The sequence below is a fragment of the Manis pentadactyla genome, chromosome 6, assembly GCF_030020395.1.
Source record: "Manis pentadactyla isolate mManPen7 chromosome 6, mManPen7.hap1, whole genome shotgun sequence".
Classification (NCBI taxonomy): domain Eukaryota; kingdom Metazoa; phylum Chordata; class Mammalia; order Pholidota; family Manidae; genus Manis; species Manis pentadactyla.
In genome coordinates, this window is record NC_080024.1 from 14,014,471 (window position 1) to 14,158,649 (window position 144,179).

At 40.4% G+C, this 144,179-nt stretch overlaps 1 protein-coding gene across 2 annotated transcripts; it reads right to left on the reverse strand.

The window, feature by feature from the left end:
* Positions 1-50,739: 50,739 nt before the first annotated feature.
* ACSL3 (acyl-CoA synthetase long chain family member 3) lies at positions 50,740-114,797 on the reverse strand. 2 transcript variants are annotated; one of them, XM_036913927.2, is made up of 16 exons: positions 114,613-114,797; positions 94,412-94,475; positions 79,835-80,252; positions 69,141-69,318; positions 67,800-67,909; positions 66,816-66,954; positions 64,624-64,774; positions 63,275-63,398; positions 62,970-63,041; positions 61,533-61,672; positions 60,471-60,643; positions 58,739-58,813; positions 57,479-57,670; positions 53,358-53,472; positions 51,815-51,972; positions 50,740-51,466 (listed from the first exon to the last, which is right to left on the reverse strand). In XM_036913927.2, the coding sequence occupies exons 3-16, from the start codon at positions 80,210-80,212 to the stop codon at positions 51,309-51,311; spliced, it is 2,163 nt and encodes a 720-aa protein (XP_036769822.1). In that variant the 5' UTR covers positions 80,213-80,252; positions 94,412-94,475; positions 114,613-114,797; the 3' UTR covers positions 50,740-51,308. The 2 variants fall into 2 exon arrangements, with proteins under 2 accessions (XP_036769822.1, XP_036769840.1); XM_036913945.2 differs by lacking the exons at positions 94,412-94,475; positions 114,613-114,797 and adding an exon at positions 70,399-70,459 and having other exon boundaries at positions 79,835-79,973.
* Positions 114,798-144,179: the final 29,382 nt, after the last annotated feature.

Sequence of the window (144,179 nt, forward strand, 5' to 3'; positions counted from 1 at the left end):
GCCCACCTAACATGCCTGCAGTCCTTCCTTCAGTGTGTGTTTTTATTTTATCAAACTGCTTTTTGCTTACATCTGCTTGACCCACTTGTGAGTTCTTTTTTCGACCAGTCAAGAACCCTCCCCTGGGTTGAGGTCTCTCCTAGCGTGCAGGGAAACCTCCCTGGACTGGACTTCCCAACAACACAAACATTGATTCAAAACCAGTTTGTAAATTGCAAGTACTATACAAATGTAAGGGTCCTGGTGTCCCGATTCTTGGTGGGGGATGCAGATGAGGGCCTGACTCCCCCGGGAATTTAATACGGAGCTTACCCCTCAACTCCCAGGATAAGCTCAAAATTCATCACATGTGTTCCAGAGACTGCTTCCAACAACCAGCGCTTCACCTGGTCAAGTCTGTCTCCAAGACGATTTTGTCTCAGTGCCCTTCCCTGCCACTAGGTACTGCTCGGAGCCACACCTGGCTATCCTGAGAGACTTCAGTAACTACAAAGATGACTGGAGCCCTATTCCTTTCCTTTCCGAAAGCCCCGTGTGAATGTTCCTACCCCTCCCTGCAGCTTCCGTCCTCCACAGCTCATTCATTTCCTTCACCTATAAATGAAGGTTTGATTTTTCCAGATCCCTGCTTCACACGCAGCCTGGAGAAAACCATCCCAGTCCCTCACAAAGATGGTCACCTCCCTCTGTTTCCCTCTAAAAATGCCTCCACAGAAGATGGGCCTCACAGTCAGGCAGTCTCATAGCCTGGGAACCCAAGTTCTTTTTTATACCTGGGCTCCCCAGAAGATTAGCTTGGAAGAAAAAATTATTTAGAGAAGGCTTTATAAGGCTCTAGACACCCCAGAATGGGGTATGTGAACCTGAAGTCTAGACTTCCAAAGATTCAATCCAAAGGATTTGTCATTTTTTAGGAAAGCACAACTCCCAACTCCTAGAGTCACCCTACCCCCTACTCACCTTGGTGTGATCTAAACTCTTAGTGAGGAAGAGGTCATTGCACAGGGTCACCGTTTGGAAAGGAAAGACGTGAAAGTTAGCACAGGAAAGTGCCTTCGAAACAGACAAGATGCATTCACTGTTCTTTGTTCATTCTTCTTCTCAGCTGACTGTTTGTTCAAGAGAAGACCACATAAGGTATTTCTGATATTTGGCTTATTGCCCATTTCCTCCTACAGGATTCATCCCAAGTGCTCAGGGCCTGCCTGCGAACCAGGACTGTACTTCAGCACAGCAACTATACCAGGGACAATGATGGCCTGTCCATCATCCTTTGCTTGTGTCAGAGCTGGGCAGCTTGCAGCAAGATCACACCAGAGGAGATGAAACTCAGTCCTCATCTGCCTAGAATTGAACAAACTGGCATTCACCTAAATGTTCCAAAAGTGTGGGAGAAGGAAAATTTTTTAAGAACCTTGGAAATGCAGAATGTAAGAGATAAACTAAACAGGCGTAAAAGCCAATACAGATTTCTTTCCTCCTGTGTCCTTTTAACCAATGTAATCCTACAGTGTAGTCCTTTACATTAGGGTTGGTCAGACTTTTTCCATATTAGGCTGACAATAGCCTCACTTCCCATTAACAACTTAGAAATAAGCAACACCTAATAAATAGAACTCTAAGGGAAGACATGAGTCCAGCAGACTCAAGTGGTCTTGCCAGAGTGAAGAATGGATGCTTCCTGTTCTAATATAAGCTGGAGAATAAGGTCAGGGCACAGAGCAACTCTCTAATTCCATCAAAGAAAGGGCTTTGCAAACACCAACACAACTGGTTCCTGTTTACTATTGCTACATAACAAATCACCCAAAACAGTGACTTAATACAAAACCATCACATATTACTATCACTTATGGTTGCAGCGCTGACTGAGCTCCAGTGGGCAGCCCCCTGTCACATGAGGTCTCTCAAGAGTGTCAGTCAGAGATCATCTTGAAGCTTTGTTACTCACATAACTGGTGCCTGGTCTGGAAAGAATCAAATAGCTGGGGGATAACAGCTAGCACCCCTCAGATTTCTTTCTATACCTCTGGGTGGCCCCTCCACACTATTCCTCCCATGTGGTGGCTTCAATGGAGGTCATTCTTCTTACATGGCTGCTCAGGTTTCTGAAGGCATGGGGAGAGAGGGAGAGAGATGGACACACATACCCAGCTCAGGTCCGTCTAAAGCCAGAGCCCTGCTCTTCACCTCCACCCAATACCACATGGATAGGATGTCCAGAAGGACAAAAACAAGGCAAGCACACACTATGGACCTTGTAGCATTTCTCCAGCAAATCAAGAACACTTTCCTGGCAGGAGAAGCATGCAGGACAGCCTCTTAAAGCACTTCATGCTCTATCACCTTTAGATTTTGACTTATCTTCCATCAAACCCAAGTTTCACTCATATTGTCAATGTCTAAGTCTAGGGAAAAAATACATACTAAAACATACATGCTTCAAATTACTGGGCTGAACCTGATTTTTAAATTTTAAATTTTAAAATGTTGAATCCATTATTGATCTAGCGATTAGACTTTAAACAGTCTTTAAACTGATATTATTATCCCACATTAGCTATTTTCTTTTCCTGCACATGAAAGAGGTTGCTTTGCTGGGTCTTTGAGGCATGCCAAGATAATCATATTTTTTCACAGCTGGAGATAAGACTATCCCACATGACTAGGTACTGTCCACATGACTGGGTAGTGTCCATGAAGACCCCATCTGTTCCCATTCTCAACATTCAGGAGTTTTTTCCACAGAGAGAATACAGAAGGGAGCCGAAGTCTTAATACTGCTGCCTATTTTTAGCTCATTTTCCTTTGATTAGAGCTGTTGATTCGTTTACAGAATGAGAGAAATTGTTGATGGTCATGTCTACATATTGCAAAATAACAGATATATTCCAAAATATTAGCTAGAACAGTTTCATAGTTCCCATAGCTGATGTAAATCATAGTGCAAGTGATGACAATAATAATTTGACTCATATTTTTTGAATGAAAGGATGGATGGATGACAGACTAAAACAGGTAAAACCTGGAAAAGTCAAAATGGTCTGAAATAGTGAGTATGGTGACAAATATGACAAGAGTCTCACCTGAATGTTATTTTTGAGAGGCTATAATTGAAGATTTTATTTTAGCTACAGCATTCAAAACCATGTGTTTTGGATAATCTTTTTAGACACAACTATTATTGGTATTTTGAGTCACTGAATGATTCTTAAGGACTTTATTCTGGCAAGAAGAGTCATTGTTTATAATATATTTGATTCACATCACAGTACTTTGTATTCTGTAATTTTATCCTGAAATCTCAGGAGTTCCCACTGCAGATTCTACGCCTGCAGTATTAAGAAGGTTGTAGGAGTGTAGAATTAAATAACAGGCTCTGGGCCAATGGTGTGTGACCTTTGCCTTCAGAGATCCACAAGTTTTTCTTGCCACCCTGTTCCCACAGGATCACTGTGGATACATATTACCTGGTATGAATTATAAATGTTATAGGAGTTCAGAGAAGATACTAATCAAATAACAGTGGATTTAGCTAATCTCTTTCTCCTTTGCACTTCCATCTTCTCTTAACACATTAATGGATGCTTTTCATCATTGATTAGATCATATTTTCATGGTTGATTCATCTAGGTCGATGTCATGAGAAAAACACCCAAAAGGTGTACAGTTACAATCAAACATGGTAGTCATAATGCATCCAAACCACTATGACCATTGTACAACAGCCAAATGGAATTTGAACAATCTGACTAATCTTCCTTTCAGGTCACTTCCATTATGCCTCATACCACTGGTCACTTGGCAACTGATTTAAGCAAACTGTTGAACATTACTTGATAGCCTGCCCTGAGACCATGAAGGGAATTTGGCAAAAAGGTAAATGTAATGGTTTACTTCTGGGCCCAATATTCATAGACTTCCAAGACTTTTAAAAATTATTCTTCCATTCAGCACACATTTACTTAGCTGCTATGTTCCCTGCATGGGACTATATGTCAAACATCAAAAGATGAATACGGCATACCCCTCAAGTGCACCAGGGAAGCAGAGGAGAGACAAGCATACACTGATCTGTAACATAATGCTGACTGTCCAGTAGGATAGCCCTAGCCCAGTGTCACTACTGAGCAATTGCAACAAACCTCGTCTAAACTGAGGTGTGCTACAAATGTATAACACATACCAGATTGCAAACAATTCATTATACGTCATTAATAAGTTTTATATTGATTACATGTTGCATTGAGATTTTTTTTGGATATATTGGGTCAAGTCAAATATATTATTTAAATTAACTTGGTGTGGTTTTTTTTTTTTTACTTTTTTAATGAGGCTACTGGAAAATTTAAGTTATATTTCTACTGGACTGCACTGATATAATAGTATGTGTATATATCTGGTGCGTACAGGAAGACAATCTTGCACAGTGGAAAAGGCGATCAATTACAGTGGGCAGAGATTTTGACATTTATTGTTGGTCTTTAAGAGATTTCTCTGGAGGCAGTTTGAGGACCCCAAAATGGAAGGGGTGTGAGCAAAGTCACAGAGGCCTTAACAGTACTTGATGAGTTTGTGGAACAAGTAGACCAGTGTGAGGAAAGGAAGCAAGCAGCTGGGAAGGCATGTGGAGGCCATAGGTGGGGCTTCATTTGTCATGGTAAAAAGTCCATCTTGATCCTGTGGACAAAGGAGCACCGTCATAGTTTTTTAAGCAGGTGATTGACATGACCAGGTCTTGCTTGTCTGGGAGCAGAGAGAAGAGACTGAAGAGGTGAGAAACCAGGAGAAGCAAGACCAGGATCATTAGAAAATGATGCGGAATAATGGGAGCATGAATAAGATCAGTGGCAGTAAGAGCAGAAAGGAGTGAGATGCGGCAAATAATTTCCAAGCACCGCAGGATAGGGTGCCTGCCTTGAAGTCAGGGGGGAGATTTTGCTCCCTAAGCTAATGCTTATTTTCTCTTTGCTAAATGCACGATTCTCATTCTCAACTAATTAGAGAGAGTAAAATTGTTGAGAATCATTCATTTTCAGACAGTTTCTCTTGAATGTGTACCATTCTTAGTTTCTGGAGGACTCTTTCTCACTCATACTGAATCCACTGGGGACTATAACAGCAACTACTTGCTCAGTCATCCTGCCTGCAGCGCTTACACGTGCCCTCCTTTCTTCTCATGCCGTGCTGTCGTTGAACAAGAGCGACCACACGGCCAACCCTGGGTTTGAACTGCCCTTCTCCCTTCCGTTTTCCTTTTGCACAAAGGCCACTGAAATCTGTCCTGCGATTCCTCTGTTGTTTACATAATAGCTGCTTTGGTCTTCTGTCATGTGTTCATTTTCCCTTGGGGAGAAAAAATACTACTCTCCCCAGGATTCATGAGAAAAAATGAGGAGTATAGTTCAATTAGCACTCGTCAGACACAAACACTGGAGTGTTCCAAGTAAACAGCAAGAGATGGAGCTGGTGGAAAAGTCAGTGGAGGCTAAGGAAGGAAGGTGGACAGCAACAGTACAGCAATGGTTTAGCCCAATAAAAGGAGCTGGAAAGGGAAAGGAAAATATTTACTTTTATTGGAAGAGAAATGAGATGACGTGAGATTTAACGCACACACACACATACATATATCCACATGACAGCCACTAGCTAAAGCTATAAAATTAAGAATCTTCATTTTTTAAATCAGACTGTGTTCTCAAGAGTCTACAGGATAAGTGGCATCATCTTTGACTCTTCATAGCAGCCCTCTGAATGGAACCTCCTAGGGGGTCACGTGTAACAAAACGTGAAATAGAGTCATAAAGAGGAACATTCCATTTCCACACATCTCAGGCTGTGACTCAAGTAGTGACACCACATGGTCTGCCAGTAAGGAAAGTGTAGGGGATTCCATTCCCTAAAGTAAGAATTCTAAAGTATTCTGTAATCAGTTACTGACCAGCCAAAACAACCAAAAAAACCGATGGGATCTGGGAAGCAGGAACCTGCCTAAATCAATGAGGGTTTGTTGGCTGCATGCAATAGAAATTGACTCTGGCTACATTAAATCAAAAAATACATAAACATTGAAAGCCTGTGGGATAACTCACATAAATGAAGGAAAAGCAGAGTCAAATTTTCAGAAAAGCCAGCAATCAGGGAAGCTCCAGAGACCTAAGTTAGTAGGAATGAAGCGATGGTCTGTCCAGAGCACTGCCATCAGGATTTACCAGATCACCTCTCATCCTCTGGATTAGTCTGTGAGTTATCCACCTCCTAGCAAGAGAGCCTCTTACCAGCATAGCTTGGATCACCCATCTATTTGTTCAAATTGTTTGTCCAGGAAAGATAGGGTTGCTTTGACTGGCAGTTTGGTTTCACTGACTCCAGGTCTGAAAACAACATAGAGAGTATAGCTGAGTTCCCCAAAGGGAAGCAGAAGGGGTGCTGGCCAGGCAAAATACCAGATGTCCTCTACAGAACACATGTGCTTTCTTTATTCATGCTGCCCAACATTCTCACCCTCTCTTCTAAAACCTACTCACCCTCACGGTCTACCCTCAATATACTTCCTCCAAGAAGTCTTCTCTGGATGCTCATGTTACTGACCATTTTCTCTTCTGAATGCATCCAAGTAGTCGTTCCCATAATCATTCACTCAATAGCTATTTTGAGCCTGTACCATGTGTCAGGCACTCTACTAGGGGCCCATTCTTCTTCTGATAGCCCCATGTCCCCTCTCTGTGATGTTCCAGGTATAACAGTTCATATTTGGAAACGCAGTTAAGACTTAAGGCGAAATGCTCTAACCTAGATACAGGCTCTGAAATTGTTTTAATAATCAATGCAACATGACTACTGATAAAGCAAGAGTACTCAAGACACTTGCAAAATACACTGGTTCTAAGTAATAAATGCAAAGATCCTTGGTTTACACCTAATTTGTAATTACTTATCTATTCAATAAACAAATATCATTGAATGTCTTTTCTGATAGGACATTTTACTAAGTAGAACTGATACTGAGCAGCACCCACTGGGACACCTGTACTGGTTGTTGAAACAGTGAAAACTCCCATAATGGCCAGTAAATGCCACTGTCCCGAGGCTCCAAGTACCCCATAACCACCCCAGCCATCCCCATTCTAGGGCCCCTCCTCCAGGGCCCCTACCTTCCCACAATCCAGTGACTAAGGGTAAATCTCTGGCACAGGACCTTGCTCCAGCTCTCCGGCTAGTGTCTGTTCTGATGGGTGCCCATGTCATCCCTGCTGAAAAATATTTTTAATATTACTCCAGTTCTAAGTATAGCTGGATACAAAGATGGGCAGGCCCTGTCCCTGAAAGAGTTTACAATAAAGATAAGAGTACAATAAAAGGTACAAAGTGGATGAATCTCTAAAACATTGTGCTGAGCGAAGAAAACCAGAAAAAAAAAAGAGTACATGCTATGTGATTCCACTTACGTGATGTTATTGATCAGAAAAAAAAAAAAAACCATGATCATATAAATCAGAAGACTAGTCCCTGCATGGAAAAGGGAGGTAGCTTTTGATTGGAAAGGGACACAAGAAAACCTTCACGGGTTATGGAAATGTTTTATAGCTTAATTTGGGGGGGGCTTAAAATCTGTACACTTCATTGCATGTAAATTACATCAAGAAGAGCTTGCAGTCCAATAAGGAAGATAACACCTCCAAAAATTGAGCTTAGCACCCTTTAGAAAGCCTGAGTCCCACAAAACAGGCACAGCTACAGCCTGCAGAGCCAAGTGGTTGTGACCATCCTCTTGTGGGCTGCACAGCACTGTCGGGATCTAAAGACTGTTCTGTGTGGCAGTGGGCAAGTTATCTCAGCTCCCATCCTTTCCTCATCTGCGAAATGGGGACAGTAATAGTAACTACCTAAGGGGTTGTTGTGAGAGTCAAAAGAGTTACCCACTGAGAGCATTTAGGACATTGGGCACATAGCAGGTACCCAATAAACGTTCCCTATTAAGATAATTTTTGTACTCCAGAGAAGGAGGTTGTCCAGCTGCAACAGCATTGAGGAAGCAGCATTTGAGCTGTACTGTGAAGAACTGTTTGGAAAATGTGGATGGGAGGAGATGGGAGGAAATGATCTGTTCATATACTCCCCTCGCTACTCCAATTTAAGAGTTCTCTTTAATGTCACTTCCTCAAGCAAGCCTGGCCAGCACTCTGGCTCCGTCCCACCCTCTGGATGCGCTCTCAAGAGGCCCCCTCTCCACCCCGCCATGTTCCCTTGTTCAGCACTCATCCATTACCTTTGCATTAACCAGGCAACTAATTAATTAGTACTTCAGTATTCATCTCATGGGTCTCTGTCTTCTCCAGTGGACTAGAAGCTGCAGGTGGCCAAAATGATCACTTTTATATCCCCAGGCCTTAGCCCTTGCAGCGATAATTATAAGTAAATAAATAAATAATAAATACATCATTTATTTTAAATAAATCAAATTACAATTTTACTCTATTCAACTCCATACAGAGTATGTTTATTTGAGGAGCTGGTGGACCAAAGGTCCTTGGTGGGCTTATATTTACCACTTTGTCCAGATGAGTCCTGGGCAAGTTGGTTAAGTTCTTTATATTCCAGCTCCTCACATGCAGACTAGAGTAGTGAGAATTTACCTGCACAGATTTGTTATTACAAAGAAGGGAATGTTTGCCGTGCATTTTGCCTTGTGCATATTGTATAGTAAGTGCTCAAAGAGTGGTAATGTCATTTTCATTTCCTTTGTCCAAGCTACATCACTCCACCCAAGATACTCTTATGCCGAAATGTCAAAATGTATTAAAACACTTCTGACTATATGTACCCTTCTTCTCAAACTCCTCCCCTGACCCACAGCTGGTGGAGTGCAGAACAAGGCTCAGATATGCTTTGTCTCCATTGTATGGATCTTGCCCGAGAAGGCATTGCAAAAATGTCTACCCCAGTACCAACCATTTGGGTCCCTCTCCTTTTCCAACCCAAAATAGTATTTTCTAACTCTTCCCAATTGTGAGCTTCTGAGTTTTGCAAAATAGAGAGTTATGCAAAACCATTTTAGAATTTATACAAATCTCACACCTATTTTATCTCATTTTATAGTTAGATCAACCTGATTACAGTTTTTTTTCAATATGAGATCAGAAAATGAGAAAAGACAGTATAATCTGTGCTGGGCTACACAGAGAGTGAGGGGTAGGGCCAGGATTCCAAATCCAAATCTTCCAGCTCTGAATCTAACATTCTTCAGCTTTCTGGTCTAGAAGTAACTTTCTGGGATTTTCTAGAATAGGAGAATAATGACATTTCTGGGAGTCTTTCAGTCTGGTATGAGGGGCCCGAAGTCTGATTCCTTCTGACCCCAGGTCTAAGCTCCAGAGAAAGGAAATTGCACTTGATGAACACAGCCAGAGGCTTCAAGATTTTTATTAGTCACTGGCCTAGTATGAATTTCCTAGGGCGACAGCTCAGCTGAGTAAAGTCCAATCACCAGGAAACAAACATTGGAAAAACTCCCACCTTGACTCGGTGGTGAAACACCTGCCACATTAATAAAGAAAAATAAAGTACTAGATGTAACAGCCCCAGAGTTCACCAGATCAGATCATCTGCACATCTGCTTCTATTTTTTTCTTCTGCATCAAATTCTGTTCAGATTCAATGACATGTGATCACTTTTTTTATCCCTTGTTAATTATCTCTTTGGGTCAAAAAGTACAGTATCATGTTTTATATATATACATATTCAAGTGTAATTGCAAGAGTTCTTCTTATTTTAATAAAGATACTAAATTCTTAAGCAAGGAAATCAGAATGAATGTACCCAGCTCTATTCCAGGCCCTACGGGTCCTCAGTAAATGCCTACTAACCTGGAATCCACTGAAATTTTGTTCTGGGTGCCTTCTAGCTTTTCAGAAAAAGCAGCAAGACAAGCTTTTCTCCTAACCTTATCACAGTACTAAATATGCCCAGAATGCACAGCTCTTTTGAAGCCCTATTCCCTTGCCTAAGGATTTCTAACAAGTCAAAATACCATTAAGGAGCATTTCAAAGTCAAAATAATCAGACTGCTTTTCACCACAAACCCTGGAGAACTGAAACTGCAAACTCATTAGAAAGGCTAAGAAAAAGCCATCTGAGGGGCTATCCAAACTATTGTGTCACTATTTAAAATTTTCTCTGGGATGCTTTCTCTCTAAACATTGCCAGAAAAAAAATAGCGTTTTCATACACGGCTCTGTCTGAGCCCATAGGCTCAAATTCTACACACAGAAGCCTTGATATGCTCCCTCTCTTTGGCAAGAGTGAGGCAAACCAGGCTGATGCTCTCTCATTTGCATTTCCCTCCAGAGCTGCCTGAGTAACTGCCATGATTTTAAAATGAAGTCTGTTTTTTGTTTTCCACATCCAAAATGTCTTTATTTGCACCCTGGAAATGCTGACGTCAATTGCCCTACAAATCCAGAGCAGGGATATATCCCAATTAATTGTAGTTGACAAGATTGTCGCATCTCTAATAATGGCAGACACGAAGCAAGTCAGCACAGGGTCCGTTGCCATAGCTACCTGCAAGGAATAACAACTGCAGCTCCAGAAATTCAAGTGTCACCGACAGAGAATGACTGCATAGCTCTTCGCTAAGTGATCCCACAGGGCACCTTGGCTGACCACTGGAGACGGGCGCTGCAGTCCTTCAGGCGAAGCTAATGATCAAGTGAAATGGCCTCTGGAAGACAGGGTTTTTCACAGGGTTTTTTCTTCTAGATCCCAATAGACTGGTTAAATGATCCCTTGATAACTCTTAAAAGCAACTGTTCAACCTTTGCTTTTTGAACAGTTTAGAAATGCAATGTCACAACAATTGACCAGCTGACTCACTGCAGACTGTAGAATACCAGCCGTGGCTGCCATCAAAGGGGGCAGAGCAGAGCTGAGGTGGGAGTCCTCCTAGCTGTGGGAATGCCACCAACCAAACTGATCTTTTCCCTTAAATGGTTGGTTTCATTCCAAAATAGTTGTGGAGGAAAACCACCCAAGTGTGTATTTGACTATCGCATTGTATATTTTACCAACTTAAATGAAACAAATTGATGAACTTGTTCAAACTGTTTATATCTGCAGAGGTGTCTGCACTTTAAAGATTCTTGGCAGTGTTTACTGAGATCCATGCCCCCTTCCACTGAAGGAGAAAGTTGAGTCAGAAATCATCTATTTAAGGTCAGTCCTGCTTGTTTGATGGCTCACACAGAGCCATTCTCAGCCCCTTGAAGGCTCTTATAAGGGTAGATAGGCACAAGAGCCAAATCTCTTTAGGAAAATAATGGTAACTTCATCATTTAGCAAGGAGAGAAGGAGTTAAAATCTCAACGATAGGAGAAATAACGCTCTCCCTATATAAGACTAGACTGTTTTGTTAAAAGAGATACACTAGGAGGTTGAAGTATAGTGCCTCAACCAACATATACTGTACTACACGGTGAGTACAACCAACACGTACCCACTATATTTTCCAAGAGGAGGGGTCTGTACAAAACTGGAGGATAGAAATATATTTTAAAAAACAAAAAACAGAGGCCCAGATTCCCCACAAAACCTTGCCCCAAAATCTTCAGGGGGGAAACTCTTTTTGATCAAGAGCTGAATGGTGTTCTTGCTTGTCATCCACAAAAACAAAGATAATGCAAAAAGAATACTATTCTTTCCCACTCGACATAACCTTTTGGGGAGAAAGAAGCACATATACAGCATACACACAAATCTACATAATGCATGAGGTATTCATAAGCATCAGTATAGAATGGTGATTTGGGTCCTAGGATTTAGTAAGTCCGATATTTTTGTTTTTGTGGGTATTTCTCAGATGCCTAAGATAACCTGAAAGTTCCTAGCCTCATTTCCCTTGTCAGAGAAAATAATGGAGAAGAAAATCAGAAGCCCTTATTTCAACAGCCGGCACTGGAAGGGACAGCAGAGGGATCACAGGCTAAGGTTGGCAACCAGCCCCTTTTCTCACAGAGGAAAATTACCAGAACTCTCTGAAGAATGGACTCAGAGCAGCCAGCAGTGCAGCCTCCTGGTGCTCCCTTATCTGAGACAGAGCAGACAGAGCTTTGTAAGCAAGACGGCAGAAGACCAGGATGCTGCCTGCATCGGAGAAGGTCACCTCGGACCAGGTGGTCCTCCCGCCACATTCGCAGACATTAGACAGACAGCTTGAAACACTGACAGAAAGCACCTCAGATGCTTCCGACAGAACAGCTGCCACTCTGGGAGTCAACACAGTGGCCCTTGGGGCTGGTGTGGAACTGGAAGCCCCAAGACACCTGCTGGCTTATCGGGCCACCTGGCAGACAGGAGCCAGTGTTACAGTGTGCATCCCTGGCTGAGCCCCGCACCCGTGTGCTTGGGGGCCACAGAGCTGCTGGGACCAGTGAGACGCCCACGACAGAGAAGAGAGGAAAAACAAAAGTCACTTGAAATCATTATATTGTAGAGCTAGTATAGATTTCAATGTCTTGCCTGATGTTAAATTAGTTATGAGTCTTAGGTGGGCAAAGACCTTCTGACTTATTCCCCTAGCTTCCAACTCTTAGCAGAGAAACTGATTCATAAAGCTGCTCAAAACGTATTAAATGAATGAATAAAACATTACCTGCTTTTCTTCCATAACCAACCCTAATCATTAAAAAGCTAATGTGTGTGTGTGTGTGGTGTGTGTGTCTGTGTATTTATATTGAATTCCAGCTTATGAAGTACTAAAGCCCAGAAGAAAATACGATCTTTGTCTATGTGCAGCTTCATCAGTCCATGAAAGTAGAATATGCTCTGGTCCGAATGTCCTATTAATTAGAGATTTTGAGTCAAGCAACTCCGTGGATAAACCATGCATTGGAATATTTTAATATTAAACTCTTATCTTCCTTTAGCAGGTAGGAACCTGAGCCATCTCTAGGAGTGGGCAACGGGGGACAATTTTACCAAGATCGACACTCTTGGGGGAGTGGGGTCTCAAGGCACCAGTGGAACAAGGGAAGCAGGCAGCTCTAAGTATCCCACCACCCTGACCATCCACTGCCTCCCTGTAAAGCCCTCGGGTTACTGATCATCCGTCTCCAGTACCTCCTCAGAAACTCTTGCACCAGCCACGTTTCCTGATGTGAACACTCTCATCCCACTGATTATGCCCACCCTGGACATGCTTAACCAGTTTTTGCTCATAGTCCAATTTCAGGAGAGGAATGAGCCCCTTCCCTCACCTCTGGCCTTTGGAGCTACGGCTCTGAAAGGACGGGAATTGGTCTGGACATTCCAGAGCCAAGAAGAGGAACCACTCTCGGCCTTTAGCCCCCTTTCAAGCAGACTCTACAGCCAGTGAGGCACCTTCTGCTTTCCAATCCAAACCCAGCAGCACAACTTCCTGGGAAGATCATCGCCAATGACACTGGCGGGCCAGGCTCCCTGGGCTTTTGTTCCCACCATGACCTTCTCCTCTTTGGACCACAGCACGTTCCAAGAGCCCTTTCCAGACTGTATTCACACAAAGACTCTCCACCTAAACATACTTCCCAGGGTAGGCAGGTCACCTGCACTGCCACCTACTCTCCCACACGGATGCCACCCAGTCCTTCCTCTAGAAAAGCCAGCCTGTTTCCACACAGCTGCTGAGCACAACCAAGACCCCGGACACTTAGTTCTCAGGCGAAATGAGTCATCAGTGGAAGATAATTAAAATCTACTCTTGGATTGGGAATAATGGAAGACGGATTGGGCCTCACAGGCCCTTTGGGGTTTCCAGGGTTATGTTTTCCGGTGATCTCCAGCTGAACAGGCTGAAAGGGAAGGTTGCTAAGTGCTGGGAGGGAGTACGAAAAGGAAAATAAACAGAATGGAGAAACAGCTGGAGCGTGGATGCCCGAGTTCCTTCTGAACTTTGTACAGGGAGGCCCCACACGTTCTCTCTTCCCCCTGAAACAGGGACAGATGGACTCTGCCCTGCCACAAAGCCAGACGAGGAGCCCCAGCTCACTTTTTGAAGATCTGTGGGGAATTTTCTCTCTGGTCCTGAGCCTGATATATAATATAAAGGAGAGTCACTTTACTTTCACTTCCCTTCTGTCTCAATTATCACTCTCTGTATTTTAATCTCTTGTCTAACTTCCTCCCTGTCTCTGCCCTTCATAGCTCTGGACCCTGGACATTCTTAGCCCACCACCCCATTCCCACCAAAGTAATGGGAAAAGAATTCTCAGGAGAGGAAAAAATGTATAACTTTCTCACAAAAATTAACTTTTGGTGTTTATCCTTAGAGACTATCTTTAATAACAGGTTTTCACTCATTCAATAACTATTAAATGCCAACTTGATACCCAGCCCTGTGCAGAATATATCAAGGTGAACAGAATACAAACCCTGCTTGCTATCCTAGGACTCCCAGGGTTATAATGATTTGTTTATATGTCTTAAGATTGTCATGCAGACAAGACCAAGACATTGTGGGAGTACAATGAGATAAACTCTTACTGGTCCCTAGAGACATCAAGGAAAGCTTCTTGGAAGGGGTGACATTTGAGTTGGCTCTTAAGGGATGAATAGTAATTTTCTATGTAGTCAAAATATGAAGAGTTTATGAGGCTAGAAGAAAATCATCTTAAAACATGAGAAGATAGAAAATAACTTGTATATTCAGGAGACTGTACTCCACTGCAGTATTAGAGATGAGACCAGGCAGGTAGGTAGAAGCCAGAGAGAAGAGGATCTTACACTGTGTATTTAGAGGTTTGGACATTGTTTCATGGTAAGTCAGTGAATTAAAGTGTTTTAAGTGACAGAGTACCCTGCTCCAAATTGCATATTAAAAAGATCCCTCTGTTACGGTGCTGGGGATGATGCAGCCAAGACAAGACCAGAGGCAGTGCTGAGAGGTCTAAGCCAGGGGTGGCAGGGTCTGAACTAAGGCAGGGGCACAACCTTCGTAATATTTGTCACTCAGGCACCAAGGTAACAATTTTTTCTAATATTTGTTTTTATTGGGAATCTGACAAGAGAATATCTACAAACTAATATTGTGTGTTTTCTTTGCTTATCTTTGTTAAAAGTTATCTCGCCCTGAGCCTGAACTAAGTTCTTCCACACAATGTCAGTGGTGGTGGTGGGGATGGTGCCTCATTGTTGATGATGATGGCAATGACAGTGACAATCCGTGTAGAAGGTGAGCTCAACTTCAAACTGTCCTGAGTTAAGATGGAAAGATGGAACACCAATTATTCCCTCAAAAGGTTGTCTCTTCAGAGATAAAGTTACCATTATTGGCTGAGGCCATTGTTGCTTTCAACCAGGACACCCCAGGCACCACTAAACATCCAGACTGAAGAACAAAAACATCTATTGGTTTTATGAAGCCAGAACTTAAATATAGAGCGAGAGGGCTCCTTACATGCATTCTTGTTGATGTTTACTGCTCCAACCACACCATGACTGCTCTACTAGCCTACCACTTCTTGCCAAAATTTGACCACTTTTCCACACCTCTTGCCCTTGTACATGCTGTTCCATCTAACTGGGAGTCTTTTCCTCCCTCCACTCTGCCTGGGAAACATCAGCTCATCTCTCAGCTTTTAGCTCCCAGATCATCCTAGACTCTCTGCAACTTTCTCTGATACCAGAGTGGAGTTGGTTACTCAATAGTCCATGTGCCCACAGCCCTGTGCTCAAAATTGTGTTACATCACTTAACATGTTACACTGAAAGAAAGAAAAACTGACTGAATTAACAAATTAATGAGAAACTATAGTCATAGGAGGACAGCAGTAGACAAGTAGTGAAGTACAGATTAAAAAGTTAATATGATCCAGTAATGACCAATGATTAAGAATCAGGGCCAAATGGCATGTGTATGTGTATTTTTCTGGAGAAAATGTCAATAACTTATCCAATTATCAAAGGGGTATGAGAAAAAATGTTTAGAAAAATACTTGTCATATACAAATTGAAAAAGAGTTAGCAGAAAGCATTCCAAAAGAAAGTGAAATACTCTACTGTATTTCTTTGGAGTATTGTCATTCAGTCATGTTTCTGTAATTGATTCATTAAATGTATCAACGTAGAACAGAAATAGTACATGTAAATACATCCATTAAAAGCAATTTTCAGCACAAAGTGGAATAATAGTAGAATAATCCAATGAGTTCTGGTCTCAAATCAAGCAAAGCCATATCCAAACCGAACAGGATATAACTTCTGGCTTATATAACTAAACATAAGATATAAGTGTTATATGGCCCTAAAAATATAAAAGGTTACAAGAGTTCTAAAGTGTATGAAGTTACATTTCTTAAGAGCCCATCAAATTCAAAGATTTAGACATACAAGGGAATAGACGTGTATATATCATAAAAACTTATCAGCTAGGAGGGAACTGTGAGATTCTCCCAGTAGACAGAAAATTTAGATAACATGGATGATTTGCATTCATGAAAGTGAACTAAGGGATTATTCCCCTCATAAAATCAAGGAACACTGACATTACAACATAAAGTTAGCACATACCCTCAAGATTACAAACAAGAACCCAGAGAGTCTCCTGGCCTAAATCTCTGCTAATGATAATATAAATTGGAACAAAATAGGCCTCAGGTGTCCAAGACCCTTCCGACCGTCCTCATGTGATCTGTAGGATTGTAGGGTGCATCGCAAGGGAAAGTCAATGCTTTTCTGTTTTCTCCAACACCTGGAAGACACATTACTCCATTGCCCTTTTACAGTGTGAATGCCAGCCGCCAGGCCAACAGAAAACTTCACATCAGCATGTCCGGTCCAGCAGTAGGTGGGCACACAGAGAGAGCCTGAGGAAAAGCTGTGTGCACCCAGATGAGCGCAGCCCTGTGAAATCCTCCCGGCCCTCTCATGGGTACAGTCTCCCTTCCATGCTAGCTCTGCACTATGAACCAGACACACACGGACCATAGAACTTACCCACATGGAAAGTGTCATTGAAGAGATGAGCTTGGCTCTTTTGCAAATCACAAGTACCTCAAAAGTCTAGAAGGGAATCCTGTTTTCTCTTCCCTGTGGTCACGTAAGCCTAGAATACAAAAAAATATGTGCCCTGAGGCATCCTCATGGATCAAATTAAAATCTCAAAGAACTCTGAAGAGACACAGGACAAGAAACATCAGAACTGATGGTATGTTCTGGAAAACCAGTGGCCCAATGATACTGACCATGAAATAAGGCCTTGACCTTGCCCCAGTTTAGTTTATTTCTGCCCACCAGGGAAGGCCTCCTTCCCCACCCCTCACCTTGTCCACCAGTCAGATTTCTCTTACAGTAAAAGCGGAGAATCACAATCCCTGGGAACTTATAATATTAGCCAAATGAAAGTATAGGTGAGAATGTGTGGTTTGTACATACACAGGAAGGGAGAATAGTGAGGGAAGGAGAACCCCCAGAGTCAAAAGAATTTTATATCATGTATTCCTAGAACTTAAAAATGTTGCCCAAAACTGACTTTTCTTTTGAACTGTACACTGAATCATTTTTCAGAAATATATTTCACCTGCATTTAATGTGTCTGCCTTTGAGTCACATATTTGAGCACCTTGTTTACTATGACTCCCTTGTTATTTATGCATATATCTTTAAAAAAAATAGACTGAGACCAAAATAAAATGGCCTTGGCCAGAGGAAGTACCTAAGGCCATTTCAGGACCTTTTAGCAAGAGCCCATCTCTGCAGGTCTGGACTGTGAAAATGCAGGATCCTGAATCACCATGTGTCTTGCCATTGGGTTTCAGCCCCAGGCAAATTCACTATAGATTCATGCGACCAAAGAAATGGCAGTAGAACATTCTTGGGGTGAAAGGGTTATACCCAACTTTATTTTCATGGTGGCAGGTCAATCATAGAATCCCGTCAACTCAGAGCAATCTGCATGCAGCAAGCCTGTCTCTGCCTCTGGACCTCTATGCCCCCACAGCCGTCTCAGTCTCTGTCCTTGGCACTGCCACCACTCCAGTCCTGTGTCTGCTCTCCTGCAGCCATGCCACCATTTCTCCCAGAGCACTGGGCAGGGCTCTTTATATAGAGTCAATAAGAACACACTGCCCACATGTGAATAGTGAGCTAGCCGACCAGGGCCAGGTGAGAATCCTGGCCACAGGAACCTTCACTTTATCCACACTCCACCCCTCCAGGATTCTTGCCTCTCAATCTATGTGCCCTCAATCCTCTGCAATGGTCCCTGTGGGAGAAAGCTGGAGCATTGTAACCAAATTCCATAATAACATAATACAACATACAAATAACAAAAATTATGACAAATTACAATAACCCTCAAGCCTGAGGAGATCCATTGCCACCAAGTGGTCATCCTGGCTGTATTCAAACCAGTACTACTCAAAGGAGTTAACCAAAGGACCGTGGGTGGGCCTTACATTACCCACCTCCTCCAGCCTCTCCAGCAGAAAGTCTTGCAGACACACAGGCCAATCTTGTTGCTTTACCTCTGCCTTCTGTTTCATCCTCAGAAGCCAGAACCACTGCTCCGGTCTCAATTGCCACAGCTCCAGTCCAATTTCTTTCCATCTGCTCCTGCCTTTTCAAACCACCCCACATCTGGGTCCTCGCGACCTTCACCTGGCCCTTTAAATCCTTCCATCCAGAAGCAGACCCTATTTCCTTTTGTGCTTAAGCCTGAGGACAGAAACAGATCATGGATGCTCCATAGCCTGAGGAGGGGGCTGCACCTCTCCTGGAAGAACCCACGGTGCCGAGTCCTTCTGGCTGTCCACCAGCTTCCAACCAGCAGGGTCTCTACCGAGGGGCCAATGCCTCCGGCACCAGCAGGGCCTCCACCCCATCTGTTCATCAAACCTCTGCTCCTCCACTTCTGGGGCTGACGGCTGCACTGCACCCTCCACCTGCCCCGCGGCACCTGGCAGCCTGCGTGCTGCTGCTTCTCGGGCCTCTGCTCCTTCTCGGGCCTCTGCTCCTTCTCGTGCTTTTACTATTTCCACAGCACTTTGTAGTGATGCCATTTCAGTCAGCAACAAATTTTCTTTCCCTTGGGGCAGACCGGAGTCCTCCACCCCTTCCCAGTACCACATGTCCACAGGGGGACACTTCTCCCTGCCCACAGGTGCAGCCCACTGAAACACTCCTTCCATGAGGGCAGCCTGTTCTGTTTCCTTGGTCACCAATGAACCCTGCCAACTGTCACCAATTGTGTTGCCAATGGGTTTCAGCCCTGGGCCAGTTCACTATGGATTCAATGTGATGAAAGAAATGACAGTGGAGTGTTCTTGGGGTGAATGGGTTTATACCCAGCTTTATTCTCACGGTGGCAGGTTAATCACTAGAATCCCATCCACTCAGATCAAGTCTGCACGCAGCAAGCCGGTCTCTGCCTCTGGGCCCCTCTGCCCTTGCAGCCATCTCAGTCTCTGTCTTCCGTGCTGCCACCACTCGTCTCATCTCTGCTCTCCTGCAGCCTTGCAGCTGTGCCCCCATCTCTCCCAGAGCACCGGGCAGGGCTCTCTATATAGAGTCAATAATGACATACTGCCCACACATGTGTAGTGAGCTAGCCAACCAGGGCCAGGTGAGAATCCTGGCCACAGGAACCTCCCCTTTATCCACACCATGCCAAGCAGAGCCACTGATCTCCTGGCATTCTTCCCCCAAAACTGAACCAGAATAAGCTCCCCTCTCCAGGTCAGACCATCTTAGAGATCGTTGCTACTCAAAATGCAAGAAGTAGCAGCTACGTGGGAGCTTGTGAGAGAAATTTGGCATCTCAGGACCTACCCCAAAACTTCCTGACGATAATCTGTAGTTTTCTAAGATTTTCAGGTGATTCCTGTCTGCATTAATGTTTGAGAAGTCCTGATGTGGCTACCTAGCCTACCACTGGCACCTGGAGGAAAGGAACGAGAGAAAGACACTCACATTTCTACCTCACAGCTGGAGGGAAGGACAGAGTGATGGATCTTGACATGTTCTTACTTGGTAGAGCAAGAAGACCTGAATAATGATTATGGCATGCCTCTCTCAGATGGACTGGGAGTTTGCAGACTTGACTAGTTTTTATAAATGTAATCAAGTCTCCCTCTACTTCTGTTATGATTACTAACTAATATTTTTTGCTATTTATTATATGCCACAAACTATTTTTTCATAGTTTCACATGTACTATCTCGTATAATCCTTATAATGCCCTATAAGTAGGTTCTGTTAATACCCCCTGTTTGCAGAGGTGGTCACCGAGGCACAGAGCCATTAATTAACTTGTTCAAAATCACACAGCTAGTAGCCCATGACTTCTTCCAGGCACATAGATCCCAGAGCTCTCACTCATTTCCTTAACACCAATATCATTGCTTCTGTGCAGGATAAAGGCGGGCTGCCTGGTGATGAGAAGACCCTTTATACACATCCATATTCAGATGATTATGCTGTAGGATGGCCAGTCAAAAAAGACACGGAAAGTCCAAGGTCACAGAGAGTCCAAGACATACACGAGCTTCCAAGAGGTCATCTCTGTGTGGGGAGGAGCCTTCCGCTGGCCACACAGAAACAGCTCCCAGGCTGTGATGCAAGGCTGCTATTAAAAAGCTTTGCTGAGAGAGGGCAGGGCAAATCCAAGCTGACGTCCTCCCTGAACGAGCCACTCAGAGCTACACGGAGCCCCCAGAGAAGCGGGACCAAGATGAGTATTTCTCCACCTCTGCTCTTCCCCCTTAGAGGAGACTGGGCGAGGTCAGGTTCTGAAGAGAGCAGGTAGAGGGAGAGGCCAGCACTGGGGACAGTGACTAATAGTGGGAGCACTATAAAAGGGCAGCTGGGAAGACTGTAATAAGCAGGAGACAAGGGGCAGACGTCCAGAGGAAGTGGTTTCCTTAAGGCTTGCTAAGAGCAGCAAAGGTTCTGGGAAAACTGAGGACGCCGTGGGAAGGTGAGTGACCCAGAACTTACAATATGTACTTCTGGAGATCAGAAGATGTCTACTGGCTGTGACATTTTTTACATTGGAGCCCTAGTAGATAAACAAGGCTTCAAAATCTTAAAATCTTCATTTTAGTCAAAATACAGCCTGACTCCCTTGAAGGCCATCTTGTCATGGCTTCAAGATTCCTTTGTCCCCTGGACTTCAAAGCACAGATATCAGGGGTTCAAACAGGCCAGCTTACCTTCGAGGATTAGAAGAAAAAGCAAGTGCAGAAAGAGATGAGAAGCAGGGTTGGTCTGCTGCCAGCGCAAGTTGTTTGTGTAAGACGCAGGGGCCTGTGCTCTGCTCCACCAGCCCAGCTCATCAGAGCAATTAAACCCAGTGCAAGAGGCTGAAGTGCCCTCCACTGGCCCCACAGGTGGCCTCTGCATTCCCTGGTGCCCTGGACCTCACTGCAGGTACAGGACCTGAACAAGATAAGAATTTTCTGAGGTTGCTCAACAAAGATGTCTATGATGTAGCCAAGGGAGAAAGCTAGCTGGTTACATGGCTTTCTTTCATCCGAGTTTTTAATGTAATTTAATCTAATTTTATATGGGCAATTCTCATTAATCTTACAACAAAGAGATTTATGTTAAGTCTTTTAGAAAGGACTTAAATTAATGTTGAAGCCATAGGACCAGAAATAGAAACATGCTACATTCAAGAAATGACCATAGATCTGTCTTGTATTATCTTGTCTTATTGTCTTCTGTTTGTTTTGGTTTTTTGTTCCCCTTTCTGAGTCCTTTTTCAGGCAACTTTTATTTATAATCTGTTCAGTAAAAGACAAGTCCTCACTCTGTGAATACAGGCTTAGCAGACTTGAATAACAAAAGAAGGTAATTCATGTCATAATTTATATCTTTTGATGTTGTCTATCCATTAAGCAACTTTTTGTAGTTGCAGATACTCTCAATTCTATTGTCTTTTAACTTTTACACTAAGATTAAGGGTGGTTAACATACAACTATTACACTACTAGTGTTCCATGTCTGTCTTTAGATTATGAAATGAGTTTGATACCTTTGTGCACATACACCCAAACTGATCGACTTGCATACATTTAATCTGTGCAATTTTTGCGTGATATCAATAAAGCTGTTTAAAAAATAGCTAATATTTTTTTTAAAGAGAGGTGAGGGGATTCTCAGGCCACTCACCACACCTTTAAGCACTCCGGGAGGGAAAAGGAGGGTCGTAGCACAGAAGAGAGAGTTGGAGGGGCGCTCACTGCTCCAGGTGGGCAGACACACTCTCCAGGGCTGAGTTAGGCTGAGGTTGGTTGGCCCAGAAGCCTTTGAACATGGCAAAAGCTGTCCCAGTTCCTCCCCTATGATAAGAATGTCTCAAGGGGACTAACTTCATGGTCAGGGAGGAGCAGCAGCAGCTTCTAGGGAGCACCACATTCACAGTGGCTGGCGAGAGGCTCTGTGGGGCCAGGCTGCCCCACGGTGAGGGCCAGTGGGCTTCTCCTTGTAAAGCATGAACTGTTGGAAACAAGGCTGCTGGGCATGTACCCACGAATGCCCATGTCCACCAGGTTACGGGTTACACTGCCTGTGCACAAATAGCCGTCCAAATGTCTCAAATCAAATCACTAAAAATCAATCACACTATTCTGTTTCAGACACAGCATTAGCTCCTAAATTCTAACTTCCACACTATGACAAAATGGAATCTTCATGTTTTCAACATAAGGTGTAAAATCTTCATTAGTTTATTAGGAATTTCAGTGACCATGGGAGAACACCTAATCACAAAGACCTGAACACATAACTCAGTGGTTCCTGGAACCGCTGTCCACACTGGGACACTGGGAGAAAAAAAATCAGACTTTTCCTGGGGGTCACATGACCTGGCGTGCCCCGTAGTGCTTCCACCAGCTGCAGCCAGACCTTACTCTAGATTTACTCTCCTAGGACCACCACCTCCTCATCTGCTGAACATGCAACAAGTCATCCTGAGCCCTGAATATTCTCTAGGTTCAACAAACGAGATGATTTCCAACCTTTTCAGGTAGAAAAGACCACAGCTTAACACCAAAAATTTCCAAAATCCTTCCACGTGAACAGCGGTGTACATTTTCTATCACTTCATTTTCAGAACCATCTAAATGGCATGAAGCAATGGATTCAATAATACTTCTAAGACATGTACATTTACTAATTAGAAGAGCATCTGTGCAGATCAGAAAAGTAGCAGTAAATATGTTTGCAAAGTGCAATATTCATGAGTCTAATGCCTGCTGCACAGACTGATCCATGGGCTTCTCACAGGAATTTAAAGTTCCCATCTCTGCTCAGACCACAAGATAACAGTCTAGACATCAACAGCTCAACCACGTTACACCAAAGCACCAGGCCATTGGATGCTGTGATGTGGATATTGCCCCTCCCCCAGGAAAACAACCTCCCCAGTTCTAAAGTAGCATTGGACCCAAAGGTTCATCCATCTGGAAATAGTCCTGGACTCTATTTAACCCCCAAAGACTCATCACAGCCTGAGATAGTCTTAAAATCCTCAAAATACCTTAGAATTCCCAAGCCATTATAGTCAGCAAATTTGCTGTTATTTATACTTCAAGTGCGATTGCTCATCCCATAATTTCCCTTCTTCCCGTCTACTGCAGATCGACTTCATGCTCGTGAGACATTGCCATCAGTGGGGACCAGCTGAAGTGATTTCTGCAGTTTCCTACCATATCTATAATTTTTTTCCTCCTCTCTCTCTCTGACATCAAATTGCTTCCCTCCTGCCCTCCCATTCTCACTCCAGCCACAATGCCTCGTCCTTACCCACACTTCTGCGGTTCTCCCATGCCCTAGATCTGCTCACTGCACGTATGACCCATGATCTCACAGTTGGCATCAAACAGGCTTCTGACCCACATGTAGTTCTAGAGATTCTGCTCCCTGTGCAGTTTCCAGCCACAAGGCAGGCTTCTTGGTGGAAGAGACAAAGAACTCAAACTGTGGAACCAGACAGAGCTGAGTTCAGAGACTGCTTTGTTCAGGCTTTCACGCTTGTCTGTCTTCAAAAACATTTGTTGAGCCATTTCTATATGCCAAGCCCTCTTTTAAGTGGAGCAGATACCATGAGGAGCAGAATAAATTCAGTCCTAACCTCTGGAAGTCCTCAGAACTGGGGAGGCCAGTCTACCAAAGAATCTTACAAACGATTGTTGAAACTGGCAATAAATAACATGAAGATTATGTACAAGTGGGATAAGGACATGTACCAGAAAGATTTCATTTGATCTGGGAGAAAGTAAAGCTTAAGCTGAGACCTTGAGGTGGACCAGCTGGCTGTGTAAGAAGAGCAGAAAAGGCTGGTTGTTAAGGAAAAGGAAGGAAGTATCTACCAACAGCAGGATGAATCAGAAACAACAGCAAATGCAAAGGCCTTGAGACAAGAAGGAAGGTGGCAGAGGACAGAGAGCAAAGAGACGGGGTAAATGGTGCAAAACCAGACTGAAGTCCTGGGCAGTGCCTGAGGAACATTTTGAAGGCTTCATATTTTATTTAAAAGCAACAGGACACTGTTATTCAAAGTGCATATTAGGAAAAAAAACAAAAGCTACAGCTCAGAAAGAGAGAAACAACTCAATTAAAAGCAGGTAAAAGGCGTGAACACACATGCTACAAATAATATCAAAATGACCAACAATTACATGAAAGAGTTGCCAACATCATCAGTCATCTGAGAGATGCCGGTGAGCACACAGTGAACTGTCACTATGTATCCAATAGGATGGCTAAAATTTGAACTTAGTGTTGGTGAAAATAGGAGGCAACTGGAATTCTCCTGGTGGGTGAGTAAATTTGTACCTTTGAAAAAACTGTGTGATACCTCAAAAGCTAACCATAAAATGTCCTGTGACCTACCCCTGTGCATGTACCCATGAATACTCGTGTCCACCAGAAGAATGTTACGGCAGCTGTGTTCAGAATAGGCCCAAACTGGGAATACCCTAAATGTCCAACAACAGTAGAATGGATAAATTTTGAAAAATTATTATAATAGAATACTACACTTCCATTCAAAAGAATGAACTACTGATACACACGACATGGAATAATCTCACAGATGTAATGTTGAAAGCAGTTAAACAAAATAGAGTACATACTGTGTGTCCATTCATATGAAGTTCAAAAATAAGCAAAGTTAGTCTTTGGTGATAGAGGTCAGCATAGAGGTGGGTACTGGATGAGAGGGTCATGCTCTGACCTCGATGTAGGTGGTGGCTACATGGGTGTACACAGAGGCAAAAAATCACCACACTGCACAGTGAAGGCGTGTGCACTTTAGTGCAAATAAGTTATACCTCAGTCTTTACAAATGAGGGGGAGAGCAATGGGGAATTAAACCAGGGAAATGGCTGAAAGGGACGGGGGCTCAGAGACAGAAGCAGAGAGTCTAGGAGTGAGTCCCGACGACCCCAGCAGTTAAGGCTGGGTGGGTGAGGACGGGGCAACCAGCAAAGAAGACAGAGAGCAAGATGCATAGGAGGGGAGGGGACACGGAGGCAGCTGAGAGGAGTTCATGATGACTTGAGATGAAGAAGGATGGAGGCAGGGCGATGGGGAAAAGACCCTCCAGCTTGGTTCCCTGGATATAAGCTGCACAGAACAGTCATGTCTTTTTATGAGGTTTAGAAGTTACCTGTGTGATCTAAAGACTTGCTGGAGAAGCATCAAGTCTCCGTTCAAGGTAAATGGGGGTCCTATCCAAGTACCACCCTCCGGATCCTGGGCAAGCTGAGGACTCACTCTTCTAGGCCCTACAGAAATAGCCACCCAATTGCCTGTTTCCACGTGGAGAGTATGTTGCCATTCTGACCCAGACAGTGGGCAGCCTTCCAGGCACCAGGCCAAAGGCAGAGAAGACAGGAGCTGATGAAGGTTAAGCAGTATGATTAACACCTGAGGTTAAGGGAATTGACTTCAGTTTTTCAACATGTGAGCATTCATAGGGAAAAGGCAGCATCAGGTTGAGTTTAGGGTTAATAATGTCTTAGCATTGTGTTGCGGAAGAGTTTGCAAAGTAGCAGGTTTCTGCCAAGCATCGATAGGACATGGCTTCTATGAAAATACCATTTCCTCCTCTTGATTTCTATAACGCTTTGGGGAAGAGCTTTCTGAAGACCTCCATTATATTTTTCTTATTTTGCGTTTATTAGTGTAATTTATTTTCCTCCACAGTTGACTGTAAACTCCCTGAGGACCGAAACCAGCTCTTCCCATAGTGTTTACACCCACTCCCCAGGGCTGCAGTCCACTGGACCTCACTGACCACAGATGCAGCAGGTGTGGCCAGGCCCTGAAAGGGGAGGGAGTCCACCTTGCAGGCGCCCAGTTGTACCTAAGCACACCATCTGAGCTTGAGGCATTGCCACTTCTCTGAAAGAGGTGAAAATGAATTGTTTAAAATTCAAGAAGACAGTTCAGGGAAAGAGAGGAGGCCAAGAGACCCTGTGACAACATAACTAGCAGAGAGCAAATGAGGGAGACCGAGTTCTGAAGGAAAAGCACCAGGTCACCTTGCCCTTGGGTCTCATTAGTGGAAATAACACTTACAGAAAAGTAACATCTTTTAAAACTGTTTGCAAGTTTCCTGGGTGATCGTGAAATTGCTGGTAGCAGTAAGAGGCTTTCAAAATACAGAGAGCCTGTCCTGGGAGAGCAGCTCTATGGGCACTTGGGACAATACAGGGTCACACAGCTTTCCTTCCCTTCTTTAGCTGCTAATTAAGAAATCAGTGACAGGTCAGAGGCTTGATGTTACCTTGCAGGCTACAGCCCTCGATGGTGATGACTAATAATGTTGGCGTCTGCTGGATTTAATCTTCAAGTTGATTTCCTGGGATGATTAGATGAGGAGCAGCAACATTGTCATTTTATTCTTTGATAGATCCTTTATACGAGCATATGGAAAATACAGTAAAACAAGAAGAACAAAGAATTTTGCATTCTTCTTTCATCCCGACCACAACAGCAACCATCTGAGGTCAGTAGTCTTCACACACAGGTGGGTGTTCCTTGAAAGACATGCAGGAATCCGTACTGGCCAGCCTGCCCCTGGACCTAACGCCTTTATTGTGCACCAGAAATCATGTCAAAATCTCTAAAAGGGTAATTTAGCAAAGACATTTTAAGAACATGAATTCAGAGTCAAGCAGACCTGGTTTGATGTCTAGCCCTGCCCCTACCAGCCTTAAGCAAACTTCCTAACTCCTCTGAGCCTCAGTCTTACTCATCTGTAAAATGGCAATAAGGAGAGTACTACTTCATGATGTTTTGAGAATCAAATAAGATAAGGCATGTAAAACGCTCAGTGCAATGAATAGTTCTTGATAAATACTAATGGAAATCATATTATTATTTTTATTATGCTCTGAAAATGTCTTACAATGTAGCCATGTTTCTTTACAGAGTAGCAGCCACTTCGCAGTCATTATCCAACCAGACGGAGGAAAAACGACACCTGCCGGTGGAAGAAAACTGCCAGGGAGCTGGGCAAATGCACAGATTCCTGCCTCAAGCTAAGAAGACTAGCTAAGACCCCACCGGAAGCCTTTAAGACCCTGCAGAGAAGACTGCCCTTAAATATCACACATCACTGTATGTTTATGGTTCCAAAGTAAACCAAGATCTTTGAGGAATGGTCTTCCCTCAGTCTTGTTCTTTCTATTTCTAGTGGAAAAGGATCTCTTTGATTGGCGCTGGGATATTGCCAAACACCAAGGATGGCAACATCCGGAATACCCCAAAAGAATTACAAATATGCCTAATTCTTAATGAAGAGGGGATGGAGCAGTGGTGGCCACTCCCTGGGAAATCTTGGCTCTTCCCTCCCACTGCGGAATGGAGTTATGCAACCTTGCCCAGCAGGGATACTCTGAGCAGACAGTATGGTAGATGGGCATTTCTTTGAGGCTGATCAACCTCAAAAGAGAGACGGTCACATCACGTCAGGGGAATGACACACACACATCCATATATACAAACCACCTTGGCAAACAGAGTCTCAGTGACTGGTTCGGAGCTAGGCCCTGGGGTCATTTGACAGCATCAGAGACCAAAGCACCAATAGTGCTGGATGTAGTCCTTGTGGCCAAGACAAGGTTGGAAGAATAAAAAAGAGGAAGGAAAAAGTTGGCCACATATTCAATGGAAGTCTGAAGACAAAAAGTCCAAAAAAATCACTTTTTTCAGCTATATATCTGCTCTGACCTTATCATCTTCATTTAGATACCAATTTGTTGACTTTTTAAAAATGGCTAAGGGAGGATCACAAAGTTACAGAACCTCTTCTTTATCTAGGACCTAGAACTTTTTTCTTTGTATTGAAATTAGGCAAAAAATTCCCACATACCCATGTGCAATGCAGGGCTAGTCAGAATCCCCTGGAGAACATTTACATACTATAGATACCATGAGCTTATCCCATATGGAATGACCTAGAACTGTAGGGGTGTGGCCCCACTGTTTCAAACACTCCTATGATTGTGACAGGTGCCCAAGTGTGGGAACCCTTAGGATAGGCCATTTCCATGCCCAGCTTCATGGAGTCTGCACCTGACTGCCACCTCATTAGCGGTCCTCCTTATATCTCGCCATCAGGAAGCTTGCCCAGCAAGTTCAAAGAAGATCATGACACTGATAGCCAGTCCCTCCTACTTATCCAGGGGTTTTCCTGCTTCTCTGCTGCAGAAAGTCCCTCCTTCCATAGTCCTAAGCCTTTTCACTTAAATTGGCCTTTACGCTGAGCCATGTCTGAAATTCCCCCTTCTCAGAGTGGAATCCAGTTTACCCCTTCCTACACTGAAGACTTCCTATTGAGAGGCCTGTAAATGCATCATGAGTTTGTCCTCTAAACATAGTGGCTAAGTGTCCAGAAAAAGAATCATAGAAAAATACTCACTCCAATAGGTGCTCAGAAAAACTCCTAACAAGCCCATGGAGTATCTGCTTTAAAAAGAGAGAGTGTTGTATTTCAGTTCAACGTGTGCACGTGCTGTAGTGGAGGAGAGATTTGGAGTCAGATTTCAGTGAAGCAATAAATTACTATTGTATTCCAAAGGGGGAAAAACAATTTGACCTTGTATCTGGAAACTAGGGGAAAGAAAGTTTCTCTTTTATCATTTTGGAAAGATGCCAGGGATAGGGAGGTGGGAGAGGTGAGAGGGCAGAGGAGCAAGTTCTCATTTTTAATCACCAGTTTTAATGCTATAATGGATTGTCGTGCCTAAACCACCCTGAATCATATTTCAGAGAAAAAAAAATCCTCTAATCTCCAGTCTTCTTTTGCGGGGATGGAAGATGTCAGATAAACCGTAACTGCGCCTAGGGCCGGAGATGGTAGACGTCTCGGAACAGTTTCCAGGGCTCCTAAAGGGGATGCTGTCTCTGCAGAGACCTTGTCAAGCATCATAATGTTCTCCTGGCTGAGAAACCTTCACCCACTGTGCCCCAGGTCCTCTCTGTCACTATTCTACCCGACCTTTACAGTCTAATTCAAATGTATCAGCTTCTCCAGAAGCTTCCTCTCCTCTGGGTTGCAAGAGATCTTCCTTCCCCTGAATGTTAGCTCTTCAGACCTTGCAGCAGCTCTCAACAGGGAGGGGGGTGATTTGGTCCCTCAGAGCACTTGTGGAAATGTATGGAAACATTTTTGCTGGTCTCACCTGGGAGGGAGGTTCTACTGGCATCTATGGGTAGTGGCGAGAGCTGCCACTAAGCACCCTGGGATGCACAGGACAGCCGCACAACAAAGAATCATTCAGCCCCAAACATCTGCAGCGCAGCAGCTGAGAAACCATGCAAGAGTGATCTGTGTGCTGGCCTGTAGCAGTGGCTGGCACAGCCGACGTTTCCCTCCCCCTTTGAGCTCTTTGCTGCTTGCCTTCCGGAGCACTATGATCTTGCAGTTGCCTCCAGCTCCCCATTCTCTTCCTGTCACCTCTCACAGCCCCAACTTCTAAACGTTGGGATGTACCCAGCCTCAGTCCCTGGACTTCATTCTCACTCCTGTCTATGCTTTAAATATCTACAGACCCACTGGACCCCTTGCCCTGAATTCCAGGTTCACAGACTTAAACATCTCCACTTGGACATCTCCAGGGATCTGAAACTCAGCATATCCACAGCTGAGCCCCTGATCCTTCCCCAAAACACCTGCTCCTCCAGTTCGTCTCAGTTCATGGCAACTCCACATGCCCTGTTGCTCAGGGAAATAACCTTGCAGTCAACCTTGACCCCTCTGTTTCTCTCATTCATTCACTCTGCCATCCAGTCCTATTGGCTCAAAATCTGATCTCTTCTCTCCACTTTCAGTGACGTCAGCCTGGCCTAAGCTCCCGTCACCTCTCCCCTAGCACATGGCAGTCGTCTTCTAACTGGTCTCCCTGCTTTGCCCTCTAGCCCCTTCTCCATGTGGGAGCGGGAGCGATCCTTTCCAAATGTAAACCATATCATCTCACTTCTCTGTTGGAATCCTCAGTGGCTCTTACCAATCCCAAGCAAAAACCCAAGTCCTTATAATTATCTTACAAGGTTTTACATGATCTATCTGCTTCAAACTCCTCACCCCTACCCTGAGAGTATCTCAGCAACTCCTGTCCCACAACTCCCACTCCCACTCTGCACCCTCACTGGCCTCCTTGCTCTTCCTTGAGTCGGCCAGACACATTCTCACCCCAGGACCTTTGCCCTTGCTGTGCCCTCTGGCTAGAATGATCTTCCCCTAAAATCCCCATGGCTTCCTCATCAACCCTTCAGGTCTTATTAAAATGTCACCTTCTCAGAGAGGCCATTCAGGGCTGCACAATTTAAAAGTTGTAGCTCTCTACCTCCACTTGTTGGTTTTAATATTTTTTCCATGATGCATAGTACCATCTGGCACACTACTGACTTTTCTTGCCTAATTTGTTGTCTAATCCCCCAGTAGGATGCAAGGTCTCTAAAGGCTGGGAATTTTTTCCACTGCTGTCCCCGCCGCACCCAGGTCAGAGCTGTCCATAGCAAATACCCAAGGTGATGAACCAGCAAAGCCCCATTTCAACACCAAGATTCTCTAGAAACCGGAGCTGTTTTGCATCATCCACACACAGCATACTGCTCATGTCTCCTTTTTCTTCTCCCTGACATCGATCCCTTACATAGGCCAGACATCCATAAGGAGCTTTTGTACAAATTAAATGAAATCAGTAATTTCATTTAATTTATTAGGAACTTAATTCATTCTTAATCGAATAGTCAATCTGAATGCTTAAAACGTCAAAATGTATCTTTGCCACAGTGCAGGCTTCACGGTGCCTTCCTAACCAGTCTATCAATCTACCTGGAGTCTGAGAGCCCAGGCTGCAAAAGGTGCCCGAAGAGCTGCAGAGAGTGGAGTTTCTGCCCCATCTTGTGGACAGTCTGGGAACTACACTTACTGAAAGCCATCCCCGTGCCCCAGCACGTGTGTGAAATGCTTCTGGTTACTCCCGTCTCCGTCTCCCAGCCCCAAAGCATGACCGTCCCTCCCCTGTCCCCCTGCACGTGCTTCAGGTTGGTGAGCCTCCCTTGTTTTAAGGAAAAAATTAATTTCCTTGGGGCCCGACCAGGGGAGACGGGAAAGCTGCTTGAGGGTGTGACCGCTCCCAAATTGCTCCTCACTCAGCAGCTTCAAGTCCCTAGGTCAGGAGACACAGCCGAGTATCGGTCTTTATTACCCTAAGTGGCTGTCCTTCGAGGCATGACTTCAGTGGCATGTGGGAGGCCATCCCAAGCTCAGCACGCAAAACTGAACACCCACCAACCTTTTGGGAGTTCGGTGTGATGCCGTTTATCGCGCTATCAGAACTCAGCTTTGAGAGGTAAATGCTCCCAGGGCAGGTAACCGTTTGATTTCTAAGCGTGCCAACCTAATCGATGATGGCCAGCATACAGGGCAGGTGTTAAAGGTGAGGGCAGAGGAGAAAGGCTACGGGTCACCCAGGGGAAGGTCTAGAGTGGACACCAAGGAGTTGGCCTTGTGGCAAAGGGAAGCCAGTAGGGCCACCAGGTTCTACTTCCATACTTCATCGCTGGTCCCCTGATCAGCCGACCTCACAGCATTATTTCACCGCTTCCATCCTGTGTACTTGAGACTGGAAAGGAAAAATTCCACATTAAAATGATCAGTATAGCAATTCTATGACTCTCAAGCAGCCCAAACTATATTAACTGTAGCACCAAAGTTGGCGGAAGAGACTGTGAATAAACAATAATGATTTTTAATTAAAGAATGGTTTAAAAGGCGCTTGCACTTCTGAGGTCTGAGAAGATTCTTGAATTATGTTACCCAGTTAGGGGAATTGTTTATTCTTTGTGGTATCTATAAAGGAATGAAAGAAAGGGTGCGGAGTCTTAAGTAAATTTAACTTTCAAGGCCACCGTATCTGAATTAACACCAGAAGGAGAAGGGAAGAGAATAAATATTATTGAGAAACGGTTTCTAGAAAGCATTTTCTAGGCACATGATCTAAATTTAATTATTGAAAAGTTTAATTAATCTAAATTTCATAACTCTCTTCAGAGGCCAGCTGTGTGACCTTGGGCTAGTACCTTAACCCCTCTGAGACTAATTTTCCTTTTGTGTAAAATGATGCTAATGTTCTGGGAAACAGTTTGATGGTTCCTCAGAAAGTTAAACACAGAATTACCATATGATCTAGCAATTCCACTTCCTGGTATATACCCAAGAGAACTGAAAGCAGAAATTCAAATGGATATTCAGAGCCCTGTGTTCAAAGCACTTCACCACAGCCGAAAACTGGAAACAACCCAAATACCCTGTTACTATCCAAAGTCAAGTCTTACTTAGATCCCAAATCAACGTTCTCTCTTATCTAACTGCAAATGTGTTGCATGGTGGTTTGAAGGGTTAGTCTGTCTATGTGAAATTCTTGAATAGATGTGGATTAACTGGGGCAGTGTTATTGGTCACTGAGGCACAAAAGGGAAAAATATTACAATGAATTTTTCCAAGTATAAAATACAAAGTAGAAAGGAATCTTCCAGCTTTCCTCCCGAGCTGATTCCATCCTGGACCAGCCACCCCATGGGCTGGTCGGGGGTGGGGAGGACACAGCAGTGCGGGTGGCAGCAGGGCAGCCTTTCTCCAGCTCAGTGAGAGAAGTCTCCATGATGTACTTTTTTCTATTTACAATGTAGAAGGATGAATTTTCCTCCAATTTTAACTGAGAAAGACCATTCCAAGACCAAGGAAATGTCATGCATTAGCTGATGAGTAAGCTGGGTATCATGGGAATGACAGTACAGGACACAGTTACTTGCCAAAAATGTGACCTGTGGGATTTAAGGACAATGTCACATTGCTCCACTTGATGATTTTTATTTGGATGAGAAGAAACCACCGATTTGGTTTTCCTCGAGGGGAAAAATGTGCAGAGTATACTAGGGTATCTGGGACAGGGAGTGGGGGGTGAGGGAGTGGAGGGGTGCACATGCAAGTGTTCACAGCCGTGGGGAAGGAGGGAAAGGTGCCTCCTAACTTGGAGGACTCTGGAACTTACAAGAGGAAATAACCTACCCTCCCTAGTGAACAATAAAAGCAAGAGATAAGGGATCATAAAATGCCCAAGTTATGTTTTTACCTGGAAGGAAAGTAAGCTGAGAGGACTATAACTTTGAAGACAAGTTACAGAATATGAATCTCTCCACACAGGGAACTCACCATATTTTCTTACCGCTTTCAAACCCTGCAGGCAGAGTCAAGACTGAAAAAATGAAAGGCCATAAAATGGAGATCCAAATGCTTCTCCAGGTGTGTGTGGTTAAAAAGTGTGAGAAATCACACTTGTGAGGACAGATAAAAATGTGAAACAAGAAGGAAAGTGATGTACTTTAAATGTTAAAGTGATGTAGTTTAATTGAGCAAAGATAGCAGGCTAGGCTCCATGAAATGAAAAATAAAACATGATCCCTTCCTCTTTCTAATTATGATTTAGTTGCACATTTTTAAAAATCTAATCCCAAGGACAGAAAACTATACTGATTTGAATAATTAATTAAGCAAGTAATATAGAATATGGGAATCCAATTCTTGATGGGAGGTTGAACACATATGTTTAACTCCTGCACCTCCTAAGTTCTCATTAATATGGTAGCAAGAATTTTTGAAGGACATTAACCCACAACCCATTAAAGGGGCTATTGTTGATGAACATTCAACAAACGTCGAGAAGATAGAGGATGGATGAAGGCATGTTAAAATGAAGATCAGAGGAAAACACAGCCTAGAGTCTGTGTGGAAGGGAATATGTTCCAGAAAAATGCCTATCTACTCCGCCAAGCCCTGATGAGGTTCAGAACTCACATGACAGGAATGACAGAGATGGTGAAAAGAATGTGTATACCCAAAATAGATGCTCTGCCCCACTGCACCATTCAGAACATCTAGAAACCAAACATCTTCCCCACGCAGCTCCCCAGGCTAAACATTGGCTTGGAAACATCTCTGCATTCTGGCATTTGGGATGCCCTCAATTTTCCAGAGGCAAAGCCCTCTGTTAAAAGGTCCTGCCCACATACAGGACCTTTTTATTGCTTCACACTTCAATTTGAATGGACACAATGATGATCAGTTTTTTCAGGACAGAGACTTTTTTTTAATGATTTCAACCAATGCAAAGAAGAATTGAGTTATAGACAAGAATGCATAAAAAGAAAATTCTAATTAGAAATTGCACCTATAAAACAAAAAAAGATGCTATATATAGAAAAAGGAAAATCACAGACCAAAATAAGAGCTATTGAAAATGTTTCAACTATTACAAACAGAAAAATTCATTACAAGGGTTGGGAAAATAAAATCTGTATGACGTCCCAGAAATCAGATCCTGTGTTTTAAACACAAGAGTAAAAAAGATGATAGAAAAAATAAGAGACCTAGAAGACCAATCCATGCACCCAATATCAGACTCAGGATTTCTAAGAAAACAGAAACAGAGAACATGGGAGAGGAAAAAATTATCAAAGAAATAATACAAAACAGTGAAAAGTTAGAGGTGGGACAAAGCCCTGACCCGAGGGTTCAGGCAATGAGGAAAGGTGTCACAAAGGAGCAGAGTTCTCAGCTGAGCAGGGAAGGAAGTGTAGGATTCTGACCAGCAAGGAGAAGCAGGGGTCTCCAGGTACAGAGCCTGAGCAAGCAAAGAGTTCAGAACCAGGAAAGAGCATGGTTTGTGCCAAAGGCAACTGCATAGACTCAGGTTCAACTACCATTTGCTTAGCTTTGGCATCTCCAGACCCTGTTCTAAGTCCCTTTATGTGGTACCTGATGGAATCCTCACAACCACCTCACAGCTCTTCTTTACAGATCAGGACACAGCTGGTTGGTGCAGAGCCATATTCACAAAGGATGTCCTGGGACCCCAAGTCCGTCACTCACTCATTCATCCAGCTGGGGCTGAGGGTCCTCCCAAGAAAAAAAAGGGCTCTATGAGCAAAGAAGTATTTTAAGGATTGATTTTTGAGGGGCCTCAAATATTAAGGAAAGGAGTTTTCATGATTATCATTAAAGCAATGAGAAGCCGCTGGAGGTTTTTGAAAAGGGAATGGCATGGTGAAAATGGTGTTTTTGGAAGACAGGCAGCAGCTGGACAGGCTGGCAGAAAAGCCCTATGAAACTGTGGCTGTGGTTCCTGCAGGAGGACTTGGGTGGGCAGGTGGACAGAGGCAGTGAAGGTGGAAGGATGAGGAAGCCAAGCATGTTTCCGCAGCGCTGGGGGAATCCAGAGCACTGCCAACCTTGTCCTTTAGGATAATACACACAGGTGGGCATCTACCCACATCCCCTGGGGTCCTTTTTATCATTGTTGTGTATCCCACACCAATGCCTGTGCTTTTGCTCCCAGCAGCCAGCACCCATGGGCCTTCTTCAGTGGCCAGCCCTCCAGCTCCGGGGTCAGTGTGCACCCAGGGTCAGAGAGCAGATCTGAGGATCTTGGGGCCTCCCACCCACGGGCCTTATTTAAGATACATGGGGGTGCATGTAACAGCCCCTTCACTGGCCTTGGCAGGGCCGCTCTGCAGGAGGATTTATGCTCCCTGGTCCTCCGGAGGAACTCGTGGAAGCTTCCTTCCATGGACATTGCTTAAAGCTGCACCTGTGTCTGGCTTTCTTTCCTGCTTCCCATACCCCTCTCTCCTGGGGACCTAGGAATGTGTCCTTAATCTGTCACCTGCACAACAAATCTTCATCTCAAGGTCTTCTTCTGAGGACCCTAACCTGATACAAGAGGGAGAGATGAGAGCAGGCACTGAACAGGGGGAGAAGGGAAGAGTAGGGCAAGCAGTCAGATCCCCACGTGGGGTGCAATTCAAGGTTCCCCGGGGACACAGTCCATGGCAGCGAGACCTCATCTGGGTGACAATTAACTGTGAGGCAGCCGAGGTGGAGATGGCAGTTCGGCAATGCTCGAGCAGTCTTGCAAGTCAACCAGTCTGCAGGACATCTGGGGATGCATTTCCCACACCACCGTCGCCCAGGGTGTCTCCCAGGGGTTGGCTTTATTGCTCTGGAACCTACCTGCTATGAATGATTTCCTGCCTGGGAGTTTAGAAAACTGGAAAGAAGGCTCTTCAGAGTTCAAAAGGCAGTCTGATCTTTGCTCTCAGTACTACGGTATTTATCCCCTCCTTATTCCCTAAAACACATAGTGGGTGCAGGTGCTTCTCTTTGAAATGCTCTTGTTTCATCATTTGGGGGAGGGGAGGAAAGTTTGGTTTACATTCTGATCTAATCTGAGAGGGATGCAGGCATCAGAGACAGAAGTCAGTGGAGGTGTGTGTCTGAAAACCAAGCTATCCTCTCCTGATCATTTTACCTGAGATAGTTAAGTGATGGATTCTGGGACTCCTTGCTCTATGGGAAACAATATTCATTCATGGGGAAGAAAAGTTCATTTTCCAGTACGTGTCCTGAGTTCATCCACTGCTGAGAAGTCATATCCCATCAGCGAAATTCTGTTCAGCTTCTCATGTGGTCTTTGGGAAGGCTGTGCCATTTTACTGCTATTATTTATATTATATTTTAGCTAGAACAATTATAACAATCACTGAACTGATTCATAGTAATTCTCTGATATAAAGGTCAGAAAACCCTTTAGCAAACTGGAAACTGCTTGAGAGTTCATCTTGAAGTGGGGTGATGACACTTTTAATCATGTAACAATTCACTCACTCAGCAAATATTGAGCACCTACTATGTGCTGAGTACTGGGTAGGTGCTAGAGATACCAAGGTGAGACATAAAAATAGAAATGGCTCAGATCATTAGGAGAAAAAGTCATTAGGTTAAAAACTATATACAAAATGTAAAACACTACATGGATGAATCCAGAAAACATCATGCTAACTGAAAGAAGCCAGTCCCAAAAGACCACATATTGTATGATTGTATGTATATGAAATGTCCAGAAAAGGCAAATCCATAGACAGAAAGTAGATTAGTGGTTGCCCAGAGCTGAGGCTATGGGCTCATAGGAGGTGACTGCTGATGGGCATGGGGTTTCTTTGGGGGATGATGAAAATATTCTTAAAATGGGATGTGGTGATGTTTGTGCAACTCTATGAATTCACTAAAAAGCATGAGTTTTGCACTCTAAGTGGGTAAATTGTATGGTATGTAATTAGATCTCAAAAAGACTTTTTTTAAGGCATGATTAGATCTTGTTTTGGAATGATCAGCCCACCAGGGGAAAATTAGAGAATTGTGAAAAATGAATGAAAGAAGACCAGTGAGGAGGCTGTTTTCACAATCGAGGTGGGTGTTCATGAAAGACTGCACCACGGTGGTGGCAGCAGAGATGGAAAGAGGACCATTCAGGGGAGAGTTAGGAGCCACACTGCACAGCAGCTGGTTCCTGGTCGGCTACTGGGAGAAAGGACAAGAGAGGAGCCTGGGATGGCGCCCAGGACATAGCTAGATGGGTAAGTGGTTGCCTTCACTAAGTCAGAGCTGGAAGAGGACCAAGCCTGCTTTTACAGACTGGGTTAGTAGAGATTGAATTTAGAGGTGCTTTTGAGACATCCAGGTGGAGATATTCAGCAAACAGAGACACCAGACTGGCACTTGGAGGAGACAGAACAGGGGACAGTGATGTGTGGGTCACCTGCATGCTGTGGCAATGGAGCTTTGGGAGGAGGTGAGACCACCTGAGAGGAGAGGGGTATGGGCTGAGCCTGAGGAACTGACTGTTTAAAGGGCTGGTGGGAGGAGACACCCACATGGGAAGCTGAAGCAAGACCTAGAGATGCAAGGGGACAGCCAGCCAGGAGGGTGTCCCCAGAGAGGGGCTGTGCTTCAGGAGCCATGAGTCTGTGACGTCAGATGGTGCTGTGGGTCCAGGAAGAGGAGAACCCAGCTGTGGGCACTGGGTTTAGCAATGTGATGTCACTGGGGCTCTAGGTAACAGCTGCCTCCTCGGAGTGATGGGCCACAGCCAGACTGCCATGGGGGCCAGGGGTCTGGACGAGCCTCCCAAGGCAGATCCCAGCACGTGAATGTGGGTGGGAGTGTTGATTAAAATGCTGTAAGAAAATACCAGTCAGGGATGGATGGATGGATGGATGGACAGATGGATGGATCGATGATCGACTGATGGGGAAAGACAGAGGAAGTAGATGATAGATCATACGTACATACATATATACATACATGTAGAAATACAAATGTCTGTGTGTGTGCTTATATATATATTTACTAATGTTTCCCCTGAGATGGCCTAGAAGCAGTGACCCCTCAACAGCAATGAGTACTACCTAGCACTTAGATCTTAGGATTGGATCCTGGACCCTAGGAGGAGGTGAACTGACTGACCTCTGTATTTTTCTCCTGCTATAAAAGAAATTAATAGCACAACTGGAGAGACTGGAATAAGGTCTATGGGCTAGAAAAGAGCACTATATCATTGCTGACTCAGACTTCGGTAATTGCGGTTTTACAATAGGAATGTCATTGTATTTTAGGAAACACTGAGATATCCAGGAGTAAAGAAATAGCATATCAATAACTTACTCTGAACAGTTCAGAATTAAGTTGAGAGATTGATAAAGCAAGTATGGTGAAATGATAACATTTGGAGAGTCTGGATAAAAGGCATATTGGAACTCATACTATATTTTGCAACTCTTCAGTAAGTCTGAAATTGTTTCAAAATGTTCTTTAAAGATGCAGAAGGAAAAATGTTAGCCCAAGAATTCTGAAGACAGCATAGGATTCTAGTTGGTTTTTTGAGCTCAGTGTATATTTAAACACTGGTCGGGGAGACTGGGTGCCTAACAGTAAAGGAATCCCCAAGACATAAACAGTTTCGGTGGAGAAGTTGCCTAGACTAGCACTCCTTTGCTCTTTAACTTCGCTGCCAATTTCCATATTTCGTGGCCATAAAGAAAAAAAGGGCATTCATTTAAGAAAATATGGAAAATACAGAAAACTGACAACCAGAAAATGAGTCATCCCCGTTTTCATTACATTTTTATGCACATATATGCCTTTATATAAAATTGCGATCACACCATGCTTCACATACAGCTTTGTATGCTCCTGGCTTCAGGGAACATTGTCATAAGCATTGTTCTTGTTATTAAAATTCTTTTGAACTATAGCGAGTGGAGTTCATCAGACTCCTCAGTTCATGACACTATTTTGTTTATATTACATTCCTACTTATCACCAGTCCCCTTTTTACTCTGTCCCTCTGCCCCGGTTCCCCAGTGGGTGCATGTGCTCATGGCACGGGCTTTGCTCGGTGGAGGTCGGGCACACTGCCCCGCATCATGCTGGTCCTAACTGTTCACTCACACAGCAGGTTTACAGGCTCTATGGACTCCATGCCTTCTAACCACTACAGAGGCTCAGCTAAGTATTTTTATTTAAGCAGATAAATTTCAGTAACTGCATGATAGTCCCTCAGAGCACTGGGCCCCCTTTTATCTGTTTGCCCGCCACTGGATACCAGGCTTCTTCTCAGCCCCTTCTCTTCAGTCTCAGGTCAGACCTAGTTTGCACGTATCTCTGCTGTGTGACCATGTCTGGTGGACTTAATGTCGCTGAGCCTCAGTCTTCCTTGATCTCAGGGTTGTACATGTACACGTACAGCGGTATGTGCAGAGCCCAAACCAAAGTCAGAGGATTACTATGGATAAAACTCTCTGACAGCAAAGGGTTTCCATCCCCCCCAGCTCAGTTCAAGGAGCCCAGGTCCTGGAGTGCGGCCCTCAGTCCACACTACAGCTCGTACAGGCACACCTGCATCGGCATCTTCTACAAAACAAGCAAATATGGGAAGTGGGACAGAGAGGAGGGGAGTCCGGGGTGCTGCCGTGGCACTGTCTCCTGCGGTGCCCTGAGGGGGGAGCTCACGTCTCACTGGCGCTCTGCCCTGCGACAGAACTGGCAGCCCCCAGTGTGGCCAAAACTGGAAGAACCATGGGCAGATGCCAGCGCAGCCTCTAGGGGCAGAAGGAGGTGTGGAGCAACCCCACCCACCAGCCTCTCACTGAGCAGAGTGGGCACCCAGAGGCCTGGGCTAGCCGGGGACCCAGAGGCGGCTGACAGTGGTAGCTAAGGACACGCCAACTCCCCTTTCCTCCCCTGGAACCTCCCCATCATGGGGAAAGGGCCCCACAGACAGGCTGGGGGCAGGGCGGGGTGGTTCCTGCTGGGGCTACAGCGGGTGTCCGTGGCCCAGTAGGGGTCCCCACATCACAGGCTCTGGTGAAGGGGCAGGGGAGAGGCTACAAGTGGCTGAAGGTTCAACACAGTGTTGAGAGAACTGCCAGGCTGTTGGCACTGATGCCCGCACCACAGCTGGAGCAGGGAGGGCAGGCCCAGAGGACCCCCAGTGCAACTCTGCCCCGTCCCTGAGACCTTACTGAGAAGTCCAGGGCAGGGACAGGAGGGAGGGAAAGGGGCCCCAGAGTGACTGTAAGTGGACATGAAGCACTTTTTTGCCTCAAGGAAATGTTCTAAAACTGGATTGTGGTGACAGTTGCCCAGCTGCATACATTCACTAAAACTCATTCAATTGCACACTTCAAGTCACTGAATTTTACAGTACATAAATTTACCTGAATAAAATTGTTTTTTAAAAAAGAAAACTATTGGATGGAAAATGGAAACAGAAAATGCGGATGGAATTTTCATTTGCAAACCGAAGTGGAAATTACTAGAATGACTTTCAAGTCAGGAGCAAGATAACTAGGTTGCCTACTCTAAGCCAAAGTTAACAAAACTCAATTCTAAGAACACAGCAAACTCCGTTTGCACCTTTCAGGTGTGTTGATTTGTACCTGGGCACATAAAAAGCACCTGGTACCAGGCCAGGCCCTCAGTCAGCTGCCAGCTAAGCGGTCATTTCACTGACTGCTTAGAGCAGATGGCAGGGCCATGCTTGGGCATAGGGCAGGCCCCAGGGGCGAGACGGGAGACTAGGTGGGCAGAACACTGTGAGCATCCCAGGACAGCAAGGCCATGAGGCGGGGAGAGAGGTAGGGAGTTACGACAGCCAGGTCACAAGTCAGGGCCAGCAGGACAGCTCAGAAAGGCCTGGCAACATTAACCAAGGGTCTTCAGCCTAGGAGACTGAAATCCAGCAGACCAGCTCAATGTGCTCCAGATTGCCTGCGTTCCAAACCAGGCCTGTCGCTTACTCATTTAACCAGGGTAAGCTTCAGCGGCCCCCTCTGTAAAGCAGGGCGAATACGGACCTCCATTTTTGTGGCACTGTCCTGGGGCTTAATGGGAGTAACCCACATCAATACTTGGCAAGTTCTTGGTGCTAACCATAATAATTTTTCTTATTCCAGAACAAGCATGAAAATTGTCAGTGTCTGAAGAGCATGGTTTCTCAAGAACTTTCTCCAATAAAACTGAAATCATCTTTCTGTATCTTTAAAGCAAAAGAAAGGCATAAAGGACTTGGGGAAACGAAAGAGATCAATCATAAAAAATTCAAATGTATCCATCATCAGTTTCGACTTCAAGGGCACATAGGTGACTGGAGATGGTGGGCATCTTGCTATGGTGAGTCTGTCCCTTATTTTGTCTACCTGTGAAAACAGCATTTCCTGCTACTGCCGATTCCCGTGGTTCTACAGAAGAAAGGCTCCTGTCGCTGCCACTTGGGGAAGACAGGAAGCTGCCGAGCTGGTGAACGTCAGCATGCGCAGTGGACGGCATCACAGGGCGGGTGAGTCAGAGCGGGAAGGGTGGCAGATGGTCAGACAGCAACATCAATTATCCCCGCAGGCCATGCTGCTTCCGGTAAACACTGCGGAGGAAGAAAGGCAAGATACACAAAGGCAAGGCTGTCTTCAGGCTCCACATCAAATGCCTGCCTGAGTCTCTGATTAATGGTACTGTATTCATTTTTTTTTTTACTCATTATTAGTATATCCCTGGGAAAGGGTAGTACAAAACGATTCCACAAATGACTCAAAAAGCATATGAAATTATTCATAATCGGGGGGAAAGAGAGGGAGGAAATACATAACAAAAAAACCCTAACAGTTCAGTGTCCATAGAGGCTCACAGGGACAGGACCCCCGTGGGTCACTTTGCACACTGTCCCTTCTACTTGTTCCCTGCATTTTAGCCCGGATTAAAGGCTAATTGATTAAAATAATATGATGAAAAACACTTAATTCATAATTTCTTAGAAGAAATACATATTGCACTAGCCTTAGGGGATTCAAAGATTTGCTAAAGCCCCCTCGTCCTTAGGAATTTAATTTTACACCAGGAGTCAGGATACAGATATTCAAAGTAACATCTGGAAAGCTTGCAAAACTTCTAAGTTTTGATCCATCCAGTCCACTATCAGGGAGCTACCCTATAGATGGGTTTCCACCAACAAGAACTAAAATGTTAGTTCTGTTGTCATACTGATTCTAGGAGTAAAAATTGGAGTAACTTAAATGTCCAGCAATAAAAGAAAGGTTAAATATATCCATGCTATGGGATACTATGTAGCCATTCAAAAGATCAAATAATTATTAGGTCAGTTTATACATAGACATAGAAAGATGTCCAACAGGATATTCTCAATGAATAGAAGGCAAGTTACGAAATATATTCCATGGTCCATGTATGTTCTGTACTAGCTTGTTAGGACTGCTGTAACAGCTGAAAGGAGGCTTACATAACAAAATCTGCTTTCTCACAATTCTGGAGGCCAGAAGACTGAGATCAAGGTGTTGGCACGGTTGGATTCTTCTGAAGCCTCTCTCCCTGGCCTTTCTTCTTACGGGCTTCCCTGTGTGTGTGTCTGCGTCCTAATCTCTTCTTACAAGGACAGCAACCACATTGGCTTAGGGTTCACTCTAACAACCTCATTTTAATTTAATTACCTCTTTACAGGCCGTCTCCAAATACAGTCAGGTACTGAGGTACTGGAGGTTCAGGCCTCAATACATGAATTTGGGGGAAATATAATTCAGCCCATTAACAGTCTCTTTTAAAAACCTGTGCATTTATGATTTTCATTTTTAGTCTGTATTTTTGAATTGCTAGAACTTGTATAATGAACATAAATTCTGTAAAATTTTACATCAATTCTTTAGAAACTAATGTATTTTTGCAACTTTCTTAGTCTGAAATTACATTCAAATAAATGTTTTTAAAACAAGCATATCACAGTAAGGATAGAACCACACAAACATGGTCTTTAAAGGGTATTTGGTGCAACCATCCCACAGGGGCTGGACGCTGCAGGCCTTGAGGTGGTGGGGGTGGGGGTGGGGGTGGGTGATGACAGCAAATGCCGAGAACCAGAACCAGAAAGTCAGCCAAAAACAAAACCAGAAGGCAAAGGCAACTTTCAGAAGAAAAGATAGGAGGAAAGCACCTCTGAATTTCCCATTTCTCGTGGGAGCTGTTTTAAAAGACTAGCAGATTCCACGGTGTGGGGGTGGGGGGGAGTCGATAATATGGGTGAACGTGGCAACCACAATGTTGCTCATGTGAAACCTTCATAAGATTGTGTATCAATGATATCTTAAAGATTAAAAAAATGTTAATAGAAAGAAATAGAAGACTAGCAAATTATTCACCCTTGTTTAAATGGGTCTGAAAAAAATATAAACCACCTGACCTGATACTTAAAAAAAGTTCTACATCAAAAAGGAGGGATCAGGACATAACACATTTATTCGATACCCATGAAGACTTTAAAAAGGAGCGGTTTAGGGGTGAAAGTCCCACAGAACACAGTTACAGAGAAATTCAGAGAGTAATAAGCAGTCAAGAAAAGGGAAGTTATTAAGAACCTGAAACTAAAGATACACAGAACAGGAAAGGATGCTCAGAGAATTTTTTTTTTTTCTGTACTGTAAGAATAGAAGCCTGAGACAGATATTCTAATATCACATTATAAAGATGGAACAAACAGAACAGGATTGATAAGCAAGAGTTGGAATTGAAGGAAGCTGGCAAAAAAAAAATGTACGAAGACAGCTATGGGTTGAATGTGTTCCCCAAAAAGGTACGTTAAAGACCTAACTCTTAGTACCTCAGAATGTACTTGGATAAGGTTATTACAGATGAACATTTAAGATGACATCATCAGGATGGGCCTGAACCCAGTAAAACTGTGTCCTTATAAAAAGAGGGAATTTGGGCACGGGGGGAATATGATTGAAGACACAGGGAGAGTGCCATGTGAAGGCGGAGGACGGGAGAAACGCTTCTACAGGCCAAGGAATGCCAGAGACAGAGCAGCAAAAACGTACTGAAGGAGGGGACGAGGAAGGATTCCCCTCCGCGTTTCAGAGGAAGCACGGCCTGCTGACGCCCGGCTTTCGGACTTCTGGCATCGAGAAACCACGAGAGAATAGATTCTGTTGTTCTGAGTCACCCCATTTGCGGTATTATGTTACCGCAGCCCTGGAAAACTAATATAAATATGAGATTAGAAAACAAAAGGGTTTCTCTTTTTTTTACCAAAACATAGGACAATTTCAAGATACTTTTTTCTTAAAAATTATTCATCAAGGATAAGAAAATAAGACTTGAACTATTTAGTCTCGTGAATTTGGAAATCTATGACAGCAGTAATGCAGTTGTAAAAAAAATAAAGCATGAAAAGTCAGTCACACCTCCACACCTACCTCCATGTTGGCACATTTCTTTGCAGGCTTTCTCTATGCACTATAAATGCATACACACCCATTTAATGACCTGAAGTGCCTATTAAATTTTCAGTCCCTTTTCCCCCCAAAAAAATTTGTAATAGGAAATAATCCTCATGACATAAAAGGTTGAACACTTCTGTTGCCTATATAATCAATCAACCAGATGTTATGTAATATTTAGCTGTTTAGATATTAGCCCAATTAGGTTGCTTCCAGTTGATGGTCACTATAAACTTCACAATGAAGGTCTATGTGCAAGAAATCTCAATCCATGTCTCTAGGGTATTTTCTTAGAATCCCAGCAATGGAATTAATGGGCAAAAAACAGGAACATTTGTCAGTTTCTGATGTAACTTTTTTCCAAACTAAACTGTTGACCACTTGAAAAGGCTTGAAACAGATTCTGGTGGCTACTTATGACGATGGCTGTAACACAGCAATCCTGTCCTGCATTTATGGGAACTTCTTCTCACAGAGCTTGTCACATTCCTTGAGGTTGACTTCATTCAGACCGAGGCTGCTGAATGATGGTGCTGTCAGCACACGGAAGCTACACAGTGGGCTGTCATGTCAGGCAAAGCACCTGGCCCACCTCTTAGAACAGCACTTTGCTCGGTGTCCGAGCTGGATATTCAATATGAGCACTTTCCTGACACCCACCTTCCTTTCCAATGCAGACTGAGCCCGTCTGTCCAGACCTCCCGCTTAAAGCTATCTCTGGTCTCCTTCTGTCCCTTAGGCAACATCCTCTGTACTTTTGATTTCAGGCTGAGTACTTCTGCAGGCTGAGGAGGTCCAGAGCATGGCCATAGCGCATTGGATCTACAGGCTTTTGTGAATGAATTTGGAAAGCAGAGGCATCAAATTATTTGCACAACCTAGTAGTAGGTTTTTCATTCATGTTTTAATGAAGACTAAGGGACTTTGCAATTAGCACAGAACAAATCTTTCATAGCAGCGTTTTAACAGCTACAATGGGTAGTTGGGAGTCGCACACACACCCAGTGAACCCCTACCTTTGTCTTTCATTTATAATTTTTTAATCTTAGTATAACTATGGTCATTAAGGAAAGTTGAAGTGAAAGATTCTTAAATTCTACACATTAAAGGGGCATTACAATAAGCACACATAATGTAGGGGGGGAGGGCATGGGGAAGGCAGTACAACACAGAGAAGACAAGTAGTGATTTGATTGCATCTTACTACACTGATGGACAGTGACTGTAATGGGGTATGTAGTGGGGTCTTAATAATGGGGGGAGTCTAGTAACCATAATGTTGCTCATGTAATTATACACTGATACAAAAAAAAAAATTCTATACATTTCATGGTAAAGCACTGAAGAAAAAGTTTAGAAAATATCAGTAGGTGTAATCAAGCCACATTAAACCACAGCTTTCTGGGGCCCTCAATAATTTTGATTTTTTTCAGGTTGTAAAGAGGCCCTAAGACCAAAAATCTGGGAATCTCTGCTGAATATTTAAGAATCATACAAATGTGAAATCCTCTGATGAAGGATTTAGGGACTGCCCCTCCCTTTTTCAACAAATAAAAGCTCAGAAAACTAAAAAAAGAAAGCAACCCACATGTGAAGAAAGTGGGGAAATCTTTAGCAATAATGCCTCATTAGTCAACATGGAAGAATTTGTATTAGAGGAACTCCACAGATGTGGTCACTGTGGGGAAACCTTCACTTACAGCTTGCCCTTGACTAACAAGAACCCACACTGGGAATTCTGTGAAGAAACTGCAAGGGCAGGCAGTGTGGGGAGCCTGTAGCTCACCCCTCTTAGTATGAGGACACATTCCAGAGAAAACCTATAAATGCAGTAAGTGGGAAAAACTTTTCACCATCAACAAACTCATACTGGAGAGAAACCCTATTTTCATAAAAGCAACTCATGCAGAAAAGGCTTGAGACCCCATTTTATTGGATAACATAGAACTCAGAATAATCTTTCTTTATAAAGGAACTGAGGACTAATCTAACAAGGAGTCACCGAATGGGGAAGTTGCTTCTGAATGAATACCACTAAGTCAACAGTACTCTTAAATAGTCACTAGGGAATAAGGCTTTCCTGAAATGTCTTGAAAAGTCTGAACTGAAAAGGTGCATGTAATACTAGATGCACACGCACGTAAGTGTCTAATTTTGTTAACACTTTCACTTAGGTGATTGCTCATTCAGGGCACTAAGGCAAGAGGGTGTCCCCAGTGATGTGCCCTGCAGCCTGTATGCATGCATGGCCCACAGAGGGTGAGCGAAGCGCAAGCTCGGTTGGCCTTTTTTCTTTTTTTGTTGGGGGAGTTCTGATTGAAGAAGATGTTACTTTTACTACTTAAATCTGTCTACACATGTGCACGTAGCCTGTTTTCTTCATGCTATCTCAGAGGAATCTTTCCATGACAATACAGACCTGCCTCATCCCAAAATTATATATGTACTTGGTGTGGAATGTTGAGCTACCAATGTTTAATAACATGAGCAAAGTTAATGAGAAATGAGGCACAATTATCTCTAAAATGATACAAAACAAAACACACACACACACACACACACACACACACACACACTGAAGCTGCTAGATGCTTAAGTCAGTTTTGTTACAGGATTCCACACAAAAACTTACTTTTATAGAAGCATAAGTTAGTATAAAGGTACATATACCCAGTTTTGTCAGAAACAAATATGACCTATTAGTTGAAGGCAGGCAGGGGCTGGCTTCTGAGCTATCAGGGCCTAAGAAAACTCTTCCTTCACAATCATATGATTCAATGTCAGTCCCAAATCTAGATTTTATTGCAGGTCACACTGCTTTTAATTTCCCCCATAAATTTCAATTTATCATCTCTATGCAATACTTCAAGCTCTGTGAAAATTTTAAGTGTAGAAAACATTTTATTAGCACTGACTTTAAAATGATGACAACTTACTCCTGTGAAGTCAAAACGAAAAGGTAGAAGTGGAAAAGTTCAGGAGGGGTCAGGGCAGAGTGAGTTTAGAACAGTACTAGGAAATAAAGTAGATTAAGAACAATTTCTAGAGTAAAAACTTTCCCCTTCAAATGGATTGCTAGACAAGAAAGAAAATTGCCCAAATCCTTTCTCAACAACTATTTCAGGAACATCAAGTCAAACTTGACTCCATTATGGAGAGCTTTTTATTTTAGAAAAGCAAAACGTTGAGTTTTAATATCATACTTTTTTTCATATCTCTATTCTTCAAACTTCATGTAAAGTTACAAATAAATAGCCCACCCATCAGGTGGGTATGTGGCTTACGATGCACACTTCTTCAGGAAGAAAACAGCAACAGCCAAGAATACACTGAAAATGAACTCACAGTACATCACCAATTCCAATTGTACAGAAAGAAAGGGTGCATTACATCTCAGTGAGGTCCAATACGTAGTTTGGAATTTGATTCCCATTAAAACATCACAGATATACATAATTTTCTTAAAAAATAAAGAACCAACACATCAGTTTTCTTAAGTTTTAAAGTTGCATCACAGGCAATAATTATTTAAAAACTTTAAAATCTTGTGAATTTTAGCAGCAAACAAAAAGGTATTTCGGGTTAATCTGCCTTTAAGCATTGCTGAAAAAACTGCAAGCTTTAGAGATTATCATGGATGTCAAATCCATTACTTAAAAAAGTAGATACCAGTTTGTTTTGTCAGTAAAAACCTTTTAATGAAGATTAAACTAAAAAGTGCCAACAGTGGAGTGGGAATATGGGGCAAGGGGAGTGAAGGTGGCCATCGGTATCTTTGCTATGACCTGCTACACTTACTATAAGGAGAGGTTTAAGAATTCTTCAGGTAGCTTATTTCTTGAAAGCGACAGTTCTTAGGAAACATCCTTTTAGGATCTATGATCTATTTTCAGATGTATTAGGTTTAGCAATTTACTTTGAAATTCCAGAAAGCTTCCCTCCCCAAATATCCTCTGGTTAAGCCAGTCATTTCTTACAATTATAGTTGGGTACTATAGATTAATATACAATGCTGTTATCAAAAGCATTATGTTACAACTTCTACTTTTTGAAAGGGTAATATATTAAGAGACACAATTTTTCAGGACATTAAAGATGGTTTTGGTTACAGAGTAACTTGTTGGAAAGGGGATTGTATGTATTTAACTCGGCATTCTGCTTTGGCACCTGACATCTAGTATGTGATGTTTTAAGACTGACAGAAATGATAAAAAATTAGAGAAATGGAACTAGATACAGGTTAAACCAGCCTTATTAGAAGTTTCTGACAAGCAGCAACTTAATCCCAAGTCAGTGAGAAACTACGTATTCATCTGACACCACTGATACTGACCTCTTTCATTTGAAGCACTGAACCCTTTTTTCTAACTACCTTTCAAAACTCATTTGAAACTATTCTAAAATAAAGCATCAGAAGCAAATTTTCACCACCCACCCTGATTTTTAATTTTTAAATCACAACATCCTGATAGAGATGTTCCATTTAATTTCTTTCATATTTTTACTTCTGGGCAGTTTTTCCAAACTTCATGAAAATTTAAACTATGACAAAGAGAAAAGCATTCAAAACGTAATACAAATATACAAGAGAAGTTCAAAACAAACAACACCATACTGCGGTATTTCCAAACAGGATTGTTTGTGATGTGACCAAAAACTCCAGGGCCCAGGTGCCTGGTACTCCCGCTACCCGACACAGGTCGGCCTTCACCTTTCCCTATTCTTGGCCTTTCTATGCCTAAAGGAATAGAGAATCAAGAAAATGACTAATATGGTATGAAAATCATGGTAGCTAGGATTTCTCTTAAGTCCTGATTTGAACACACCTTAATTGGTACAATATTAACTCTTGATGATGCTCGGTTAACAGACAAGCAATACAGATGGAAACCTACTACTACATTACCATAAGCAATGCTTGAGAAGCACAAGTAACTTCCACACTGACAAAACCCTACAAATTAAACCTTATTACAAAATTAATTAAATTCTCATGTATCTCAGTAAGAATACTATTTTATCATAAGTATTTTATTTCATTTTCTGGTGTAGAAAGGGTATAGCAGAAAGCAACGGTAGGGTGCTTTTTCAGTAAGCTACCAACAGACACTGACACACACACACACACACACCCAGCGCAAACTATCAAAAAATGAAAGGATCCTAATTTTGAAATGAGATATACATTAAATATCTAGACTAAAAGTACAGTAAGAGGACAGAATAATTTTCCATGATTACGGTGCCACAGACAACTCAATATACATAGTCAATGAAATAAACAGTAACATTCTAGCCTTTTTTAAATTTTACTCTTTTTAAACTGCTTCCAATTCTAAAAGTCTGAATTATTTTCCTAGTTTCAACGATAGCTAACTGAAGATGGAATATTTTGATGGTATTAGAGACTAATTATCCCTGGTGCTATACTTGCTGTGTCGTCGTCTTTACTAGTAAGCCATAACCCTCTTCTGCTATTTTGTTTCATGCAGCACCAATCAAACTTCACTTTTCCCTAATAAAAAATAAATATATAAAGAAGACGCTATCAGACATGTATTCACAAGGTCTCGATTTCTTAAAACGTAAGTATGCGTATATTTATTTCTCTCAGATGCATACAGGACAATAATTACACAGCAACAAATCTTTTTGTTCAACAATGATCTGAGTCATAAACATTTGAAATTTACATAATTTCACATCCATACCCTTGCATTTTTAAATACTGTAAGTAAAAAAGCCCCCCAAATAACCAATTCTTTTATTTCCTATTCATCCCTCTATACAGCCAAACTTTAAAAAGTTACAAACTGAACATTATACAGAACATACAAATCATGTTTAAAAACTTGAGGTTTTAAAATCACTGTTCCCCATTGTGATTCAGAAAACTCTTCATGCTGACAAGTGCGGTCCCAGGTGAAAAGTTGAAGGAGGGGAAGAAAGAAGAGACAGACACAAGTTTGCTGTCTTAATATTTTACTAATCCTGTCAGTTAAAAATGGTGATGTCATGAGAAATAACAGTTTAGGTTTAATATGAGGAATAGTTTGCCTCACAGTTTGAGACATGCATTTCAAGTATTTTCCTATTTGATCTGAGCTCCCTGCAGCAAACTGATGCTGAAAGAGAGTAATTATTTTCTTCCATACATTCGCTCAATGTCCGCCTGGTAATGTGTTTTAAGCTCTTTGCGTTTCAGCTTGAAGGCATCTGTCACCAGACCAGTTTCAGGGGTCCATGGTTCAGGGCTCAAACGAATTTTAACTGGAATTTCAAACTTTTCCAGACTTGCTGAGGTGGTGGAGAAAAAAAATGTAAATACAAAGGCATGAAAAATAAGCAATTAAAATCCTTAGCAAATAGTGTAAGTTCCCCATTCTTTGAGTACCCATCAAAATATACCACCAACAGCCATGAATCCACTTTTAAGAAATCTATCCCTCAGAATACTAGTTTAAAAAAAAGAGAGACGTATGACAATTATAATAGCAAAAAACCTGTTTCAAAAATCTAATGATAGGAAAATGTGATTGGTTTCTGTGCAGGAAATCCTAAGCCCTGTAATACAACAGGCTAAAAAGTAAGTTTAAGTACTCTCTTTCCCTCTCAGTTCTTAGAATCATTTTACATTTGACTCACCTGAAATAGCAGCTTCAGAAAGCACTTTAAGTACCTCATTTTCCATTTCACAACTGTTACACAGCTCCTCCCAAGTCCCTTTGAGTCCTTTCTTTTGAGCTAGTTCTGTTAGCTCTTTTTGATTTGGCACAACAAACCCAATGACATAAGAATGGTAACTGGAATATATAAAGGACAATTTAGCTAAGGAACTAAATGGCATACCATCCTAGCTGTAGCTACTGATTACACTGACATTTTAGTAATCAATTCTGTTTTAAAGAAAATTCACGAGACTCACTTGGCAATGGCATACTTATTTCATGCAACAGATACTTTTACTGTCTGATTCATAATACATTCCAATTGTCGGCAGAGGCCATTGCTAAATAAACAATCTGACATTTCATGATAAATTTCAACTATGCATAACTATTATGAATAGTGCATGTACACATTTTTAAAAAGAAAATTGTTAAGTGCCAGAATATTCATCTTTAAAATATCAGTAACATCAACAGGTTTAACAAAAATTAATGCAAAGGTAAATTAGAAACTCTATTTAAATAAATCTGACAGCCAAAGTAATGTGTTCTGTTTTTTCCCTTATCATGTGACTTCTGTTGGCAGAACTTCACGCTCGCTGAAGGCAGAGGCCTGGGACACAGCGGCAGCATCCAGAAGAGAAAGACATTCCGGCTAACATCACACAAGCAAAATCCGGAACTTCAGCATTTCCGGGGAAAATACTGCAGATCCACTTATAAAACAGTATAGTAAGTCTTTAACTCAGGCTATGATTCAGTCTGTTTTTAAACCTGGTTCTTCTGATACCAGGTTTCATTTATTTGTAATTATGATTACGTCAGCCTGCTGCAGTAAGGTTTCTAAGCTGGCCACAATCTATCTGGTTATTCACACTAGAGAATAATTACCACATTCAGTACTGTTTCAGAAAAATGTAATCAGAGGGCCAATCTGAAATTCCAACACAATTTTCCAGAATGTATTCCTGGGAATCTTAACTGTAAACTCTTCTTCTCAGCTACTTTCATATCATCATGGGCTACAGATGCTTTGTGTCACACCACAGCTCTACACACCTTAAGGCAGAAGCCCTCATCCTGGCTAGGGTCCCAAGCAAACTCAACTTAAGAGCAAGAGAGTAAGAATAAGCCGAGTCCTTCTTGCTGCCCCGAGCCCCAACTTCCTTCTCTGCTCCCCCTTCCTCTGGCCAGGTTCTGGGAAGCTTTCCTGTGCAGAGGAACAGGTAGCTAGGGGTACCAAGGCAGCAGGGAGGAGGATTTTCTGTCTTTGTCTCCCTACACATAGGACCTGCAGTGAGGGGTGTCAAGTGGAGAGGAGGGGCACAGATAGATGAGAACAGGAAGCATCACCAGGAAAGAATCAGCTACTGGCTGTATGAGAAGAGGCCGTTCCCAGAGACAACAGGCGGGGAGGAAGAGTTCTTGGTGTAATTTTATAAAGAAGACCCATGTGGAAGGAGACACCAATGGCACACCAAATGTTTTAAGTACAAATAACATGAATTCTACTTTCTTACCTGTTTGCATATGCACAAATATTATCTATTAGTGGGAGATTCTTCAAAGCCGCTTCTACTTTCCCAAGAGAAACATACTCTCCTGCCTGTAGTTTTACAAGGTCTTTTTTACGATCTGTGCAAAACAAAAGCCAGGAGGGGGTAATGCTGGAGGAAAATATTAATACCTTTAATACATATACTGGCCAGTCCCTAAGTAATCTATCATTTAAGTTCATTATAACAGTTATGTTAAAATTGAAAGTACATTATAAAATTAGGTCCTAATTTTTTACTATTAAATATAAAAATTTAGGCTCAGAAATAATATTGTCAAAATGGGCATCCTGCATTCAGTGTAAGGCCTATTAAAATACCAATGGCGTTTCTCAATGAACTAAAGCAAATAATCCTAAAATTCATATGGAACCACAGAAGACTCCAAATAGCAACAAAGCTAGGGGTATTACGTTCCCTGACTTCAAGCTTTACTACAAAGCCACAGTAATCAAAATAGTATGATACTGGCACAAGAACAGACCCATAGGTCAATGGAATAGAAACCCATGTATTTTTGTCAATTAATATACAATAAAGGAGCTATAATTATACAATAGGGAAAAGTCTCTTCAACAACTGGTGTTGGGAAAATTGGACATCTACACGCAAGAGAATGAAACTGGATTGCAGTCTAACCCCATACACAAAAGTAAACTCTAAATGTATTAAACACCTAAATGTAAGACATGAAACCATAAAACTCTTAAGAAAACAAGCGAAAATCTCTCGAACATAAGCATGAGCAACTTTTTCCTGGACACATCTCCTCAGGCAAGGGAAACAAAAGCAAAAATGAACTCATGGGACTACATCAAACTGAAAAGCTTCTGTACAGCAAAGGACACCATCAGCAGAACAAAAAGGCATCCTACAGTATGGGAGAATAGATTTGCCAACAATTTATCCAATAAGGGGTTAACACCCAAAATATATAAAGAACTCACACATTTCAACACCAAAAAAAATAACCCAATTTAAAAATGGGTGGAGGACCTGAACAGTTTTCCAAAGAAGAAATACAGATGGCCAATAGGCACATGAAAAGATGCTCCACACATCCCTAATAATCAGGGAAATGCAAATCAAAACCACAATGAGATACCACTTCACACCAGTCAGAATGGCCACTATTCAAAAGACAAATAACAAATGCTGGAGAGGAGGTAGAAAAATGGGAGCCCTCCCACAGTTTGTGGGAATGAAAATTGATGCAGCCAGTGTGGAAAGCAGTATGGAGATTCCTTGGAAAATCAAAACTAGAAATTCCATATGACCCAGTGATTCCACTCCTAGGAATTTACCCGAAGAAAACAAAATCCCTGATTCAAAAAGATATATGCACCCCTATGCTTATAGCTGCATTATTTATAACAGCCAAGATATGGAAACAACCAAAGTGTCCATCAACAGACAAATGGATAAAGAAGATGTGCTACATGTTTACCCAAAGAAAACAAAATCCAATTCAAAAAGATATATGCACCCCTATGTTTATAGCTGCATTATTTACAACAGTCAAGATATGGAAACAACCAAAGTGTCCATCAACAGATAAATGGATAAAGAAGATGTGTTACATATATACGATGGAATATTATTCAGCCATAAAAAAGAAAGAACCCTGCCATTTGTGACAACATGGATAGACCTAGAGGGTATCGTGTTCAGTGAAATAAGCCAGTATGAGAAAAACAAAAACCATATGATTTCACTTATTTGTTGTACATAAAAACAAAATGAAATGAACAAAACAGTAAACTCATAGACACTGAGAAGTGGCTGGTGGTAAACATGGTGGAGGGGTTGGGGTGGGTGTGTGGGGTGGGTGAGGGAGATACTGGGGCTCAAAAATTCTCAATCATAATATAAGCTGGCCACAGGGATAGTAGTACAGCATAGAGAATATAACCAATGTTTCTGAAACATCTTTCTATGTTGACAGATAGTAACCACACTAGAGGGGGTGAGAATTTAATATGAGTAACTGCTGAACCACTGTGGTACACCTGAAACCAATTTAAGCTTGTATATCAGTGACACTTCAATAAAAAAAAAGAACTTACTTGCCTAGACACATCCAACTAAGGGAGATCAGGTAACGTAGAAGTATAGCTATTACTTCTTCAAAACTTCAGATGGGGAAGACAAAAGGAAGATACAGTGCTGGTGGACAGTTTACAATCTCCACCACATATTATTTAATATTTAACTGCGGCTGTATAGACGAGCAATCTTCTAACACTGTTTATTCACAGTGTTCTCAAGTTCAAAATGGTTCATTTTCAATGCAAGGCTTTGTAAGCTTAAGAACCAAGCATATTTTTTCATTTAACTGTAAAATAAAAATTTATTCACTTCTTTATTGCATACTAGATAGCTAATAAACTCATGCAGTACTCTAAAAAAAACCAGCTTCTGATTAAGGGACCTCCTTTACGTATGTTCTGCTGGCAGGTTCCTCGTATACATTAATACCAGGGAGGTAAGTAAGAACATACACATGCCATCTGAAAGCTCTCACTCTATCTGGAGAACAGCATGATGCAAAAACATGTGGCTTTAGTACAACATGGTAGTACTAGGTGTTAATCTCCAACTTATGATCTGGAAAGAATTCCTGCCAGCGCGGCCTGAGCTACGTCTTGAAGGAAAACTGAGCAGCAGCCAAGGGGAACATCACTAGCAAGGCACAGAGACATGTCAGCTGGAAGGGCTGCAACACAGCAGAGGAGGAAACAACCGGAGACAATGGAGGAGCGGTGAACTGGGGCCACGGAAATGAGGCACCCTCAAGTGAGCCTCTAGGAGCCACTGAGTGGTTTTCAGCAGGAAAGTGGACCAGTGAGATCAGCATTTAGTAATCACATGTTGGCAGTGAGGGAGCATTTAAGAGAGGCAAGCCTGACAGCAGAGAGAAATTTCTCACAGCATATAGGGTGACAAAGGTGCAGGCCAGGCCTACAATCACGTAAGAGGGACAGAGAGAGAAAGAGAACGATCTTGAGGTGTATTTCATGGGTTAGATAGGGGGAGGTGACTAACGACTCTCTCATCTCCCCTTGGGTTTCTAGTTAGGGTGAGTAGGAGAGAAACACTATAAAATGAGGAAAAAACCTAAAGGAGAAGAAGCCAGGGAAGTTACTTTTCACCCCAGAGGTCAGAGGACTCAAGCTGCCAGGCCTTCCTTAGTTCTCATAGGTAAGGCAAGGACAAGATTCAGATAGGAGAAAGCCCTGTCTAGTAACTTCTAGACATCAAAGAATTCACAACAATGAACATCCCCTATTAAGAATCTGACTCTTCAAGAAATGTGGTATCCACATATAAATCAAGTATAAAAATCAAATGAGTATTCATATTTGAACTGACTGTTTATAGTTCATAATGCATGAGCAAAACCGAAGGTTTCTGTGATGGCTGCCCTTGTACTGTTCACCATGTAAGAACTTATTCACTATGTAAGAATTTGTTCTCCATGTAAGAACTTGTTTGTTATGCCTCAGAAGATTGGAGACTGACGAAAATTAGGCTTGGGGTGGATTAATGATTGTGCATTGAGCATTGACTCCCCTATACAGAATTTTATTGTTGTTAACAACCATTTGATCAATAAATATGAGAGATGCCCTCACAAACAAACGAACAAAAAAAACAAAAACAAAAAAAGTACACACTTCCAATGATAAAATAATAAGTAACCAGGATGTAATGAATATAGTCAAGATATTGTAACAGCTTGGTATGGTGATAGCTGGTACCTAGAACTGTCATGTATATAAATGTTGAATCACTACGTTGTACACCTGAAACTAATGTAATGTAATACTGTGTGTCAACTACCCTCCAATAAAAAATAATTATCTACAAAAAAAAAAGAATCAGACTCTTCAAGGGCTACATAACAGTAATTAAAAATACTACTGCTATCTATTTTGAGGCTTCATAATATGGCAAGCTTTTAAAGATACATTCTTATATTATTAAACAACTTCTCTAAACACATAGTTACCTCTTTAGTAAAGCTATTTCACAAACATGCATTTCATGCATTTTCAAAAAAAAAAAAAAAAGAGATGGCTTACCAATAATCTTTAAACAACCATCAGGGTCAAATTCTCCAATATCTCCAGTACAGAGCCACCTCTGTCCATTCTGATCTTCAAAGAAATCAGCTTTTGTTTTTGCTTCATTTTTGTAGTATCCCATTGTCACATTTTGGCCACCGATAAGAATTTCACCCCTGGGGTGTGGTTTATCAGTATTAAAGTATCCACCTAATTAAACCCAGAATTGAGTTAGTTAGAGTTAATTCAATATTTTTATCCCTATATGCATCATGTAAAAATTTGAAACTTAGTTCCTAAATAAGGGCATCTGATTTTTAATCCAATTAGTTTCCCAAAGAACGTAAGGCAGATACCATAACTGAGCAAAATCCACCTACATAAACTAGGTGCAAAAGTTCAGTTGCTTATAACCACAAGCACTTATGCTTTTAAACTACTAGTTCAAGAGAAGCAATTACACTAAAAAAATTCAACATCTAGTGTATAAAAATAATTACATATACTACACAGGTAAACTCCTTTAAGGATTCTGTAGAGATTCTTAAATACCACACTAATAAAGTGATAAAATGATTGAAGCATGCACTTAGTAGATCTCTGTATAATATCACATTAGAAGATTTATGTCTTACAGAAAACTACAAAATAAATCCAAATTTAAATTGATTGAACATTTTCACTAATTCTACTAAAAGATAGCTAAAGAATGACAACCAAGCCTACATCCAAACAAATCATAGCTAACTCACCCATGTTAACAGATCAAATGGTATTTTTAAAAAGTGATTAGTATCTAAATGGCATAAGCAACTTATTTTTATGGAATTAATATTAAAATTTTCCTTCTGATAATTCTGGACTGAAGCACTCAGGGAAAAGAAAGAAAACAAAAAGTAACATGTAAAATTCTTCAGTTTCACAAAACAATTCTTATGATTTGCTTCTACAAAATAAAGTTATGATCATTCCTAATTTATTGGCATTACTTATTTCACTTAGCACATTCCTCAAGCTTCTGACATAGTTCTTATTTGCATTTACGTAATAAAATAACAAGCCAAATAAAAATGATTCTTTAGAATCATCTTTGCAACAACAAAATTAATGCATTCATATAGTTCTAGATAAAATATTTCTATTATAAAGGACAAAAATGAGCACTCGTGGGTAGACTTCATATTCTAAAATAAGGAAGGAAATGAAGCACAATTCTAATTTTAAATTAAGTTTAACATTATACAAAGTAATGCTCTATTGGTTAAAATCCATCATTACCTTCCTCCCAGTTCTTTAATTTGATTTCACAGCAAACTAATGGTGCTCCCACTCTGCCAGTGTTGTAGTCCCACACTAAGATGCAAATGAAAAAAGTATTTGATTACAGTAGATAATAAATTGCTTTACTTCTCTAAATTACCAAAAATTATGATTTGTCCCAAAGCTTAGATATGTCCCCAGAGAATCCTGAAAGGCAGCAAGTCACAAACTGGTGAACCACAAGTTGCGTGGCCCACACTGAGGTATTTTTTTTTTTCTTTTTGGATGTGTTATTTTTTACCCTGAATTGGTTACTGACATTTAAAAATCAAGACTTACTTAAGTGTGGAATCTCCAGAAACAAGGCCCCATATTTCCAGCACAGCAACAACTCTAGTCCCCAACAGACGGGGAATGCCTGCTCCTGTTGCTCCAGATTCCTGACCCATCACATTTTATCTCAGGGCTCATACTTCACTCACTCGCCTAGGTGGCTACACCTGGTTCATGAGTTTGTGCCCTTACCGTGAAGAATGATAGAGCACAGTGGCTTACACTTATTCCACTTCCTTATTCAAGCAGACAGCTTTGCAGTACATAAACCCCTCCAATCCTCTCCCATGTATCACTATTTCAAAATGAGAGCTCTGAAGCCTTCCTCACATAAGCTTGTATTTCACACCCTATTTAAACATACAATTAAGAGTCTGGAGACCAGGCTGGAGATTAAGATTGTTAACATTTGAGGATCTGGGGAAAAAAACCACCACTATAATGAATTATTGCTGCACTATGTTTCCTCTTCAAAGATCATTCAAATATCAGAAATAAAGGCTGATACTTAATACTTTATGGACTGTTTTACTTACATCAGAAACTGTAACTGATTAATCACACAATGTGAATCTTAAAAACAGAAGATATTAAGGATCCTCAAAGAAAGGAACCACATATACATGTATTTAAAACTGCTTATTTCCTGCAAAACAAGACTTAGAAGTAGCTTCCAAAAATATACAGAATGTAGAAAATATAACTGAAAATACAGAAAAAATACAAGATAAGGCTGGCATGAGAATGGTACACAGAAGCATTCAAGTTAAATAGGGTAAAATGATCAATTAAGAGTTTTAGTATCTATCAGCATCTAGAAAAATACGAAGTAGGAACAGCTTTTTCTAGTACTGGGAAGCAAAGTAACTTTCTTCCATAAAAGGGACATGTGAAACACTCTGGGATTCACCTGTAACCACGTGGCAGTGGATCGCCTCCTCACCCATGTCACCATGATAAACTGGAAATTATATTCTCTAGCCCTGAATCTAGTTTCTCAATCACTTACAGAAAATCCCCATAAACAATTCTGAATTTGAGCCTTAATACACTTACCTGAACAATTAGACAACACACCTACATTTTTCTACATAAAAGATTTAGTAACTGATACAATAAATGCATAAATACAGCTAATGCTTATAGTAAAAATTCCTTTCCCAGAATGCTAATTAGTTTTTTATACATCACAGTTTAATATAAAAAACTCTTGTAGGTGAATTATTGACTATTACATGTGCCTATAAATTCTAAGAAACTATATCAATAATCACAATTACTGAATTTACCATCATTCTGCTATACAAATACCTTAACCACTCCTGTCCTATATACCTGCTGACAACAGCCCATAATAACAACTGCCTGGAGATGCACCCCAGCCTCTGGAGGACCCTGCTCTGTGGACAAGACTAACCTTCTGTAATGGTTCCAGCCCCAGCAGATTCAGTGAGTCCATATCCCTGACCAACAGGACAGCAAAAACAGATATTCATGAATCGCTGTGTGGCTGCAGAAAGTGGAGCACCTCCACACAATAGTAGCCGAATATTTCCACCTAGCAAGCTTCGAACTTTCCGGAAAATATAGCTAAAAAAATGTAATCAAAGAATAGCAAGATTTTAAAGTTGAATGGTATTTTCCAAATCATTTAGACTATGGGATTTTGAGATTGACTTATCCAAGCTATATGACCAATCTAAGTCTCTTGACCCATTACTTAGATGTTAATTTTTAGAAGTTCAACCAAGTGAAGAATATAGGATTTTCTCTTAAGAACTTTAAAAGCAATATTTTAATTTAAAATTGTCAGGTTTAATTTTGGATAGTAATGGAAAACCCTTGCTTATGGCCAGAGAAATCAGTTTTATATCATTATACAATACACATTAATACCAAATAATCCTATTACATCTTTATTAAAATTAAGTATTAAAGGCAAGTTAATTTTTTGCTTTGCCTTATTTCATATACATATTTGTACCTTCTTAACATTAAATTTTAAATTAAATTTAAAATATAAAACTATATTAATATTCCTGTGAATTGTTTTGTATGTCACAATTTTGTTTTCTAATTTCTGAACTATTTTATATTTAAATCTAAACTTACTCTAGCACTACTGAGAAAAACAAAAAATGATGAATAACATCATTTATAACACTTTCAACACAAAATATATAATATTGGTTTCCATTTTAGGTTAATATTGAAATAAATTTAAGAAGCAAAGAAAATCTATTTCTCAAAAAAATTAAAATCACGTGTCCACAGAAAATATACACACTATTACAGTAAAACTGTAAGTGAAAAATTTTTGAAATAACATTGCAATCTTTTCTAATTGCTCATATTCACACCAGATGAATTTGGTAAAGGTCCCTTTGAGTTTTTAAAATAAATTTACCTCTTATAACTATCTCAAGTAACTGGGCTAGTAATGTGAACCAAAATGATTAAACCAAAGGCCTTTACTTACCTGTCACATAGTGGAGTACTATGCCCTTTTGAAATCTGTTCCATTTTGTAATTATAGGCCAAAATAAACAGATTGCGTTGAAAACTACTCATTTCATTCACTTTATTCATGACATTTTTGTAGATCCGATCCATGATTTCCTAGATGTACAAAAATGAGTTAATAACATCAATAAGACTGTTACCTTACATACTAAAATCTTAACATCAGATTAATATTTATATCAACACTGAGGTATTTTAGGACAAATTCTATCAGCAACAAATTTTTAAAGAAGAGCCACAATAACTTTAAAAATGAGCCTTCTGTATAAATAATTTTAATAGCAGAAATAGATTTAGATGCTCACATAGGTAGAGGGAAGAGGGAAAGAGAGGAGGGAGGAAGGGAGGAAAGGAAAGCCTTAGGGCAGTAATACACCATTATTGATTCTTTTTATTATTTTGCTTACCTTGTTTTTTTTAAATAAAACCTAAACTCACTAAATAAATGAATAATCATATAAAATGGTTTTTAAGATTCTCATAACTTTATCTTATAAAGATATAGAATACCATATTCTTTGATGACAAAAAGACCATGACATGGTTTGGGTTAACTGTCTTTCAATTGCTGTACCCAGGAAATTTTCCTTGTGTGCACTGCATTTCACTTACTAGGCCTATTACTCTGAAGTACACTTGACATACTTTTCTCTCTACAACTTTCATTCACTTTTTATGTGAACTAAAAATTTTAAGCAAGAACTACTACGGGAACTATATACCTACAGAAACTCCAAACCTAATGGTCATTTATATTTGACTTTGGAATAACTATGTAACTTCGCTTGGATGTGAGCACTCAGGTATCTGGTAATACTTCCCAACACTTTCAAATAAAATCAGAAAGCCATATAGTACTTTAAGGAGACAGAAAAATCATTGCTGTCCCATTTCTATGGATTCTACCTCCCCCTACCTATTATTATATTAGGCTGCTAAGCACTTCTCAGGGAATTCAAAGCTGCACCCACTTCTCTGTCACTCTTTTTGGTGTCCATGCCCACCTTTCCCTGAGGACTCAGGAGCTAATTACAAGAACCTGCTTAGAGGGGAGAAGGTGGTAATACAGAACCTTCCCTCCTATCTCCTGCTGGGCTTTCAGGTTCCTACTAATAATGGATAACACGTAAATGATTTAAACAAGAAGCACTAAGGGCAAGGGGCTGATAATCACATGGAAGCTAAAACTACATTGAGTGTTCAGTAAATAGCAAAAGAAAACTAAACAAGACTGAATAAATCCTGTAGAACTTAAAGAAAATATAGACACTCAATAAGGAATAAATCCTACATGAACTACCTTACCAACAATCTCTCTTCCACCAGCATCTATGTTCTGTTCTGCAGCACACAATACTACTTTAGTTCTCAATATTAACTGTCAAATTCTTACCGGAACAGCTGCCATCAGTGTTGGTTTCAACATCGATGTGTCTCCTTTGCTTCCTTTTTTAATTTTTGAAGACTAGAGAGAGAAAAGTGATCCTTATTTTTAAAATTCAGTGGCATTCTTATATCAAAAAGCATTATTATAAATTCATCATTTTAACTTACTCATAATCTAAAAAGCACTTAAAAGGCAAATGCTTATTTTAAAATGATTAACTGTCATCCTTATATTAGCATGCTGACAGAAGAAAATGTGTTAAAAATACTGGTAACATTTTTAGCATCTCAAGTCATAGACATTTAATTTACCTGGTCTGATAAAGTCTGTGGTGAAGAGTAGCCAATGCGGCATCCATGAGAAAGACAGACAAGCTCAGCACTTAATTCTAAAACATGGGCTAGAGGCAAATATCCAATGTAAACATCTTCCTCTCTAGAGAAAAGAGCGATAAGAACTGTCAGGTCTGGTGCAGTCTCTCCTGAGAGGGACTGCAATGGAGAAAGCTTGAGAAGGCCCATGGAGGGCCCTCAGGGCATCCACTTGGGCTGGGAGATAGGGGGACAAGGAGGACTGTGTGAGTGTGTGTGTGAGTGTGCGTGTGTGCCTGAGTGTGAAGGACAGTTCAACCTGACCCTGAGAAGGGAGGAAGCCACTCTGAGGAAGTGGCCGTTCCCAGTCCCACTTGACAACACTCATGTGATTGCTGAAACAGAAGAAATAAGGGTTTTTCTGAAGGACAGAAGAAACCATCCAAGGATGAAATGGACTTTAAAGCTGGTGGGCTCCCAAAGAGAAGAATTCAAACAGAATCCACAACTGTGCACCAGGAATTTTACAGAAGACATTCCTATTCTGAGAGTTACATTAAGTTATAAATGATAAATTATAACATATGTAAGAACATGTTTGTGTATGCAAATGTATGTATTTCAAGAACTAATCCTACCCCCAAAATATGAAGGACAACTTTGGCAGACCCAGAACGAAACTGTTGCTCTTGTTCTCTGAAAGAAACACATATGAAAAGGAAACTCTCTCCATCCCCAAATTCAACTCCACGACAACCTAGAGTGCAGAGGAGAGGAGGGACAGTATTTCTGGGCATAAGGGTATCAAACACATCAAAGGACGGCTCCAGATCAGCCATCAGCACGCTGACCCATCTCCGGGAGGCGTCCTGCACCATCCCTCACACTCCCACCGATTTCCTGTCAGCCTCTCCCCACTCCAGTACACCCAGCCTTTCCCGGCTAATACTGGAATTTGTCTTAAAAAGAAAAATCAGAGACTGAATATAGGAGCTCAATAAATATTTATTGGACATACTAAGATATTTGTTCATCTGAATATAACATACTTAGGTATGAAAATGACTACAGTGGCAACACCTACTAAAATAAATTAAGGGATTTAAGTCAGTTAAAATTTGCACTTTTAAAACAAAAAAAAATTGTATTATCATTAAAACTGTATTTTAAACCTAATGACTAATTATATTTTATAATTAAGTTTAATGTCTTTTTTTGGGGAAGGAAATGCCTACTGTAAACAGACTCTTGATGAACTAATTCAATCTTATACTACAAAATGGCACAAATGCTAATATAACAACCAATAAAAATACTGGGCTACCCCATACTTATATACTATGACATACCCCAGTCCTGGAATCCTTTCCGCCATCCCAGTTATACCAGCAATAAGGTTACTGTGGGAGATCATGACCCCCTTTGGAATTCCTGTGGATCCACTTGTATACATGATCACTGCAATATCTAGTGGCAAAGGTTTGCTATGAGGTTTGTTTTCTGTATTGGAGAAAAAAACACACACTTCTCAGAAAGTCATAGCACCTATTTTTTTCATTAATCATTTATTTGTTATCAATTATTAACTGTATTCATAGAGGTCAACAAAACAGATCAACTCCCTGCACATAAGGGACATAATACTACTGAGATACGCAAGTATATAAATATATATTGTAATAAGAGCTATGAAGAAAAATAAAGCAAGACAAGGTGAGAAGATGATAGAAGGTGTTTAGATGGAAAAGTAATGAAAGGCCTTTCTGTGGAGTTGACCTGAATAAAGTGAGGAAGGGAGCCATGAAAATCCTATAACTGGAAGATTGTTTCAGGCAGAAAATAAGCATGTGTAAAGGCCCTGAGGTCACAATGTGCTTGGCATATATAATATATAAAGGCGTAGTGGGGATGGAGTGAGCAAAGAAGAAAAAGTAGCAGGAAATGTAGGTGAAGTAGCAGCCAAGACCACACCATGCAGAGCCTTAAAGACCATGCTAAGGACTCTAGAATGGAAAGCAATGTTTTGAACAGGAGCTTGTCATCCATGACAAATATCACTTTGACTGCTGTGTGGCTACCTAAATTAAGAAAGGGAAGAAAGGAGGTAGGGAGCAAAAAGGCTATTTCAGCAATTAACTGAAAAAAAGGGTAATTGGACTAGGATACCTAGACATTTGCTAATCAATGTGCCCAGCCTCACAGTGGCGAAGTTAACTTCACAACACTTGGAATCCAGGTTAAAAGACAATTCACCACTTGCACAAGCCTCTGGATAGCAGCTAACGTCTAAAGAGGCAATGCAGGGGAAAGCCAAAACAAGTGGGTCATGGATGGCACTGTTAATCTGCCTGAATCAATTTCAGAACTACCCTATATGTGGACTTCTTAAATTGGGGATGGGGGTGAATTTTAAACATGTTCCCAAGAGAACCTTCTCTCCTGCCTGCCCAGATATAGATTTCATGACAATCATTATCGTTCAAACCCTTACTTCCTAATCTGCCATTCACTCCTTCATCCCATGGCACAATTGCCCCCCACCAGCACTTCTTAGAACCTGCTCTAAGGTCATACTAAGTCTGATGGTCCTTTTGCAATCCCTGTGTCATCTGACTCCTCAGTGAAGATAGTTCTGCCTCATCAAGAAGCTCTTTCACTTGGCTTCCATGAACCACACACTACATGTTTTCTTCCTCCCTCTGACCCATCTTGGGTGGCCTCTGAAAGCACCATTCTTTATGTGTGACCTCACCTACCCTCATGGCTATAGTTAAAACCTAACTGCTTCTAGCTACTAACTCAACTCCAAACTTAACTCCAGAGTACTAGACTTGTATATATGCCACTCCACCACTAGACAGCCACACTTGCATGTCCCACGAGCATGCCCAGTTAACCTCAGCAGAGTCCCATTCCCACCCCTGAGCTGCATGAACACTCACATCTAATCAATTACTAGTTTCCAGCTATAAAGGAAATACAGTCTCAGCATCCTCCCAGCTTCTGTGATATCCCTGAAAACCTGTATACTCTCCAACATTTCCTGACACTTACTCAAGAATGGAACTTCCAGAGTCCCCACACCTAGGAGTGCTAGCTGGAGGATAAACAGATGTCCCCTCTGGAAAAGGTACAGTTGGAACAGGGGGTAAAAGGAGGGATCTAGATTCAGCCATGGTAGCTATCTATCAGTGTTCAGAGATCATTCATATAGGACAAGTTTACTGCCATTATTTACAAAACTAACTTCAAACCATCCAAAACTATCAGAAGAAGGAACCAAGAGAACTGTATAATGTAAAAGGTATTTTAAATTATTTTCAAATAAATATTACTTCTAGAGCATTAAGTAATGTTTGTATTTTTTCATAAACCCTTAAAGGCCAGATGAAAGTTTACCTGAATGACCTTACTTCCCAAAGCAATGACCCAGAAAATTGATTTGTCACTTTATCTAACTTTAGGGTAAAACACAGGGAACAGTTCTAGAGAACACAGTAACTGAAGAGTGTACATAAGGAATGAGGAAGCTATGACATACCCATGCTTGCCTTGGCTCCCAGGGCCTGTACTGCGGCCATGGTGTGCACAATGACGCCCTTGGGGAACTCGGACCAGGTTGGTGGCTTACCGTCGACAGTGACAATGTGCCGCAGCCGTGGCACTAAAGAAACTATATCCTAGAAAAACACGAGCATTCCTATGTACTTCATAATTCATCATAAAACAGCTTAGCAAATAGTCCAGGACACAAGAAAAGTAGTTTACTGTATTCAGCAAATTATTGAAGTAATTTCTCACCTCAAAAGGAGCAAGGATGAGGTGGGGCACTGATAAGAAAATCACTTTTTTCAGATGGAGAAATATTGGTCTAAAATTTAAATTACTATTTCATAACACTAGATTTACTTTGTGTACTCTTTTTTTGGCAAAATCCTCACCAACAATGGTATTTCCTTACAAAATGAGCATGTAAACAGGCAGCCTGAACTGAGCAGCCAGAAGCCCCTCATGTTTTCAAGTGGCTAATAAAGATAAGGGAGAGTGGAGGGAATTCACTTACAAAGTCATATATAAAACAGAAGACCGATGTTATTGTTTTCACAGGGAGTTATCCAGAGAGCAAAGAAACTCCTTTTTCCTATTGTTTCGGTCTTTTTTCCCTTTAAAAAAAATTCTGAATACTCATGACTCAAGGCTTCAGAAATGAAATAAATGAGTTACTAGCTTAAAAATAACCCTTCAGCATTGCACATACATGAAAAACAGACTAGAAAATAGATGAGCACAGTAAAGAAGTTATAATCCCTTCATCTTAGACATGGGCATATAACAATTAATTTGTAACTCTCTGCACTACTTACACATAAATTTTATGAAATCCATTTTCTTTTCTAAAGGAAAGGAATAAAATATATTACAAAAAGTTCACAAAGATATTAAGGACTTTGAAGATACTAAGGGAACTAAGCAGCAATAACAGAACCCACGACACTGAAATTTGTGAAGTACAGACAGTCCTCACCTTTAACTTTGTTTGCAAGAGTTCTTTGCTAGTTATGATGCTGGTCACCTCTGTTTCATTTAATCCATGAACAATAGCTGGACCTCCTAGAGTGGCATACAATGTAACAACTACAGGGAAAAGAAGGGCAAGTCAAATATTTTCAACAGTTCATGGAAGTATTAAATGTAAGTAAAACCTCTGAAAGTGGACATGAATCAAAATGGAGCACACTGAATCCTAAGTTGTTTGATCCCAGTTTATGATCTAACTGTGTTATTCTTCTAAATATTAATATCCTAGCTAACATAATGCTACCCATCCTTCCCTCATTTACCTCAAGATTTCCAAAATTTTAAAACAAACATTTTTAAATGTTATTTTTGTTTCACCTACAGATGTTAACTCTGGGAGCCACAATGGAAGGAATTATACCTACCTGACTTTTAAAATGTCAAAGTCTTAATTGTTAACTACCTGGCACTAAAATATGAAAAAGGACATATACCAGTAAGATAACATACTGAATGTCAGTTTTAAGGTATTACATGTCAAGAAAATAACATGAACAAAGAGCAGAAAAATATAAAAATCTAAAGAAAAACATTAATGGAATGTTGGAGTTAAATAATAATTATTATGGGTTTTTATATGCTTCCTGCCTGACTCAAAAAAGACTTAAAATGACTTTTTTATATAATTATTTTAAAGCTTCTCAATACTGTAAACCCAAACCTGTGAAAACAAAGACACATCACTTTAAAAAAAAAGCAGTGGAGACATTTACAGCAAGAAATCTGGTAACATTATCTTATCTGTTTCATCTGAAGGATAAGATAATATACAAACTTAACATCACATTTTGGCACCAAGATCTCTGAACAAATCTTCCAGGACTACCTCATGGACTGAGGCATCATGATTACCACTCAAATAATTACAAAATGAAATTCTTCTATGATTTAACCTAGCACCTAGGCTCAGGTATTAGGTTTTCAAAGGTCAACTATCGCTACTGATAGAAGTGTCCTAACAAAATGATACTAACTTGAGAAGAGAATTCCTCAAAGATAACAGCAGACCTATTAGGTGTAGGTCTAGTTCCTTAGACCCAGAAAGTTGCCTATTAATAGGCTCAAGGCTCCCTTACTACACTGACTGCAAAATTTGTCCTACAATTGGTTCCTTTCCTAAGTAGACCAATAATTCTAAATCTTAACAGTTCTGCACTGACTGGATGCCAAGATGAAAATTAACATCAAAAATTTAATCTCTTGAAAATGAGATTTATAATAAAAAGTTATTACCATCCCTCCCATGATTACGTTAAATCCTCTCTTCCAGAAGACAAGAAATACATACGCTGAAAATTATACATGAAGCATGCCTGTGCAGCAATCATCCACTCGGCCCTGGTTTCACAGAAGATGGCAATGTTGGTCTTTGGCTTCTGGCCCAAGATCTGTAAGCCACTCCCAAAATTAAAGGCTCTAACAAAGACATCTTCATAGGAGAGCCAATTATAGTGTCCAAGAATAACCTAATACAACAAAATATACACAAATAGCTTTTAATATAACCAAAACATTAATTTCTAGAAAAAAAGCCAAGAAGTGTTCTGAATTTTATGACAAACCAGAATGTTTGCATGTAATTAAATTTTTTACAAAAAGCTAGAAAGTGAGTTACAAGTTTAAAATGTTTTCAAAATTAGCTATTTTGTGGTATCTTCTATGACCAAATCTATGTTCCATCTTTTATAATGGGGGGAGATGTTTTTTGTTTTAAAAATATCTTCAAGTCTGACAGGATCTTTAAAGGTGAACACCTCAGGGTCATATACTAAATTCATTTATAGAGTTCACTTACTTAAATACTAGTTTAAGTGCTAGTTTAATACTGGGCCTAGTTTAATACTGGGCCTAATATCAAGTACTACTGATACAAATCTTACTTTCCCTCTACTCATGAATTCCTGAATTTCAGTATCAGATGGTATGATTCACAAACAGAAAGTAGCCAGACACAAGCAAAAAGAAGTATTTATGGCTCTTAGTTTGAACTGCTGTACCTACCTCTGGATAAGCAAAGTAAACAAGTCTCTATTTACTTAACCAGGTGGGGACTAGTTCTATTTTCATCAAAGTCCCACTATTGAAGCCTTAAATGCCCACTGGCACTGCTGAGCTTTCAGCATTTTATTTGTGCTCAGCAAAAGTCCAGGTGACATCAAATCTATATTAGAAATAATCCCCTTTTAGAGCTGATTAACTAATTCTTGTATTTAGGAATTTTCTTCAACTTAGATCAGATCATGGATTACCAAATACACACAGAATGGATAAAAAGCTCTTCTTGCTGCAAAAATATATGGGTAGTTCCCAAACGTGCTCTGGCATTAATATATGTCTCTCACACTTTAAAAACATCTAACCATATGCATTTTTTTCAAAAATGCCTACATTCAAGAGACTTCTAGAAATAAGAGGTTGAAGATAAAAATGGGAAAAGGATAAATACTGCCCTCTAGTGTCCTATACCAGATGGACTTAAATAAATTCTTTGATTGCTAAGGCAACTGCCTTTAAAATATTTAAGTTTAGTGGCCCCAAACTCTCACCTTGCTCTGCACCCCCACGAAATGCTCAGCACGGGGAGCTCCAATGACTTCAAAAGGAGCTCTGTGGGGGTGAGAAGACAGATGAGAATTTGGCCAAAATGTGCAGGAACTGGATTACAATTATCAAAGAATTTTATACTGCAAAGTAAGCATGAGCTACCTACCTCCTAAATTCTAGAATCGAAATGACAAGCCTTGTAAGTTTCAGAGACCTTACATGTTCTGAAAAGGCATTAGATATACAATCCAAATATGTAAACACCTATTATGGTGCTACCTTGTGGCAAAGAATGAGTTTCAAGTGTACCCAAATGTGAATTTCACTTAACTGTTTAAAAGCCTCTCAATCTTCTAGTAGTGATCTTCCCCACAGACTACATTTAAAGGACGCTATCCACCCCATAATTTAACCTGCCTTTTGCTGGGGAAAAAAATCTAATCTTAACTTTGTCCCTATGGTTAGCTCAACCCGAGATTAAGCTCATTTATTTATTCCCTGTCCATACTTTTGAACACTGTTGAGAAACACCCAACCTTGTGAAATGCAGGATCACAGATCTCACCACCTAGCTAGCAATTCTATTACCCTCCCGGGTATATGCATTTCCTTATCCTCTGAAAAGGCTACTTGAAACCTTTACTCACTAATCTTCCACCTTATTCCCTCCTTCACTTCCAGGCAATGGGATGGTCTCATACTTCACCAAGGGGTTAGAAATTAAACTTCCTTATCTTCCTTCCAGCAGGTTTAATCACCTAAACACATCTTTACCCATACTCTTTGCAGTCCCTCATGCTATCCAAAAGGCTGCAGCGTCCCTGACATTTGTCACCAACACACAAGGACCCTGCCCTGTGGCACAAATTTACATCTCCAATCCTAATCACCTCTATGTGGACATCCAACTTAATTTTTTGACTTGATTATTCAACTAAGATGTCTGAAAGTCATTTTCCCAATCCAGCCATTTCCTTCCATCTGCAGTCATCCTAGTCCAGCTCTCCCTGCACAAATGAATACTCACTTGCCACTTGCTTCCATTCTTATTCCCCTGCCACCCATCCTCCATAAAGTTATTGAAAGGTTTTGAAAAATATAAATCTGCTTACTCTTCTGCACCATTTTCCTTCTCCAGTACGAATGGAGTCCAAAAGCCTTACCCTGGCCTACACAGCCCTAAGGGACCCAGACACTGTCAGTGTCTCTATGTTTGACCCTTTTGCTGATTCACTTCCTATAAATACAACTTGGCCCTTTCTGTCTTCAAACAGGCTGGGCCAACACAACTACTAGGATGCAGCCACAGGCACAACTAGGGGAGGCACTAACTCTCAGGGTCCAGAGGCCTTCTGAAGCCTGGCACCCCATGAACCTCCCCCACCTGGGCTCCTTCTCTTCTTAAAGCCACCACTCTAGCCTGTCCCACCACCCAGAAAGTTCATTACCCAAATCTTTACAAAGTTGGCTCCTCGTTGTTCAGGCCTCTACTTAGCCATAACCTACTCAGAAAGGCTATCCCTGATCTCCCATCAGCTTTATTTCTTCATAATAGTTATTAAATCTGCTTTCGATTTGTTGTCTCTCTTCCTCCCAAACAAGATCCATGAGAGTAATCTGTGTGTCTTGCTCACTGTCATCTCCGTTGTGCCAGAACAGTACCTTGCACACAGCAAGCATTCAACTATTATTTGCTGAATGTGTGGAATGAATGGTGTAATTAAATACAGCTTCAATTCTCTCTGGTCCTTGAGGGGGTCCCTTCTGAACTCTCTTTCATCTAGCAGCCTCATTTTTTAAAACGATTGCTTTAAAAAAAATCTATATCCATTTGATCATTTAGTTCCCATAACGACTTTTGTTCTGATCACCATTCAACACAAACATCCTTTGCCACCGCCTCTTAAATATTCTTAACAGTGACCTACGAGACATAAATATCTTCAGTTTTCCTACTGTAAACAGGAAAATGCGTGGCTATGTGAATGACCACAGCAGAGTGTTGCAGCAGTTTCCTCATTTGTAAACTTAGGGGTAGGGTTGCAGTGATCCTCATGGCCACCTTCCTTTTTTTTCTTTTTTTAATATAGTTGCTACCAGGTGTACAACATGTGATTCAACAATTTTATACATTAACTGCTCACAGTAAGTGTAGTTACCATCTGCTCAACATACAAAAAATTAAGTATAATTGGCCATATTCCCTATGCTTTACTTTCATCCCTGTGACTAATTTATTTTGTAATTTTAAGTTTGAACCCTTTTATCCCCTTCACCTATTTCACCCACCCCCCTCCCTCCTTTCTCTATGGCAACTGCCAGTCTGTCCTCTGTCTTTATGAGTCTGTTTTCTTGTTTGTTTTTTAGATTCCAAATATAAGTGATATCATATGGTATTACCTTTCTCTGTATGAGTTACTTCACTTAGCATGACACCTTCTAGGTCTATCCATGTTACAAATGGCAAGATTTCATTATTGTGGCTGAGTAATATTCCATCATATATAATGTGGCACAACTTCTTTATCCATTCATCTATCAATGAACACTTAGGTTGCTTCCATATCCAGGCTATTGTAAATAATGCTACAATAAACACAGTAGTGCATGTCTTTTCAAACTGACGATTTTCTTTTTCAGAAAATTCCCAGAAGTGGAATTGCTGGGTCTTAGGGTATTTGTATTTTTAATCTTTTGAGAAACCCCCATACTGCTTTCCAAAGTGACTGCACCAATTTAAATTCCTACCAAGAAGTAGTACAAAAGGGTTCCTTTTCCTCTACATCCTTACCAATGCTTTTTTTTTTTTGATACTAGCCATTCTGACTGTTGTGAGATGATATCTTAGTGTGGTTTGATTTGCATTTCCTTGATGATTAGTGATATGGAGCATCTTTTCATGTGTCTTTGGGCATCTGTGTATCTTCTTTGGAAAAGTATCTTTAGGTCGCCTGCCCATTTTTTTTACCAGATGATTTGTTTTTTGGTGCCTAGTTCTCACTTCTTTGGATATGTACTTTGGGTATTAGCCGCCTATTAAATATATTGTTTGCAAGTATCTTCTCCCATTCAGTAGGCAGCCTTTTTTTTTTCTTTTTGTGGATGGTTTCCTTCGTTGTGCAGAAGTTTTCTAGTTTGATATAGTTCCAACTTGTTTATTCCTGTTTCCTTCTAGGAGTTTTATAAGATTGCAGGCCTTGTGTTTAGGTCTTCAGTCCATTTCAAGTTTTTGTGTATAAGGCAGTGATCCAGTTTCATTCTCTTGCATGCAGCTGTCCAATTGTTCCAGTGTCATTTATTGAAAAGACTGTTTTTGCCCCATTGTATATTCGTGGTTCTTTTATCATATATTAATTGACAATATATGCATGGGTTTTTCTGGGCTCTCTATTCTGTTCCATTGATCTATGTGCCTGTTTTCATTCCAGTACCATACTGTTTTAATTATTTTAAATTTGTAGTTCAAAACCAGGAAGCATAGTATCTCCAGCTTTGCTCTTCTTTCTTAAGATTACTTTGGCTATTTGGGATTGTGATTCCATAAAAATTTTAGGATTACTTGCTCTAATTCTGTGAAAAATGCCACTGGTATCCAAACGTAGATTTATTTGGGTACTATGGCCATTTGAACATTAATTTTTCCTATCCATGAACATGGACTACCTTTCCACTTATTAGTGTTATCAATTTCTTTCATCAATGTCCTATAATTATCAACTACAGGTCTTTCAACTCCTTCATTAGATTTTTCCTAAGCACTTTACTCTTTTGATGTAATTGCAAATGAGCTGTTTTCTTCTTTTTCTTTCTGCTAGCTCAATATTTGTATGTAGAAATGCAACAGATTTCCCTACAATGATTTTTTATCCTGTGACTTTACTGAACTCATTCATTAATACTATAGATTTTTGCTGCGGTCTAGGATTTTCTACTCACAGCATCATGTCATCTGCAATTACTAACAGTTTCACTTCTCACCAATTTGAATGCTTTTTATTTCTTCATCTGATTGCTAAGGCTAGGATTTCTAGGACTATACTGAATAAAAGTGGTGAGAGAGGGCATCCTTGTCTTCCTGATCTTGGAGGAAAAGCTTTCAGAGTTTTTCAGACTCAAAATACCATTGAGTATGCTGTTAGCTGTTGGTGTCATATCTGGGCTTTATTATGTGGAGATATGTTCCCTTTAAACCCACTCTGCTGAAAAGTTCAAATCATGAAATCATGAATGGATGTTGAGATGATCATATGGCTTTAATCCTTCCTTTTGATGATGTGGGAATCACACTGATTGATTTGCAGATATTGAACCATCCTTGCATCCCTGATTTAAGTCCCACTAGGTCATGGTGAATGATCCTTTTAATGTATTTTTTAATTCTGTTTGCTAATATTTTGTTGTCCTCTCACACTTTCAGTTGGTTTTGTTTTTATTCTATGAGAGCTGTGACATATACATGTGCAAACATCAATGTTACCACTCAGACTATCACTGCCTAGGACATAGGAACTCAATAATTTGCTTTGTTAAGAAACATATGAAATTAGATGCTTTGATCATGCTAATGAGCGTCTCCTATCTCAAAAGAAAATTATATAAATGAAAAGGAGGTAACACAGAACATTCTAAAAAATAAAAGCACAGAAATACTTAACCATTCAGGACCCTGAAGAACAAGACAGTCTATCTAATAAATAATAAAGATCAGGTTTTTGGGTAACTGAGAGTTTAACCTCTGTAAGTACTAGGACATTTTTTTTCCAAGTTTAACCATTTAGAAGAAAAGTCAAAATTATACTCTTTCCTGCCATCTTCAACAGATATACTTGGTTTCATTTAACTTTGCTCTCTGTAAATGAAGACCATTATAAACAAATTATTGTGAGGGAACAAGAGAGTGAAAATATTCAATAGATCTGGATGGCTGGTAATAATCAAGATAATGAGGGCAGCTAACCTTAACTAGTGTTTAGTATGTGCTAAACATGCTGCCCGTATTAGCTTTATTAAACTCTCACAGTAACTCTGTGAGATATCACTATTATTATCCTGATTTTACAGATGACAATACTGAGGCACCAAGAGAGTTAAGTATAACTTCCTGTAAATCACACAGCTATTAAATGACAGGACTTGCATATGAGCCCAAGCCAGTTCATTCCAGAACCCAGGTGCTAAATCACAATGCTTCAGCTGCACTACACAAAGGGGTTGCAAAGTGACTGGGCAGGTGAGTAAGTGGCCTAACAGAGTTGTAGAAGGTTATTTCAACTGCTGCGTGTGAGTGGATTATAATAGGGACAAAGAGTAGAAGCAGACCTGTAAAAGTGTTGGGGGAGTTGGGGGAGAGTAGGTGGGGGGGTGGGGGGGGCACGTGGGCAGTTAGCTGTAAGTCAAAAAAAAATCAGACTCCTAGTTTTTTGACTTGAGCCATTTGGTACCCGGTGGTGCCTTTAACAAACAAGGGGATGGCAGGAAGGGGAACAAGGAAAAGAGAACCAAGATAGCAATAACCAAACCACAAATCCTGGCCAAAAGACTGACCATTATTTCCAATATGCATTAGTTATATAAATGTCCTAACAAGTCAGGAAATAAGTATCCTATACATATGCAAATAGAATAAAAAATGTGACTCTGAAGCAAGAAATATCACAAAAACAGGCACTGAGGAAGAGGGGGAAAAAAAGCATAGTCAGCTCCTAAGAGAAGAAATGAGTACTTCTATCTTTTTGGGTCACTTTAGAGGGAATGCTATAATGAAATCTTCTCTTTCTAAGCACTATGATTTTGTAATTCCTTCTATTTTCTTCTTCTAATGGGTGTGAAATATGTAAGAAAAAAGATTCAAAGTGTTTCTGGTAGTTAGATTTCTAAATGTTTGATCCAGCCTCGTGCTCTTTTCTGTTTCACTGTAAAATTATTCTTATTCTTAGCAACTTTGCTCTATTGTAGATATATATACTTTAAAGATGCTCTGGAAACTAATCATTTCACTGTTCTGCATTTCAAAAGACATCAGTGCAATACATTTGTTGCTGGGAAGGCTTGAATCAGGATATTAACATATATTCCAGGTGCTTAAACTCTGCCAGTTTTATAAAACCATATGAAATTTAAAGTGATGGGACAATAGCCATGGAAAAAGCCAACCCTCCAAATGCAACAGCCTCAGTTTCTCTGTCTTGTTTTTCTATGTGTCCCTGTCTTAGTGAAACTGAAGGCCACAGTACCATGGGCCTAATTAGAGCAAAATCCTCACCCCAGCCTTTTCTTCTGCTTCTTGAGAAGATAAGCAGACTTCTAGGACAAGATGGAAGCAAAGCTTCAGAGTTCATTAATTTGAAATAAAGGATTGAGTATCTTTGTTTCAACTAAATCAGATACATTCTAGGGATCATCCTCAAAGCTCAGCCTCCCAAAATAAGAAGGAAGGAAACTTTCAGATACTACAATGTTATTAGATTTCACTCCCAGTTAAAGATTATCTTTAAATATGGCAACTTTAAAATCTTCCATACACCTCATCAAAATTATGTCTCTGCTCTCCTGTTAAGAGAGCTCTCAGCAGAGTCCAAGCTCCCCAAGCAACTCCTCTCTTACGTCTAAGTGCTGGTTGCCAAAGGTTCCCTTTTCACTATCCTACAAGGCAGGTGCTCTTTCTGCTACAAGAGACCAAGTAGGTAAAAAATAGCCCAGCTTGTTTAACATGCAGTTGAGATAAACTCACCATCCAGTTTGCAGACCAAGAGAAACTATAGTCATAACTAACCAGAGATTCAGCACACTTTCTTCCTGAGTAAGGCTAATAGAAAATACTTGATTTATTATACACAAAACCTAAACATAAATTTTATTTCCCAATAAGCCTAACTTTAAACAAGAAAAACATGTTTTCTATACCAGTTTATATAAAAACTTCTGGAAAAAGTTTGATGAAATCACTAATGCCAAGTTGATGGCAAACATCAATGGCAGTAGGTAGACAGGAAAGGTTAGTGACTAAAAACAGTTTTTTCATCTTCCAACTTTAACATTTGAGTTCAAATGTTTCTCTGTTGAATAAATAATGAATACAAAGGCACAATGCTCAGGGCAAGACAGGGAGGACACACCACCACCACCCGTCCCACCATCCCCCGTCACACACACACATACTGGGTGGGGAGACACAGACTTCCCTTGTGTACACTGTGCTACCTGGGCACATTTTAGGAACAACTATAATACCTCTGGGACTTTTTTCACCCTAATTATACTGTTACATGAATTAGGAAGGAATTTCATATTTACCATGTTTTTCTCCTTTTTATAAGCTTGGGAACTACTTTGCTGCTCTGAATACTTGAATGCTAACTGAAAGATAGTGCTGGCCCTTACAATGTTTATAATACGTGTAGGATACTGGAGAAAAATTAAGCTTTCTAGTGAAATAGAATTTCTATTACATATGTTTAGACTATAAATAAGAAAATCCAATCTTTGAATTCAAATAGCATTAGATCTAAAGCCAAAAATGAATGTTTTTCTAGATATAAGAAGCACAGAAGAGTGGAAAAATTAAGCACCTAAAAAAATGTTTTCTGTATCTTTTATAAATACCAGATCTCTCAAAGATAGAACCAAGGATAGTATACCATAAAAAATAGCAACTAAATATGACAAAAATAAGACCTCATTATGATATGTTTTGCAAATTATAATTACAGGGTAAAGAATAATCTAACATGGTAAACTACATGACTTCAATTTCTAGCTGCAATTAACTCCAGCTAGATCTTAAAAGTTGGAAGTAGAAAAAATTCACTTAAGTGAGGCAAAACTAAGCAAAAGAAATAGGAAATATGCCTTAAAAGTAGAGTGACCATATTACTTATTCATTCGAGACTGTAAGGGGACAGACACTATTAATGTCAGAACAACAAGTATATAGATCAGGACAAAAAAAAACAAGATAGAAGATCACTCTATTTAAAGGTGAGGAACATTTAAAAATTCTGTTGTTAGAGCTAAAATCATGTCTTTAATTTCTAGGAGTTAGAACATTAACCTGTTTGCTATCTCCTTTATGTTTAGAAAAAATACTGTGGAATTTCCATGCTAAAGGCCGAAATTAATGGGCGATTAAGTCAAACAACATCCCCTGGCCATGAGTAACAAACAGGAGAAGCTCTGCCTAATTCATTCCAGTGTGATTACTTGACTCTCCTCCAAAATCTGAGTTCCCTCATGACTGATAAAAGTAAAAAGGCAGCTGATAACACAGGTAGTTAAAAAGAGGAAAGAAAACACAACTTTGCCTATACAAGTGTCAAACCTATAACCTGACCAATTATCAACCAACTACACATCATCTTACTGCCTCTAAAAAAAAAATTTTTTTTTTTATCTTCAGTTTTTATCTACTGGAACTTCAAGAATTGCTTATAAGAAAGTCACATATCCTAGTCCATAAACTGCACTTTCATGCCATTTCTACACTTACTATGCTTCCCAGTACTGCACTACTCCAAGACAGTAGTCTGTGTACTCACTCATATATTTTGCCCATTGATTCCCAAGAATAATCAAAGCTAGAGCACTCACACAGATGCCACAAACTGTTCTAAGTGTATTATGTGTGTATGTTTGTATGGATACACACATTCGATTCATCTTCGCATCAACACGAAAGGCTGGGATTAGTTTAAGGAGAATGGAGCAAGAGGGGTCCTAGTGCAGGCTTCACCACTTGTTAGCTGTAATGTCCTTAAGGTAATTACCTAACCTGTCTGTGCCTCTGTGTGCATCTGTATAGAAAGGAGAATAACACTGACTCACACAGGGCTACTGGCAAGTCTTAAGTAAGTTGATAAATGTAAAGCTTTTAAAGCAGCCAGGCTGATAAATGCTTATAAATGTCAACAAGGATCATTATCTCCAATAACAGATAAAGAAACAGGCAACTTTGTTAAGTAACTTATCCCATTTCTTTGTTAAGTAACAAATCCCATATTTGAGAAAAGAAAAACTCTGTAACTGCCACAACCAACTACCAAAAAATTAAGCAGCCAATGGAACCTACACTAAAATCAGAAACAGCAGCTCACCCACAAAAACGCAGAGCAGTCTCATTCACACACAGGTGCCTCTAGAACGGCCGGGAAATACGTTTTCACACCAGAACTGCTCTAGACCTTCTATCTCAAGCCCTGATGGACGCTTAGGCTCACAAGAGCCCCACACCAGTGGGCATTTGCAAAGTGTCTGGGAAAATTCAGAAGGAACCAGTGCTAGAGGTACATAAAGAGATTAGAGCAGTCTAGTTTCCTTCCTACATTGTTTCTCCTGCCACTTCAGTGAATTCCAATAGCAGCAGGTCAGGCTTGTCCGCTGCCACCATTTCTAAGAGTACATTTTGTTCAGAGAGAATTCAAAGGCAGCGAAAGATCATCTTACCTTTTTAAATATTTTTCCATTTGGTTGTACTTCATCTTCCTCATTTAAAATTTCACGTGTTCCCAAGAGTCTTTTGTCCTTAAATTTGTTTTTTGCATACATAAAAACTTTATCTAGTGTATCACATCCAGGGTATAACACAGAGGCCAAACTATCCAAACTGTTAACAGATCTGTATGCAGATTCAGGTTTTGAATTTACAGGCTTTGCTTTAATTCGATTTGATTTTTCTTGTCTCTTGTCAGACAAAAAATAGTAAGGGATGTATGTTAAAATAGTATAAAGTGATACTATAAAATGTATGAAATATAAAAGAACGGGGTTGATGGTCTGTTTCAGCTTCATGGCAGATGGTTTTGAAGATACGTGGCTATTCATAAGGGCTCAAAATGTAGAATTAACAGATTTCCGTAAGAATCTAGAAGGAAGAAGAAAGGAAGATATTAATTCAAAAACATTTTTAAATAATTCTAAAGAAAAATTCTTAGTAGGCAAATGATTTTTTTTCCCATCAAGCAGCAGCTATTATATTGGACCCAAACAATATCCTATCATCTCCTGCTTTTGTAAAAGACTCATCTGTACCGTATCTATTAAAAATGTAATTACCACAGAAAAGTTTCCACATTATTCTATTAACAGAATGTTTCCAACCTAACCCCACGCATCTACAAAAACTTCCTAGTAGTGGGAAAGAAGCAAGACAGAAGACCTATAGTTAAGAGGGGTCAGAGGAAGAAGCACCCATTTTGGAACTATAATGAGTTGGAGGATGAGAACATGTAGGAAATCTCCAAATCAAGTTCAAGGACAGAAAACTTTGGAAGGAAACCAGTGCTAAGACCAAGGAGAGGAAAATCCCACTGGAAAGACCAATAAACCAGGAGAATTTGGAGAGGGCAGTTTCATGAGAGCCAAGGAATAAGTGTTCAGTGGTATCAAAGGCAGCCTAGATGTACCAGCCACAAATCATTAGGCATTTAATTTGTCTACAGCATTTTGAAAAAACTAGGTAAAATAAAAAACCTTTGGCTAATTCCATTCTATTAAGTAGCTATGGAGAAATCTGGAGAAACCAGTCAAAGGTACTTTATTATTTTGCCACATCTTAGAACCAGTATTACCTTTCAGCAACTAAACTTTAACAGTTGATCTGTTAATCTTTTCCTTTATAGCTTCTTCTAGGTTTCTACTCTAGTTTAAGAAGGCCTCATACATCCCAGGGTTAAACTAATCATCTCATATTTTTTTTCTAGTATTTGCATAATTTTTACATTTAAATCTTTAGTCAACATAGAGCTTGTTTTTGTAAATTTTGTAAGGAAGAAAGCTAGACAACTAATTTCCTCTTTCAGATGAACTGCCTGAACTTCTTATTACATAAACTACCCTTCTTCTCAATCAATCAAAATGTCATCTTCAATAATAAGATCTCAATTGCTCCTGTTTCTAGATGCTATTCTGTTTCTTAGATCCATTTGTCTACTGCTTTGCTGTACTCCAAATATAGTAGTTACAGGAGGAAGACACTGATTAACATTATACATTACATATAGTCAACAAAGTTAAGGATTGAAGTACAAATCAAAGCCCCAATAAGATGAGACCAAAAAAAACAACAACAAAAAAAAAAACACGACGACATAACATAACAAGTATTGGCAAGGATGTGGCGACTGGAACTTATGTTTTGCTGGTGGGCATGTAAAATGGTGCAGCCAGTACTGAAAACAGGATAGCACTTTCTCAAAAAATTCAACATAGAAAGTACCGTACAATCCAGTAATTCCACTCCTGGGTATATTTCCAAAAGACCTGAATACAGGGACTCAGACAGACATTTTGATATTACACAAAAGTTCATAGTAGCACTATTCATAATAGCCAGAAGGCAGAAACAACACAAATCCCCACTGATGGGTAAATGGATAAACAAAATGTGGTAGAGCCACACAACTCAGTATTATTCAACCTTAAAAAGAAATGAAGTTGTGACACATTCCACATGTATGGACCTTGAAAACATTACACTAAGTGAAGTAAGGCAGACACAAAAGGGCAAATATTGTATGAGTTTACTAATATGAGATACCTAAAACAGGCAAATTCATAGAAACAGAAAGTAGAATAGTGTTTGCCACAGGCTGAGGGGAAGGAGAATGGAGAGTTCTGGGTAACAGACACAGAGTTTGGAATGATGGGAAAGTTGTGTAGATGATGGTGACAGTTGCTCAACAAAGTGAACATACTTAATGTCACTTAAAGATGATTCCAGTGATAAATCTTGCTGTGCACATTTTATCAGAATAAAAAAAAATTTTTTTAAGATGAGGACTGAGCAGATACTGGATTTGACAGTGTGAAGTTCACTGTTGACACTGAAATGAGTTGTGATAAGGATCCAGCCTAACTGGAGAAGAGTTCAGGAAAATAGGAAGAGCACTCTAAAGAGGAAAAGAGAAACAGACAATAGGACAGGACAGAGAGATTCTTTTGTTTTAAAGAAAAGAGATAACATAGCTTGTCAGCGCACTGCAGGCTATGACCCAGTAGTGGAAATAGAGGATTATAGAGAAGATCGTCAAATTCTGGGGCAAGAGAGAGGGTGGGATGGAGTATCCAAGAGGAAGAGTTTGGCCTTAGACAGGAACGGGGCACAGATGCATGTGGGTGCTAGAAGTGGTCATGGGAGTTAAGTGAATGATCCTCTTCTGGGTGCTTCTATTTCCTGAGGACTAGGAAGAAAAATCATGGCTGAGAGGGAGGAAAAAAGGATGGCATTAGGAAATCAAGGAGAAAGAAAGTATGAAACAGTCATCCAGGAGAACACGAGAGTGAAGTAAGTAGAAGACAGGTATCACCGGGCAGCTCAAAAGGCCCACTTGAGGTTAGTGGTCAGGGATGTAGCGTAGGATCAATCAGGATGGTTGCGTGCATTACAGTCAAGTTTCAGCTGGTGGAACACAGGAATTAGGCAGAGCTGAATTACTCAAGAATAAGGTTTTACCAGAACAAAATGGGGGCAGCGGGGGTGGGGGGAATTAAGACTATTTCCAAGGGAGTGGTTATAGTAACTAATCAGGGAATTGGAAGTTGAGGAAGTCAAGAAGGGCGTGAAGAGGGAAAGGGTTTGTGAAAAAAGGAGATAGGATCAATGGAATTAGATCCTGGTTTGAGCTACAGAATTACTGGGAGCTGAGGGGCTCAAAGGGAGTAATAAGCTACAATCACAGAAGACAATGGTCTGAGTGGACTACTGGAAATTGCCATTTTAAAGGGCATGTAGTTACTATTCATCAGGAGGCCTCGGGCAGGGCAGGGGTAGGGTGGCATGGGCAGATAGCAATGGCAGACTGGAACATTAAATCATTTAAGGACAGGAAGTCAAGGAACTTTAAGACCACGGGACTGGAAAGATTTAAACGACTAAGAATCACAACAGGATTGCAGTGAAGTCACAAAGGTCTTAAGCTCCAGGAGTTAAGGCATGGGAGGATAGATGACTATAAGGGGTAGTAGTAAGCAGTACAGTCCGAAGGCAAAGACTGGAGGACATGTGTTGTTTAGGGGCCAAAACCTGTGTTAAAGTAACCAGATTAGGCCCAACATGGAGCTGCACATGCAAAGCCCCATGTCAGCAAACCAAAACTTACCTAAGTTGCTATGCTCAGCTCCCCAAGAAAAGGAAGACCTAAATCAGCCAATCAGCATGTGGCTGCTCAGCACAAATCACTGGACCTGGCTCCAAGGGGTCATTTTGCTCCATATAAGGAAAGGAACCCTGCTTTCACTGATCACCAAATGTCCAGTGTACCTGCCTTGTTCCTGCCCACTTTGATCTATAAAAATCTCTTCCCTTGTACAACTCTTTGGAGCTCCCTTCCATCTGCTAGATTAGATGTTGCCTGACTGATGAATCACTGAATAAATCCTAGTAGATCATAAACTGGAAAATTTTAACCACTTGTGTGATCACAAGTCCAATCGCATGCCCAAATGGGCAAGTTGCAATGGGAAAGTGCTCAGGAGACAGAGATAAAGACAGGGAGACACTGCATGAAGGTTTACTGGAACTTACATATGGGCAGATGGTTGAACAAGACTGCACACCGCTATCATGGACAGAGAGGTAACTGCTTATGTGGGGTGAGAGGACAAAGACTAATAAATACATGCCACAAGGGTACATGATTTACAACTACACTATGCATTCTTCTAGAAGGGATTATTCTCGTGCAACCAACGCCCCAAGGAACAAAACCTTGGTCAGAGGGGTCTGCATTCCAACAAGATTTTGCGATCAATAAAGGCAGGTCTGGGTTTGGTGAAATTCTGGCAATTAACATACCCTATACTTAGTATACTGCCAGAAGGAGGGGGACGTAGTGACACATGGTTATTCTGGGACAAAGGTTACATGTGGGCAGTGCTTGTCCCCACACAACTGAAAACAGAAGATGGTGTGAATCCACCAACGAATGTCTTAAAAACTTGGACATCCACAATATGAATGATTAGGCAGCCATTAAAAAACAAGTTATAGGTACACGTAACTGACTTGGAGGGACTAACGTGTACCCTGCCAATTCTCGATGACAGCTTTATGCCTGAATATAGAAAATGGCACAGACAAGTCAAGGCTTTTAAGCAATTATCTCTAAATACTTAAATGCAGCTTTAATGGGTCAAAATACACTTATTTTCCACCACAAAAACTATAATAACTTCTACCTTTACTACACACTAAGAACGGCTAGTTAAAATAACAAAATAAGTCAAGTTTAACACTAAAAGAAAATTATCCTTATTTATACAATGACAGATGAGCAAACAATCTTAAAATGTGGAAGTGTAGGATTATAACTAACTTAGTTCGAACACCTGAAATGTTTTTAAACCATTCTAGGTAAACGGTCAACTTCATTACTCAAAGTTATTTACATCTTACATCATTTTAATTAGCAGTTGATTTAAATCACAATGATCAAGTTTAAGGATAATCTTTCCCTGTATGGCCTCTATTATTTGAGGCACACAGGAGAAGCAGGGAGGGAAGGGGGGATTTTGTGTAACTGTTATGAAAACTGTGTGAAATGGAGATGAATGCCCACCTATAAAATCACCCTCATATAATATACTTCACGGTATATTAAATTCTTCTGTTAGGATAAAATTTTACGTTTTAAATTGTTGACTTAAGGGTATATTAAATTCTTCTGTTAAGATAAAATTTTATGTTTTAAATTGATGAAGAGTATTATTAATTTTATCATACAACCTGTATTAATTCCCCACTTTTCCTTAAATGTTAAAAAAAAAAAATAAGAAGCTACAAATACTCATATGAAAAGCTTCCAGAGGCATGTGTTTTAGTAAAAGGAAAAAAATATACATACCTGAATTTATTGGTTGCGGGGAGGTGAATATATAGGTTGCCATTATGTTCACACTAATATACTAAATGGTCCTACCTGCTTAGACCTGATTGCAGCTATATAAACAGAGAAACTTTAAAAAGCTCTGTAGGTTCAGGAGAGACACAACATAGTAATATCTCAATCTGTTATGGGTTGAACTTACTCGCTGTGGTTCTTGTCCCCGCTGCAACAAAGAATTGAAAGGCAGACACAGTAGCAAAGCAGAATGAAAGTTTTATTTGAACACATTCTAAGGGAGGAGTGGGCCAGAGACAAGGTAGACAAAGGCAGGAAAGGAAGCTCACTAAACTCCTGCTTAGCACTGGGCAAACCCCTTGCTAACTCCTAAGTCCAGGGTCACCTGGCTTCTACTGTCTGCTTGAATCTGCATGGCATGGAAACTAAGTCTCTACTACCCCAGGATTTGGAGTAGCCAGAGAGCACTGGACAGAATGAGATTATGTTCTGAGAACTTCTCAAAGGCAGAGAAAAGAGATTTTCAGGAAGCTACTAAAGAGAATGATCATACAGCTGCAGTCTTGTCCAGGTTGCCCAGGCGACAGGAACTTGCAGGCTAAAATTAGAGCTCTCAGCAGCTTTTCTCTACTTACTTGGAGTAGAACAGAGAGTGACACACTTGGAGAAAGGGGTGTGTGAGCAACCTCAGTGAGGAGGAACACTTAAAGAGTATAGGGTCTGAGGTTTTACAGGGCCTTTTGGGTAAGGGTCAGCATAAGGCAAAATGTATACAAGTGATTCATAATTCCTTTGATGTTTTGTCTTAAGAATAGGGTTATTTAGGTGACTGTGTTGGTCCAATTTGGGCATTCTTCATTCATTCACATAGGTTCATTTACACTTTGGAGGTCTATCTCCTGTCCTGGTTACAAAGTTACTTAATTAAGGGGCTGGAAGAAGAGGAAGAACAGCGAATAGATTAAGTTAAAGAAACTGGGCCTTTTTCACAGGCTAAGTAGATTTTCCATGGCATGACTCTTCTTATTTCTCTGCTCTTCAATACTTCAACTAATTAACTCTGTGAGTCTTTTCTGGCTCTCTGGTTTTATTTGGTTAACTCTTTGAGTCCTTTTTAGTGGGCTCTACCAGCCTTATTCTTTCTCCACTCGTTCGTATCTTGTCTTTCTGCCTAACAAATCCATTAACCTCCACAAACTGAACAATGAATGGAAATGGAGTCACACTCAGAATCTAAGACTTTTGCAAAGCCAACAGTAGGGAGGAGGTCAATAAACCATTACATTCACTCTGCTAATACAGTTGGGTCTATTATGCCCCCCTACCAACCCCCATCAAGAAACAGTGTGTGAAAATTCAACTTCCAAAGTAGGGGAGCAACCCCCAACACCTGGGAATTGTCCTACAACCCCTGGGAGCAGAGTTCCCCTGGAAATATAAAGGAAGGTGAGAAAATGCTCTGAGTGGGTAACCTTATTGTCCACAGATCAGTTCTTACTGGGTCGATCTTGCCCCCAACCCAATCTGATTTCCTCCTCCATGTTTTCCTTGCAGCCTGCAACACCCAAACATGCATCAGAACCGTATTAACAGCTCAAATCTGGGGCTGGGGGTGAGTTAGAATACAGCTTGGCATTTTTATCTCTAATGAAGTACAAGTGGACTGCACAGCAATGGACATCAAGCAATCTGTATTTGCTAGCATGAATGTGCCTAGAGTTTTTCACCAAGCTTAAAATAAACTGGAAGCAATTCTCAGTATCAACAAGCAGCACTATGTAGGCAGCTTTTATATTATCCCATTTAGTTGTCATAAAGACCCAATTTCAAACAAATGCCCAAAGGCATTGAGAGCTGAGAGATGAAGGTGGAATTTTAATCTACAGATTTGACTACAAAGCCCACCCAAACTTTTTCACTCCTCCACGTTCCCTAAAGTCTAGGGTTAAAAACTTTGTTAGTTTTAAAAAGGGGGAAAGGGGATGAACAGGCAAGAAAGATAAGTCTTTCACTACTTTAGAGACTCTGTTTTCCACAACTCACAGTCCCATACATTCCACAGAAACCAAAAGAGTCCCTGGTAAGTTATCCAAATTACTTATTTTGAAATAAGCTGGAGTCAAGACGGACAGAAAGATTTCCTTCCCAGAATTAGGCTCTAATGAGCTGTAATGGAAAATGTAACCAGCAACTATGATTTGCTGTACGGAAAGAGTTTCTTTAGAGGTGGAACTCTGGGCCTGATGAACATGTTTGCTTCCCTGCTTCCGAAGGCTAAAACCATAAAAAAATATGAAAAATACATATCTGGCTCAGGGAGAATGATTTTAAAATATTGTCTCTATGCATGGCTGCCACAAAACAAAAAGAGACGCAGCTGTCAGAAAGCTTAATTCCTGCAAATAACAACATTCAAAAGCTATTTTATTCTGTTGTCTCAGCACTGCATAATACAGTGGTGTGATTTTCACTATTCCTTCACTGAAGGAAAGGCAAAGGATTTTCCTTTCGAAAACTCTAAATATTAACACAATCCTTAACAACTCTGAAAATGTCAACTCTGACTCCACAGTCGTCACTGCCCTATGGATAAGATTATGTGGCTGAAAATCAGGATCACTAATCCACGTTAAGTACTTTCTTACTACAACAAAATAAAAAAGTCAAAAAATTCCGGACCAGGAAGTCTATAAAATACATAACTTAGAGGACTGAGTTACATCACCATCTGAATTAGATAAATTTTCAATTCACAATTAAGAAATCTGATGAGAAAATAATAGTTTGGTCTTCTTCTTTTTAAGAAAACTTATTATATTTGTATTTATTCTAACCTCAGAAAATGAAATTTTAGCCTTAAAGACATACTGGAAGGGAAGGCGAATGGGAGAAAGGGAAAAGGGTAGAAAGGGAGGGAAGGAGGAGGGAGGAAATTCAACAAGTCTCTGACATAAAATATTTAAATTAACAACTGAGAAGTGGCTGAACAGAGCCAACTAAAATCTTCAGTTATCCACTGAAATTTTTAAGCTTTTTCAATCTTTTTATTACAATAGTTGAAATAACAGTCGGACTCTTGAGTATTTTCTTTGAACCACAAGTATAATCCCTGTTCTCCCCTAACCCTGACTGAGGGACTTTTTTAAAATCTAATTTTATTCCTTTTTCCTTTTCTAGATGAAGACAGATAGCTTGGAGAAAAAAAAAAAAATGCTGGGTCTTGGCATAAAATCAAATAGGAAACAGAGAAATTAGGCAAGGGAATTTATATTCCAGTCTGATACAGAACAGACATTTTTAAATACAAACATGCACAAGAATATGTGCACACATACACACACATCTCAGCTCTGCACCAATTACTATGAGACCTTGTCCAACTCAATAAATCTTAATTCGCTTACCACTAATGTTGGTAGAATTAAACTAGACCTATTTTAAGGCTATTCTACTGATGACAAGGGCTCCCACGTAGATTTTAGAAGTCCTGTTTTTAGAAGTCCTGTTTTTAGAAGTCCTGACAACCATCAAACAATGAAGATTTAAATGACCTAGGGAACCCATTTCTGTCCTCTAGATAAGGTACCTTTCCCCTTTGGCACCAGTGAGTAGGGAAAGAGCTCCCAGCCTGGGAAAAAAAATAAACAACAACAAAGAGCAAAAAACACTCAAAGATTTTTCCCTGTATCTGTCATCATTTATCTAATACACAAAATTTTTAATGAGGTGAAATGAAAGGACTCTGGAAAAAACACAGAGGCATAAAGGGTACTTAGTTTAGCTGGTTTTGCACAAAATTCTGTTCATGCAAAGCTTCAAAACAGACTGGTTACTTGTTTTATGTATGTACTTTATATGATCCACTGAAGGTCCTCCATTCGCAATTCTGGCTTGATTGCATATAAGAAATGTTCAGTAGACTTGCTCCTTTTAAAACTATGGTAATAAGCTCTGGTCTTGATACTGGCCTCCCGTTTACTCACTGTGAACATGGGACAAGTACCTTAATATCCCCGAGCTTCAGGTACACTGTAAAACCAGGCTAAAAATAAATACCTCACAAAACTCCCCTTAGGAACAAACAAGGAAAGTAGGTGAAAGCACTCTACATAAACTGAAAAATACCATGTATGTTAGGCAGTTTAAATTTAGTTATTTACACAAAATTATGTACATGAACACTCCACTTATTCTGAATATACTGAAGTCAATTCAACTGTATTCTTACTGAAAGCTTATGCTACAGAGCCAAACAGACTGAGTTCGACACCAGACTCCACTACTTACTAAATGTCACCTTAGGTAAATTACCTTCTTAGCCTCAGTGTTCTCATTTTTAAATCGGATCTGTATATCTGTATCATAAGACTTCTGTGAGTATGAACATTGAAGAATGTAATGTTTGCCTCACAAAAGCACTCAAATCTCAGCTACTACGATCATCATTGATTCATGTTTAATACATTTAAGATTTTAAAGGTTAGAAGAGGCTGAAATCATACATCCATCCAGGAAGTCCCTTATAAAATAACAGTAAGCAAAAGGAATACTGATACTTAAAACATCCTGTATTTGGAATTGGTACTATTCCATCTAGCATTCCTAGAAAGAGAGACAGTTTTGGGGGACTTCAGTTAGATGACTACAGATTTCTACTTAAGAAAATACATATATTAAGACTATTTTTTTCTCACGTCTAGTATTTCATGCTAAGATTTGTGACAAAGAATGGCTGAGTCCCACTTTCTGGATCCCACTCCAGTCCCAAAGGGAGAAGGTAAATGTGAAATACATGTAACTCAGGACCAACTCTGTTCAATTCAACTTCCACAGCCTCCACACATCTCACAGATGATTCTCAACAAAGTTCCCTAGCTATCAAGGTTGTCACAGGCTTAGGTGGGCCCTTAACAACCTCATGCCAGACAACCCCCGACAGATACATACAGACACACACACACACACACACACACACGTTCAAGGTTCTGGATCAATTTTGTCTCAATTTCCTCATCTATGGAAAAACCCATTCCTATTCTGCTTTCTATCTCTCAAGATACCCCCTTCTTTCTATTATTATATCAAAAGCAGCAATATGAAATTCTCTACATAGAAATACAGCTTTTTATATTACAATTTTGTTCAAGGCTGAGACACTAAAGGGGAACAGGGGAATGGCATGTTCATTCAACCATTACATTACCCAAATGGTAGGGCCAAGAAACTAAACCCTAGCAGCCCTACTTAGTAACACTATCTTGATATATTTGTCAGTATGTACTAACTAGCCAAGAACTGAATGCCTTAAAACACTGCTGTGATCATTACTGATTCGTATCTAAATACATTTAAGATTTTAAAAGCTAGAAAAGGCTGAAATCATAGACTCATCCATGAAGTCCCTTATAAAATAATAGTAAACAAAAAGAATAATGATACTTAACATATCTCGTACTTGAAATTGGCACTTTGATTTAGCAGCCCTAGTAAGCTGCCAGTTTGGGAGATTTCTTTCTTCAGTTAGATGACTACACATTAAACACTGAATAAGACTAGTTACTCCTTTGGTACTATTCCTTATTAATTCCAATCATCTACAAAATGGTTAATAAGAGCCAACTTTATAAATACTTCAGGAGAACATAAACTATTAGATTATATAATGACATCAACCTGGCTGGTTGGTACCTGAGGGTCTTAATTCCAACTCCGTCCAGCTAAACACTGTAGTATTGACATGAACCTACAATAAGGACAGTGAACAGACAGCCTAATTTTTAAGTGAAGGTTGTGTTAGTTGGATTAACAATTTCACTTTTGAACTTACTGTTTTTCTTCCCTAGAGTAATATTTAAAAATTAAGTAAAATTAAAAGGCCAGAGGCTAAATGTAATAGTTCCAAACTATTACAAAATATCTCAGGAGACGTAAATATGCTGATGTTGAGTGAAGTAAATTTTCTTCTTCAGGTAAATTTGGCCATTGAGAACATAAAGAGATTAAATGGTCTAAATTCAGATTTTCAATATAATTTTTAAATGCTAAATCAATTTGTAAGTAAGAACTATAATAGCTTAGAATCATTTTGTAATCTAAGTCTATCGAAAACTACCCAATCTAAGTCTGTACCTTTCTCTTAATTTCTAGGATTTATAAATTGTTCAGTAAGATTCCTTAGACATTCCCTTATCTTTTCCTTCCCCAAAGCCCTTATCTGTATGTCGACATATCAGTTAAAAATGCTTAAGGAAAAGTGAGTAACATATATAATTAAGAGTTTTAAGGATGTTGTGGAAATACAGGATAAATTACCTGCATCGCAACTAACATACCAACTTTACTTTTGTACTATGTAAAAATTTAATGCCATAGTTAATAAGGCTTAAACATACTTCCTTTAGTCAATAATCTTTAATTGTATTTTATTTTATTCATATAATCTTATTTAATTTTTCCTTTTTCAATTCTTTACATAAAATACTTTCTCTTTCCATAAATTCTTATTTTACTGCTAATAAAGCTTTTTTTAAACAACAGGTTCAGAAGTCAAAGCTACTAATAAGATAAAGTGGAGTCTTCCCTCTCCTCTTCTCCATTCTCCAGTATGTCCCATTTTCTGGTCTTTGTCACTTTTCTCCTGGTTCAAGAACTAGATTGTGTTTTGAAAATAGAAGGCACAAGAAAAAAGAACTTACCACCTTCAGTAACTAAGAGAAAACCTTTGGCCTGATCCTAAGACAACTTTTCCTGATAAGCCACAACCTGCTGTGGCTCCCTGCCCTTCCAGAGTTCCATCCAGGGCATCCTCAAATAGAAATGAGAATGTTCCGAATAATTTCTCTCTACAACATGGCTACAGGCATAGCTAACACCTTCTGCTACCATCTGAACATAGAACACTGAATCATCAAGATGAGTAAGTCATAAAGACCATCAAAATTTGTCTACTCTATAAATACTTAAGTATGAACCACTAGAATCATGAATATAATGCACTTTTTTTAAAATAATACAATTGAACATAAGGAAAAGAGAAAAAACTTGCTGTGAATCTGTAACAAATCTAAAACACTATATAATACTATAATTATACCTCAACTTAATTAATACATAATTCTATTTGTTAATATTCTTTCAAATTCTTCATGTTATTTTTAGATGGACTATTAACATTAAAATAAAACTCCATCATCAAAATCTTCTTCAGATTTTTTAAAGAGTTTAAAATGTTTCAACCTAACAATTACACAAAGGACATGTTCATATGTGAATGTTTGATTTTTAAACCATTTACGTTACAGGACTTTTGAATATGGACAATTTCCAAATGTTTTAGCATTCAAGACACTGGGTTTCCCAAATAGTCTCTGAAATTGTCTTGACTTCATAATGCAGTTAACCTATATAAAATGACAAATTTCTTTTCCCTTTTTGGGGTATGTGAGGGTATACTGCTGAATATGCAGTAAATTATCTTTATAATTACATTAAAAATCTCAACTGTGTTCATCAATTCTGAGCTAGAAATTCAAATTTTGGGGTTTCTATTACTTACTAATCAATCACTAAAAGAACTTTGTAGAAAAGTACTGTGTTCCAATATATTAGGTCACTTCCAAGCATTCTTCATTTGACACATATGTCACTCAAAGGAACACTTTACAAAAGTGAAGCAAGCACACCAACAGGCAAAGCATACTCCTTTTCCATCACACCCCTTCGTTAAAAGATGGTAACCTTGGGTATTCCCATGAAAGGTCTGGAAGGACACGCTCTAAATTGTAAGGGGTAATCCCTGGCAGAAGTATCAAGGGGACAGAAAAGTTGCCCTTTTACACATTCCTATAATGTTTACAGTTTTTTAAATAACATTATTTGTGTAACCTGCTTTTTAAAATTAAGTAGAAAACAAAGATCAGTAATTCAATGGATATGGGCAAAGATTTTTAAATGGTCTTAATCATGTCAACAATCTTAACTCTGATAAAAATGCTTATTGTTTTTATATTCTCAAAGCACTTAACCAACGTGGACTGTTCTGTCCTATCTATATCTATTTACTGGAGAAGTTCTATCCAATTTTACTTTCACTTCTCAGAATGCTAAAAACTTGTCAGTTGATCCTTAAGTTCTTACCCCAAAACTTCAAACTAACGCACTTCGGAGGCCTTACTAAGAAAGAATAAAAGTGCTATATTTTACCCCATGACAACTGTAATTTAATTAACATGCAGAACCTGCTCTAAGTTAACAAAAAGTGTACTGCTGTTTTCCTGGCCTTAAACCTGTAACTTCTGTTTAAAAAGTCCAGTAAGAAATGTTAACACAAATTGAAAGTGACTATCACATGTTGAAATGGTAATACCAGTGTAATGAGTGCTAAACTTTTCAAAATAAAGAGGCTTCTGAGTACAAAGTCTTACAAAGATACTGAATGGTTTACAGGATTCTTCATTTAATGTGCCCTCTTGTGTCATTATGATGACATGCAGCTTCTGTGATGGACGCTGTGGAGGGACGGAATCTAGTGTGTAACTGAAGGGGCTGGTCTTCAAGTGAGATGTTCTAGCCACTAGACAGGAGAGGAGCATATGTAGCAGAGATGCTGGCTGGCAGGTAAATGTTGTGGTATAATTTACAGAATTTGCGTTTTCTCAGTAAAATAGGAAGCAAGGTTAGGCTGAATGAGGATGGATGAACAGGTATAGATTTGAAGAAAGAAAATTCTTAGGTTTCTCTAAGAAGTTGGGATAATAGACCGTGAATACACAGATCTCTTCATGTCATTAAATACATTCATTTTTAACGGCTGCTCACAATTCTGTTTTATGGGTGAAACTATGGTTGTATAATTTTTAACCAATTTCCTGTTCTTGAACATTTAAATTGTTTCCAATTTCTTACTAGTATAAATAAAATGGAATATACACACACAAAAAAAGGAAGAAATTCAAATTGAGGAAACTGAATATTGGTGAATAACAAAGCTTTTGTTCCAACGGGTTTATATGGAATTAAAACTAGTATGAAAACTGTCTTCTCATAACTTTCATGATTCTACAGTCACAGAATGGGAAGATTTAAAAATTTTTTTCTTTGATAGTTTAGTCTCACTTGGTTTTAGCTTAATACATTTTTTGCAAATGATAGAAATATTTTGTAATTATAAAAACTACACATTTACCAGTTGACAATGGTAGGAGATAGCAGTGCCAGTGCCTTCGCTGTATGTCTCTTGGTTACAATACCTGTCAAAACAAACACAGGAAGAGAAACGTTACTTGTGATCTGCTTAATCAGAATCAAATATCAACATCTGCCTGGAGATTTTTCTACTATCAAACCTCACAGGAATATTTCTGTTCAGTTCTTCTAAAAACACCTCTATCACACCAGCGAATGACATTCCATCATTTAACCTTTCACCAAAAAGACATATTACACACACTATACAACAATTAGAATGGCAAATTCCAAAACAAATCACCAAACACTGGCAAGAAAGGAGAGAGAGTAACAGGCACTCCCTGCTGCTGGGAATGCAGAATGGTGCAGCCACTCTGGAGGGCAGTTTGGCAGCTTCTTACAGCAAAACATACTCAGACCATTTGACCCAGTGACTGAGCTCCTTGATATACACCCAAATAGAGCTGTAAATTTATGTCTGCAGAAAAAAACTGCCCATGAGTGTTTACTGCTTTATTCATCACTGTAAAAACTTGGCAGTAATCAAGGTATCTTTCAGTAGATGAAGGGATGAATTGTGGTAGATCCACACAATTCAGTGTTATTCAGTGCTGTAAAAAAAAAAAGAGCTATCAAGCCATGAAGAGGAACCCTAAATGCGTATGACTAAGTGAAAGAAGTCGATCTGAAAAGGCTATATACTCTGTGATTCAAACTATATGACATCCTGGAAAAGGAAAAGGCCTTTGAGACAGTATTTAGACTACCGACAAAGCTGCCAAGGGTTAAGGAGGCAAGTGGGATGAACAGATAGAGGAGGACTTTAAGGGCGGTGGAACTACTGTGTATGATACTATAATGGTAGATACATGTTGTTCTGTATTTGTCAAAACCCATGGAATGTACAACACCAAATGCAAACCCTAATTTAACTAAGGATTTGAGTGACAATGGTGTGTGAAGGCAGGTTCAGAAGGTGTAGTAAATGTACTGCCCTAGTGCGAGATGTTGCTAGTGGGGAGGCTGTGCATGTGGGGGGGAAAGGGGCATATAGAAAATCACTATATCCTCTGCTCAGTTTTGTCATGAACCTGAAATTTTTCTAAAAAGTAAAGGTAATTTTTTTTTAAGAAAAAGGTACATTCAAACTGGAGGACATTATGCTCAGTGAAATAAGCCAGGCGGAGAAAGACAAGTACCAAATGATTTCCCTCATTTGTGGAGCAAAACAACAAAGCAAAACTGAAGGAACAAAATAGCAGCAGACTCAGAGACTCCAAGAAGGAACTAGTGGTTACCAAAGGGGAGGGAGGGAGAAGGGGATTGAGGGGTATTATGTTTAGTACACATGGTGTGGGGGTTCACGGGGCGAACAGTGTAGCACAGAGAAGGCACATAGTGGATCTGTGGCATCTTACTACACTGATGGACAGTGACTGCATTGGCGTATGGGTGGGGACTTGATAACATGGGTAAATGTAGTAACCACATTGTTTTTTCATGTGAAACCTTCATAAGAGTGTATATCAATAATACCTTAATAAAAAAAATTTTTTTTTAAAGTACATCCAAAACTTTTTAAAAAAGTATATTGAGTCACTCACTCATGATGATGGTCAAGAAGAATTACTAAGATTTGTAAATAGTATTTTACAGTGTATACAACATTTTTATATATTATTTCAATGATTTTTCTCGATCACTTGTGCAGCAGATAGGTTAGCTGTCATTATTGTCATTTAAAAATATATACTAAATTCAGGTCAAATTCAGAGCTAGTAAGTAGAGCTAACAATTATTTTGAATCAAAATTCACTGTCTCAATATTAATTTCCTTATTCTCTGCAAGGCAGCCAGATACCAAAAAAAAAAAAGGACAAGATTTAAAAAAACAAAGAATAAGTCTTAAACCCACATGTACCTGTGCAGCCCCAGAAGGAGGGGGTTCCCCGCCCAAAGCAAGTTCCCTATGAATTCCCCGAGACTGAATAAAGGCAAGGTGGGGGCAAAGGCGATACCACGTTTATTCTCACAGTGGTGGTCAAAGAGAGCTCCACCGGGCTCCCCAGGCCAGCTACACATTCTGCTCCCCAGCATGAGCTTAATCCTCCAGGCAGCAGGTCTCAGTCTCTCCTAGCTCCCTGCTCCCACGCTGGGGTTTAGTTCCCCAGGAGTACTGGGGTTCCATGGCTCCCTCTGCTCTCCCAAGCCATGTTCACATGATTGACCAGCCACTCTGTCCCCGGTAAGCATCCCACAAATGTACACACATGCTCTTATTATACACATAATGGATGCTATTAAGGTCAGGCGAGATCCCTGGTCAGAAAGTTCCATTTTCCCACAATCTGGGTTCCCTGCTGTTTCTTATCAACTATGACTCCAGACAGGTTCACCTATTCATTCATCCACCTATCCATCTGTCCCATCTAGGGAGAAGAACTCTTATAAACTTATTTGTTTTCTCCTCATATATAAATGAGAAAAATAATATTAACAATACAAATCTATAATATTTGAATTTCTATTTAAAAAAGATAAGTAACTCAATAGAAAAGCTGTGCTACATATAGTCAGAAAAAAATCCAAATGTCTGTTAACTATGAAAAAAATGGTAAACCCCACTAGTTATCAAGAAAATACAAAATAAAAAAATGTCATGTTACCACACTGGATTTTTGTTTAATGAAAAAATATATCACAAACATTGGCAAGGATATAGGAAACGAGACAGCTCTTGGCGCTACTGGGGAAGGCCAGCCACCTTGTAAAGTGATTTGGCAGCACCCAGCAAAAGCGGAATGTAAATTGCTATCACCTAGCAAATCCCTTCTGAGAAATTTGCCCCAGAGAAACTCTGGCACATGTACACAATTACTTTACCCTGTTTTGTCTTGTTAATTGGTCCAACATAAAAGGTCCTAGTATTCGACTGGCTCTCGATAAATGCTGCAATCTCCTTAACAAATAATAACTGTCTACTCGGCTACATACGTAATGATTCTCATTCTGTGAATGAGCCCTCAATTCTTGAAAAGTTTCTACTCCGGTGGTAGAGACAGACAAGACAAGCCGTTTTGACATGGCAAAAACTACAGAGGTACATAGACTGTATTAGGAACACTGGCAAATGAAGTCTTCTGTCGAAGCGGAAGAGAAGACTGAGGAAGGCTGACCCAGAGTTGAGCTGTTCATGTATTTCTGGCCAAGCAGACAAGGAGAGAGGGATCTTGCAGTTGAGGACTTGCATAAGGCTGACAAATGACCCTGTTAAAAAGAAACATACAGGCCCAACATGGTGTCATTCTGTTAGGCCAAGTCACCAAGGCAGGGGCTAATACTTAGACCCAATTAGTTTTAACTTCCCCCAGAAATGTAATTAGTCAGGAATTTTCTGGTCAACATCATCTATAAGATAATCTGTCTCATGAGCCTTCTCCATCTTCCATAAGGATGGGTAATCTGCATTATAAATTCCCCTTCTCTTTCCCCATAAAAGAAAGTGACCTTACCTGAAACAACCCTTCCTTTTCTTTTGCAAATAACTTTGACTCACCTATCTGTCTATTTTTCACAATTAAAAACCTATTTTGTGGACTAACAGTTACCAAAGGGAAAGGGACTGGGGAGGATGGGTGGGAAGGGAGGGAGAAGGGGGGAGAAGAAAGAGGGCCTTACGATTAGCATGTATAATGGGGGGGGCACGGGGAGGGCTGTGCAACACAGAGAAGACAAGCAGTGATTTTTATAGCATCTTACTATGCTGATGGACAGTGACTAATGGGGTATGTGGAGGGGACTTGGTGAAGGGGGGAGTCTAGTAAACATAATGTTCCTCATGTAACTGTAGATTAATGATACCAAAAAAAAACCTACTTTGTACTAAAAAACCTTCCATTTTGTACAATTCTTCAGAATCTCTCTACTTGCTAGAGGGATGCTGACCAATTCATGAATCGCTTAATGAAGCCAATTGGATCTTTAAATTTTGTTTGTTTGTTTGTTTTTGCTTTTAGATTCTTTTTTTGTTGTTGTTGTTGTTGAAGGGTAGTTGACAACAGTATTACATTACATTAGTTTCAGGTGTACAACACAGTGATTCAACATTTATATACATGATAATTCTAGGTACCAGCTATCACCATACCAAGTTGTTACAATATTTTGACTATATTCCTTATGCTATACATTACATCCCGGTTACTTATTTATTTTACAATTGGAAGTGTGTTTATATATATATATATATATATATATATATATTTTTGGTGAGGGCATCTCTCATATTTATTGATCAAATAGTTGTTAACAACAATAAATTTCTGTATAGGGGGGTCAATACTCAATGCACAATCATTAATCCACCCCAAGCCTAATTTTCGTCAGTCTCCAACCTTCTGATGCATAACGAACAAATTCTTACATGGAATACAAATTCTTACATAGTGAATAAGTTACATGGTGAACAGTGCAAGGGCAGTCATCACAGAAGCTTTCGGTTTTGTTCATGCATTATGAACTATACACAGTCAGTTCAAATATGAATATTCATTTGATTTTTAAACTTGATTTATATGTGGATACCACATTTCTCTATTATTATTATTTTTAATAAAATGCTGAAGTGGTAGGTAGATACGAGATAAAGGTAGAAAACAGAGTTTAGTGTTGTAAGAGAGCAAATGTAGATGATCAGGTGTGTGCCTGTAGACTATGTGTTAATCCGAGCTAGACGAGGGCAATAAACATCCATGTATGCAGAAGATTTCTCTCAGAACATGAGGGGGGAGGTTCTAAGCCTCACCTCTGCTGCTCCCCATTTTCTCACCAGATGGCCCCCTGCAACTGTGCCTGTCTTAGGTTGTTCCTCCCTTGAGGAATCTTACCCGTCTCTGGCTAACCAGTCATCTTCCGGGGCCATACAGGGAAATGTTAAGTTGGTAAGTGAGAGAGAAGCCTTATTGTTTGAAAAGGTTAGCTTTTTACTTCTTTGCATATTTATGCCCTGTGGCTTCTATGCCCAGCATTTGTCTTGAGGTGTCTTTACCACTTGGAAGAATTATGATACTTGGTAAATTCGACATGTGGCACGAGTTCTATTTAAAGGTTGTGATTAGGTAGGAAGAAGAAAAGCTACAGAAGTAGCAGCCAGAAGAAAACCTGGGAAGATTGATTATTTCTTTGACATATCTTCTTGTAGAGTAACTTCAGCATGGATAGGTTTTAAACTACTAATTAAATTGTGCACACACATTAACATAATAGGAATATAGTTTCCTAACCAAAGCATACCTGTAATTACCAGCCATCTCCAGTGAAACCAAGAAAACCAGTTAGGCACCTTAGGCATTTGTGAAAACTTATCTATGATATGGTGGATATTGTCCGACTGAACTTAAACAGTCTGAGAGAATTCAGATAAACTAGAACAACCCATTCCTGGGGACTGTTCATATCCCATATGTTCTTTTAACAATAAATAGTCTGTGGTTGTAAGATTTTGGAGTGCTACAATTTGCACTTCTCCTAATTCTTGGTTGAGTTCCAACAGTATAGATCCAGTCCAATTTTTTGTTTTACTGTATGCACTGGATCTTTAAATTTACTTGGATGATTTTTGTTTTTTAAAAAACCCAAAAACATTAGGACATAATCCCTGGAATGTGCAAACCTTACTTGAGGAAAGGGTCTTTGCAGATGTGATTAAATTAAGGATCTAAAGATGAAGAGACAATCCTGGATTATCCAGGGGGCCCTAAATGCCAAAAAAATCCTTAAAACAGAGGCAGGGGGAGATGTGACACACGAAGGAGAAGGCAATGTGAAGTCAGAGCACAGAGATATGAAGATGCTGGCCTGAAGCCTGGTGTGACACCCTAAACGCAGGAGTCACAGGAGCTTAAGAGGTAATTAACAGATTCTTCTCTAGCGCAGCTGGAGGGAGCACAGTCCTAGCAACACCCTGGTTTCAGCCCAGTAATGCTGATTCAAGCTTGTAGCATCTACTACTCTAAGACAACTTCTGTTGCTTTAAGCCACCAGATATTGTGTTACAGCAGCTCTAAGGAACAAATGCAGCACCTCACTGTCATTGCCCTGTATGCTATGATCTAAATTTTATAATCTATTTAACAAGAGCTATATTCCACAAGTTAAAGACTTAGTCCCACAAATTTAAACCCCATTTGCTAATCCCAAATAACGGCTGACTATAAACCGGAAAATCCCACAGTCCCCCCCAACAGGTTCAATAATGTGCCAGAATGGCTCACAGAACTCAGAAACATGCTTTATATGTATACCAGTTTATTATAAAGGATACAACCCAGAAACAGCCAAATGGAAGAAATGCACATAGCAAGAGATTGGGGGTTTGGGGAGGACAACACAGAAGAGCTTCTCAACACTCTCTAGGTGCACCAACCACCTTCCTGGCACCTGCATGTATTCACCAACCTGGAAGCTTACTGAATCTCACAGCTGAAGAGTTTTTACAGAGATCAATGTCCAGCTTTACACTGCTCCCTACAAGAGGTCAGTGGGTGGAGCTCAAAATTCAAACCTCTAATCCCTTGGTCTTTCTAGTGACCAACCCTATCCTGAGATATCTGGGGACCCCACCCAAAGTCCCTGTATTAGCATAAACTCAGACTGTGATCAAAAGCTCTTATGAATAACAAAAGACTGCTATCACTCAGGGAATTTCATGGGGTTTTAGCTCTGTGCCAAGCATTGGGGCAAAAATCAAATATACTTTTGTATTATACCACAGGAGTCTATTACCATTCTCTATAATAATGGCTTAAGTGGGAGGGAAAGGTGTGATGATGTCGGTACACATTTCTTTTTTTAAAATATTATGTAAGAAAAGCAAATAATTATTAACTTTAAAAGGAATTACCTACTAAGAACCAAATGAACACTTAATAAAAGTAATTTATCAGAAATCAATAGCAAACACCATACGCAAAAGTAATTTCCATTAAAGCCAGGAACAAGACAAGAAGACTGGCTATAAGCCCAAGTGCTGTACTGGTAATGAGGCTCTAAGCCCTGTAACTTACTAGCCACGTGCAGCTACTGAGCACTTCAAGTATGGTAGGTCCAAACCGGAATGTGCTCTAAATGGAAAACATATGGAACTGCAAAGACCTAGTTTGAAAAACAGAATGTAAAACATCTGATTAATAATTTTTATACTGGTTATATGCTGAAATGGTATTATTTTGGATCAGGCAGATATGTTCTAAGACCCCAGTGGATGCCTGAAACTGCAGAGTACCGAACCCTATATATCCTGTTTTTTCCTATACATACATACCCACGATAAAGTTTTAGTTAATAAATTATGCACAATAAGAGAGTAACAATAACTAGTAAAAGAGAACAAATATGACAACATACTGTAATAAAGTTATGTGACTATGTCCTTTCTCTCAAAATGTGTCACTATGCTGTACTCACCCTTCTTGTGATGAGAGGAGGGAGGGCAATGATACAGGCACTGCGATGCAATGCGTGTTAACCTGCTACTGACCTCACAGTATGTCACAGGAGGGTCACCTGCTTCCCAAGCCGGAAGGTAGGTAGCTGAGACCACAGAAAGCAAAACCAAAGATGGGGGGACAATTCTGTGTTGATTAAATAAAGCATATCAAAGTGACCTGTTTCTTTTCACTTGATTTAATATGCTTACAAGAAATCTTAAACTATATATATGGCTCACATTTGTGCTCTCATTTCTTTGAACTGCAGTCTAGCAAGTGCAATGATGAGAAAAAGAAATGAGGATGAACACTGGAAAAGGAGACAAAAATCATTTGCAGATAATTGGGTGTCTGACAAGAAAATCTGTTAAGATTCATTTGAAAACTATCCAACCAGAGGGAGAATTCACTAATGTATTTGGATGTTAGATAAATAATAAAAATTGAGTCTTCCTATGTACTAGTAATGACCAATCAGAAAATAGGAAAAAGACCTTAGACACAACAGCAAAAGCAACTTTAAAATACTTCATGTACACAATACCTTATGTAAACATTTGTATGTATGTACAAAATGCTGACAGACACTAAAACACCTACATATATGGAAAGACAAGACTAGTTCCTAAGTAGAAAGAATAAACATAACTCTGCCAAAATTAACCTATAAACCAAATACAATCCCAATCAAAATCCTATTAGGACTTTGTTACTTATTTATTTCATATGATTACTCAGATATTAATTCCAAAATTCACCAAGAAGAAAATTCTTTAAGATTAGCTAATAAAGCTTTAAAAAAAGAATACTTAGTGCATGCTTGACCTAGTAGATGTCAAACCAACACTACCTGTTCTGGTACAGAATTTTAAAACCAGAGGTATTCACAGTGTTTTTGTGTTTGACAATGGTAGCATTTGGGAATAGTGGATAAAAGTAGTTTATGCAGCATGAAAGAAAAATCATAACTGGGCCAATGACTGAATTTAAGTCCTGGGAAGATAAGGAGCAGATCCCTGAAGCAAGCAACAGCCTAACAATACCTCTCTTCCACAGCTCGCTTGTCCCAAAAGAGATTTGTTCCTAAATCTTTTTTCTGACTGCAAAACAATCTTCAGGGCTATCGGTGGCCTGCACTGACTGCACTGCCTGCATTGCCTGGCCTACGACTGTCGGGGAGAGAAGCACTGTGTGATAAACTGGATGATGCCACTTCACCGCCGTCTCTAACCCAAGCGGAGCAGGGCAAACGTGCGCACCTCACAGCCTATGATCAGTGAGGCCTGTGCCAAAAATACAGACATGCTGGTTCAATATTCCTCCAGAACTTAGAACTGAGATTGAAAGAACTGGAGAGAATTAAAATAAGCTGAGGACTGCCAAAGTAAGCTTGTCCTTCAGGACTCAGTGGAAGCCTCTGCATGAAGTCTCCTTGGTCCCACAGACAGAGCTACACCAATCCAGTGCTGACTCTTCTCCACTCCTACCTCAAAGAGGCATGAATGAGCACGAAGAATCACAAGTAGCTTGGGATAGCAGGAACACAGAAAAGATGAGGGAATGAAAGATGAAACTGGAAAACAGAAACATTTTGCAGATAGAATAAGGTTAGGTTTTTCAACCAGATTTGCTTTTTTGTAACGATTCCTTGGGTCAACATAGAAAACCAACCAGAAGGGATTCCAGGTCGTAGTTACTACAACAGCCCAAGGGAAGGATGAATAGGTATACAGTTTAGGGCAATAGAAAAAGCAGCAGGAACAACTACAGCGTCTTTTCTTAGGTAAAACCAATAGGATATGGGGTGATATGAAGATTAATCTTTGGTAAATTAATGTCAACACTTCTAGAATGTTGGATGACTTGCAATAAATATGAGGAATATAGGAGGAAGAGCAGATACGTATGAAAGGGCATGAGTACAGGGTTGGATATTAAGCTCGTGGGAGCGACAGGATAAGAGATAATCAGTATATTGTCAGAAACACAGCATTGGGGCTCCTGACAGAGCTGAAGATGTAGATTTTACAGTCATCGCTGACTCTATCCAAATGAGAATAGAAACCATGGAATCCCTCAAAAATAGTATACTCAGTTAAAAAATAAAAGGATTAATGACACAGTATAAAAAGGTAGAAGAAACCAACAGCAGTGTCCTAGAAGCCAAAGGCAGACAAGAGGGCCAATGAGGACACTGTCAGGAGTCCCAAAGGCTACAATGAAAGCGACAGTGGCTATGACATTAAAGTACAGCTGACCCTTGAACAGCACAGGTTTGAACTGCACGAGTCCACTTCCATGCAGTTTTTTTTCCAATAAATATACTGGAAGATTTTCTGGAAATTTGCAATAATTTGAAAAAAATCTTCTCTAGCTTACTTTCTTGTAAAAATACGGTATACACTGTACCATACAAAATAAGTTAATCCACTGTTTATGCTATTGGTAAGGCTTCTAGTCAACAGTAGGCTATCAGTAGTTAAGTTTGGGGGGGGGGTCAAAAGTTATACACAGATTGGATTTTCAACTGTGCAGAGGTGGGCACCTAACCAACTGTAGTTCTCAACTGTACAGCAAGCAGTTGGCCTAGCTTAAGACAATCCGTCACATTTTGGTACCTTCTTCATCACATGATTTTTAAATTATATTTGTCCCTATTATTCAACCAGCCAGCTATTCAAATGCACATTTTCTCAACAAGTCTACTGTTTTGGAATTCCTCAGCTCCTGCTAGTAAGTATAACCAGTCATTTTGGTTCCTGGCTCTCCTCCTGATATTATGCTCAAGAGGTCCAGAGTCAAGGGCAGTAGACAAAGAGCCCGGACCAACTGCAGAGACTTTTCTGAGCTAAAATGAATAGGATATGCGGTGATGTGAGATTAATCTATGAAGATTCAACTCAGTTGAATAAACACTTACTGAGAGTCTCATGGCCATTACTGTGCTAGGGGGCAAAGATGCAAAGATTGAGTCACTCGCTATCTTCTGTATGCCACGCATTGCATTTACATCAGTGAATAAAATACAAACATCCCTGTTCTCATAAAGCTTTCTAATGGAGGTATATATTAAGCATCACTACTCTCCCTTAAGGAGCCAAAAATAATAATTATGTTTTATACTTACATAAAAAGAAAAGATAGCAAACATTATTATTTCATGAAGCAATTTGAACTTAGTAATAAGACAACACAAAATGTAATCAATCACCTAGAATTAAACATGCCTGTCCTCTCGCACTATAGAATATGAATAAACACTATTAAACCAAATAATAGATACAATCAGCTATCAGTTATCTGTGGGTAAACAAACTATCCATGCATCAAGAACAATTTCCTAATACTGACTCATGTTTCTGGGTTATGTTCCATCCAAATTTCTACCATGTATGGGTTATGTTTCATCCAAATCTCTAACACATGATATGGCACAAGATATATGCAGTTTAAGACTTCTAAAAAACTAACTGCAATCCTTACACATGCCAGTTTTACTATGTCTACCATTTTTCAAACGAACCTACAGACGTGCTCCCTAAATCCAATACCCTTCAATTCATTTCCCAGAGCCAATTAACTTAAGCTCTTCAACCCCATCCCAAACTCAATTCATCTGTAAAGCGGAACCCCCCCCAACTAATAAGACATGCATGGGCCTGGCTAGCTTTTTATCTCTGAACTTTAAGGATCACAACAGGCACCTCTTGGTAAAATCTGCTGGCATTCCAAATGTGTGTACCTTCAATATTACACACATGTAACATTGTTCTGTCATACTGTAAAACACTACAGATCATACATAAAATACAGAACTTTTTTTTCTTCCAGCACCCTAGAGATGGATTACATGCACAGTCCAGAGCACAAGTGCCCTGTAAGACAGATGTCATCCTTATCCTAAAGAAACTGATGCTCAGAGGTTAAGCAACCTACTGTGGCTACAAAACTAGAATGAGGAAGAACCAAATTTGGAGATTCAAGCAAGAGCGCAGTCACTAAGCTCAAGTTTTTCCTTACTCCGCCCTATCACACCCACCTGACTCCTTATTCTGCGGTCTCATGAGCTCCCTCTCTGACCTCATCCCTCACTCCCAGCCAGCCACTATCTCCTACAACCCTCTCCATCTCAAAATGCTGTTGGAAAGAACAGGTATTCTGTTTATGCTTCAGAAAGTGATAGACAAACTAAATACACATTTTGAATTTCTAAGGGAGTACTATGCTGTCTAAATAGGCATCCGTCAGGCCTACTCTCAGAGCAAATGATGAATACAAATTCTTAAGACTCTAACACACTAGCAATATGGAAAGTTGTAATACTGAAGGAAAATGACTTAGGGAAATATTATTCATAGTGAATATGTAAAAAATGATTCAATGTACTATGACCCATGTGGTATAATTTCAATTAATGTTAATTCTGTTCCTAAACTAAAATTATGTCAAATATCTAAGATTAATTCATTCTGTTTCATTCTTCTTTTTTAAGAAACTAAAGTAATTTCCTTGCTTCATTTTAGAGCACTCAACTACCCCACATCTAGTCAAGAGAAGGCCAGAGAAGGATTTCTGGTGGTGCTATGGTAAAAAAGCCAAGGTCAAGGTCCAGAATGAGGATCACTGCAATCCTGGTAAAAGTAAAATAAGTAAAAATAAGGAATTTTTGTGGTTGAGGTAGGACTTTCATAGTTTTGGCCAAAGTGATAATGAATATTTTATAACACAAAAATGTTAGTGCAGGAAAATGACCTGATGTATTTACAAAATCAGTTTACAACTAAAATAATATTTACAAGGTTAAGAACTACCTATGTGGCAGTGTCCTTAGTATCTAATAAAATCCATGCAAATACCCCAATGGATTCCAAGTTTCAAACACATAAATGAACACACAGAGGGATGTGCACAAAACTAACTGATAAAGTTTCAAAGACACCTAAGAAAGAAATATGGCAGAGGTAACAAAAGTCCTGAGCCAAGTAAGAGGTGGAAAGGGAGTTAAAAGAAAAGGAACACTGATGGAAAAGCAGATCATAACACTGCTGAGCAAGAAAGGATTACAGACAAGGAACTGAGCTCCACAAAGGCTAAATGGTGTGGACAATGCCACAGGGCCAGGCATGATGCAGCCACAGAGGCAGTTAGAAACAGTCTGGGCCAGACTCCAACCACCCTTCTTGCAACAGCTCAGAACCCACATGGTTCTCTTCACTTGCTGGCTGTTTTGTCTCCTTCCTATTCCCAGAACCTCCCATTCATTCACCAATTACTTTCTGAGTCAAAAGAATCAATAAATAAATGGGCTTATGCAAAGTCTTTGTAGTTTTTGTTCTCAGAGTCTCTTTTTGCATCCCCCACCCAGGGATGTGATTTATCCTATACCTTCCCTAGTCCCCCAAAATAGTTGATGTTTAAATTTTTTTTTATATACAATCTTATATTGGTTTCGAATACACAACATAGTGGTTCAACAGTTACCCTTATTACTAAATTCTCACCCCCACTAATGCAGTTACTATCTGTCAACAGAATCATTGGCTATATTCTCCATGCTGTACTACATCCCCCTGACCAACTGATATATGATTCAGAGATTTTGTGCCCTCTTATCCCCCTTACACTCCACTTCAACCCTCCCCAATCGTAAACACCAGGCCTATCTCAGAGTCTATAAGTCTGCTGCTTTTTTCTTCATTTTGTTTTGTTTTATTTTTAAATTCCACAAATAAGTGAACTCAGATGGTATTTGTCTTTCTCCACCTGGGTTATTTATTTCACTGAGCATAATGCCCTCTAGGTACACCCATGTTGTTGCAAATGGCAAGTTTTCTTTTTTATGGCTGAATAATATTCCATTAGGTGTATATACCATCTTCTTTATCCATTTATCTATTCATGGAACTTTGACTGCCTCCATGTCTTGGCTACTGTAAATAATGCAGCTATAAACATAGGAGTGCATGTTATCTTTCAAATCAGGAATTTTTGTTTTCTCTAGGTAAATTCCTGTAAGTGGAACTACTGGGTCAAATGGTATTTTTATTTTTAATTTCTTGGGAAACCTCCAAACTGCTTTCCATAGTGGCTGCACCAATTGACATTCCCAACAGAGTTGGAGAGTTCCCTTTCTCCACATCCTCACCAACACTTGTTATTTCTTATCTTTTGGATAGTGGCTATTCTAACTGGTGTGAGGTCATATCTCATTGTGGTTTTCATTTGCATTTCCCTGATGATTAGGTATGTGGAGCATCTTTTCATGTGCCTGTTGGCCATCTGTTATCTTTTTTGGATAAATGTCTGTTAGGTCCTCCATCCATTTTTTAATTGGGTTGTTTTTTCTGTGTTGCAGCATTAGAGTTCTTTATATATTTTGATGCCTAAATTTTAACTGTCAATGCTCTTCCCCAACTGCCCTGACCTCCCCATTTGAGTACCTTTCTCAAATTCAACTCTTTCTTCAAATCCAATTTATGACTTAGTTTTTTGCTCAACTATCTTTTCTCTAGCTACCCTGGCCAAACATGATCTGTCCTCTGTATCACTCACTTCACATTAACCACATCTAGTATGTATCTTCACAGAGTTTGAACACTTTCATCCTTATGGAATTAATATTTCCTAGTCCCCTTTATATGATGCATGCTTTTATTTATAAGATGGGGTCACTCACATGCTGGATTCAGAATACCTTGTTACTGCTTATCAAAAAGGTACTTCCGAAGGACAGAAAAACAAAACAAAAAAACAAAGAAGCACAAGGTAACTTTTGGAGGTGATATGTCTATTACCTTGGTGATGGTTGCACAGGTATATATGCATGCCCAAACTTATCAAATTGTATATACTAAATATGCAGATTTTTGTATGTATGTTAAAGGACAGAGAAAGAGAAAGAGGAAGGAAAGAGGTGCAGAGAAAAAAGAAAACAAGAAAAAGAAACTAAGACGACAGAAGGGGGCAGAGAAACAAGCGAAGCAATGAACATAGGGGAATCACCCATGTGCCCTGAACTACTGTTCTTTTCCTCCATCTCCATAACCCTGTGAAGTATTAAAATCTTTGTTACAGAAGTTGAAATGGAAGGCTTACAAAGGTCAGACAGCCAGCTCAAATTTATGTAGCAAGTTTTACACACATAGATGGCAATTCCTTCTCCAGTCAACAACACAAAGTTGATGATGATATATTTAGAAACGCTACCTGAATCGTCAAGGAAGGTCCTATTACAAAAGGTATTTATAACTAACCAGAGGAGACTCATTATCTGAATGAGAAGTACCATGTCAACCTACTTTCAATGTGTTTTATATACATTTCCAGAAAATGAAAGCACAAGATAAATCCTAAATTATTTATGCTAAAATATTACAAAATCTAATTATGTCTCTCAATATACAGTTCTGTTCTTTTAGTATCTCTTCCCAATTTCCATTAACAAGCTATAATACACTGGACATTTCTCTAAAAATAAATTTATTTATGTGAGGATGATAAATGCTGTTGCAAAAGAGAAGGCAGTAATAAAAAGTGAATGGACAGACTTAAAAATAGTTCATATTCTAAAAATAAATGAAAACAGTATTTATTGAGCACTGACTATGTGCCAAGCACTTATCTCATATAAATCATTACAACAGTCTACAGGTAAATTCTATTACTATCTCTAGTTTACAGAAGAAATTACAGAAGATTAAATTCTAAAATGACAATGATAATGATTCCTGTGAAGGAATGATTAAAGGAATGAGAATGTATCCTACAGTATTTACATTCAAGTACAAGGAAAAATTCTAGTTAAATTATCTCAATTTAGTTTGTTACTCCTTTGGGAGGCACTAAACTATGCATAATTAAAACAGATACAAACATTGTCCCTAAATGTCATCACACCTCCTTTCCAGACATAATCATGCCCTCAGAGGCAAACTGTCACCCCACAGAGGAGGGACAGTACTAGGGTTTCTAGAACCAAGCTACCTGGGATGAGATCCATCTAGCACACTGAAGCTCCCCAGTGCATTGATTTCCTAAAATTTTAAACGAGAATGATAAAAAATCTATCTCACAAAACTGAGAAGAAAAGTAGCATAGCACCTGGCCAGAGAATGTACTTTAAGGGTGTTGCCTATTATCCTATTCCAAAAACCATTAGTTTAGAAAAAGAAAAACCAGGTTTTGATCAGAAAAACAGAATTAAGTGTGGTTACTTTCTGAATCAAATAGGGGACAGAAAAGCTGACCATGACATGACAGAATGGGCACCTTTGCACCTCTTGAGCAATCAACATTAGGACAGCAAGACAAGCTCTTTATTTTTCTAGCAATACTCTTTGATATTGTTAACATCTCTAATGTGTACATACCTGTGTACAAACACACCTGGTCCAAATTCAGAGTTAAGCATTCTATTGCCTAGCTCCCTTGTTCAGCTGGCAAAAGCCCAATTCATCTTAGCAAACTGGGCTACAACCTCCAGTTTTCCTCCACTGCTCTGTCTGTACTGATCATACCACACAGTAACACATCTGCTCTTAGACCTTCTTTCCCTACACTGTATCATGTTCACACGCTTCCTTCCTTTCACGAACCATCGATGCTTTGACAGCAGGGACTTATTAATCTTTTTAAAATTTCCAGTGCCTTAAAAGATAGGCACTAAATAAATATATGAAAGAGTAAACCAGTGCTCCCACAAATCCTTATAACACATCCCTTCACAAACAAGCAGAAACCTATACCTGGAGATGATTTACTCAAAAGGTTAGTTACTTAGGGAGCTGCAGTTCTAAATGAGAACTAGCAGAGCAGTTGAGCCCATGGAATCATCTACCAATTCTTTATTCCTCAAAATGGGGATTAGAAATATGTAAATAAACATACTCTAGCAAAAACAGAAGCTAAAATTTTAAATAAAAAGAATTAAGACACTTAAAATGTCACAAAAACAGCAGCAGTTTGAAAACTTTTTCTTATGACACTAAAAATAGCATGTAGGGAAGAAACCAGAAAATTTAATGCTTATTATGTCTCCTTTTTTAGAAGAGAAATAATCTGTAATCAAAAGTCAGATGGAAGTACGTATATACACCATTAAGGTGGATCAAATCAAGACCAAGTCACATATTATTAAATCAACGTCACAATGCTTGTGTAGTGAGGTTTTCTAAAAAGACTCTCACATGAGTCAGCTAAAACTGGGCCGACTTTTAGGAATTCAACAGCCTTTGGCAATTGTTTGGAAATCACTCAGGGCTGCAAGATAAGGTACCAATTTGTTTCAGGTCAGATACAGGGCTGCCTTTTTCCTATAGAACAAGCAGCCAAGGCACTGGCCTCACTTGTGCTTTGGATCCCATCCACTCCCATCTTCTCAGAAAACTTTGCACAAACACGTAAGTAACACTTTTCTCGTCTGTATTCAACATCTCCCTCTCAACTAACACCTTCCTGTTAGCATTTATAAACATACTGAAATCAAAATTCTTGCAGACAGTACTGTTCTTGCTGTCTCCGTCTTCCTCACCTTCCACTTGCTTCTGCTGCCTACCCCATCCCTACCTCCACACACCAACATCTCCTGGGAACGTCAACCATGACCTCAGAGGTGCTAAATCCAACGCTTCCTCCCACCCGAGCGCTCCTCAGCTGGACTGCTCGCAGCCCGGGCTGCAGGCACAGCTGCTCTGGTCGCGCTCACTTCTCTGGTCACGCCTCCGGTCTCCACCGCAAGCTCAACCTCCTCTACCCAGCTCCCTCCCAGGCCTCCAGTTCTTATCCCAGTCTCTCCACAGGCAATTTCACCCATGCCCTTGGTTTCAGCCATCACAGCTATGCTGATGGGTCCAAAATGGTAAACCAGCTAATCATCTGACATTTTCATCTGACATTTTCTCCTAATCCATTACTATAAATCACCATGTCTGGCAATTTTCCCTCTAAATCTCCATTTTCTCAATATTTCTACTCATGATATAAAGCTCCTAACAGGATCAAATGGGCTAATGTGATAGTACTTTGAAAAAGGTGGGGGGAGGAGACCCTAAGTCTGAATATGAGTATTCAAATTGAAATCTCCTTGAAAACAGGGTCTTTACCAAGTTCATTTTTTAATTAGTATATATGGTAGCCCTAGCACAGTGTTTTCCATGCAGGTGGCACTCAACTGCAATCAACTGTATTGGCTTAATACATGTTCAACATATTCACATATCTCAGTTTATATTTCCCAAGCCGTGTCATCATTTTGTCTCCTAAGAGGTGAGAATTTTAAGTTTAGTCACTATGTACACTATAAGTACACTGGTAACTATGATGCTTCTTATCTAAAATTAGAAAAACCTGCCACATTTTCTTGGCCTGGCTTGCCTGAAGTTATCCAAACACCACCCGCAGGTCCAAATCTTACATACAGATTCTTATTTCCCAACTGTTCACCTTGAGAAGAGAAAATTTAAGTACTACAGGAGTATTTAAGCTTTAAGCACTCTGAATGCAGGCAAATTGGCTGCTTGATGAAGTTCCCTATCCCATTTTCAAAACTTGCGACATGAGCTGGGCTCATTCTGGTTAGGAACAAACACCGAAATGAAAAGAACATTATGCTCAAAGTTCTCAAACTCTTGCATTATATACAGAGAATTACAGCTTCTGTATGCAAGGTTGTCATCCGGTAAAAATCTCACTGTATCAACTCAAACTCCTACATTTCAATCTAAATCACAATCCTCATTTTCACCTTCATTCATATACTACTTTTGCTTCCATGCACATAACTTGTTAGTTACATATTTATTTATATGATGATTTCCTTCATGTCTGTTTCCTTAATAAGGTCAAGGATCACATCAATTCTGTTCATTGCTGCATTCCCAGAACCTTACACGATCCCTGACATATACAGTAATTAAAAGGTTCTAACTAAGCAATTAATTGAGTGAGGAATAAATTAGCCATTTAAGCAGAACCAGATAGCAGGGAAGCACACAAGCATTAAGAAAGATCTTGAGGCTTTAAGATGTGACCCCTGCAAACCTGAGAGAACATGACTTTCCCCTCATAATTCGTCCATCCTTCATTTCTTCCATAACTTTTCTCCTTCCTTCCTTTCCTTCAAGAACATTTTAGACTCACAGAATTTTTCAGACTTAAATCATCCCATCCAAATGTCTTACAAATCCAGTAACTGAGACGCAAAGACATAAGGTGACTTGTCACCTTGACCCTTACATGAAATGAATGCACCCGTCCTCCCGAGAACGCGGCCATTCTATAGAACCAACCCTTTCTATAGAAGAGGATAGAAATAAGTCTGAAGAGAAAATGCCAGGAGGACTAGAGAAGCCTTAGTCATCCCTAAGGGCGAGAACTGCACGGAAGATAGCAGAAAACAAAAGAATAAAGTCTGTGCAAAACGACTCCCATGTCACACCTCCTCTTCCCTTTAAGAACCAAATACATTTAGGCACAAATCAGCAGTACCTACCTACAACTCTCAGAATAATCAGGGGAAACAAAAAAAGTGGTGATAATCATAAAAGAAGGTATTGCCAAACTACAGCTCCCTCGGCCACCCAAACAAAAATCCACCGTGGCGACTGTTCAGTCAGCCACCAAACAGAGGCAGCATACTGTAGTGCTAAGAAGTAAGAACTCTGGATTTTTAGAAAGGCAGCTCTAAATCCCAGCTTCTCCTCTTACTTGCTGTGATCTGGGGCAAGTTAACTGTCCAAACTGCAGTATCTCTGGCTGTAAAATGGGAATAACCATCATCCTGGAGGGTTAACAATGTGAAGACACTGTGCATAAAGGTCTTAGTACAATGCCTGGCATGTAATAAAGACTCAATAAATGTCACTATTTGTCATTTTATTCAGCTACAGTCACTTTCACAAGCCCTAGTCCCTCTCTAGTTTCCATATAATTTAAAAGATGCTGTTCTACCCTTTCTCTGTCTGAGGGGCCATATACATAACACCTTAGAGCACATTTTCTAAATAGACTGGGCAAACCGGCTCAATGTCTCAGAGCCTCACGGCCCTCATCGATGAAACGGGCCTATCATCCCCCCACCACCCACCCAGGTGTGCGGGTAGGACGCACTCCCGCAGACTTACACATTCTAGCGCGGATAGGTAAGGAAATTAAAATGCAAAAGCAAACCTGCAACCCCAACGCTACAGCTGTAAGCGCAGTCCCACCGCCACGGGCAACAAATACCAAGGTCGGCCCACCTCACATTTCCAATTGCTCGTCACGCCCCGCAGCGACAGACACCCCCGCCGCCCGCCCGTGGTTTCCCGATATCGCGCACGGTTTCCTCCCAGGGACCGCGCCGCGGCGGGTCTGACCACGCCGCCAGCACGCGCCCCGCCCCCAAGGAGCCGGGAGGGACCCCGCGCATCCTGCCTCCCACGGGCCGCGCGCGCTGAGGCTCCCCCCGCTCACGTGGGCCCCGGGCCGAGCCCACGTCACCCGCTCCCAGACCCCGCCGCGGCGCCTCCCACCTACCGGCCGCTGCTCCCACGCCACGGGCCGGTCACGGACCCCGCGGCCGCCTGCGCACACCCCGGGCGGCTCCGCGGCCACGTCAGACACCCGGGCCCCCGGGCCGGCCGCGGGCCGGGGTTGCCCTCAGACCCAGGCTGGCCGCACGCGGAGGCCGCGCAGCCACCCGGCCTCGCAGCTCCCACAACCGCGCCTCACTCACCGCGACCCTGGAGCGTCGGTTCCTCCGGTCTCGGGCCCGCGAAGGCCCGGCGGCGCCCCAGAGCATTCACGCCCCGTGCTGCCTGCTGGGGCCCCTGGCGCAGCTGCCGCGGCCACACTGCGAGGGCGCCGCCGTCCGCCTCCCCGTACCGGCCGCGGCGACAACGGTACGGCGGCTCCCAGCGCCGGCAGACGAGCGCCTGTTGAGCCGAATCGCCCGGGACGCACACCCAGGCCGGCGCTCGTTGCATATGCAGAGAGGCCGCCGCCCATTGGCCCGCGGGCGGTGGCGCGTGCGGGGCTGGGCCTATCGAATTCCGGCCGGGGAGCGCGGCGCGGGCGGCCCGGGGCGGGGCGGGGTTACTACAGGTCATTCGGCGGAGCCGCCGCGGACGGGACCCAGCCGCCGCCAGCGCGGGGCGGGGACCAAGTCGGTGGCGAGGGAGGGGACTGCGGCAGCTGGGGGAAGGGAGCCGGGCCCCGCGGCCGCGACGTGGGCGGAGGATAGGTTGGTCCCGCAGGGTCTGCAGGATGGTCATTCCGTGGGGAAAACAATCCTCTTCAAAAAAAAAAAAAAAACCCGATCGCAGTTCTTACTGTAATGCATAAATCCTAATATAGATGATGAAATAGTCATGTATTTTCATTCTTAACTGGATTAGTTATCCTCTTCTTGCACAAATTTTGAACGTAAACTGATTTTGCAGAATGCCTGAAGCGAGAGGGACTCAAAAATTCAAAGCTTGTCCCTTTGTTTCTCTTGTTTGGGCTTCACCTAACCCAGCAAATTAGTCCATCTCCCCTAAATGCACTCACTACTTATCCAAGATTGATAATTGCTTTCAAAGGATAAAGTTCCCTCCAAACTATTGTTTTTGGACATTCTTCTTGGGAATCTTAAAAGGATTTCTGAATTTTAAAGAGTTTGCCATTACATCTCATGTTAGGCACTACAAAGGGTAAAAAAAGACTGTGCAGGTAGACTGACTCCCACAAACAAACAGAAAACGCACAAACCAAAACAAATAATTCAAATAATTACAGTGCGCTGTAAGAAACATGACTGCCGTTACCCTAGTAGTAGTAGGATTGGGCTCTTTTTTTTTTAATCCGACATATTATTTAGGTGGTCTGTGAGCAAAGTTATAACATTGTCAGATCTAATACCACAGGAAAAAAAACTGGTTTGGAGGGTTAATTTTTTTTTTTTTAAGTAGTGAGGGAGCTACAAATAGTTATCTGAATAGTAAATCCCAGTGCCATGCAAAACTTTTCTTTAAGTAGGTGAAAGGTGACTCTCATGAGCCATCCTCAGGCTAACCAAGGGAATCTCAAAATCAGTGAAGCCGCCTGAACTTGAACTAGGTGGAGTGATGATGCACAGAGTAAAAAAGGCTCTCTCACCTTGGGCCCCAGGCCCGTTTAGCTATCTACAGGAATGGATACCTGACTAAGGTAACCTGTTCTTCCACTAGAAAATATGTTTGGTTGCTTGCTAATCTGTAGAAACCCTACCAAAGGATACACCCTGATAGTAAATGGAATGCAGAATTTCTTATCTGAAAAGACCTCCACCATTCTGCATGCAGAGGGAAGTTTATTGTAGAAGTGCTAGTTCCAGAATCAGGAAAAGCCTCTAGAAAAATAAGTGATTTCAAGGAAAGAAAACCAATACTGAAACTTTTTTTTCCATTAGTAAGTGTAAAGCAGGCTAGTAGAATCCAGCAACATCTTAACATCTTTCTTCATTACTCTTTCTACATTATAAAATTCATAGATATGACATATTTTCAAAAGAAAATATTCATTGGAGTGTAATTCTAAATTCTCATCTCGCTTAGGCTAAACAGAAATGTAATATTTCTAGTTTCTAGATGTTTTGTTTTTTAAATAAAACAATATGTGCAGAGTTGCTTTTCTTTTAGAGTTTCAGTGTTTTTTATTTAGAGCTTTTAAGAGTTACAGAATTTGGCTGCATTTCCCTTCTTTTTAGAAAAATCCAATTCAGAAACTGTAATGGCCAACTGAGTGAAAACATACAGCAGTTCCCATAAAAATTTTATTTCTCCAGAGAAAGGGAGATGTCTTTGTAATTCTCATGAATACCTAATGATCTGTTTCATGTGAAAAGTTGGAGAAATTGTCCATGACTATATAGCGAACTACCACTAACATTATCCATAATCATTATAAAGTAAACCCAGGACCAGCTGATATTTAAGTTTAACAGACACTTTTTTGTTCTTTCATTTCTGGTGGATCAAGGTGGAGGGAGTTGTGTTAGCATATGATACTACGTGTTTAAATTAAGATAGCTCTGACCTCTAGGAGCAGAACACTCCACAACAACCAAAAGCAATGACATTTATTTACCTCAGATAACAATAACTCAAGAAGCAGGGCAAGTTCAAGATAGGTCCAGAGACTCGGCCATGCCACTGAGGGCCCAAACATTTACCATCTTTCAATCTGTCAGTCTCAGTATATTGGTTTCATCCTTAGACCATCTTAGTCACAGATGGTAGCCACAGTTTCAAGTGTCAAATGAAGAGAAAACAGCATCTGGCCAAAGAACAGAAGTGTTTCCTACATGCCATTTCTTATTAAGGAAGAAACCCTTTCTCAGAAGGCTCAGAAGAGACACTCAAGTCCCATTGGCCAGATTGGGTCAAATGTTTATATCCTAGCTGCAAGAGAGACTGGGAAAGTGGCTTTTAATTAAGCACCATCAACACAGAAGCATCCATGGGAAGAAATCACTGTGGGAGGGCCTAATTGGCAGTGTCTGCCATGAATATCTGAAAGTGGCTTAAACAACAAAACCATCTGTAGTCTCACTTAAAATGTCCAGAGGATCCCAGTTCCAGGGTTGCTTCAAAGGCTCACTGGTCAGCAGGACCCAGTTCCCTCTATCTCTTTATTCAGCCATCCTCCCTTCATAGTTACAAGATGTTGCAACTGCTCCAAGCATTATCTTTACACAATATATCCAAAGCCATAAAGGAAAGGTGGCTTCCCTTAATCATTTTTATGTGTTTACTAGGGAACTACTTCTTTCCAAGAGGCACTCAGCCCACTTGCCCTGAGCCAATCACTAGCAAATGTAATCACCCTCATAAACTTAGCACAGTCATAGATCATCCACTAGGGTGGGGAGAGGATAATCTAGTGACTGGGAACAGTGTCATTTAACCTTTGGTTCAAAGGGCACAGCACAACTTGAAGGATAGGACCCCACTCCAAAGAGCACTATCCTCAAGCTGGCTTCTCAGCTAGGCCTTTAAGAGACCATTAAGAGTTCTATCAGGCAGCAGTTAACTGTGATGAAGTACCTGGTAGGACCCATGGATGCTACAGTCACATGCCCATTGTTGCCACTCACCATAAAATGGATCCTTTGGTTGCAGACCAGTGTTAGGCAAGATTCCATAATGGCAAAAGGCCCTCAGATTGTAATACTGCCCAGCCTAAATGGGCAGGATCAGCAAACCCATACGCCAGTTATGTACCAGTCCCAGGAAGGACAAACACTGCCTTACACGCTGCTAGAAGCAAGCCCTGAAGTGGAGATTCACAGGTGCCATCAGCATCACAGGGGACATATGAATGCCAAGGGGACATGTGCAGGGAGGGTACGGCTGCTCTAGATCATCAATAAACATATCTGCCATTTGTCCTTTTGCTTCCCAAAAAAAAAAAAGAAAAGGAATTCCAGGGAATTTTCCAGTTACTGAATTTCAAGGAAAGAATCAGGAAAATTCTGAGAGGTCTTGTGTGTCCAGATCCTTTGGTCCTGTCTTTCTAGGAAGTCCTTTCTTGCAAAACAGGCATCAGCTCCAGGAGGAATGTGCATGGGTGATCATGAGATGAGTGACTGTCCTACATTTTTCTGCTAAAAAGCCTTCACATAATTGTGAAATAAATAAATAATCCTGAGCCTTCTCTTCTCAGGAACCATCTGTCTTAATTCCTTTTGGAGTCCCTTACTGAACTTACTTCTCACTTCCTTTCACCCTTTCTGTTTCTTTTCTCTGGACCTGCTAGAGTCTCTCTACATCGTTATAAAACATTTGGAAGACAGTGCTCTTACTAATTGATCATTATTTCAACAAATAAATTTAAGTGCCACCAGATGACAGATACTGTGCTAGATGCTATAAATATAGCACCTATCAAGACTGAAAAAATCCTGACCCTCAAGGAGTTTATATCCCAAGATAAGATCATTGTAATAAATAAATAAAAACAGAAAACAAGAGAATTACAGAATCAAAGGTGCTCTTTGGATATTTAAACAGGATATGTGGGAGAAAAGAGGACTACAGACAGTTTTGGGCAGGGAGGTCAGGGAAGACAACATTGAGAGGTAACATTTAAGTCCTAATGATGAAGTAGCTGATAGTTTTGGCAGGAAAATCATCCTCCAGTTCTCAAGAGCCTCTCCCAGGCACTAGGAGCACAGTCTTGTACCACATGGACTTGCCCTGGCATTGTTAGGAATCCTGTCCAACTTGCAGAATCCGTAAATATAAGGAGAGACACAGTCCTATCATCTAAAGGCCCATTAGCTGCTGCTTTGGCGCTTAAGGCATTTAACTTAAATGTCAAGTGCCCTCTGAAGCTCGCAAGCAAAATTACTCATCCCATTCTGTGTGTTTTATTCATGCTACTGTCTAATTGGTTAGCCCTCTTTAGGTTTCAAGGAATAGAAAATGCATATTAAACTTTTTTAAGCAAATAGAATTTATTGGCTTACAAAAGTAAAGAGAATGTATCTGCCTTCAGAGATAGCTTGATACAGCTTGATTTCAAAAGAGATCAGGAAGAGCAGTTTGGCTCTCTCCCTTCTGCAGCTCTGCTTGCTTGATGTGGATGTTTACTTCATCCTGAGGGCCCCCATGGCAGACAGATGGTTAGAAGCCCTAGCAGACTCCTATCCCATTGGAAATCCAGAGGCTCTTCCCAGAAATCTCATTTCCTCTTGAGGTATTCTGCATCCCTCTTTGCCCAATCTGTTTGTCCAGAACACAGTGCTCTGTCTGTCCAGTCCTGACTCACTTGCTCCACTCTGGGATCCGAGGGAGGAGTTCAGGCATCCACACCCCAAAGGCACTGAGAGAATGTGCTCGTGAGGCAGATGTAGATTCTCCACGGGAAAATCAGAGGGTAGTTATTAGTGAAGGTGAAGGAAACAAAAACACCAGATGGCACCACCATGAGCTTAGGGCTCCTTTGCTGTGTTACTGCCAATTGCATTTATCTCTTACCCCACAAAGAGCTATTTGAGAAAAAGAAACACAGCTTCATCTTTTTATCTCTATAATCGACCCAGTGTGGCAGTAGATACAATCCTTGGACCACATCAGTTGAATAAATATCTGTCGAAATCAATTATTGAATACTCTACGTACATGCATATGTTTGCAGGAATACGTACACCAGTGCTGATGTTTACAGTACATTTAAATCTTTCAAAAAGCATGAAACTGCTTCTTTAAAGTTTGAAAGACTATCTTTATACTACTTTTACTGCAGTTATTTCTTCTGTGATAGTTTTAGTTTATCTTAATTTTCATTCTTTGTACAATGAATTCATTCCTATTTTTCTGTCATACAGTTCAATCCACACTTAATTTGCCATTTTATAAATTTTCTAATCCCTCTAGTCTTCTCAAAATGTGCTGAGCCGCAGCCCCTGGGAGCTTGTCAGAAACGCACTCTCAGGCCCCATCCCAGACCTACTAGACCCAGATCTTTATGTTGAAAAGATTTTTCAGGCAATTCACAGCCACATTAAAATTTGAGAATTGCTGGTCTCCTTCTCTATACTAGTACCAATCACTGGAGATAAAATAGGAGCCACATATGTAATTTTAAATTTTGTGATAAAAAAAGTACAAGGAACACAAGCCAAATTAATTTTAGTAATATATTTTATGTGACTTAATATATCACAAATAACATCACTTCAACTTGTAATCAAAATAAAAAATTGTTAATAAGATACTCTCTTAAACCTGGTGTTTGTTTTACACTTATGTCATATCTCATTTTGGATTAGCCACCTTTCAAGTGCTCAGTAGGCACATATGGTTGGTGACCACTGTATTAATCAGGAAAGCTTCAGACTGTAAGACGCATGAAAACAACAGGCCATGTCTATTTCACTCTCCACTGTATCCCATTACCTAGCACAGCACCTGATAGGTAGCAGGCATCAATAAATGTTTGTTGAGTTCATAATCTTGAGAGGAGGGATACTTAAAATATTTAACCAGCACAGCAAAATCACTGGCCAAACAGAATAGGTCCTTGTATCAATCAAAACTGACAGGATGTGAACAACCAGTACTGCCACATTGGTGAGAAATTACCTACTATCAGCCTAGGATACATGAACTGGTCCGATTCATTCATATCTCACATGAGAAGATGAGGTCCAGACAGGTACGTGATTCATGGATAGTCACATATCCTTTATTATGAAAACTAACATTAGGTAATCAGGTCTTAACTTCCAACCCAGAGAGGCTTCAATTATATTCATTCACTAGTAAGCACCTACTATGTGCAAAAGCATCATGCTGGGCCCAGTGAGGGAAATAATGAAGAATGATATTCATGCACTTCCAAGAACACCCCCACCAGTTAAGATCACTTTCATTTTCACTGAAACAGAAACCCCAGCTCAAGCGATTTAAATTAAAAGGCATTTATTCAGTCACATAGTTGAAACCCTAATTGTAGAGTTTGTTTCTGGAGCAGCTTCATCCAGACTCACATGTCTGCAGGCTCCTCAGTTTCCTGCCTCTCTGAGGCTCTCTTCCTTCGTGGGTTGACTTCATTATCCAGGGCTACCCCAGCTCTAAACTTTCCTCCAGTCAACAAAGCCAGCCCAAGAAAGAACAGCTATCTTTTTCAGAAATCCTGGACAACATCTCTGTGGGGAAAATGGAAGTTCCTATAGCCAAGATCCTCACCTGACCCTAAACTACTTGATGATGTAATTGGCCTACTGCCAGGCTAGTGCTTCCACACTAAGCGATAAGCTATTATTGAATGAGTCCCTGTATGAAGAGCTCTGCCCAGTGCTCTGAGCAGAGGCAGAGATGGAGTGGATTATGGACCTGTACACTGCCGGATGCAGACGTCATTCTAGTGCTGGACCTACCACTGTGAGAATAAAGCCAAGTATAAACCCTTTCATCCCAAGAATGTTCTGTTGTCATTTCTTGGTCTCACTGAATCCATAGTGAACTTGCCCGGGGCTGAAACCCTCAGGCGAGACAATCTCCTTGTATTGTATTGGCCATCATAGGATTAATCTGTTATCATTATCTCAGAAACAGACTTCATGTGCAGGGAGATAAAATGTTCAGGCTCATGTTAGTCAGGGGCCATCCCAGAGCTGAGTGGAGTCAGCCATGGGGGTCAGCCATGGGAGAGTAAACTTACCTTTGACGGGAGGAAGAATGCTGGTGCGCAAATCACAGTAACATCTACTCCAGGACTTGTGTTTCTTAATTTTTACTACCCCTGTTGAGAAGGTACCAATCAGTCTGAAACATCCCTTCTCTCCACTCTCTTCTCTCTCTCCTCCATTTTTCTTTCTTCTTCACTTCCCACTGCCTTAAAGGTAGAAGCATCTACTAGACAGAATTGAGAATTATGATCAAAGTCAAACAGGGAAGTCATTTTTATTTTTCTCTTTTGCTCCTTCAGATCTTGAAAATTGAAAACCTTTATCATTTGTATTTTTCTTACTATTATAAAGACAGTTTTTAGTCCAGAGACTTTTAATGAAAACCATGCCATATACGTGATAAAAAAAAATGTGAAGATTGTTTATTTGTACCTTGTTAGTTTATTCCTGTTTATATGGAATTTTGATGATCTTGTGAACATTTCTAGGAGCCATACACAAATATAAAAAATTTTAGTTGTATCTGTTTTATACACTTTCTATGTACTTTCCAAACCACAACACTCTAGTATTATGTCATCACATCTTGTTTAAAAACATATTTCTCAAACTAGTATAATTTGTGGAAATACCAAGGCATTAACTAAAAGTATAGTGAGGGTACCGAGTTCATCTCACCTGAGTACAAAATGAATTAAATTAGAACTTGGGAAAGCCTACCTGTGACTTTAGTACCTTATTACTTAAAATGTGTTTCCAGGGACTAGCAGCAGAAGCTTCACCTTGGAGTTTGGTAGAAAGGCAGACTTTCAGGCCCCTCCCAGATCTACTGAATCAGAACCATATTTTAACAAGACCCCCAGGTGATTCCTGTGCACATTAAAATTTGAGAAGCACTGATTCAACATTACTGTCAGTTCATCTTCCACCAGAAATAGATACACTTGCCACTTCGATGAGAGCCAAGAGCAGAAAGAAGAAAATCGCAGGTCCAGAGATCAGGTAGAGCATCTCTGATGTCTAGTGCCTCGACACACTGATCAGGAACATAATGGAGCTTTCCACAGATGGAGGAGAAACTGGGTAAAGGATGGAGGGACAGACCTCGAGTTCAGCACGGTTGTTTGCTATTCATCCCAAAAGCAGAAGCTGCTGCCACTGCCTGAGCTGTGTTAAGTAAAGGGAGGGAAATGAATGCACATGTTTCAAAGAACCAAGTTTCTCCAAAAGTGACCCCGGACTTCTTAAAGACCACCTTTCCCTATGCCACTCCCCCACCCCCGCAATGGACCTGAGTGATGCCAGCAAGTGTTCCCAATGTCAGAACATAATTCCCCACCTCACTGTACACCAGTGATATTAATTCAAGAAGAACAAAGTAATCCACACCTTGGTTTTAACTACACAAATTACAAATTCTCATCTCTCCACTTTTCAATCAGCTACTTTTAGCAAGGGTAGAAAGAAGCAAGCCACCAAATGGACAACTAGTGAGAATTTCTTGCTTTTGACGAGATACCCCAATATAGTCTTCCTATTACTGCTATCAAAGCAGCCTTGAAAAAAATGCTTCCCTCAAAACTTGAGGATATGTCTACCAGAAATAATGATGGAACAACCATACTCTCCTAGGGGATAAAGAACCAGATACATGAAATTACAAAGCTCTATTTTAATCCACACACAAAAAAGTCCTAGTTAGATCATTTATAAAAGATTATATCTAGCATAGATACCTCTTGTGTTGTCTTCCCGGCAACCTTTCCCCATGTTTGTCTATTAATAATAAAGCCACCCCTTCATTTTGGGAAAGGGCCCTTCCCCATTCTGGATGTTTCTGACAGAACCGCTGGTCCCTGAACCTTGTCCACACTGGCCACAGAAGCGAGTGCAAAACGCAACCTGCCAATCAGAACATCCTATCCCCCAAACCGCAGGTATTGGTTCAAGGGGGGTAACATGTTCCAGGGAAGACCAATCGGACAGAATCCATCCCTTGGAATTTTCTGTCTGTATCCTGAGCAAGAGGCTGAGTTGGGATGATTTAAGCATAAAGTTTACTGAGTCCAGATTTATTCTCCCTCAGAAGCTATCAGGCTAGCACAGCCCAGGAAAGAGATGGGGGTGAGAAATCCCAAACCTAGTGGTGTTTGCGGCCAGCACCCACCACTATTCTGACCAGTAAAATAGCTCAGTGTGTTTGTACTCTTGCTTACGTTAGTTTGAGGTCATTCACAACTCAAACTTCCTGCTATACAAACAGGAAAATGAATGAAGGATTTCAAAATGAAATTCACTGAAGCTTGGGAACATTGCTTGTTAGCACAATGAAATCGCAGTTGTGCCTTCAGTAAGCAAACAGTCATTTATCCTTTACTGGCTGTTCTGCATACATTCATCATCCCCTTTCTGTAAAGCAGGAATCATATTTCCAGCTCTTCGCTTTCTTCCTGCACTAGGTCAAGCAAGCTCAGGTTTCTGAGTGAACATGGCAGAAAAGAAGCATAAAGCAGTGTTTCCTCTTAGACACATGGGCCTGAGCCAGCCACTCCCTCCTTCTCTAACCTAGTTAACTGGATGGATGGTATGAAATTCCCATTGACGATTCTCTAAATCAAAATGTTAGGGTGGAAAAATAGCACTTCAGTATTAAATCAGTATTTTACATATATTTGTTGTATTTAATAAAATAAATAATACCCCAATGAAACATTTCCCCATTTCACAGAAGAAAACACTAAGACTTCATTAGGTACCTTGAAATCCTGAAACTAGTGAATGGTAGACGCTGGACACGCACCCAGGCCTGACTCCCAGCTAACGATTTTCTCACAGCACTGCATTGCTTCCCAGGAAACAGGGCAAGAGTGTCAGTCATCCCAGAGGTATGTTTATGTCACACTAAATGTCTACATGCTCAGATATTTGGGAAGTGTGATCAGTACTCTCTTAAGCCTTGGTGTAAAATAGCATGTTAGGTAAATAATCATTAAATTGGGCCTCAATTGAATGAAAGTCCAAAATGGAAAGACAGTACAGAAAATGCATTCCCCACTCTCCATCCCCACCAAAATGCTGAATACAAGGAGAGAGTAAAGAATGATGAAGAGGAGACGGAGGAAGGAGAAAAGGGAGAAGAGGAAGAGGAGGAGGAGGAAAATTCTGCCAGTTAAAAAACAGAACTCAAAACAAGAAAAATTCATCAAAGACCATTCATCTCAAGTTATGAAGTTAGCATACAGGGAGAAAAATAGCTAGCTAGCTTGGTTTTTCTGCAAAAGGAAAAAAAACAGATATTATGCTTGAAGAAAGAATACTGAGCTTTAAGCAGAAATTAGGAATAGAAAAAATGAGAGCATCTCATTACTACCATTACCATTTCAGCACCCTTCCAGCCTCAGGATTTGAGAATCAGGGATGGAAAATTGAGAAGCCAGGTAGGTTTACTTTTGACCTACTCCTACTGCGCACTTCTTTCCACACAAATTCTCAGCACCCTGACTGCCCAACCCTCCCTATTAAGTCTGTGTACAAAGATTTCCTGCCTCTCCTGCCCTTTATAACTTGCCCATCCTCTATACCTAAAGGCATATTGTCTGCTTTTCATAACTTCCTTTAATCTGATGACACTGACATGGAAACATTTCTTAACTATATTGCTGCTTTACCTACATGTAACGAACATGCAGAGAAAGATTACTGGAAAGTACACAATATATAGATGATGGGAGGGGGAGAGATAGGCTGAGTTGTGAGATGAGGGAAGATTTTCACATTTTGTCCCATGAATTTCTGTATTTTTTAAATCTTTTACATTAAGCACATGTTTATATATTAAATAATTTCTTTAAAAAAAATGAGTGAGGAGGGAAAAATACAACCAAAAATTCTAGTTTAGCCCACCCTCTCCTTCCCATGAGACTTTTTTTTAATGCAATTTTACCCTTGGTGCATGTGTGAGCAAAACCTTCATAATCACAGTTACCATCTCCTGTACAGCCAACACATAAAATAAACCTCTGTGTTCCTCTGTGTGTCTATGCTAAATTACAAGGGATTAGAAGATACAAGCTGAGTACAGCGTAGCCTCTGGAGGGAAATGGTCAAGTAAAAGTCAGGGCCTTTCTGCATTTTCTGTAAGACTTCGATTTCTACAAGAAGAATGTATTCATGTTTGCATTGTAATTAAAAGTAAATATAAAACAAAATACATTTCGAAACACAAAATTTTTTGGCAAGTGAAGATGGGATGGAGAAGAGATATGCCCCCATCTAAGTGGGACTTAGACTGAGACCCACACTCCCCTTACGATACTCTCTTGTGCTCTGTGCCCAGAGGGTCACTGGATGAAATAGTTTGAATGGAAGGGAACACATCCTTGTTACAGGACCGCAGAACCAGCTTCCTCTGTATTCACATTTTCTCTCTAGACTTGCTGATTACGCTGATTTCAGTATTAATTAAGCTTCTTTTGCTTGCTTGCAAGTGTCAGAAACCCAAATTGAATTACCTTATTCAAAAGGAGAATTTATTTTATCATGTAACCAAAAACAAAACAAAACAAAACAGGTTGGCTTCATGCAAAGTTGAATTTGACACTCAAACATTATCATCAGCAATTTGTTTTTCTCCCTCTCTGCTCTTCCTTCTTTTGCATGGGCTTCATTCTCAAGTTTTTTCCCATATGGAGCCCAGGCTGGCAGCCAGTCCCTGCAGGCTTATAATTCTCCCTTATGTTTCCACAAAGGAACCTCAGTGAAAATAGGAAATGTATTTAGCTCCAGAAAATGTCCTGGTGTTTAATGTCATGAGTCTGACTTGGGTCATGTGACTATGTCTGGACCTATGGCTGAGGGAAAGGGAATGCCATGTTCTGATTGGACAGGCCTAGGTCATGTGCCTACCAATGGCTCGGAATCTTGGGATTAGCCCCACCTGAGCTACAGGGACTGGGGTGTTAGGGGAGGGTTGGTGTCCCAAAGACATGCCAGGGTGCTATTTGTAAAAGAAAGGAAGAGCATTGCTGGTAGGCAAAAACAAGGGATGCCCACCAGTTTCCCTGACAAGGAGCCACACCAAATACTTTGGGTTTATTATTATCATTACCATCTTTCTATGCCACTGCCTGTCTAACGTGCTCTGATTTTCGGTTTCTCAACCAATTGTCTTTTCCCTCCAAACTTAAGAGTCTCAAAAAACCCTCAGTGTATTGCTGTTAATGCTGAGAGGGGTTGGTTACCAACCCTCTATGATGTAGGCTGAGAAAGAGTAATATTCCAGGCAGGGAACATTCATTCAACACATCTTTCGTCCCTCCTATGTATCAAACTACCTGACCCAGTTCCTGCCTACAATAATTAGCTTAGTGAAGGCATTCTACAAGAAATCAGTTGTAAGACAGCATGATAAGGAAGAGGAAGAGTTCGGCACAGACTGATAACAAGACTGTGAAGGAGAAGCCTCCAACCCAGCTCAGGGCAATCAGGACATGCTTCAAAAAGATGATATTCTAGCTATGTCCCTAAGGATTTTGAGGGTTAGGCAGGGAGGTAAGGGATGAGGGGTAGAGGGACATTCCAGGTGGAGAGACCAGATGTGCCAAAGCATAAAGGCAAGATGGGCCATGGTGCATTTTTGGAATTACAAGAAGGCCAGGTTAACTATAGCTCAGGGAAGCAGCCAGAGACAAAGCTGTAAAGAACATGAATGAACTTGTCAACCATGTCAAGCTTGGATGTTTGAAAGTTATCTTGCAAGCGTGCATTAGCCACTGAGAACTTTAAGACAGAGGAAAAACATGACCACATGTGTTTTTGTTTGTTTAATCAATCCCAGATAACAGATTTAGAGGAATAAGCCTGGAGGCAGGGAGACATATCCAGTCCACTTCAGAGGTCCTGGTAGGATAAGGAGGAATTAAACAGCGCAGTGGGGTGAAAAAGAGGGGATGAATTAGCAATGTACAGGAGATAGAATCGACAAGACAGAAACGCTAAAGAGGGTGGAGGAAAAGATGAGGGAGGAGAAAAGAAGAGCGTGCAGGAGGGTTCCCAGGCTACTGGCTTGGGTCACTGGGTGGTTGATGCTGAAATTCCAACAGAAACTAAGGTTTTAGAAAATGGATATAGTTGGGGACATCCAGTTGGAAATGTGTAATGGATATAACGTTCCTTAGTTCAGAAGAGTTGTCAAGTCGTCAGGGCTGGAAATGGGGATGTCATCAGGAACGAGGGGTAGCTGAAGTCATGTTTGTGGATGGGTCAGTCAAGGGGAGCGGATATATGAAAAGATAAGTGGGAACCCTAAGTGTGCCCAGCATTTAAGCCTTCAACAGATAAAGAAGAGTCCAAAGTGAGACAGAACACAGGAAGTGGACCTGGGAGGGTGCAGTGGGGTGCCTGTCTCACCAGGAAGGGCAGAGCTCTCCTTCGTAGGTATTTGCAATTCTCTTCGGAAAAACTGCCTCATTCCGTCCCCACTCCAGCTCCAACCCTACTAAGGCTGCATGCAGATTGGGAGTGGGGATCAGGAAACGCTTTGCAAAAATATGCAGAAAGGCCGCAGCCTCAACACTGCAGCCAGCTTTGGAACTTTCACGTAATTGTACTTGTTTCTGCTGTCCTGGGTGTTATTAGCAGGTGATTTTTGCTCACTTCTGGGGCTTTGGCTGTCTTCCAGACAACTGAAGTCACAAATACATGAAGCATTCCAGAAGCACTTTCAAGGCAAACCTTATCTTCACAGATAATCCACTGAACTTGAGAAACCTCTGCTCAATTTCCCTTCAACAGAATGAAGAAATTCTCTTTTATGGGGCCCATCGGGCCCTTCTTCCCTACTAACCTGTATCTGCTGCTGTAAAGAAGGAATGGATATTTATGTTTGGGCCATCTTGATAGGTAGTAGATACCCAGGAAATTTATGCATTGTCTACTTTGTGCTGGGGAAGGACTAGGATTTCAACCCAGTCCCAGCTCTGCCAGTTAGTAGCTATGCACTCCTCCCTGAGGCTTAGTTTTCTCAGTTGTCCAACGGAGGCAGTAATCCTTATCTCCTAACACAGTGAAGATAAAATGATATCAATGTGTGTACAGATCCTGGTTTTATGCCCCAGGTTCCACGTGAAAAGACTATGTAATGATTATGTAATTGACTTAATATATTTTTGGTTTTCTTTTATTATAGTAATGTATACATAACATTTGCCATTTTTAATTATACAATCCAATGGCATTAATTACATGCATAATGTTGCAGCCATCACCGCTACCTATTTCCAAAACTTTTCTATCACCCCAAATAGAAGCTCTGTACCCATTAAGCATTTAACTTCCCATATCCCTTTTCCATCCAGGTCCTGGTTACCTCTAATCTAATTTTTGAGTTTATGAATGTGCCTATTCTAGATGTTTCATTTAAGTGGTATCATACCTATTTGTCTGTCCTTTTGTGTCTGACTTATTTCACTTAACATGTTTTCAGGGTTTATCCATGTTGTAATATTTATCAGAACTTCATTCCCTTTTATGACTGAATAATATTCCACAGCAGACATTCACAGCATTTTGTGATCCCTTCATCTGTTGGTGGAAAATTGGGCTGTTTCTACAGCCATATGAGCATTATTGCACAAGTATCTGTTTGAGCCCTTGTTTTCAGTTCTTGTGGGTATATATTTAGGAGTAGAATCGCTGGGTCACATAGTAATTCTGTTTTAAACTTTTTTGAGGAACCACCAAACTTTTCGACAACACTGCACCTTTACATTTCCACCAGCAAAGAAAAAGAAATTCAGTTTCTCCAGATCCTCACCAACACCTGCTGGTTTATTATTATTATTATTATTATTATTATTATTATTATTATAGCCATTGTAATAGGTGTGAAGGTGTATCTCACTGTGGTCTAATTGGTGTTCAGTTATTTTTGTCAACAAAAGAAAACAGTTCAGATAATCAAATCTAACCAATAGTCCAAATATCATCTATATGAAGTTTTGTAATATTTGGTTATTATTTGAAAGAGTCTCTGCTGCACAAGTCAAGGGTGATTATCTGGTTTTAAAGATACATTTAAAATAATAAAATCCCGTGTACATATCTGGCTCAAAAAAAGGCTGGAAGCTGGCCCTTGCTGGGTGGTCTTTGGCTGTGACCTATGCTATTAATTAATCTACAATGTCTCCAGACTAATTCACAATGGCATGTCAAGAAAGGCTGGGTGCTTGCTCTGAGATTATCCTCTTCCTGGTTTATGACTTCCTCAAGACATAACGATAGTGAATGGTTTTGCTTCAGGAGACTTAACAGCTTTGATCATTGAGAGCTGATAAGAAATAACAGCAATATTAATAGTGGGCTCTAATGGACAGAGGTGATGCTGAACTTGAATCTCTAAGAGGCACAAAAATTATAAGGATCAGGGTGCCCACCATTAGATTTATAAACATTTGTTGGAAGATAGTCAGTTGGCCTTATGTGGTGCTCTTGAACTTATAAGGACCTGAAAAGGGAGGATCTCATCTATTTTAGCTAGGTTAAAACTAAATAGTAGGTACTATTAATGTTCTTATTTTACATATGAGAACACTGGCTCAGAGAAATAAAGTCACTTACCCAACTGACTGAACCAAGATCAAGTCCATCCTACTCCTGAGCTGCCTTCATGGAAGATGACAGCATGAACTGAGTGGAGAAGATGCTCTCAGAGTGGTTGTATTGGTTTCCTGGGTCTGCAATGGTTTAAATAAGAGAAATTCATTGTCTCGTGGTTCTCAAAGTTGGAAATCCAAAATCAAGGTGTACGCAGGGTTGGCTCACTCTGAGAGCCGTGAGGGAGAATCTGTTCTGCGTCTTTTCTCCTCACCTCTGGTGGCCTCAGGTGTTCCCTGGCTTAGAGGTAACATTCTCCCTGTGTCTTCACATCAGCTTCCCTCTATGTGTATTTTTTCTCTATGTCCCCAAATCCCTTTTTTATGAGACCACCAATCATTTTGGATTAGTACCCATCCTAATGACCCCATTTTAACATTACCTCTGGAAAAGTCCCATCTCCAAATAAAGTCACATCCTGAGGTACTGACAGTTAGGACTTCAAATACCTTTCCTTGGTGGGTTTGAAGGGTATGCAATTCAACCCTTAACAGTGACTTAATATTGAATTGTTCATATCTCCAAATGTGCTTGCACTCCTTTCTTTACATAATTTTGTGATGTCTGAAAGACATTTTAATGTATTTTAAGTTAGAAAATGTACGCAAGTATTTTAAGTTCAGAAAAATGTATGAGTTTCTGACTGAGAGCCGGCTAAGTATCTCCTATATTACTTAACAATCCTGCCACATGCTCTAGGACATCTGTTATTATAATCTTTTCATATTTTGAGCTCTTATGAAGTTTGGTCCATAGTGCCTGTGGGCCAGCTTAACTTTTAGCATGGTTCAAAAGGAAGGTCCTCTTTATTTTCAAATTGCTTCAAGGTGCATTTTTGAAATAAAATTTCCATTTCCTACAGAATTCACAAAGTTAGTGCATTTGGAAAAGAATGCCTTAGGTTGCAGAAAAATACTCTGGAACATAAACCTTCATTACAAAAAAAAGAAATTTCATGTTTCAATTTTTGTTTTACAAGGAAATAGCACTATCTTGTACCACAATTTTTACAGATTTTTCTGCTTGTTTTTTAAGAGGTTGCTAAATCTGATTTTCACCGGGACGATCTCTAGCCAGAATTTAGGGCCGAGGACTTAGAGAATGTAGAAGATTAAGCAGCAGAGGGTAGAGAGACTGTGGATGATGGGCTGTGCTTCCCAGGTTCAAGGCTGAAAGATTTACGCCCCTAGCTGCTGGGATTGCTGGCAGCCAACTGCTCTTAGCTGTCAGCCGACTTTAGGAACTGCCTGGAACAAGTCAACCTGTCACGCCCAAGGTCACAGTCTCTCCCCAAGCAGCCAGCATCCAATGGCTGGGCCACAAGAGGATAAACAAGGCCAGCTTTTTGCCTGAACTCAGGACCACTTCCAAGAGCTTCCCAGCTCAGGACTGTCCGTGGGATGAGGCACGAGGCATCTGTGCTGTAGCACAGCTCCTGCTCGGCCCATTCCCCTCCCCCACCCACACCCAAGCTGCTGGTCACCAGGGCATTCCCTAAGAAACTTCTTGTGTGCTAATCTCAGTGTACGCTTCTGCAGAACCCAGCCTGCAACAGGACCCCAAATATTGAGACTCCAAGAGAAAGAGCCCACTATGGGGATAAAACAGAGGCTGTGACTACCGTGAAACTACAGGAAAGCTTGTGTGGGAAACCACGTCCAGCATAATTGTTTCAACCAGCATCTCAGAGAATAGTCCAGGAGCCCAAATGTAAAAAAACATGCTCCTCCCCAAACCATAAGGGGACCTCAGTAGCAATAACCCAAACAAAAGAATGAAGAGGAAGGTGATCTAGGGAAAACATGTGGGTCAGGATCCAAAAGGAAAGTCTATTGGCTAAAATGGGGAAAGGATAGTAGCAGGTGTCAGAAAGTATTACTGAACTATTCAGACTTGGGATAAGCCAAGAGAGGAACTTGAAACTGTGTTTGTAATTCAGCTCAACTAAGACCTTGACATTTTCTCACAATTTTATGAGATGTTGTCTTGCACTTGAACTGTTTGCTTGATTGTAGGAAACAGCACATGTGAAGAATATAGCTGGATAACCCTAGCCTGTAAGAAAAGGCCATCATTCAGGGGCATGGCTTTGATGAAGAGATGGTTTTTCTTTATGCCCTTAGGTGGTAACAGCAAAACCTGACTAGAGGCAATGACTCTGACAGTAAGCAGGCTCTATGTGTGTGTGTCTGTACATATGTATTTGTCTCTGTGTGTCTGTCTCCATACATGTCTCTTTGTGTATCTGTGTGCATTTGTCTGTGTCTCTCTGTGGTGTATCTGCATGTGCACACCTGTATATAAGTGTGTACACACATGTGTATGTGTGAGAGGGTGGTATATATGTCTGTGGTAGTGGAACAGGTTGGGATGGAATTGTCCATACAGGGAGGAGTCTGCTTCTCCCAGACAGATTACACCCCACTTTTGTCATTGCCTTAGTTTGGGTCTCCCCAAAGGAACGATTTGAAAGCAGGTAGTTTAACTAAGAAGTGATGCCTGCATACAGGAATGAGAGAGCAGAGATGAGAAAGGAAGAAATACCAGCAACGGGGTGTGCTACCATCACTTCTGTGGGAAATGTGGTTCGGTTCCCCTTGGACTTTCGGGGAAATGCTCTGAATGCCTTCCTGAATCATGCATCCAGAGGACAGACGTTCAGAGCATTTCCTCACGGCTCCTCTCCTTCATTGGCTAGGGTTGCCCCTGTGACCACTGACTCCCCACAATTCCAGGCTGTGCTTGCAGCTTGAGTGAGCAGCCTGCAAGCTCGGGAAAGGGCTCTAGGGTTGAAAATGCAAGAAGACAAGGCATCTGCATGAGGTGAGGTAGTCTAGGCTCGCAGGGAACTATCTGCCACAAACCCCTATGATGGTCATAAACTGCCAGGGGCCCTAGCAAAAGCAGTCACCATGTTTTAAAAAGGGTTTTTTTTGATAAATCATCACTGAGCATTTATTATGCCAATTAAAACATTAATAAAGCTGTTTTATGTTGAGTTCCTTTGGCTCAGTAATGAGCCATGATGGTTGCTGGATTTTAAATAAAAAAGAAAGCAGATGCTTTATATTTTGCAAGTTTTAAGAGTTCAAAAAATAGCACCTCCTTCTTTCCCTGTGGCATTCTGAAGTAACTAAGAAATAATAGCCAGGAGACTAACAGATGGAGGTGAAAGTGGCAGTTGATTGGAGAATGTGGATTTATGCCTGTGGCCAAAAAGGCAGGGCTGCCTGACGTTCTGCGCCCACAGTGGCCCACAGCGCAGTCTGAATGATGGGACTGACTACCTGAGCAGATGCACTGAGCCACTGCCTTGCACTGGTCTGGCAGAGTGGGAAGAGTGTGCATCTCCCATAATTATAGCCTTGCAGATTTTAAATAGATGAATTTTACCCAGTCAAGGAAGATGCACCATTAACCATGGAATCCTTGTCATCCATCAGTTAGATAACTCACTTCTCATGCAGACACATTATTCTGGTGAGAGTGCTTCCATGTGGAACAGGAGGCAAGGCCAAAGACTTCTCCCAACTTTTGTGAAAAGATAAAGAAATCACAGGAGCAGCACTGTAACTCCAGGGAGAAAAGATTTTCCCAGCCTGGGGCAAACTACCTTTGAAACCGAAATCAGTCAAAGGGAGAAATAAAGTGGGACAAAGCCACTTATTGCTTACAAGCAGTTGTCCACTTCTGATGACCTGTGTCTCTCACAACCCGGCTGCAAAAAGGGGACCCCACCTAACCTCTCCGGTCCAGATATGCCCTCGATCCCCCATGTAATCACCTATTGGTATGGAGATGGACTACTTCTCTCAACCCCTTGGAAACACCTATTGATATGGAGATACATTAAGGCCAGGTGAGATATTCTGGAAATACTGCAATTTTACCCACAAGCGCCCAATCCAGGTTCCCCTGGTAGACCTACTTTTGATAGCATCCATTTGATATTCAGCTGTATTTATACAATTTGCTTTGTCAACAAGGGCAGAGTTGCCTTCTGTAAGTCTTGTTCCTCTAATACAGTATAAGCTCAGAAAGGGTCTGTGTCCCTTTTTTTTTTTCTGGGATCCAAAGAAGAACTCTGGATTTGGAGTCCAGAAACCCAAGTTCAACTCCTGGGCTACCATAAAGGGTCATTTTTATCTCATGGTCTTGTAGATTCATTTCAGGTCTGGTTATCAGTTTCAGAATGACTTACCAAACTGAACTGAATAGACACTACTATAATACACGGGTTAAGTGTGACCTAATAATGAAAATAAGGCTTGATATTGACTAACAGGGTCCATCCAGTGTGCCTATGGGAGACAGAAGCCCTGGAATAAGCATTGGCTTTGGCATTGGACAAATTGGGGTTTACCTCTGGTACTGTCCTGTTCTAACTTGAGAAAATTAGTTGGCCTCTCCATTCCCTCCTTTTGTCATGCGTAAAATCATAATTCCCACCTTGGAGGTTTGTTGTAGAGATTTAATAAAACAATGTAAGTGAAATGAATAATGTTCTGCCTGCTAGGCATTCAATAAATGGGAGGGATTACCTGTGTTATCTAAGGAGAGAATTTTGAAATACCATGGAAAGATACTTGGTTTGAAAATATGAGCTTCCCAAGGATTATCTTTGAATAGCTAATTAACAACCTTGAACATCCACAGGCATTTCTAGGCAAGAGTGGGTACAAATAGAAGCCCATAAAGCAGGTCTTAGCAGGCCTGCATATTAACAGGGAAAATTACTCACTGTCCCCTCTGCTCCTATCACATCTAAGCACACTGACTATACATGGGCTCAGCTCCTCCAACCAGGCCCAGCACCATCACTCAGTGCTAAGAGAAGAAATGGGGAAAAAAGACACTGTATCTGGCACATAACTATATATTGAATGAGCAAATGAATGAATGAAATCATAAACTGTCAGCTGAGTGAATTACATCAACAAGAAGTAGTACAAACATTCTTTTTACCCTGTGGAAATGGCCAGAGACAACAGGCTACCCAGGAGGACAGCCATCTGAAAGCAGTCAAGTAGGCTGCCAACATCCACGTAGCTGTTTTCTCAGTTTGGGGTCTCCTACTAAAAGGCAACAGGAAAGAAAAGAGTGTGGAGAGGAAGCCATCATGGGTACTTGATGGCTGCCTCTTCTGCTTGCATTATCCTGTTTCCTGCCATGGGGGCCCAGCAGGGATTTCATCCCTGCCCAAGGGAGCTTTCTCATTTCCAGGAAGGGAGGGGCTGATTAAATTATGGACAGGTTTCATCCCCTGGTTCGAGGATGGGCAAGTTACAAAATTTTAGTCAAAGTAATTGTGCATCCCAAGGTTTGTGAAGAAGCTAGTTACCCCAGAAGGTTCAATATGAAGATGTGAGATCTTAGAATGCTGCCCCCATTTTGCCACCTGGAGCTGCTTGGGGGTGGGAAGGGGAGGATGCCCTGGAGAACTGGAAGATGATATCCTTCTTGGTAAGATTGTTTGAATTCTGAGCTCTAACCTTGGGTGAAGGCTATATATCTTGAAGCTTTTAATTATGTGAGCCAATAAATCCCCTTCATTGTCTAAGTTAGAGGTACTTTCAGGTCACTTGCAAAAGTTATATTTAATGCAAAGGATCTTCTTTCTTTCATGCCAGAAAGGGTGTTGCTAATGTGCTGACTCTGACATAAAATCCAACGGAAGTCAACGTCTGAGAGTACCATATACATAGGATTCTGACCTTGAGAATGAACTTCTACAACATGTTGAAAGACCTTAATCAGGATAAACTTAGCTTTCAGGGGTAGTTTCTGCCCTGAGTGGTTTTCTGCAAAATTCTCCAAAGTTTTTTGAGTTTGAATAGTTCATTAATTAATAAACACTGCTAACATGATCACTAAAAACTATGTGAAATACTCAAAACTACACATACAGTACTTCCCAGTCTTTTGTACTACATTGAAATTTAGAGACATCTAGTTTTGACTAAAAGAATCTTTAAAGTACATTTCAAACAGTGCTTAATTCTTAAAATCCAAAAAGAGACTCCATAAATGACCAGAAACAGAAAGCCTTTGTTCCCATAAGCAGATCTTAAGTTAAGAGTTATGGAAGAAAATAACTTCCAGCTCTGATGATTAAAGAGTACAAGAATGAATATTAGGAGATGAATAAAAACCAGACATATATTTTGAAAGAAAGTATGTCTAAAAGCCCTTACCATAAAGATGCAGAATCTAAAAGCATCATATTCAAAAATTGGTGGAAAGATAACTAAGCTAAAGAGGTTTCTTGGTTTGTTTGATTTTATTTGATTCAGTTATTGTCTACATCTGATTATGGTCAAACTACTAAGGTTTGCTGAGCATAAGAGAAATAATCAAATCGTAACCCATCAGCAACAAATTCATAGTGTTTATTACTGTATTTTTAGTCAGATAACTTACATCTGATTCATAATTTTCTTCCAAGAAGAGAACCTTTGAAGTTGAATAAAGATTTCACAAATACAGAAAGTTAAATTATGAGAAATATGAGAAGAGCTATTTTTTGGCTGTATGTACCATGAAATAAATATATACCTCAAAGCTGTAAGTGTAGCCCCATTCTTTGTCAGTGGGTTATGGAGTGGTGTCAAAAGTTCCTTCAACCAGAAATCGAAATAATTTATCCATAAGCTTGGAAGAAAGTAAGGTTAGTACCAGCAGGGGTAGAGTAATAAACGAACTGGTTTTCAACTCTGATGTACTTTGAATATTGTTTTACTGTGTAATGCCAAATTTAAATTTACCTAGAGGATTGCCATTTAAATAATGCTGGTCACCTCTTACTTTAGACTTTGGCAGCAAAAAAATCTGAAGCATGTTTTCCTAGTAAGGAAATACTGCTTCCTCATTTTTATTTTTATTTTTGGTTAAAATTGTTTGGGTTTTGGCCTACCAAAGCATGTTCTTTCCAACACTCCACAGTATACAGGAGTGATATGTTTTGAAGAGAAGGTGGGCAAATTTGCAAGGGAAACTGGGAGCTTTTGGGAAAACAGAGATACTTACAATTCCTACCCTTTGGGGGTTCTAATTCTCTCTAAGTGATTGAGATGGTATAGCTCTGAGAGGAAGGCAGTTCCCCACCTAGGGCAAGTTTGCTATAAATCTGTTCTCTCTCTGCCTGCTCTGCATCCACTCTCTCTCTCTCTCTCTCTCTCTCTCTCTCTCTCTCTTCCCCCCTCCCCCTCCCCCCCCACCATGCTCTGTCCCTTCTTAATTGTCTCCACTCCCATGCTCTTCTTCTCCCACTGCCGTGTACTCCTGCTTCCCCCTGCCCTTTCCTGGAGGGACTCCATGGGTGGGTCCCTGGTGACTGGCAGGTGCCTGACCAGCAACAGAGAGGAGAAGAGAATAGCTACTACTCTCCACCCCTTAGCCTGTACTGGCAATCCCGTGATGGACTGACAGCTCTGCCCTCTTAAACATCACATTGATGTGCAAACATGCCCTAAGATGCATATCACTGTCAAGGCCAGGTGGGAATTCTGGTTGAAAACTTCCATTTACACCACAGATGGTCTGTAAGGGCATCTTTCCAAGAACTAAGGGCAACCTGGCCTGAACTCCTAGGCCCAATATGAAGGCATAGATATTTGAGATCAGGTTCCAGAAGAATGTTTGGCTTATCCTGGCAAGGAGGCCATGTGTTTTGGGAACTGTGGCTGAACATATAAAGCATAAGCCAGGGGCATTTCCAGAAAGAAATATTTCAGAAAATGAGAGAGATCCATCAGTGGACTAATCAGACTCCTCAAATTCTGTTGGCAAGATGTTTGAAAGTAGGACTGGATTGTGTAACCCACTGGTATTCTCGGGGAAGGCCCCTAACATAGAAAGCAGACTTTCTGCACAGTGAGGCAAGTAAGGCCCCAGAGATGAACTGAGTTATTAAAGGGAAACGTGACCTTATTTGAACCTTGAACATGATAGAGCAGTAATTAATATAATGATATAATTTCAGCAGGTGATGGATATTCTTCAGCTGTCATTAGGCTAGATCCATAAATGGCCAAACAGGTATGTTTGCTTCAATACAACTGTCCCCTCTGTATTCATGGCCAGACTACAGTTAACCTTTAGTGGAAGGCAGTTAACCGTTAACTACATAAAGACTTTATCCAAGTTAATATGTCTTACAGTTGTTTCTTTTTAACTCTAATAAAGACTGATAGATACTGTATCATTAAATGATATCTATTGTCCTTATATTACTTCTTATACTTTAATGTTTATAAATTGACTTACAGACTTATTTAACCTTTCTTATCCACTTATATGGGAAGTCTTCTCAGAAGCATCTAGAAATTTCTCCCTGTAGTATGAAACTATAAATTTAAAAAATAAGTACTATTAATGTATTTTTAATCACAAAGAATTCAAAGTATGAAGAAAAGATAAATAAAATTTTATTAATGTGAGATATTAAATAGAATAAATTCTATAAATTCTATACCTATGCAATTATTAACTTAAAATTAGTTTATTTAATAGTGTAACCAATTTTCTCTCTGGTCTGCTATTATCTGTTACTCTGTAAATTGTTATATTGTTAATTTTCCAGCACTTGTAGTACATTTTTTTTTAAAACATTCTTATTAAATTATTTACTTAATACTTCAAGTAAAATTCTTCACACAATTTTTATTTCCCCTCAATTTTAAACAGGTTGTGAAAATGATTCCTCACTTGATATTCCATTATTAGGGTGACAAATTCTATTTTGAATGATAATTGGGCTCTTTTTGTTATAATTTAAGGCTTTTTTTTCCTGATTACTTGTAGTAGTCAAAAAATTTTTCTTGGAGGAATTAAGTCACAAATTTGATTTCAGAAGAGATGATTTCCTGCAGAGATAGCAATATAACTGTATGAACTTGCACAGTATTATTGACATTTCATTTCCAATTTATAAAAATTATAACCAATTTACCCAAGGGACTTTATAACTGAGCTATTTTTTTTTTTGACAGAGCAAATGAATGTCAAGTTAGGAAGATATTTAGACAGATAATAAAAAGACACAAGTCCTTCAGCAAAATATTGAACTCATATTTAGCACATTTGAGCCAAGTTTGAAGTGGGAATGGGTGAGTGAAAGAGAAAATTGAAGTAGAGGCAAAATGAAAAAGCAAAGTATTCTGCCGAGCACACTTCCCCAACCGCTCATACTCACCCCACACATCCAGTTAGAACTCCAGTTTATGCGATGGGGAAAAGAGAAGGCCTCTCATTCAGCAAATGTGTGCTGAGTACCCTGGATGCACCAGGGGCTCTAATATCTCAGCAGTACTGCTTGTGAACAAAACAAAGACACTGTCTCTGGGACCTCAAGGTCCAGCAGGGCTACAACCATATGGGTATAAAAAGAAGGATAAGGACAGAAAGTTAAGGATATGTTTAGTCTGGAAGGCCAGGGAGGCTGACTAGAGGAGATGACTTTCATGCTGAGATGGACTGGAGACAACCTTCCAAGCAGAGGGAGGCTGAGTTCCAGAAAACCAAGCAGGCAGAAGCCTGTATTTCTCTGCCAGCGTTAGGAACTTGCACGCCCTACCCCCTCTTTCTCCCTCTCCCCTTCACTCCTTTTAGCACCACTGAAAAATGAGAGTAAGGCAATTACACACATAAAATGAATCATACTTTTAGCTAGAAGAGAATGAGGTTAAGGACCACTATGAACTCTATTCAACCTGAAAAAGCAAGACTCTTATATAAGGCTGCAGAGAAAGGCAGGCCCGGTTTATCTACCAGGCCAGAACAAACGAAGGCAGATGTCCCCAAGCTTCTGTAACCACTCTTATGCCATCACTGCTCCGATTTCTCTGTTCTCCTTGTTTTCTCCTATTTCTAGAAATGAGGCCTCTAGAGACTGGTTTCTGATGGGCTTTGCTACTGAGGGAGCTCCCTGTTTGGTTGTGGGGAAGTGCATAATTGTTGATTGATCGTGTTGATCCGTTAGAGGAAAGGTTGCCTACTAATACAATTTTTGTCTAGTTCTAGGTCAGCTTTTATTTTAGTTAAAGAGACCATCATGGATCCTACAGGGCAGGGAGGAAGCAGTGGGGCAGAGAGTAAAATTCAACACAGGTACTTCAGTAAACCTCCATGAAACCAAGAGGCAACATGGAGCTAGGCAATTCTGGTTTTAAACCCCCGGAGACCAGGCCACTTACTGGCCCTGTAACTTAGGCAAGCCGCTTTACACTGCATATGCCTCAGTTTCCTTATCTGCCAAAAAGGGTTTGCAATTTTCCCTATCTCATTGAATAGGATTAAATGAGTAATGAAAACAAGCATTTAGCTTAGTGCCTGGCACAGAAAACCACTCAGTAGATGGTATCGGTCATGATTAAGAACTGTGCACACTATTCAGAAGCTAAGCCAGTGCCAACATATAGGAGAGAAGCCTCTTCTCCACTCTTCTAACGAATACCGGTTTGGGGAGCTTTGTCACCTCAAAGGTCCCTCATTGCAACAGGGAAGTGAGATGAGCAAATGGGGCCCAGGGGAAGAGAAAAAGGAAGCACCCAGGTTTGGATGTCATTAGAATGGAAGGTCCCCGAGGGTGCTTGTCTTACTCAGAGCTGTACCTTGATATTTAGCAATGAAGATAACATCCCAGAGACTTGCAAAGTACTTGTTAGATAAATGAGTGCAGTGCCTAGGAGATGATTTAATGGAAGTCTGAGAACCATGTATATAAGCACATGTAAAAGCCATCTTACATACTTAGGAGGCACTTTGCAGGGGAGTGTTGGGTGGCAGCAAATGGGCTAAAGAGTCAGTGAAATGTCCCCTCGCTTATCCATTCACTGAATATCAATGATAGGCTGGGCAGTATGGATTATTACAGTTAACGTTGTTATATCCACCAGATCTGGGGAAACCTAGGTTACACAGAGATTTTCCCTAAGGACATTTCTTTCAGTTCATAATATACTATATTTTATTTTTTCCCCCAGTTTTCATTGCAAAATTTTCAAACCTACAGAAATATTAAAAGAACAGTACAATGAATACTCATATATATTCAATCTAGATTCACCAATTGTTAACACTTTGCCAATTTGCTCTCTATATGTAGATAGATGTGTAGATGTACACAGATAAACAAACATATACATATATATAATAGGTAGTGGGGTTTTGGGTTAACCCATTTGAAACTCAGTTTCAACTATCACGACACTTACCCTGAACACTTCAGCATGTGACTTCTAGGAATAAATATGTTCTCCCACATGATCACAAAACCACTTAAAACCCCTAAGAAAATTAGTAATATCACAAAAACAACATCCAATATTCAGTCAATAGTCAATCAAATATTGGGGGTTGGCATACTTTCATTAGCCATGGTCCTAAAGAACCACTAATAGGGGAACAGGAGGCCCAGCTGTCTTTTCATTTTTTTTTACTCCTAATAGGGAATTTACTGGAAGGAAGCAAAAGCTCACAGCATCAATGGGAGGTCAGGGGATCAGACGTGGAAAACAGTCCAGAAACCTGGGCAGCTCTGGAGAACCAGGGGGCAGGACATACAACAGTGTTCTTTTAGCAGAAAAGTCTGGAAAGCAAAATGCTGCTGCCCACCCCCCTAAAACCACTAATGAATTCAGCCAGTCCCTCTTCACCTTATTACTTGATATTCAAAACCCCTAATGGAAGCAACCTCTCTGCTGAGCCTAGCTCTTGTCCTGAGCAATGGCTGCTGCAAGGAGGCAAGGGGAGAGAGGATCTGAATGTTTAGGAAGGTGGGGCACCGCTTCTGCCGAGATAAAATACAGTATGAAAGTCCCCAGACTTGGGAGGGGTGGTGGTTGGAGTCTGGTCAGCTGACAAAGACCATTACTCACCCCTCTTCCTCCTACTGTGGTTCCCTCCAATCTCTTCTCCTCAACTCAATCTTTACTACACCTGTGGTAGCCCCACCCCTGAACTTGAAACATGCTTTCTTCAGGTTTGGGTCCATGACAGTTCTTAACACCTAAACAATGATTTGAGTTAATAAAGTCATTCAAACTTTTCTTGTTCATGAGCGTCTCCGGAGTGGTAGGCAGGGGAGGAGCACAGTGAGTGCTTAAGGAATGTTGCATGAGTGCTGAGCCCCTGACTTAGGTGCTCTATGGCTCCTCTGAGAGCTCAATCAATATCTGACATGGATTAGCATTTCCTGTGTACCAGGAGCTATCCCAGTCCCTTCATTTTACCCCGCCAGTGACTCCCCAAAGGAAGTACTCTTTGAGCTTGATTTTCAGGTGAGGAAACCTGCCCACAAGCTAAAATAAAGTAACAGAATAAGAATTCCAGCACAGCTCTCTGACTCCACGGCCTCTGATTAAAACTTCTCCTAACCCACCTTTCCTAACTGGTGATGATGGCTGCCTGTGGGTTTCTATTTTTCATCAGCTTCAGGCAGGACTGATCTTGGAGGTTTCTAGAATGGTAGAAACCTCTCAGAGCTAGTAGAAGACTCAAAGATCATCTAATTCTACAAATGGATTTTGCAGACATGGACACTGAGATCCAATGGGTGCTATGAAGGTCACAGTGCTGGCTATTAGAACATTCCATTTATTCCACACCTTTCCCTGGGAAGTCAGGTTGTGAAAACGTTTCATTGCACCAATAACTCTAGTTAAGATGTATATCTCACTAAAACTATTAACCTTGAAAATAAGTTGCAAATGAAGCCACAATTCATAAATGTGTTCCTTCTCTTTCTTGGTCAACTTGATCTTTAGGTCTGACTGACGTATGGCCAGCCCCCGCGTTTGCTTCTAGTGTATGAACAACTACAGTAATTACAACAACAATGGTTTTTCATCTCAGATATGTAAACCATAATCAATTTATCAATCATCAGAAAGCCTCTTTGAGATTACTTCAGTGGCTAATTTTATTATCCATTTATGGACTGAGAAGCTATAATAAAAGTATAGTGACATGCCCAAGGTCACACAACAAATTAAAGACAAAATCCAAGACTCCTAATTCATTCTTTCATGCTTACAGGCATCTATCCTCCTGCCAGTTAAAATGAAGAACATTCGGATCATGGAGCATATTTTATCAGGTTAGCATTTACATACCCTAATAACATTTTTTTTGGTAAAACAATAGGTTTCTTAGGCTTAAAATTTAAACAGCCAATTTATTCCTCTTTATTATGGATATGTCATGTGCTCATTTCCTTACATTCTATCCTCAAGTTCATTTTCTTTTTAATTAGGCACAGAAGCTCAGTAACAAATGATAGAAGCTTAGATAACTAGGAATAAGAGGGGAGATGAACAGGCAGCCTGAAGTTTAAGGAGAATGATTTTAAGGGACTTGGGCTGAGCCACAGGAAGAATGGCTTCCTCCTCCAGCAAGGATCTCCGCCTCTCCCTTTTTTCCTTCCTTCTATTCTTCCTTCTAGTCACAGAGGGATTCTATGAACTGCTGGCTTCTTTAGTGTGTTTATTTCAAGG

What these genes read in the sequence shown, in the direction of transcription:
- ACSL3 (XM_036913927.2), bottom strand. Translation starts at nt 80,212, where the DNA reads ATGAATAGCCACGTATCTTCAAAACCATCTGCCATGAAGCTGAAACAG. An exon ending in ATGGAAAAATATTTAAAAAG is followed by an intron (nt 69,319 to 79,834) that starts GTAAGATGATCT and finishes TTGTTGTATTAG; the next exon opens with GTTATTCTTGGACACTATAA. An exon ending in TCTTGCAAACAAAGTTAAAG is followed by an intron (nt 66,955 to 67,799) that starts GTGAGGACTGTC and finishes GTGTTTTTCTAG; the next exon opens with GATATAGTTTCTTTAGTGCC.